General features: G+C 42.8%; 5 protein-coding genes, 1 long non-coding RNA gene, 1 other non-coding gene and 1 pseudogene across 22 annotated transcripts; 4 read left to right on the forward strand and 4 right to left on the reverse strand.

The window, feature by feature from the left end:
- Positions 1 to 5551: 5551 nt before the first annotated feature.
- Positions 5552 to 7571, forward strand: LOC121568399 (lens fiber membrane intrinsic protein-like). Of its 4 annotated transcripts, none has more exons than XM_041878939.2 (6): positions 5552 to 5729; positions 5825 to 5873; positions 6171 to 6358; positions 6711 to 6860; positions 7019 to 7153; positions 7398 to 7571. In XM_041878939.2, the coding sequence occupies exons 1-6, from the start codon at positions 5582 to 5584 to the stop codon at positions 7457 to 7459; spliced, it is 732 nt and encodes a 243-aa protein (XP_041734873.1). In that variant the 5' UTR covers positions 5552 to 5581; the 3' UTR covers positions 7460 to 7571. The 4 variants fall into 4 exon arrangements, with proteins under 4 accessions (XP_041734873.1, XP_041734874.1, XP_041734877.1 ...); XM_041878940.2 differs by having other exon boundaries at positions 5552 to 5720; XM_041878943.2 differs by lacking the exon at positions 5825 to 5873 and having other exon boundaries at positions 5552 to 5720.
- Positions 7572 to 8217: 646 nt separating this feature from the next.
- LOC121567998 lies at positions 8218 to 19206 on the reverse strand. Its single transcript, XR_006001183.2, has 4 exons — positions 18819 to 19206; positions 9103 to 9195; positions 8648 to 8760; positions 8218 to 8438 (listed from the first exon to the last, which is right to left on the reverse strand). It is a non-coding gene; the product is annotated as an uncharacterized LOC121567998 (long non-coding RNA).
- LOC121567997 (heat shock cognate 70 kDa protein) lies at positions 16978 to 25651 on the forward strand. 2 transcript variants are annotated; one of them, XM_041878459.2, is made up of 9 exons: positions 16978 to 17102; positions 20043 to 20252; positions 20365 to 20570; positions 20788 to 20940; positions 21096 to 21651; positions 21844 to 22046; positions 22276 to 22474; positions 24687 to 24919; positions 25126 to 25651. In XM_041878459.2, exons 2-9 carry the CDS (start codon positions 20048 to 20050, stop codon positions 25312 to 25314), a joined length of 1944 nt encoding a protein of 647 aa, XP_041734393.1. In that variant the 5' UTR covers positions 16978 to 17102; positions 20043 to 20047; the 3' UTR covers positions 25315 to 25651. The 2 variants fall into 2 exon arrangements, with proteins under 2 accessions (XP_041734393.1, XP_041734392.1); XM_041878458.2 differs by lacking the exon at positions 16978 to 17102 and adding an exon at positions 18197 to 18340.
- Positions 25652 to 30517: 4866 nt separating this feature from the next.
- LOC121567999 lies at positions 30518 to 51385 on the reverse strand. Of its 2 annotated transcripts, XM_041878460.2 has the most exons (19): positions 51203 to 51385; positions 48796 to 49048; positions 43398 to 43552; positions 42699 to 42807; positions 41665 to 41731; positions 41394 to 41499; positions 39953 to 40879; positions 35020 to 38139; positions 33910 to 34023; positions 33724 to 33774; positions 33391 to 33485; positions 33170 to 33280; positions 32784 to 32953; positions 32507 to 32609; positions 32223 to 32384; positions 31870 to 31948; positions 31569 to 31671; positions 31023 to 31228; positions 30518 to 30903 (listed from the first exon to the last, which is right to left on the reverse strand). In XM_041878460.2, the coding sequence occupies exons 2-19, from the start codon at positions 48894 to 48896 to the stop codon at positions 30755 to 30757; spliced, it is 5928 nt and encodes a 1975-aa protein (XP_041734394.1). In that variant the 5' UTR covers positions 48897 to 49048; positions 51203 to 51385; the 3' UTR covers positions 30518 to 30754. The 2 variants fall into 2 exon arrangements, with proteins under 2 accessions (XP_041734394.1, XP_041734395.1); XM_041878461.2 differs by lacking the exon at positions 33170 to 33280.
- A 470-nt stretch (positions 51386 to 51855) lies between these two features.
- On the reverse strand, positions 51856 to 76690 carry LOC121568000 (phosphatidylinositol-binding clathrin assembly protein). Of its 11 annotated transcripts, none has more exons than XM_041878465.2 (24): positions 76170 to 76690; positions 70675 to 70817; positions 70301 to 70376; positions 70021 to 70123; positions 69504 to 69597; positions 69137 to 69248; positions 68805 to 68911; positions 68574 to 68615; positions 67660 to 67671; positions 65344 to 65429; positions 64889 to 65012; positions 64528 to 64661; positions 63492 to 63592; positions 63188 to 63334; positions 60977 to 61060; positions 60515 to 60610; positions 59137 to 59238; positions 58944 to 59057; positions 57137 to 57167; positions 56910 to 57009; positions 56652 to 56714; positions 54597 to 54704; positions 54082 to 54186; positions 51856 to 53575 (listed from the first exon to the last, which is right to left on the reverse strand). In XM_041878465.2, exons 1-23 carry the CDS (start codon positions 76297 to 76299, stop codon positions 54094 to 54096), a joined length of 2202 nt encoding a protein of 733 aa, XP_041734399.2. In that variant the 5' UTR covers positions 76300 to 76690; the 3' UTR covers positions 51856 to 53575; positions 54082 to 54093. The 11 variants fall into 11 exon arrangements, with proteins under 11 accessions (XP_041734399.2, XP_041734397.2, XP_041734396.2 ...); XM_041878463.2 differs by having other exon boundaries at positions 64528 to 64655; positions 70021 to 70138; XM_041878462.2 differs by having other exon boundaries at positions 70021 to 70138.
- Positions 76691 to 88539: 11849 nt separating this feature from the next.
- LOC121568400 (zona pellucida-like domain-containing protein 1) lies at positions 88540 to 96446 on the forward strand. Its single transcript, XM_041878944.1, has 11 exons — positions 88540 to 88629; positions 88975 to 89088; positions 89218 to 89438; positions 89784 to 89965; positions 90411 to 90483; positions 90696 to 90793; positions 91266 to 91346; positions 91568 to 91739; positions 91956 to 92058; positions 94649 to 94678; positions 94992 to 96446. Exons 2-11 carry the CDS (start codon positions 88983 to 88985, stop codon positions 95165 to 95167), a joined length of 1242 nt encoding a protein of 413 aa, XP_041734878.1. The 5' UTR covers positions 88540 to 88629; positions 88975 to 88982; the 3' UTR covers positions 95168 to 96446.
- Positions 94143 to 94217, reverse strand: trnav-uac. Its single transcript has one exon. It is a non-coding gene; the product is annotated as a tRNA-Val (tRNA).
- A 2444-nt stretch (positions 96447 to 98890) lies between the features above and the next one.
- Positions 98891 to 123983, forward strand: LOC121568177 (annotated as a pseudogene).
- Positions 123984 to 144179: the final 20196 nt, after the last annotated feature.

Genomic DNA, 144179 nt, shown 5'->3' on the forward strand with positions numbered 1-144179 from the left:
GGCAGGAGCAAACGCCGGGTATGGAACAGGAGGTTACTCTGGTAGATGTCCTCCTCGGTTGGGGGAGAATCACGGAGGAGGAGGCCGTCCGCTACCGGAGGGCGATGAGGGAGGATGCCCAGGCAGGAGAGGAGAAGCGGCGCCAACCGGGCCGTCGTCGGACAGGCGAGAGGCAACCCCAAGTAATTATTTTGGGGGGGGCACACGGCATGGACGACGGGGCTGCTGGAGGCAGCTACAGGGCGAGTTTGCGGACTAGGAGAGGAGGCCACCAGGTTACGGGGGCCATTGGTCATGAGGGGGAAGGAGAGTGTAGAGGCACGGCGAGAGGTACTGGGGTGTGTTACCAGTCCGGTCCGGCCCGTTCCTGATCCCCGCACAAGGCCAGTGGTGTGTGTTCCCAGTACGGTCCGGCCTGTTCCTGTCCCTCGCATCAAGCCTGTGGTGCGCGTCGCCAGCCCGGTCCGGCCTGTTCCTGCTCCCCGCACCAAGCCTGTGGTGCGCGTCGCCAGCCCGGTCCGGCCTGTTCCTGCTCCCCACACCAAGCCTGTGGTGCGCGTCGCCAGCCCGGCCCGGCCAGTTCCTGCCCCTCGCACCAAGCCTGTGGTGCGCGTCGCCAGCCCGGTCCGGCCTGTTCCTGCTCCCCGCACCAAGCCAGTGGTGCGCGTCACCAGCCCGGTCCGGCCTGTTCCTACTCCCCGCACCAAGCCAGTGGTGCGCGTCGCCAGCCCGGTCCGGCCTGTTCCTGCTCCCCGCACCAAGCCTGTGGTGCGCGTCGCCAGCCCGGCCCGGCCCGTTCCTGCTCCCCGCACCAAGCCAGTGGTGCGCGTCGTCAGCCCGGTCCGGCCCGTTCCTGCTCCCCGCACCAAGCCAGTGGTGCGCGTCGTCAGCCCGGTCCGGCCCGTTCCTGCTCCCCGCACCAAGCCAGTGGTGCGCGTCGCCAGCCCGGTCAGGCCTGTTCCTGCTCCCCGCACCAAGCCAGTGGTGCGCGTCGTCAGCCCGGTCCGGCCTGTTCCTGCTCCCCGTACCAAGCCAGTGGTGCGCGTCGTCAGTCCGGCACAGACCGGGCTGCTCCACACCGGAGCCTGAGCAATCCGCTCCACCGGTGTCCAGTCCAGCTCCGGCCAGCGGGGCCAGACCAGACCAGGGGCGCTACGGGGGGGTAGTGAGAGAGTGGTGGTCACGCCCGGAGCCGGATCCGCCTCCGAGGCGGAATGCCCACCCGGCCCCTCCCCTGTTGGGTTTGGTTTTTGCGGTCGCAGTCCGCGCCTTTGGGGGGGGGGTACTGTCACGCCCTGGCTCTGGGGACTCTTATATGTTGAGCCAGGGTGTGGATTTTCTATGTGTGATTTTCTATGTTGTGTTCTAGTTCGTGTTTTCTATGTTGGCCAGGGTGGTTCCCAATCAGAGGCAGCTGATTCTCGTTGTCTCTGATTGGGACCATACTTAGGCAGCCTGTTGGCACTAGTTATTTGTGGGATCTTGTTCCGTAAGGTTTGTTTTGGTGTGTTAACCTAGGACTTCACGTATCGTTTGGTTTGTTGTTTTTGTTTGTGTGTGTACACAATAAAAGGATGTACGCTTACCACGCTGCGCCTTGGTCCGCATCTTGTAGCGATCGTGACACTCTCACAGTTGAAGTGTACCTATGATAAAAAATTACAGACCTCTACATGCTTTGTAAGTAGGAAAACCTGCAAAATCGGCAGTGTATCAAATACTTGTTCTCCCCACTGTATATCCTACCAACGGGACATTAAAAACTGTAATATCTTATGTTTCACCGAATCGTGGCTGAACGACAACATGACTAACATACAGCTGGCGGGTTATACACTGTATCGGCAGGATAGAACAGCAGCCTCTGGTAAGACAAGGGGTGGCGGTCTATGTATATTTGTAAACAACAGCTGGTGCACTATATCTAAGGAAGTCTCGAGGTAGAGTATCTCATTATAAGCTGCAGACCACACTATCTACCAAGAGAGTTTTCATCTATATTCTTTGTAGCTGTCTATTTACCACCACAAACCGATGCTGGCACTATGACCGCACTCAATTAACTGTATACGGCCATAAGCAAACAGGAAAACGCCTAGTGACCGGGGACTTTAATGCAGGGAAACTTAAATCCGTTTTACCTCATTTCTACCAGCATGTTAAATGTGCAACCAGAGGGAATAAAAACTCTAGACCACCTTAACTCCAGACACAGAGACGCGTACAAAGCTCTCCCTCGTCCTCCATTTGGCAAATCTGACCATAATTCTATCCTCCCGATTCCTGCTTACAAGCAAAAACTAAAGCAGGAAGCACCAGTGACTCGGTCAGTAGAAAAGTGGTCAGATGAAGCAGATGCTAAGCTACAGGACTGTTTTGCTAGCACAGACTGGAATATGTTCTGGGATTCTTCCAATGGCATTGAGGAGTACACCACATCAGTCACTGGCTTCATCAATAAGTGTGTCGATGACGTCGTCCCCACAGTGACTGTACGTACATACCCCAACCAGAAGCCATGGATTACAGGCAACATCCGCACTGAGTTAAAGGGTAGAGCTGCCGCTTTCAAGGAACGGGACTCTAACACGGAAGCTTTTAAGAAATCCCGCTATGCCCTCCGACAAACCATCAAACAGGCAAAGCTTCAATACAGGACTAAGATCGAATCGTAATACACTGGCTCTGACGCTCGTCGAATGTGGCAGGGCTTGCAAACTATTACAGACTACAAAGAGAAGCACAGCCGCGAGCTGCCCAGTGACACGAGCCTACCAGACGAGTTAAATTACTTCTATGCTCGCTTCGAGGCAAGTAACACTGAAACATGCATGAGAGCATAATCTGTTCCGGAAGACTGTGTGATCACACTCTCCGTAGCTGATGTGAGTAAGACCTTTAAACAGGTCAACATTCACAAGGCCGCAGGGCCAGACGGATTACCAGGACATGTACTCCGAGCATGCGCTGACCAACTGGCAAGTGTCTTCACTGACATTTTCAACCTCTCCCTGTCTGAGTCTGTAATACCAACATGTTTCAAGCAGACCACCGTAGTCCCTGTGCCCAAGAACACTAAGGTAACCTGCCTAAATGACTACCGACCCGTAGCACTCACGTCTGTAGCCATGAAGGGCTTTGAAAGGCTGGTCATGGCTCACATCAACACCATTATCCCAGAAACCCTAGACCCACTCCAATTTGCATACCGACCCAACAGATCCACAGATGATGCAATCTCTATTGCGCTCCACACTGCCCTTTCACACCTGGACAAAAGGAACACCTATGTGAGAATGCTATTCTTTGACTACAGCTCAGCGTTCAACACCATTATGCCCTCAAAGCTCATCACTAAGCTAAGAACCCTGGGACTAAACACCTCCCTCTGCAACTGGATCCTGGACTTCCTGACGGGCCACCCCCAGGTGGTAAGGGTAGGTAACAACACATCCACCACGCTGATCCTCAACACGGGGGCCCCTCAGCGGTGCATGCTCAGTCCCCTCCTGTACTCCCTGTTCACTCATGACTGCATGGCCAGGCACGACACCATCATTAAGTTTGCCGATGACACAAAAGTGGTAGGCCTGATCACCGACAACGACGAGACAGCCTATAGGGAGGAGGTCAGAGACCTGGCCGTGTGGTGCCAGGACAACAACCTCTCCCTCAACGTGATCAAGACAAAGGAGATGATTGTGGACTACAGGAAAAAGAAGAGGACCGAGCACACCCCCATTCTCATCAACGGGGCTGTAGTGGAACAGGATGAGAGCTTCAACTTCCTTGGTGTCCACATCACCAACAAACTAACATGGTCCAAGCACACCAAGACAGACATGAAAAGGGCACGACAAAACCTATTCCCCCTAAGAAGACTGAAAAGATTTGGCATGGGTCCTCAGATCCTCAAAAGGTTCTACAGCTGCACCATCGAGAGCATCCTGACTGGTTGCATCACTGCTTGGTATGGCAACTGCTCTGCCTCCGACCGCAAGGCACTACAGAGGGTAGTGCGTACGGTCCAGTACATCACTGGGGCCAAGCTTCCTGCCATCCAGGACCTCTATACCAGGCGGTGTTAAAGGAAGGCCCTAAAAATTGTCAAAGACTCCAGCCACCCTAGTCATAGACTGTTCTCTCTGCTACCGCACGGCAAGCAGTACCGGAGCGCCAAGTCTAGGTCCAAGAGGCTTCTAAACAGCTTCTACCCAAAAGCCACAAGACTCCTGAACATCTAATCCAGTGCCCAGACTATTTGCATTGCCCCCCCCCCTTTACGCTGCTGCTACTCTCTGTTTATTATCTTTGCATAGTCACTTTAATAACTCTACCTACATGTACATATTACCTCAATTACCTCGACTAACCAGTGCCCCCGCACATTGACTCGGTACCAGTACCCCCTGTATATAGCCTCGCTATTGTTATTTTACTGCTGCTCTTTAATTATTTGTTACTTTTCTTTCTTCTTATTTTTTTATATATTTTTTGGTATTATTTCTTAAAACTGCATTGTTGGTTAAGGGCTTGTAAGCAAGCATTTCATTGTAAGGTCTAAACCTATTGTATTCGGTGCATGTGACAAATAAAATTGGATTTGATTTGATGCTGTAAGGAGGAATGGCCTTAAGATCCCTCCCGATGTGTTCTCCAACATATAAAACATTTTAGAAAAATACTTTGCGCTGTTACTCGCAAGGCGAGGTATTGAAAACAGGGGTGTCAATAATTTTGACCCCTGCCTTTTTGAGAAAAAAAGTATTACTTGTTAAACAAATTCTCTCTCTGAGCAATTGTATTAGTTTAAAATAATATAATTTCACCATTTATTTGAGCATAGCTCAGTATTTGAATTATTTATTTCATAGTCATTTTTGCTCATCTTTATCAAAGCTGTCAATAATTTCAGACCCCACTGTGTATATAAAAATAAAAAACACTCACTTCCCACCTCCCAAATGACTTAACTCTCCACCGAAAATGTTGAATGCATAATTATTGATTGCTTTTACTGAAAATGGATGAATTATTAATCATGGAATAGCACTGAATAACTTTAATCACTGTTTTGTGATTATAAAATACATTTACCATCATTTGTTCAAGACACCTGCTACCCTAGCAGAGGAAAGTGTTAGATAGTGACTCATATTCATCACATTGTGTGTTTGAAGCTGCTTTTTGGATCATGGTCGGATAATTACTGGCCAGTTTCAATTCAATGAATTGAAAGCAATTTTGGGAGTTCAATTGTAGTTTTGATAAAGATTTTAATACCTTAACATCTGATCTTGTGAGAGATAAGATGATCTCAAATTAACTTATCCAACATGAGTTCCCCAACTATACTTTTGTTATTTTCTGTGTGAAATAACTATGTGAAATTAACTTTTACTGCATAGTGTGGGAGCCTATTACCAACCCATGTCCACTGTGGATGGTAGTGCAGCATTTTCAATTGAAACCCCTGTGTCATCAGTTTTACTGTGACTTACCCAGCGCTTTAATAGTTTTGTATTTTCAGCAGATTCCCTAAAACACAAAACTCATCCCCTGTGATTGGTTGTAGCTCAGCATGCTCTATTGTGCCTCAAGGCCGTTTGTTCGTCGGGTTTTCAACGCACAAACAAAACTTTACTGCCAGCCTGGGCAATATTGGGCTCCGGAGTGCTTTGACAACCCCCCTGTATTATTGGAATCTCTGGATAATAAAGGTAATAAAGGTAAGTTATTACTTACCTGAGTGGTGTAAGTAAAATGTGACGTAATGTGTGCTTTGACATAATGTAGGTGACTTAAAGTTAATATTTCTTCATAGACAGGACAGAAGAGAGAGGACAGAAGAGAGACAGATCAGTCATGTCAGGGTAAATACAGCGTATCAAAGCTATAACTATGTGATGGCCATTTGAAAAGACATTGCTCTAACAAACTGTCTAAAAGCAGTAGGCCTGTGGTAAAACAAGTGGAATATGAATGTGTACCTTGTAAGATTATTCGTTGGAAAATATAATTGATTCAGACCCTTTCAACTATTCAAAGCAAACAATGTACTATATGTTGTGTTACTCTATGCTGTATTCACCAGCCATGAGATGGTAGTGTATAGAGATGCTTCAGTGTCCCAGCCAGTTGTGCTGTAGGCTAACTGTCTCCTCTGTCAGTGTGCTTGGCAGGATGTACAGCTTCATGGGCGGTGGGTTGTTCTGCGCAGGAGTCGGGAACATACTCCTTATTATCTCCACGACAACCGATTACTGGATGCAGTATCGTCAATCTAACAACTACATGCATCAGGGCCTGTGGCGCTACTGTGTGCCTGGGAAATGCATGACACACACAGATAGCATTGGTAAGAGCAACATGTCCCCTTTGTCATCAAATGTACTATAAGTGAAAGAAAGGTCTTTATGAGGTCACATTCAGTAATTTGTTTCATGCTGTGAATATCTAGTATAAAATCATTTCCACAAGAAAGGAATAAGCTCCTTTTATTTGAGCAGGTTTAGATGGGAATAAATCACCATATTTCAATATTTGGTGCAATATATTGAATATTGTGTAATAAGAAAATGATGTCACATTTGAGTAAAGTGTGAAAAGTAATTCAGTTGTAGACAGGAATAGTAGTAATGCTTATTGGGTAAGTACCTGTACTCTACTGAGTGTCAGCATTGTCCTCTCTGTTCTCGCTCTGTCACCAGCATACTGGGATGCCACCCGTGCCTTCATGATCCTCTCCCTGCTGGCCTGCTTCATTGGCATCGTGATCGGCGTCATGGCCTTCATACGCTCCTCCTCCTTCAGTGGGTTTGACAAGACGTTTGCTGCCGGCATCCTCTTCTTCATCTCCTGTAAGTGTTTCCTCCTCCTCCTACTGTCATTTCTCCCTATCACTCTCTATATCAAGCATAGAAATAGAATGAATTCATTCTATTTCTATGCTATCAAGTCTCTGTTGAGGGATGTGATGAAAAGAATAAAGCAGCATTTGATTGACTACTCTCCACAGGTTTCTTTGTACTGATGGCGATGGCTGTGTACACTGGGGTGACGGTTAACTACTACGGGAAACGATATGGAAACTGGCGCTTCTCCTGGTCCTACATCATGGGTTGGGTGGCCGTGGTCCTCACCTTCTTCTCAGGTAGGATGATGTGGTTTTGCCTATAGAGCTAAAGCACTTCATTTACTATTGTGTGTCCCAAATGGCACCCTATTCCCTTTAGTGTTCTACTCTGGTCAAAAGTAGTGCACTATATAAGGAGTAGGCTGCCATTTGAGATGGCTCAGTCCAACACAATTCATTTGAAGAAAAACATTTTTCACATAAGTGGATAATCCTATGTCCATGAACTGAATGGTAATGTCTTCCTATTTTTTTTTTACAGGTATCTTCTACATGTGTGCCTACAGGATGCATGAATGCCCGAGAAACTCCAACTCCCGCTGATCTGACAAAAAAAGAAAACACACAGCTCACACCTGGGTTTACACACCTAGCTACGTAATTTCCTGTTTCCCTGACCACTATTGAATAACCATAATAAAAAGGGTCAAACCAATTGTCTGTTTCTTCTTTCTATTGAGTGGTATACACCACAGTTATGATTATGTTCAGTTATAAGTTACAACGTTTCATTAAAGCTGCAATATGTCACTTTTTGGGTGACCCGACCAAATTCACATAGAAATGTGAGTTATAGATCAGTCATTCGCATTCAATGCAAATCTAAGAATTTGTCAATCTGTTCTATTTGCACCATTTCTATGCTTCCCATTTTTAAGTTTCATTTTTGCCTCTTTTACTTTCAGTTTTGTACACCAGCTTTAAACAGCTGAATATCCTCTCAAAGTACTCACATTGCAACTTTACTGTTGTTGACCAGATACTGCTGAGGGTAGCGACAGGAGAACATGTACATGATCTGCTGGCGGTAGGTGACAATAGTCACACTGGGGTCCAATGAGTTGATGATGCCAGATATATTAACTAACTGGACATTTGAGAAGTCAGAAAATAACCCAGTCCCAACTTCATTGGTTATGTGTAGTCAAGACAAAGAGATTTAAAACACCCAGTTAGAACAATAGGGGCAAATTGATGAATCAGAATTAAATACTAATTTTGTCTCACCATACTGAAGTTAAACTGATATCCTCTAATTAACCAAGCAGGTAAATACATTCCTGTAGTTTATTTACCCGGAATGTGTTGGAGCAGACAGCCACAGCATCAGCAGTTATTGACAGATTGAATTTTAGGATCGGAGGGTCAACGTTCCAGTCAGGCATTCCATTGCACTCTGGGAGGATGAACTGGGCATTGAGGGCCATCAGGGTTTCGTTGTATCCACCAAAGTAGACTGGGCATAACAAGATACTCATCTCCATAACCTTAGTACCACAGGTCACTGTGATGTCAGAGTTCACTGGGAAAGACCAGAGATATGAACCATTAGATAAGACAAAGGAATAGTGTACAATGTGGTACAATAATACTGTAATACTATAATAGTAATTACCTGACATTTTGGTGATGTTGATGTGTGTGAAAAGTTTGTTTTATCATCACCCTAACCTCTGTTGAAATAAGAGGGGATGGAAGTACTTGTATCACCTGAGCAGTGTATTCTCTAACCTGGTGGTCTGAATGTTGAGTGTGTGTTGCAAAAAGTGCTGGGTGTCTGGGCCTCGTTCTGCAAAATCATGCCAAGCTGGCACAGTAGCAGGGGCAACCACATTGTTCTTAGTCTGTAAGTACAAGACACACCACAATGAGGACCAAGGCATTCACCAACCTCTTCTGAGGCCATTATCTGAAAAAACATCACACATTGATATGACTTTGTTTATAAACTCACAATCCACTTTTGAAAAGGCTAGCCAATTACAAAATCCCAAATAAACAGAAAATTATAGATTTTACGAAATAATCTTGTACATTGATAGATTAAAGACAAACACGCTTCTTACATTTGTGCACTAATTAAAAAGCACACATATGTATACATATATTATTAAGAAAATAAGCTAATATTCTTCTGGTTGATGACATTCCAGTGATATGGCTAAAGAAAGATGTCAAAGACTCACCTGTAAGTGTTTGTCTTGTCTTTATCGCTTTCTCCAGCTCCCTGTATTTATACTGGCCTCCTTAGGAGCAGAGGGGGGTGAGAGCAAATATCCCTAACAAAAGACATAGTAACATGAGATATGGATGTTCAGAAACATCTCACTACTGTATGTTGTTGTATTTTCAACATGGCTATTTACTTAGATTATTAAGTATTTTTATTATAAATGTTTCATATTTTGGCAATGATCTCTGTCAGTAGACATACCTACAATGTTGATTTAGAATGCAAGACTAAAAGTGATTTATCAACATGGGGTGACATGAAGGGCACGGATGCACTTTAAAGTCAGACAATTTCATTACATATCCTCTGACAGTAATTGTATGATTTTGTGTGGATTAAAGCCAATTGACTTCAACAGAGTTGTGGATCTGAGATAGATAGCCACAGGATAAGCTCAGTGCTCGAGGAACAACTTGATGACATAATTCATGTAATTTTATGTCTGTCTCAATTGAGTCCACACCAAGCACATACTGTCCATGGGAAAGGGTGTCGTGATGGTAGGTGGGATGGAAGGTGTTATTATGAAGGTGTGAGTAGCCATTAATGGTGTTATGTAAAGACTACATAATGAATAGTCTTGGGCATAATGTAACAAGCACATTCAATTCAAGTATATATTAAGGACATTCTACACTCTACAATGATTATCGTAATTATGCTCTTGATCCCCGGGACCAGCAGACGGAATGGGTACAGAGTGATGTCATCAGATATTGTGTTGCCATTGCATATCAAAGAGGCAATACTGATACTGCGTGTTCTTTTTTTTTATTTTTTCCCTTTATTTAACCAGGTAAGCCAGTTGAGAACAAGTTCTAATTTACAACTGCGACCTGGCCAAGATAAAGCATAGTAGTGCGATAAAAACAACAACACAGAGTTACATATGGGGTAAAAAAAACATAAAGTCAAAAAAATACAACAGAAAATATATATACAGTGTGTGCAAATGTAGCAAGTTATGGAGGTAAGGCAATAAATAGGCTATAGTGCAAAATAATTACAATGCAAAGCACTGGAATGCTAGATGTGCAAGAGATTATGTGCAAATAGAGATACTGGGGTGCAAAAGAGCAAAATAAATAACAATATAGGGATGAGGTAGTTGGGTGGGCTAATTTCAGATGGGCTGTGTACAGGTGCAGTGATCGGTAAGGTGCTCTGACAACTGATGCTTAAAGTTAGTGAGGGAGATAAGAGTCTCCAGCTTCAGAGATTTTTGCAATTCGTTCCAGTCATTGGCAGCAGAGAACTGGAAGGAATGGCGGACAAAGGAGGTGTTGGCTTTGGGAATGACCAGTGAGATATACCTGCTGGAGCGCAGACTACGGGTGGGTGCTGCTATGGTGACCAATGAGCTAAGATAAGGCGGGGATTTGCCTAGTAGTGATTTATAGATGGCCTGGAGCCAGTGGGTTTGACGCACCGAACATGTAGTGAGGACCAGCCAACAAGAGCGTACAGGTCACAGTGGTGGGTAGTGTATGGGGCTTTGGAGACAAAACGGATGGCACTGTGATAGACTACATCCAATTTGCTGAGTAGAGTGTTGGAGGCTATTTTGTAAATGACATCGCCGAAGTCAAGGATCGGTAGGATAGTCAGTTTTACGAGGGCATGTTTGGCAGCATGAGTGAAGGAGGCTTTGTTGCGAAATAGGAAGCCGATTCTAGATTTAACTTTGGATTGGAGATTCTTAATGTGAGTCTGGAAGGAGAGTTTACAGTCTAACCAGACACCTAGGTATTTGTAGTTGTCCACATACTCTAGGTCAGACCCGTCGAGAGTGGTGATTCTAGTCGGGTGGGCGGGTGCCAGCAGCGTTCGATTGAAGAGCATCCATTTAGTTTTACTAGTGTTTAAGAGCAGTTGGAGGCTACTGAAGGAGTGTTGTATGGCATTGAAGCTCGTTTGGAGGTTTGTTAACACAGTGTCCAATGAAGGGCCAGATGTATACAAAATGGTGTCGTCTGCGTAGAGGTGGATCTGAGAGTCACCAGCAGCAAGAGCGACATCATTGATATACACGGAGAAAAGAGTCGGCCCAAGAATTGAACCCTGTGGCACCCCCATAGAGACTGCCAGAGGTCCAGACAACAGGCCCTCCGATTTGACACACTGAACTCTATCTGAGAAGTAGTTGGTGAACCAGGCGAGGCAGTCATTTGAGAAACCAAGGCTATTTAGTCTGCCAAGTGTTCTCCTATGAGATGTTTTTGTATGGTGATAAACATGTCATTATTATTCGTTACAGCATGGTTTTCGTAATGTGTCAGGTTTTGCGGTTAGGCATCTACATTTTATGTAGAAAATCTTTCAATTTTCTCCCTGTCCAGGAATAAAAGACACAACTATTGAAGAGAGAGAGCCAGGGTCTTTTGTGTGGCACCCCAACATGAAAGGGACTTCTAACATCCCTGGATCCGCCAGAGACAGCACTACAATAGCCTGTATGAGGACAGCCCAATAAAGACATGTTAGATTACTCTTGAGGTATCCAAGGATAAATACAAGTTTGGATCTTGCCTTTGTTGACTATACATCTATTTTTCTCCAAGGCCATTGGTGTTGTTTACTGTTGCCTAGAGATGTTTTTACCGTTACATAAAAACCATATACAAACAACACATTTATAGGACTGCCACCATCATGTATCTGTCATGTGTCTTTCATTATTTTTCATCATAATCAGTGGTGGAAAAAGTACTCAATTGTCATATTTGAGTAAAAGTAAAGATACCTTAATAGAAAATAAGTCAAGTAAAAGTGAAAGTACCCAGTAAAATACTACTTGAGTAAAAGTCTAAAAGTATTTGGTTTTAAATATACTTAAGTATCAAAAGTAAATGGAATTTCTAAAATGTACTGAAGTATCAAAAGTAAAAGTAAAAGTATAAATCATTTCAAATTCCTTATATTAAGCAAAACAGAGGACACAATCTTCTTCTTTTTTTTTATTGACGGATAGCCAGGGGCATACTCCAACACTCAGACATAATTTACAAACGAAGCATTTGTGTTTAGTGAGTCCACCAGATCAGAGGCAGTAGGGATGACCAGGGATGTTCTCTTGATAAGTGTGTGAATTGGACCATTTTCCTGTCAAAATGTAACAAGTACTTTTGGGTGTCAGGGAAAATGTATGGAGTAAAAAGTACATTATTTTCTTTAGGAATGTAGTGAAGTAAAAGTTGTCCAAAATATAAATAGTAAAGTAAAGTACAGATACCCCAAAAAACTACTTAAGTAGTACTTTAAAGTATTTTTACTTAAGTACTTTACACCACTGTCTATAATTTGAAGGGTTCTCTGATAACAGTGCTCCGCTCTGCAGCTATGCTTAGCACTATTTCTTATTTCTCTGCAGGCTTTCTCTAACAACCTGTTCCAGGCCAGACACAAAGGCCAATTGGCAGCAATCCCAACCTTCTTTCACAGAGTGATGTGATTTTCTCTCTCTCTCTCTCAATTCAATTTCAATTTAAGGGCTTTTTTGGCATGGGAAACGTGTGTTAACATTGCCAAAGCAAGTGAAGTAGATAGTAAACAAAAGTGAAATAAACAATAAATATTAACAGTAAACATTACACTCAGAAGTTTCAAAAGAATAAAGACATTTCAAATGTCATATTATGTATATATACAGTGTTGTAACAATGTGCAAATAGTTAAAGTACAAATGGGAAAATAAATAAACATAAATATGGGTTGTATTTACAATGGTGTTTGTCTCTCTCTCTCTCTCTCTCTCTCTCTCTCTCTCTCTCTCGCTCTCTGTCTTGTGTCGAGGTTTCTGCTGAGCTGTCCTTTATTTAAGGAATGTATCTCTCCCACAGTACAATAATGTCTAGGCTACTGTACTGTGAGCTGTAGCTCCCCTGTGCCAGTAAACTATACTTCACACCTCCCATGGGAGCAGAGACATATACATTTGATACAAGCAGATGGCAGGAGAGGAGACAAAGCAAGAACGTGTTCTCTGCTCTCATCTCGTGTACTCTAGTTAGCCTGTTCCATTCCATCCAAGCACAAACAACATGAGCAATGGACAAACAAACCCCAAATAGCAACAGGGGACTGTTTACATGTTTTTGGCTTGCTTCGGTTCCTTTTTCATGATATGACACCTGACCTTTCGAACAGTAGAATAACAATAAATATTATTCATTCAGTTCAGTGTCATTAATTATATAAAACCAGACTCACATTGTGTTGTTGATATGCAAAATGCAATGCATATTACATTTACATGATAGGCCTATACTCTTTGCTGACAGTATAAATCAAACAACTAAAGTGAAGACCATGAGAGGTGAAAAGGGCACCACAGGGTCATTCCACGAAATGAGTGTATTTTGCATCCCTTTGGTATTTTAAGTAGAAGCTGTGCACAAATATTGCATTTTTAAAGCCTGTTAAATTAAATGAAGTGCCCTTTAATATAGACCACATGGCATGGAAAATTCAATAACTCAGAACAAAGACTTGCTAAAGTGCAGAAATTTTGCATTTTGACATGTCCCTCTTTGCATCCTCTGTGACCACTAGTAAGATTTTCACCCACTTAAGCCCAACATTTCTCAAAGTTTTTACCATCATTGTAAAGCCCTAGTTATGTTGTTGCTTTGACAAAGTCATTTCTGAAGATTATTATTTATTTAATGATATTAGTGATTCATATAAATATATATATATATATATATATATATATATATATATATATATTTTATTTTTTTAAACAACCTGTCCCTCATTTTAAGGTCAACCCTGTTATGTGAACTGAACTCTCGTTTTAAAATTATTTTTTTAAATATTTATCTCAGTAGCTAGGTTTCCATCCAATTAGTGACAGATTTTCATGCGAATATTCTAAAATCTGCATTAAAACAATATGCTAATTTTCGCACCAAAGATGTGTTTCCATTACGTTTACTAAGACTGTGCGTGATGACGTAGTGCACATAAAAATACCTTTTTGCAGTTAAATTCCAATGTACCGAATAAAAAAATACAAGTTAAATCTCTACTGATGGTTTTCTCACAACAAATGTTGTGTTATATAGCGAGTGTACCCACTCTGGTATTGGCACGTGCGCTCTAGCCACAGCGCTATCTGCGGGCTGTTGGCTAGAGTGAATGCATAGCCTATATGATGAGATTATTATGGACAAAAGAGCGAGATTATTTGTATTTTCCAAACGGTAGCCAAGCATCGATTATCATGTCACCAGAATAAGACCATCGTTATTTATTGGAAAGGAGAATAAGGCTCATCACCTTTCACTTTCCCCACCCTGTGAAGTTCATTACATTTACATTTTACATTTTAGTCATTTAGCAGACGCTCTTATCCAGAGCGATTAACAGTTAGTGAGTGCATACATTTTCATACTGCCCCCCCGTGGGAAACGAACCCACAACCCTGGCGTTGCAAGCGCCATGCTCTACCAACTGATTTATTTATTAATCTGTAACCTGATAAACTGCATGCTTTCCCGATGAGTCGTTGTTGGAGGAACAGACGTCATCACTTGACTCCAAATTTACTTTGATATGATGGTTATTAACCTATATCAATATTTGCGCATAAAAGCGTTTACACCGACATTTTTCGCATAACTCATTTTACCGACACAAAAAGATCCCACCTCGTCTAGCATATTTTGTTTTGTCGACATTTGGAAAGTTTACCGGAAAATGTTGTTTCCATCAGGCCTGTAATTACATTTTTTATCCGACTTTACTCGCATTGAAAGGTTAGATGGAAACCTGTGTCAAATCATAGTGTAAAAGCAGGTGAGCTGGTTTTACTGTTTTGGGCACATTTTTTTTGTGTTTTGTGGTGGAAATCTGAGCGGGTCGAGCATAACTTCAAATAAATAACTTAGTCCTAAATATTTATAAAACTAAAAGCATTGTATTTGGGAAAAATCATTCACTAAACCTCAACTAAATCTTGAAATGAATAATGTGGAAATTGAGCACGTTGAGGAGACTAAACTGCTTGAAGTAACCCAGGATTGTTTTTTATTTGTTATTTATTTTTATTTCACCTTTATTTAACCAGGTAAGCCAGTTGAGAACAAGTTCTCATTTACAACTGCGACATGGCCAAGATAAAGCAAAGCAGTGCGATAAAAACAACAAGAACACAGAGTTACACATGGGATAAAACAAAACATACAGTCAATAACACAATAGAACATCTATATACAGTGTGCGCAAATGTAGTAAGTTATGGAGGTAAGGCAATAAATAGGCCATTGTGCAAAATAATTACAATTTAGTATTAACACTGGAGTGATAGATGTGCAGAAGAAGATGTGCAAATTGTAAACGGTCATGGTCTAAACATATACAAGAGTAGCTAAAATGGGGAGAGGTCTGTCCATAATAAAGCGCTGCTCTGCTTTATTAACATCGATATCAAGGCAGGTCCTACAGGCCCTAGTTTTGTCGCACCTAGACTACTGTCCAGTCGTGTGGTCAGGTGTCATAAAAAGGGATTTAGGAAAATTAATATTGGACCAGAATAGGGAAGCACGGCTGGCTCTTAAATGTACACGGAGAACTAACAATAATATGCATGTCAATCTCTCCTGGCCCAAAGTAAGAAGAGAGATTGACATGTTGAATGCACCGAGCTGTCTGTTTAAACTACTAGCACACAGCTCAGACACCCATCCATACCACAAGACATGCCAACAGAGGTCTCTTCACAGTCCCCAAGTCCAGAACAGACTATGAGAGGCGCACAGTACTACATTGAGCCATGACTACATTAAACTCTATTCCACATCAAGTAACTCATGCAAGCAGTAAAATCGGATTTTAAAAAACAGATATAAATACACCTTATGGAACAGCGGGGACTGTGAATAGAGACACACACAGGCACACGCATACACACATATGATAACATACGCACTATACACACATCTACACATGGATTTTGTGTTGTAGATATGTAATAGTAGAGTAGTGGCCAGAGGGCACACACTTGGTAAATTCACTCTGGCTATCTACTCCGATTTCAGAGCACACTCGTCTGAGTGTGCCAGAGCGCAGAATAACTGACGCATTTACGAACGCTCAACACCAGTTGAATATGGCCAGTGTCAGTAAACGTCGGCAAAAAAAGCGTAATTACATTGTTGCCAACAGCCGAGTTACAGTCACCAACGCTCTGGATAAAATAAAAACAGCCATCCAGCTCAGCTAGGGCGAATATAATGGTCAGAGTGAAGTGTTCTCTCATTTGTTTCTGGAAATTGCTAGCAAGCTAGCCAACGTTAGCCAGTTAGCTTTGGTGCATGACTGCCGTTGGGAGGTCAGAACCCTCCGGTCAACCCTACTCCTCTGCCAGAGCGTTCAGTGTGCGCTTTGAACGCTCCGAGCGCGAAACGCTCTGAATTTACGAACGGACAATCTGACAACGCTCTGAATTTACGAACGCCAAGAGTACACTCTGAGCCTATTCTGGCACTCCGGATTGAATTCACGAACACAGGTATTCAGAGCGTTGTCAGATTGTCCGTTCGTAAATTCAGAGCGTTTCGCTCTCAGAGCGTCGCGTGCGCGAGCGTTGCAAAATAAATGTACACGAACATGTTATTCAATCATTGCACCCACACTGCTCGCGCACGTCAATGAGCGTCTGCGTGGCCAGGCGCTAAAAATAACTCGGTTCTATTTGTGACGCACAACGCGCTGCAAGTCCTGCCTCTCCCATCTCCTCATTGGTTTTTAGGAGCATCTACCCACGTGGGTGATTGAAAGATGAACTGAGGTCTACGCTCCAGTCCAGTTGGTTGTGGTAATGCGCCATAAAGTTTGTTGCCAACCGCCATATAAAGTCTAAAGAAGAAGAAGCCTAGAACACTAGAAAACAAACTTTTACCATTTTATCTGTGTATTAATTGTCGGAGTAGAGGACCTTGTGCATTTCAGGTAAAATAACAACCCAATGTTTATATCCCAAGACAAATTAGCTAGCAACAGCAAGCTAGCTAGCTACATTGCCATACATGTTTAATGCTTTTCGACCTGTCCCGAAATTAATATAGTTGGTTCAGAGTTCGTTTTGATATTTCAACCTGCGTGTCCTGATTGCGTCTGGTGTGGGTGGACAAAATCAACATGCGTGTGTGATCTGGTCAGCATGTAACTGTGCTGCTCGCAACAATTTAATTACCCTTTCTTTTATTTATTTTTTGCTGACACCGGCTATATTCAACAGGTGTTGAGCGTTCATAAATTCATCAGTTATTCTGCGCTCTGGCACACTCAGACAAGAGTGCTCTGAAATCGGAGTAGATAACTCCTGAGTGGCGCAGTGGTCTAAGGCACTGCATCGCAGTGCTAACTGTGCCACTAGAGATCCTGGTTCGAATCCAGGCTCTGTCGCAGCCGGCCGCGACCGGGAGACTCATGGGCGGCGCACAATTGGCCCAGCGTTGTCCAGGGTAGGGGAGGGAATGGCCGGCAGGGATGTAGCTCAGTTGATAGAGCATGGCGTTTGCAACGCCAGGGTTGTGGGTTCGATTCCCACGGGGGGCCAGTATAAAAAAACATGTATTCACTAACTGTAAGTCGCTCTGGATAAGAGCGTCTGCTAAATGACTAAAATGTAAAATGTAATAACCAGAGTGAATTTATGAACGCACCCTTAATGTGTTGTGTAATGTAATGTTTTTAATTGTATATAACTGCCTTAATTCTGCTGGACCCCAGGAAGAGTTAGTCAACCTTGTTGCTTTATTAGGCACTTGCTATAGTCATTTTTTATTTATTTTTGTATCTCTTGAGATAGGAAAATGTGTTTTTTATTAAGTGGAACATGTGATCTTTATGATCGAATGTTATAATTAGGTGAAATACAATTTTAAAAAATTCACTACTAAAAAAGTTACACTACTCAAAAGACACCCAATTGGTGGAACGGCCCAACATTGTTTCTCTAAAAATGGGTAACACTGTAGCGACTAACTTATTTTATGTACTATTTGAGCTCGTGGTGAAAGAACTGTTGGCACTTGATTGGCTACATCGCTCAGTTTGTTCTAGACTGTTCTGCGGAAATCTTCATATTCCTCAGAAATCACCAGCCCGGACAGCTTCCACGAGGATACGGTAGAGGCAGGGTTAAGCGACATTTTCTGGCTGATTTTTTTGTAATCTTTAACAAGGTAAGCATTTCGAAATGGAGGTTGTTGAATATCACCATTACAATAGTTGGAAATGATGAACAGTAAATTAGGCTAACAAGCTTGAAGCAATACTGAAACAGCAAGCATAGGTGGCTATATTAGGCATAATTTGGGTTTACAGGAAACGTTACCAACGGTTGGGTTTCATATTCAACGTCTCCTGTAAACCCAGATTCTGATTTAAAAGTGGTTACATCATTTTTTTAAATGCAACAATAGTTTCAACGATTGCATCATCGGATGTCAGTTTCAGTTTGCTTGCTAGCAGTTTAAAAAGACCGTCTCTTGTTAGGCTAACTGTGTCACACAGTGTGTGAAGAAGGCATGGGCTTGCCTTCCAACATTAACTTATTCAGTTGAACCATTGGCTTGCTCGATCGATGTAGCCTAATGTACTGGTAAAATATGTTCGAGTTTAAATAATTGCGTGTGAAACTTATTTTAATGGCAACCCTACCTATTCTAGCTTATGTTGGCTGGTGCTGGATGTTGATGAAGCTGAACGGAATGTTCCAGCAATTTCCCAACCCACCCGCGGCGGAGCTGGGGCGCGCCCTCAGTGACACAAACTCCCGGCAAATTTTTTTTTAAATATTTGAATAGGTGATAGTGAGGAATATATTCCAGGATTTGTTGTATCATGTTCATTTGGTTAAAGTGTTAATAAGCATGGAGTTGCTTTAGCTATTCAGTTAAAACAGGCGGACATAAAAATATATAACTGAATCAGCACTTGCACTTAACCGGCCCCCCTCTTTCTAGCTCTGACTCTGCTGATAGCTACTTTATTGAGGAATACTTTCTATGCCTGTGATATGTGGTTGTCCCACCTAGCTATCTTAAGATGAATGCACTAACTGTAAGTCGCTCTTGATAAGTGTCTGCTAAATGACTAAAATGTAAATGCTGTCATAAAGCACGTCTTCTTTACACCTCCCACTCCCAGCCTGTAACTAGGGAAACACTATTTTCACGCCGCTTCGATACCTAAATTACTTTTTCGTAGCAGGTTAGAATAATTAACATAGCAGGTTAGGAGACTGAGGTTAAGGTTAGCGAAAATGCTCTCCTAACCTGCTACTAAAATAACTGTCTGTATCAAGACAAAGTGCTGTTAAGTGTCCAGTTGAAAGACAGCTGTTGCGCTGAAGGTCAAGACAAGGATGAGTATTTTGAACACAAACTCATTAGTGGAAACCAAGACTGTTCTCAGGGCAGACCTGTTTGTAGCTAGATATGTGGGGTTGAGACTATTTTAGCATTTAGCTAACCCTTTTCCTAACCTTAATCTAATTATCCTAACATGCCACATTCATTCTCCTAACCTGCTGCTTAAGTTTTCATAAACCTGCTACGAAAAGTCACTTCTGCTAGTCAAAACCAGCAGACCTGCCTTGAGAGCAGTGTGTCCACTAATGCGATACTCCCTTTTGAACAGGTGGTCCAGGGGTCTTTCAATGACACAATTAGCTGCTATTGTATGAACTTTTCTGAAAATAGCATCATGTGTCACAGGCCTATACTAAAATAGACCCAACTTGACCAGTTGTACAGAGTTGTCCCCTAGAGTCTACCCTCAGGATCACTCACCTGGGTCAATGAGTTCATACCTAGATCTCTTAAAAATGTGTACTTTGCCACAACACAGCTTGTTTTAATGTTATCGCCTCTTCATTTTCAGACACAATGTCAAAGGGACCAGCAGTTGGCATTGACCTGGGCACCACCTACTCCTGTGTGGGTGTGTTCCAGCATGGGAAAGTGGAGATCATCGCCAACGACCAGGGCAATAGGACCACACCCAGCTACGTCGCCTTCACAGACACAGAAAGGCTGATTGGGGACGCCGCCAAGAACCAAGTGGCCATGAACCCCACAAACACTGTGTTTGGTAAGAATTGAACTTAGAGAAATTGATCAAATACCATGTACGGTATATAAGATGTACTTTACATGGAGAGTCTGTGGCATTAACTGATGTTTACACCCTTATCTTTTCCCAGATGCAAAGCGGCTGATAGGGCGGAAGTTTGACGACAGTGTCGTCCAGGCAGACATGAAACACTGGCCGTTTACAGTGATCAACGACTCGACACGGCCCAAGGTCCAAGTGGAGTACAAGGGAGAGACAAAGGCCTTCTACCCAGAGGAGATCTCCTCCATGGTGCTGGTCAAGATGAAGGAGATCGCAGAGGCCTACCTGGGCAAGGTGAGCATGTGCACAACAGTCCTATCACTCTGTCTTTATAGCAACGCATGTTATGTTCTTTTGGGTGTTACCGAATGGTTTAACAAAATATAAATGTGTTTTTCTCACACTGTAGAGGTGACTTTCAAAAATTAAGACTGTCTTGTCTGTTCACTTAGTTGTCACTTTAAGGGAAGCATTACTAATTAATGTATTCTGTAAATATTTCCTCCTGCAGACTATAACCAATGCAGTGGTCACTGTGCCAGCTTACTTCAACGACTCTCAGCGCCAGGCCACCAAAGACGCAGGGACTATCTCAGGACTCAACGTACTCCGCATCATCAATGAGCCAACCGCTGCTGCTATCGCCTATGGCCTGGACAAGAAGGTTAATTTATTTATATATATATATATCAACACTAACAACTGTACTTAGAACTCAGGACTATAATGCATACCTGAGGCCCATTGACCATGTGATTTGAGAGACAAACTTCACAAAAAAATCATATTTAACTCACTTAAAATAAAACATGTTTTTAGGTGGGAATGGAGAGAAACGTCCTAATCTTCGACCTGGGCGGCGGTACGTTTGATGTGTCCATCCTGACCATCGAAGACGGGATCTTTGAGGTGAAGTCCACGGCCGGAGACACCCATCTTGGAGGAGAGGACTTCGACAACCGCATGGTCAACCACTTCATCTCAGAGTTCAAGCGCAAATACAAGAAGGACATCAGCGACAACAAGAGGGCCGTGCGTCGTCTGCGCACTGCCTGTGAGCGTGCCAAGCGCACCCTGTCCTCCAGCACCCAGGCCAGTATCGAGATCGACTCTCTGTATGAGGGCGTTGACTTCTACACCTCCATCACCAGGGCTCGCTTTGAGGAGCTGAACGCTGACCTGTTCAGAGGCACCCTGGACCCCGTGGAGAAGTCTCTGAGGGATGCCAAGATGGACAAGGCCCAGGTCCACGACATCGTCCTGGTGGGAGGCTCCACGCGCATCCCCAAGATCCAGAAGTTGCTGCAGGACTTATTCAACGGGAAGGAGCTCAACAAGAGCATCAACCCTGATGAGGCTGTCGCCTATGGTGCAGGTGAGGCGCTTTTTTTTTGGTAGCTCCCTCTTCTATCTAAAGCTTTGCCCAGTAAACCCTCTGGTCAGCTGTCTTTTCCTGTTCTACCCTCTCTAACCTTCATCCAGAGAAGCCCTAATATGGATAAGGACATTGTAAATGCTTTGATGGTTTGTTCTAAGAATGAGTGACAACCCCTGTGTCTGTTGACAGCTGTCCAGGCGGCCATCTTGTCCGGAGACAAGTCTGAGAATGTGCAGGACCTGCTGCTGCTGGACGTCACTCCACTGTCCCTGGGTATTGAGACGGCCGGAGGGGTCATGACCGTGCTCATCAAGAGGAACACCACCATCCCCACCAAGCAGACGCAGACCTTCACCACATACTCAGACAACCAGCCTGGGGTGCTAATTCAGGTGAGGGGGATGTACTATGACTCATTCCTAGGTACCTCAATGGATTATAGGTCCATCAGTGTCAAAATGTTAGCGTATACTCTGGTTGATATTTAACTTGAAACTGGATCTGAATCAATATTGACCCACACACATTTATTTGTTAGTGTTTATATTAAAACTTGAGATGATACTTTGAATGAATGCACATGAGTGTTGACCTGAGTGTGTGTCTGTTTCCTGTCCTCAGGTGTATGAGGGGGAAAGAGCCATGACCAAAGACAACAACCTATTGGGGAAGTTTGAGCTGTGTGGGATCCCACCAGCCCCCCGGGGTGTGCCTCAGATAGAGGTCACCTTTGACATCGACGCCAATGGCATCATGAATGTGTCCGCCTCTGACAAGAGCACCGGCAAGGAGAATAAGATCACCATCACCAATGACAAAGGTACACTTAGTAGTAGTTACAGTTAAAGGGGACATCTGCTTTTCAAAGAATAACAAAGCCACTGTTTTGGGGGAAAAGTTGAGGGATGGGGCTGTAGAAATGTAAGCACTCTCAAATGTATAGACCTAGCTATGGATGCAAGGATTGACCATCCATGATATCAAAATTATAGTTTTAACCATATTTTGAGGCTATACAGTGTTTGTTTACAATTACATTGTTTACAAACAAAGGAGTTAAACAAGCTTGTATTTTTGGTTCCGGTGGGGTAATACTGTTCAACTAAGCTCATGAGGCATTTATAAGTTGTATATTCTTCAAGAATCAATTTGGCAGGGGGTTGGGGGGGTGTACAGTTGAAGTTGGAAGTTTACATACACATAGGTTGGAGTCATTAACTTGTTTTTCAACTACTCCACAAATTTATTTTTAACAAACTATAGTTTTGGCAAGTCGGTTAGGACATCTACTTTGTGCATGACACAAGTAATTTTTCCAACAATTATTTACAGACAGATTATTTCACTTATTAGTCACTGTATCACAATTCCAGTGGGTCAGAAGTTTACATACACTAAGTTGACTGTGCCTTTTAAACAGCTTGGAAAATTCCAGAAAATTATGTCATGGCTTTAGAAGCTTCTGATTGACATAATTTGAGTCAATTGGAGGTGTACCTGCGGATGTATTTCAAGGCCTACCTTCAGTGCCTCTTCGCTTGACATCATGGGAAAATCAAACGAAATCAGCCACGACCTCAGAAAAAAAATTGTAGACCACAAGTCTGGTTCATCCTTGGGAGCAATTTCTAAATGCCTGAAGGTACCACGTTCATCTGTACAAACAATAGTACGCAAGTATAAACACCATGGGACCACGTAGCCGTCATACCGCTCAGGAAGGAGACGCGTTCTGTCTCCTAGAGATGAACGTACGTATGTGCGAAAAGTTCAAATCAATCCCAGAACAACAGCAAAGGACCTTGTGAAGATGCTGGAGGAAACGGGTACAAAAGTATCTATATCCACAGTAAAACCAGTCCTATAGCTACATAACCTGAAAGTCCGCTCAGCAAGGAAGAAGCCACTGCTCCAAAACCGCCATTAAAAGCCAGACTACGGTTTGCAACTGCACATGGGGACAAAGATTGTACTTTTTGGAGAAATGTCCTCTGGTCTGATGAAACAAAAATAGAACTGTTTGGCCATAATGACCTTAGTTTTGTTTGGAGGAAAAAGGGGTTGCTTGCAAGCCAAAGAACACCATCCCAACCGTGAAGCACGGGGGTGGCAGCATCATGCTGTGGGGGTGCTTTGCTGCAGGAGGGACTGGTGCACTTCACAAAATAGATGGCATCATTAGGAAGGAAAATTATGTGGATATCTTGAAGCAACATCTCAAGACATCAGTCAGGAAGTTAAAGCTTGGTCGCAAATGGGTCTTCCAAATGGACAATGACCCCAAGCATACTTCCAAAGTTGTGGCAAAATGGCTTAAGGACAACAAAGTCAAGGTATGGAGTGGCCATCACAAAGCCCTGACCTCAATTATACTGAACATTTGTGTGCAGAACTGAAAAAGCGTGTGTGAGCAAGGAGGCCTACAAACCTGACTCAGTTACACCAGCTCTGTCAGGAGGAATGGGCCAAAATTCGCCTAACTTATTGTGGGAGCTTGTGGAAGGCTACCCGAAACGTTTGACCCAAGTTAAACAATTTAAAGGCAATACAAATTGAGTGTATGTAAACTGCTGACCCATTGGGAATGTGATGAAATAAATAAAAGCTGAAATAAATCATTCTCTCTACTATTATTCTGACATTTCACATTCTTAAAATAAAGTGGTGATCCTAACTGACCTAAGACAGGGAGTTTTTACTAGGATTAAATGTCAGGAATTGTGAAAAACTGAGTTTAAATGTATTTGGCTAAGGTGTATGTAAACTTCCAACTTCAACTGTATGGCTGTATGTCCAAACATAGATTAACCAATCAGATTGCCTTGTAAATCTATAGTCTGGGATCTGGGAATCTGTTCATGGTCAATTCAATTATTGATATTTACCCATTGATTCTTGAACATCTGAATCCCAGAATGTAGCTTTAAACACTATGCCATTGTAAAGTATGCACACCATTTTAAATAGGGATGTCTTCTCCAACAATTGGTTTAACTAAGCCTCCTTCTCATTGTCTGTCCCTCTCTCTACAGGTCGTCTGAGTAAGGAGGACATAGAGCGCATGGTCCAGGAGGCTGAGCAGTACAAAGCTGCGGACGACGTCCAGAGGGACAAGGTGGCATCCAAAAACGGCCTGGAGTCGTACGCCTTTAACATGAAGTCCACCGTGGAGGATGAGAAGCTCAAGGGCAAGCTCAGCGACGAGGACAAACAGAAGATCCTGGACAAGTGCAATGAGGTCATCAACTGGCTGGACAAGAACCAGGTACAGTACGGGCTCAGGGTCTTTCAACCAGAATGGAGTGGGTTAATGTTCAAATCTAAAGTCAAGTATAGCACTGAGTCCCTCACTTCATTGTAATTTGATTAAACAAATATCTGGTGGTTCAACAAGGAGTTTGGAGCACTAATGTCGTCTATCTTTCTCTCTTCCTCTCTATCTCTTCCTTTCTCCTCGATCTCTCCTTGTAGTCTGCAGAGAAGGAGGAGTTTGAGCACCACCAGAAGGAGCTGGAGAAGCTGTGTAACCCAATCATCACCAAACTGTACCAGGGTGCAGGGGGGATGCCCGGGGGGATGCCTGGGGGGATGCCAGGGACTGGTGGTGCCACACCCGGAGGAGGCGGTTCCTCTGGACCAACCATTGAGGAAGTCGACTAAAACATACAGAGTAGTCCTTTACTCCTGATTGGATATGTCTAAATAGTGGTCCACATTCTATAGCTTGGAATGGGCTGAACCTTTATTTTCACAATCTGCATTGACTACTTTTGTTTGTTTTTGGTCATTAATCTTTTTATGCTGAAAGCAACCATGGATTGAATCTTTTTAATGGGCACTGTTCTACCTATTGGTAAATGTTTTCAGTTTAACCAGTGAATGTTTACTATACAGAGCATGTTTTTCACAAGTGGAATTCTGTGACTGCAAAATGTTTTTGCACTGCACTGTTGGCTAAAGATAACTCTTTAAAAAAATAAAGAATCTCTTGAAATCACATTCTTCCAGATCCTTCTTTAATTTTGACACCTTTGACAGTCTTGATGACCATCAGGGTTAATAATTTAGATGTTAAAGCTGCGCTATGCAGAAATCACTCGCCATTTCCTGGTTGCTAAAATTATAATAGTTTGCCTAATTTCAGTTTGTGAAGCACGTATAGTGTAGAGAATCATTGTACCATCTAAACCGCTGAAATATATTTCAATAACCAAAAATATCCTCTACAGGATCGGTGTCCCTATACCGGGACAGTTGCTGCTTAATATGCGATATGTGACTAGAATGGCGTTGTAAACAACAGCCAACTTTCCGGGACATAGACATGTCTTATATGGGTAGAAAGCTTACATTCTTGTTAATCGAACTGCAGTGTCCAATTTACAGTAGCTATTACAGCTAAAAAATACCATGCTATTGTTTGAGGATCATGCACAACAACAAAGTACTTGTCACGGCAACTGGTTTGATACATTCACCGCTGAAGGTAAATAATGTACTTACATTCAGTAATCCCGAGGGTCCCAGAGATCAAATGTAGCATGGTTTTGTTTGATAAAATCCATTTTTATATTCAAATGTAGGAACTGGGTTCTACAGTTTGTTAACGTCATTTTTTTTATTACCATAGCAATTTTGTATGTTCTCTAGTTATGTACTTGAAAATGTATAAATTCGGAACATTTGGGAAAACTCCTGGCAGACTTAATACAAAATATTGTGTAGTGATGTAATCCTTCACTGGATCAGTCTGAAACTTTGCACACACAATGCTGCCATCTTGTGGACAACATCTAAATGACGTCTAGATTCCTACATCACTGTCTGGCCTTTCTCTTGCATTTCAAAGCTGATGCAACAAAACAAAAAATAGAAAACGCATGTGTTTTTGTTTGTATTATCGTTGACCAGATCTAATGTGTTATATTCTCCTACATTAATTTCACATTTCCACAAACTTCAAAGTGTTTCCTTTCAAATGATATCAAGAATATGCATATCCTTGCTTCAGGTCCTGAGCTACAGGCAGATTTGGGTATGTCATTTTAGGCGAAAATTGAAATCAAAAGTCTGATCCTTAATAAATTCACCACCTACTCTACTGTAACTCCCAGTATAATTCTGCATCATTTTGTCTAATGACTCAACTAGCCTATTCATTATTGTGTGTAAACCATGTACAGTCCCTCCCCTTGATTTTCCACAGATCGGGTGTGAGTCAACGGCAGCTTCGTCAGTGCTCTGAGTATGTGGCACTACAGTGTAAGTGGTCTGTCTTTGTGTCTACCTTGAGCACATAGTTGCCAGAAGTACAGAGTGCACTTCTACAGGATATGAAGCAATTGTGTTGTGCTTATAATAGACTGGTGTTTTGCTGTGAAACATGACACTGACTACACTCAGAAACTAATTGTCCCAGAGAATGGAATAAATCTGAAGACCAGAATCTTTGTGGGGGTGAAAGCCACCAATCTAACAGAGATAGGACTACAGTACGCAGCTGAAATCTAACTGTGTGAAAGCCTTTTGTAAAGTACCATACTGCAAAACGTACAATGTATCACAAATAAAAACAAATATCTTTAAGAAAAAAAGTGCTGTAGCTATACTGCATTCTACAATCTGTCCCTCTCTTCCTCTAAAGGTTCTGCTTGACCGATGTTACGCAACAACAAATCCCGTTCCCAACAACAGCTCCTACTATGACCTCTTTGTTGGGTGAGTCAGTATTATTCACCCAGTTTCATTTCTGTAGATTTATGATAACTCTGTAACTGAAACGGAAGTAGTTTTGGTTTCCGGTCACGCCTAATTCGTGTATGTGTATGACTCATATCTCTTGTCTCATCGAATGTGTACACGTGATGGACAAACCAGGATCGAGTTGAACGGAGCGTCTCAGCATGCACACTTCTCCTTTGAGGCCTTCCGTTTCATTGAACACAAGAACATGACCGTCGACACTTTCTACCTGCACTGTCACCCGACTCTGTGAGGTGTCCTCCTGCTCGTCCTTAATGCCTGTAAGTATCAACAATTAGAAAATAACACACAGGTCACTGCCTTCAGAGAAACAAAACGAAACATTTTGCGACAGTACATTGTAGTGGTCACGGTCACATTCATCATATTGCCCTTTGACTCTCTAGACATCTGGGTTGCCTACAACAACGTTCTAATGTTCTGGGTTAACACCTGTTGCCTAGAGTCTCCCAGACAATATTGCCCTCTGCTCTGAAGAACCCTAATTTCAGAGACAACCCTATGATATTCTAAGCTTATCCAACTGAATAGACAAATGTTTCAAACCGATAGGAAATGAAAACTGACTTCCTGTCTGCCTGTTTGATCCCAGAACTGTTCAGGTTTCTCCAGGAGAAAGAGAGGACAACGGTGCGGCCATACTGGACCAGTGGTGTGATATGATATCAGACATTAATGATATATCAGACATTAATTAATGACAGTTGATGAGAGTGAAAATGATTAGTCACCTCATTGCTCATACAGTATGAGTAATTAAATGGATCGTAATGTAAGGCACTTCATTCTTGACCATCTTATTCTGTTTCCCTCTGCTATAGGTCTTCCAACAGCTTCACAATGTAAGACATTCTTCTAAGTTTCCCTTGATAATCACAGTCATCTGTCTCTCCATGGCCCTGTTCATTGGTCTGTTCCTGAGGAGAAGGTTATCCATTCTCCAATGAGATGGGGTCTAGGACTAGGGACACCGTCTCTCCTGACATGGCTGAAGACTGGGACCAGTCTCCTAGCTAACTTTACATCCCCAGAGCACGTAGACAGCTGTTGTGAAGACATGATACAGTGGCAGGTTATGAGGGAAATTAGTAAAGGATGTTTAGTTCTCAGTAACATGAGTAAAGGATTGTTGGTTCTCAGTTCATGAGTAAAGGATGGTTAGTTCTCAGTAACATGAGTAAAGGATAGTTAGTTCTCAGTTCATGGATTACAATGTTATACATGTTAGTGAGAAAGTATTAAGCAACATTTCATGCATAATGTTACAGAAACATAGCATTTTATAATTGTAATAAAGTGGCAGCAGGGGACTAGAGGTAAACATCTACACACCTAAATGTAAAGTTCCTAAATATGGCATGTACAGATTTTTGTAAGAATCTTTTGTATGATAGCTGACAACTAGTCAGAGTAAATGTATGCTAGCTAAAGGCCAGAGCAAATGTTGTATGCACTTGCTTGACAGATTCATTTGAAAGTATTTTATTAATATTTTATTGTGTGTGAAATAATTGTCTATCCTCCATGTCATTTTGAGATGTTTGCTCTTGGGCCAACAAAACTGGCAACACTAGTCTAGGCCTTTACCTAAGAATAGTTGTACTAGTTTCATTCTCCTATCTTGTATTTTGTGACAATGGGTGCTGTATTACTGGGAAAGCAGCCATGGACTGTCAGTGGGGAGAGTATCACGGAAGTCTTGGTTGGTTGGTTATGCAGATGTCTCATACAAATGTTCAAGTGCAGCTTCAGCTTGGTTGTAGAGAATGTTCTCCCATTGTGCAACAAGACATAAGAACAGCATGTTGAAAAGCTTTCACAGGATCTACACAGGTAATTATTAAGACTATTTGTCTTATTTAATCAATTTCACCTGGCACCTATCTTTTGGTTTCTGTATATTCAGTAGCCTAAATACAAAATTAGTTCAGTCAAGGAACACGTAAAAAGTCTAAAGAAAACCTAAACCAGCAGCATAACAAAGTACAGTTTTGGTAACAGATTTAAGTACTAGTAGTCTAGCTAGTAGTCCACCACCCTTCAAACCCACAAGACAAATAGGACCAGATGGACTTTTTGGGCAAAATAAAAAAAGGCAAGGTCATCAAAACGGTATCCAAAGAGAGTTAATATATTATCCCATAGGTGACAAACGTAAAGCAATTCAAAATGTAGCAGGGGATGGTATACACGTATGTACGAAGATTGTACTATACAATATTGCACTGTGGGAAACTTCTAGATGAGGACATGCATATAGCTCTGCGTCTCTGCCGCTAACAGTTTCATACTTATATTTACCCCATGCCATTTTTTTTCATTTAGCAGACGCTCTTATCCAGAGCAATTTACAGTTAGTGAGTGCATACATTTTTCATACTGGCCCCCCGTGGGAAACGAACCCACAACCCTGGTGTTGCACACGCCATGTTCTACCAATTGAGCTACACGGGACCTACTCCTGGGCTGCGTCCCAAATGGCACCCTATTCCGTTTATAGTGCACTACTTTTGACTAGGGCTTTATCAACCGTTTGATAAAGAATTAAAATCAGTCATTAGGTTCCCAAACCAACCATTTCCTGACCATATATGGTAAAATAAGTGCCTGCTGTTTGTGTATCTGTCCACCAGGTGGGGCTGCTGATCCAGAGCGTTTAGTGCTTTCTGGCCAAAGTGATCTGGCACACCACGTACAAAGTCAGTGATGTTTGAAAAGATGGGTACAGCGTAGACTGTACATTACCAACACACACAGACAGAACATGGATCTACTAAAACTCTTCACATCTTCTGGACTAACTATCAATAATCAAAACTTTGAATACTCATCATTGCAGATTTTTTAATTGTGGTTAATAATGTTAGGATGCACATTAATGTCATGGAACATTCTGTCATATCAAATATAAATAATGGAGTGAGTAAACTTGTTGTAATTGAGGATTAAACACAGAAAATAAGTGTGTTTTGGCTGATAATAATATTTGGGTTCTATGATTATCATTAATATAACAAGAAATTAATTAAATAATAATAATAATAATAATATGCCATTTAGCAGACGCTTTTATCCAAAGCGACTTACAGTCATGCGTGCATACATTTTTGTGTATGGGTGGTCCCGGGGATCGAACCCACTACCTTGGCGTTACAAGCGCCGTGCTCTACCAGCTGTAGCGATACATTTGATCATCAAGTGCTTCTTCATTCCTATATATTTCAATATAACATGTATTTGATTATTCTAGATTACACATCACATGTACAGTATATGACATAAAAAGCAACAAAGTTATTTGAACTGTGGCAGGTTGAAGACTCTCTCAGAGTCGTTCTCATTTCAGCACAGTCTTTGCTGTGGTCAGCATTCTCAGTGGCAGCACATCCTCCACCCATTCGTTTGGAGAGGTCATCATTCGTTCCCATAGAGCTACCTCGTCAGCATTCGAGTCCATCCAATTCACCACCGCCCCATAACTTCTGCCTATATGGAGAGATGGAGAGAACCTAGGCTTAGCCAATGAAGTCAATGGAATAAAATGAATGTGTTTGTATGGAGAAATCTAGAATATAATATAAAATAATAGAATAGTCCATTAGTACCTGTGCCAGGCCCCAGTCTTAGACCGCCCAGGAGGTTACTGGCCAGCTTGTCACGGTCCCACACGGTCAGCTCCACGCAGGCCTCCTTCAGGTCTTCCTGTCTGAAGCCGTCGTACACCATGGTGTGGTTAAACACCGGCTCCACCGTCCTCCTCAGCACCCGCGTCTTCTGACGACTCTTTCTGCTCGTGTCTGGGAGCACGAAGCTACGGAGGAGATAGTCTCACAAGTCTCACAAGGCAATTGTTTCAGAAATATGACATATACCTACCTATAACTATCCTGAGCAAAGCAAATTTGAAAGGCTGGAAATTGAGGCTAAGAAGGGGATATGGCTTTATGATAGGGCTCCACATCTTCTGTTCTAAGAAGGGGATATGGCTTTATGATAGGGCTCCACATCTTCTGTTCTAAGAAGGGGATATGGCTTTATGATAGGGCTCCACATCTTCTGTTCTCCCCAGATAACTGTAGTTCTCCTTGATCATATTTAGCAATTCATACATTTCAAATGTTGATATCATTTATGGCATGTGTCGTACGTACCACTTGACATATGGGTCGATGGTGACCCCTCTGATGAGGGGAAGGTTCTTGCAGTCTTTCACCCAAATGTGAACCTCACCTTTGTTAGAGAGGGGGTCCTTGCCTAGGGGTCAGAATCAAGCATGATTCAGTGAACTTGTGTGCCCTGTATCTTTCTATTGCACAAAAGTCATATTTTAATGTATGGTAACTAGTTAACGAAAGCAACACATTTTCTTGATAAAATATACCTTTTCAATATAATACATTCCTTATAGACACTGGTGACAGTTAAAGACATGTGAGGCGTGCAGACTCTTACTGTGGGAGACTTGAGGCAGGAAGCGTATGGCCAGTTTCATCTCCCCTCTGTCATCTGATGGCTGCAGACTGGAGGTGGGCTGAGGAGACCAGGGGGAGACAGTCAGCACAGAGAGTACAGTGAGCACACCCCAATTTACTATATAGCACCACCACCTCACTGGATACACTCCAAACCACACTCACACCTCCACAACCTACTGTGTATAGCAGCACACACACGTCATGTCACACAATACTAACACGCACAGCCATTGAAATAATTAGCAAAAGGATTTCAGTCTTGGATTAATGTTTTAGTACAGTACTGAATGAGCCCAGTACACAGACAAAGCAGGTGTGTTGTTGTCTTACCCTGGATTTCAGCGCTAAGTAGTTCATCTGGGTGTGGTCAAAGTCCCATTTGGACAGGTCCACATCCACCTCGCCCAGAAAACTGTTCCTGCCAAAGGTGTCGTGGTGCCAGACGGAGAGAATGAGGGTCTGAGTTCGGAGGTACTCTATACGAAGCCGATACTGATGAAGGAACAGGAGAGAGAGTTTTTGTTAAAAGCACTTTATGTCAGACCTGATGTACATGTAATTATACATTTCTCTATTCAACTTAAATCATATAGAGTTTTTAGAAACTCTCTTACTCTGAGGAGCTCGTTGAAAATGGGGTTGACAGTCTTCTTCTTCACAGAAGTTTTCCTCTTCCCTAGATTGGCTTTGTCAGGCACCAGGTAACTTTTAACATACCTACGACAAGAAACACAAGAATCATACACACAAAGTACCATGTATTTCAGCAGTGTCCAATCAATTATGGAGTAGTAAATAAGAAAGCAAGGCTATATATTAGGAATTCCCAATATTCAGGGACCATAAGGAGTTCTATCAGGGGCCTAGTATAATAGTTGGTACCGTACTCACGGGTCAGAGCGGCCCCTCTTGGGGTCGACGGCGGCCAGGTCTCGGCACTGAGCCACAAAGATATGGAACTCCCTGAGCTTCTGGACGTAGTTGATGGAGAACTGGATGTTCCCCTGCACCTCCACACCTCCATAGTCCCCACTGTACATGGTCATCACACTGCCACTCAGCTAACACACACAGAGTTAAAACCTTTTAAACAGTTTACATAAAACCATAGCCTTTCAGGCAGTTCTCATTAAAATCAGGATGTGAAAAACTATAAAATGTGTGGTTAATGGGACAATTAAGAGATTTAATTAGACTGTTAATATTGTATAATCATGATAGTTGCCAATAGAAAGTTCAGCTTGGTTAGGCAGAAAATGTGCGTGCTGTGAACATACAGAGGACACAGATGCCATGCCAGAGGAGCTGCTGAGGTTAGTCATAGATCTGCCCGTCTTCTGCCTGCCTCCATGGTAACTGTCCTCAGAGTTAGTGTCTCTGCCATTGCTCTAGAACACAGACAGCAGAGCTAGAATGCCCAGTGCACATACAGACATACAGACAATCAGTGTTCTTTGACCTAAAGCGCTCGCATGGAATAAAGCTGCGGTGGCTTTACCTCATTCTGCAGGAACGAGGGAACAGATTTGCTCATCTTCTTTAAATGTTCAGGGTCAGAGCAGAGGGATGAGGAGGGAGAGGGGAGGGTGGATGCTGAGGGAGGACAGAACAAAGAGAGGGATGAGAGGTTAATTTTTTAAGGTCCCATAATACTCTCATAACCTTATCATAGATCACTTACTATAGCTATTGAATTACCCAGCAATGCTAGCATTCTACAACAAATAATAAAAAGCCTGTATTCTACATTATATTTGGTATAAACTGTCTAACCCAATATCAATCCAAAGGCAAATCAAAGTTCTAAGAAAGGTACAAAACAAATCTTAACCATCACTGCTTCGCCTGAGGTCATGAAGAGGAGCTAGTCTTCTATCTTGTCCTGTAGGGAATGGTGGAAAACAAAGACAGCATTACACTTTCACCCCAACATGAATTAATACTGGTACCTGAGCCATCCTGACAGCACCACTATAATGCTTGTATAGTGGTTGAAGAGACAATGGACATTTCTCACGTGGTGGCATGGATGCTGTGATGTCCTCAAGACTTTTAGCCAGATTTCGTGGGCGGGCCTGAGCTCTCCTCAATGCCTTCTGTACAGGGTCCTGATCCGCATCATAATTTTCACCTAAAATATCAGACATTAGAGAAAGAGTTGCTCATACTGTACATGGAGATGCCTTCAACAAAGACCACACATTGACGTGTTAAAAAAAACATTACATGCGGCCTCTATACACTGATCATTTACAATGAGTGTACAAAACATTAAGAACACCTTCCTAATATTGAGTTGCATTGAGTTACACTGATTGAAGTGGATTTAACAAATTACATCAATAAGGGATCATAGCTTCCATCTGGATTCACCTGGTCAGTCTATATGTCATGGAAAGAGCAGGTGTTCATAATGTTTTGTACACTCAGTGTATATAGTCTGTTGTTTAGAAAGCTTTGCTAGAATTTTTAAGTTGGAAGAGAAAAATATATTTGAGGTTGTAGAAAATCATTTGTTTTACTGGCGATATTGTAAATATCATCACTCATAAACGTAAACTCAAGAATGTTCTAGGTCTATCCTGAACAGGAATGCTTAACTCAAACAAAACAAAACTTGGCTACTTGGCTGTTGGCTCTATCAAAGCACCATGTGATGTCAATAAAGTTCAAAAAGCGTATCGTCCAACCCACAAATTAAACACAGGCAGCTCATTCCCTGCACACACTCTATTTACACTGACACAGATAGCCAGACAAGGACACTGCATCCTGGATGCTGCCTCATCTACAAAAACACCTACAAGAAGATGACTTCACAGGGAATCCAGATAAACAAATAACTATTGTATGTTTTCATGAAATGACACAGGTTACATAAAACTTGCACAAAGACAACAGGGTGTTATAGTATACAGTAGATCAGGACTGCCCAACCCTGTTCCTGGAGAGCTACCCTCCTGTAGGTTTTCACTCCAACCCCAGGTGTTACTAACCTGATTCATCTTATCAACCTGCTAATTATTAGAATCAGGTGTGCTAGATTAGTGTTGGAGCAAAAACCTACAGGACGGTAGCTCTCCAGGAACAGGGTTGGGCAGTCTTGCAGTAGATCATCAAAACTCACGGCTTGAACTGGTCCTGGAGTTGGACCAAGTTTCAGACGCGCTGCTCGATGCTCTCTCAGACTCACTGAATGATGACTCTCGTCCGGTGTCAGTGCTGCCCTGGTTTGACCAGAGGGCCAGGGGGCGTTGTGTTATCTTGCTGTTCCTTCTGCTGTAGCGCTCCTCTGAGCCCACTAGGGTGCTGGATCTGACAAGGCCACCACTCTGGTCAAGTTCAGCCCCAGGCGGGCCTTCTGCCTCCCTCTGCTCCTTCACTGCCGGGGCCAGAGCAGTGTGGACGCTGGTCTTCTCTGTGATGCCCAGGTAATGGCGGTAGTCTCTGGGAACAAAGGCCCGAGCGCGAGGGGTCAGAGATTCAGACTCGTCTGATGATTTTGAGGACCTCCTTGGACCAGGAAGTGCTTGCTTGTCAGCACTCTGTCGTCTACCCTGTGTCCTCTTAGCTTGAACAGGACTAATATCCAGTGTCTTTTTAGGGTACAACAGAGAAGTTTGGTCCTGTTCTTCATTCATGTCTAATGTGAACATACTGGTGGCGCGCCGAAGGGAACTTGCACGTCCACTTCCACTTGAGTTTCCAAAACTGTATTTTCTAGCTTTGTGAGACCAAGATTCCTTTCCTGAGGTGCTTTGGGGCTTTAGGGCCTTTTCCTCTTTGGTGAAGTCCTGTTCTGAGCCCCTTGTTACACCAGGGACTCTTTGGTGCTCTGACTCTACGGTGATTTGAGGTGAGAAGTTAGCTTTAGTGTCAATCATAGCTCCTGATCCCACCCCAACTGATCTAGATTTAGACTGGTGCTCTTTAGTGTCAATCATAGCTCCTGAACCCACTCCAATCGATTTAGACCTTGACTGGTGCTCTCTGTCTTTGTTCCCCCTGACTAAAGATGGAGGGGGAGATGGAGAAGATGGAGAAGATGGTGAAGAAGGTGAAGATGTTTTCTTGAGCCGGCTCTCATCCAAAGGTGGTCTAGCACTGACCTTTTGTGACTGGCTGGGGGCAGATTTGCTATAGAAATCAGGGTCAACACATTGCTTTAACTCCAGCATTGAGTTCTGGGCATCCATTGGCTCCTTCTTTTTGGGGCTTTTGGGTTCGTCAGAAGAGATTGGCCCTCTGCTATTCGAAGTGGCCTCACCCCAGAAGTTACGGAGATTCTTAAACTGTGAGCGGTTTGCTCCGAGACCTGGGGACGACTTCTCCAGTCTCTGATTCATCGTGAAGACTGTGAAATTCTGTATTTTTCTGTCAGAGGAAAGGTTGGAATCCCCTTCGTGGTCGCTGTCAGATTCTTTGCAGATTGACCTCAGGTCAAACTCTGACTTGGTAAACCTTTTATTCAGCTTTCCTGGGGCCGATGATGGAATTTGAGTCACGCTGGAGTCCCCTGCCTCTTTTGATTTACCAGTGTAAAATATAGGCCTGTTCTTCTCCTGCTCCCAGAAGGACTTGAGCTGCTTTATCTTGACTGCCTTGCTGTCCTGCCGAGGGGGAACCTGCTTCAGAGTGTGTGGGCTATTTCCTTGATCTTTAATGGTGTGGTCTTGTTTTTTACTGGATACACTTGACTGTACAAAATCTCCTTTCAATTCTTTACCCCCCTTTGTTTCTTCATTGACATTGCTCTGCTGAGTTATGGGGGCAAACTGTTCACTTTCTTTTTCAACCTTGTGTCTAGACTGATGGAACTTCTTAGAGTCTGGGCTGGTTGCAGGCTGGACGAGTAGTTCAGGCAGTGGATTGGGACTGGACTTGGACCTGGCCCTGGATGGCATTTCAGGCTGGGGTTTTGGTGTGGCAGGTGAGAGCTTCACAGGCTGGGGGTTGACTGTGGGCTGGAGGAGCAGTTCAGGCTGAGGACTGAGTGTGGATGGGGAGAATCTCTGAGGTTCTGGGCTGAGTCTGGACTTGGACAGCGTGTCAGGCTGAGGATGGAGTCTAGTTAGGAAGACTATTTCTGCCTCTGAGCTTCTTCTGTCTACTGTCATTGGGGATCTTCTGAGATCTTCTTCTTTTAAAGTCAAATCGTCCTCCTCACTTTGAGCCCCAGGAGTGTAGCTAACATCCCAGGTTGGCAGTGTACGTATCTCTACAGAGGGAGCAATAACAACACTCTTTTGGGGTGTGTATACCTCCTGTTTGTAAGGGCTAACACTCGGCTGTACACTTCTCACATCTTGACTAGCAGGGTTTTGTTGAGTATCTAGGCTTAACCGTTCATTTTCTTTTCCATCCCCGGGATTATTCCTGGATGACTCCTCTACACCGTATGACTCTGGGCCAGGAACAATTCTATGAGACTTCTCTGCTAGTTCTCTCTCTTTCTCTTTCTCTTTCTCCATTTGTTTCTGTCCTTTGTCAATGATTGATCTGCTGATGAGTATCTTGGGACCGGTGTTGCCCTTCTCCCAGAAGGACTTCAGGTGGGAGATTTTGGGTGGTTGGTTCTCATCTTGGACCTCCTCCTTCTGTTTTACTTCCTGTGTTGTGACCTGTGGACCAGCAGCTTTGGCTGGAGGGCCACTGACCTTCACATCCTCTTGCCTATCTACCACATCCTGTTCTCTATCTAACATCACTTGCTTGAACTCCTTCCTATATGCTGCTCTCAGCCTCTCAGCCTCAGACAAGCGTCTCTTGGGCTGGTATGATCTTTCTGTATTCAGAGGTGACTGGTCCGGAGGTTGATCCACAGAGGATTCAGACTGAGATCCATCCTCTACCTCTGGTGTTAAACACACTGACATTCCTTCTCCAATACTTTGTATATCCAGTCTGGGGTCAACATGTAGAAGCTTTCTCTTCACCTCTGGAGCTTTCCTCTCCATCTGCTGAGACCTGCTCTCAAAGGTAGGCTGATCATCTCTATCTGTTTTCACAGAGCCAATCACGTCTTCCTCTATGTCTGGTTGATCGCTCTCAGTCTCCAGCCAGTCGTTGCTGTCTGTGCTGCGGCTGAACCACTCTAAGACTTTAGAGATGGAGTCGCCCTCCTCCCCTGTGGGTTGGGGACTACGGGGGGCTGATTTAGAGGCAGGTTTGCGCCCTACTGGTTTTTTATGAACATGCTTATCAGGCTTATCCCCAGAGTTATGGAGTTCATGATGCGGCCATTGATCTGAAAAAATAAAGTTAATAAAAGTGTTATGATGAATGAAAAAATAAGCTGAAAAACTCAAGATTAGACATTTCAACAGTGGCCTAGTAATACCCTTCATCATTAGTGAGAATTCCATTGACTGATCACATTCATGTACAGTTGAAGTCGGAAGTTTACATACACCTTAGCCAAATACATTTAAACTCAGTTTTTCACAATTCCTGACATTTAATCCTAGTAAAAACTCCCTGTCTTAGGTCAGTTAGGATCACCACTTTATTTTAAGAATGTGAAATGTCAGAATAATAGTAGAGAGAATGATTTATTTCAGCTTTTATTTATTTCATCACATTCCCAGTGGGTCAGAAGTTTACATACACTCAATTAGTATTTGGTAGCATTGCCTTTAAATTGTTTAACTTGGGTCAAACGTTTCGGGTAGCCTTCCAGAAGCTTCACACAATAAGAGCTGGTGTAACGGAGTCAGGTTTGTAGGCCTCCTTGCTCGCACACGCTTTTTCAGTTCTGCCCACAAATGTTCAATAGGATTGAGGTCAGGGCTTTGTGATGGCCACTCCAATACCTTGACTTTGTTGTCCTTAAGCCATTTTGCCAAAACTTTGGAAGTATGCTTGGGGTCATTGTCCATTTGGAAGACCCATTTGTGACCAAGCTTTTACTTCCTGACTGATGTCTTGAGATGTTGCTTCAATATATCCACATAATTTTCCTTCCTCATGATGCCATCTATTTTGTGAAAGTGCACCAGTCCCTCCTGCAGCAAAGTACCCCCACAGCGTGATGCTGCCACCCCCTTGCTTCACAGTTGGGATGGTGTTCTTTGGCTTGCAAGCAACCCCCTTTTTCCTCCAAACATAACGATGGTCATTATGGCCAAACAGTTATATTTTTGTTTCATCAGACCAGAGGACATTTCTCCAAAAAGTACAATCTTTGTCCCCATGTGCAGTTGCAAACCGTAGTCTGGCTTTTTTATGGCGGTTTTGGAGCAGTGACTTCTTCCTTGCTGAGGGCCCTTTCAGGTTATGTCGATATAGGACTCGTTTTACTGTGGATATTCATACTTTTGTACCTGTTTCCTCCAGCATCTTCACAAGTCCATTGCTGTTGTTCTGGGATTGATTTGCACTTTTCGCACCAATGTACGTTCATCTCTAGGAGACACGCGTCGCCTTTCTGAGCGGTATGAAGGCTGCGTGGTCCCATGGTATTTATACTTGCGTACTATTGTTTGTACAGATGAACGTGGTACCTTCAGGCGTTTGGAAATTGCTCCCAAGGATGAACCAGACTTGTGGAGGTCTACAATTATTTTTCTGAGGTCTTGGCTGATTTATTTTGATTTTCCCATGATGTCAAGCAAAGAGGCACTGAGTTTGAAGGTAGGCCTTGAAATACATCCACAGGTACACCTCCAATTGACTCAAATTATGTCAATTAGCCTATCAGAAGCTTCTAAAGCCATGACATCATTTTCTGGAATTTTCCAAGCTGTTTAAAGGCACAGTCAACTTAGTGTATGTAAACTTCTGACCCACTGGAATTGTGATACAGTGAATTATAAGTGAAATAATCTGTCTGTAAACAATTGTTGGAAAAATTACTTGTGTCATGCACAAAGTAGACATTTGTGGAGTGGTTGAAAAATTAGTTTTAATGACTCCAACCTAAGTGTATGTAAACTTCCGACTTCAACTGTATAAACAGTACCCTTGGGCCAAGAACTTGAATGACTTTGAATATATTTTCACACTGGTTTTAGATTGTAGTGTGGGCTCCATTTATTCTCACTTTCTGTCTTTGGACTTACCCACAGTGCTTGGAGGCAGACTAAGGTCCTCCTGTCTGATTGCGGTGCCCATCCTGCGGGTTCTTATCATCTCCTTGTCCTGCATCTCAATGAGTTGAAAGGTTGCGTGCTGAGAAGGCTGGTGGTGAGTAGGGGCTTTTAGTTCTGAACTCGGAGAGAGTGGTATGGACAGAGGTTCTGAAAATTGACCATCAGACCTCTCTCTGCCCTGAGGAGGACGCACATTGACAAACTCTCTCTGGATGAGACCATCGCTACTCTTCTGACCACCTCTGTAGGATTTATCTGTGTGTCTGTCATTATCAGAGTGTATGACTGGTCTAAAGTCCAATAGTCTGAGAGGCTTTGGCTCACTCAGGGGCCTCAATTGAACTTTGGAACTCTCAGTTTCCCTAAGAGGAGAGGGAGTCCTCACTGGTGGTCTGACAAGTGAGTTATCTGAGGGCTCCTCTGCTGTCCTCTCTCTCTCATGGGCCTCTTTCTCTCTCTCCAGCTCAGTATTGGTGGAGACTAGGGTTAAATCCTTCAGTGGCTTATGGGAGAGGTGACTCAAAGTGTTCAGTTGCTGACTGGAGGGAGAAACTGGATTTGCATTGTTCTGTATCTCAGAGATGGGAGATGGAGTAATTTTCTGTGACTGAACGTCCAATGCCCCCTGGCTGGACTGGTTGGAGCCACAGCTGGAGCCATGTTGGAGACTTCCCTGAGGGGCAGGGGCGGTAACCTTTGACCCAGCTGGATGACTTTGCTGCCCAGGGATGGAGGCATCACTGCCTGTGAGAGAGCTCTGAGAGCGCCGGGAGAGGAAGGTTCTCTTCTTGGGCACGGGCCTGAATCCTAGAGAGGACCCTTCGGAGGTGGCAGAGCCTGCTGAGTTGTGACTGGTGGAGTCTGCTGTCATGTGAATCTTCAGGGGAGATAAGGGCTCTGTGTGTGTGAGACCACAATGGTGGAACATGAGGAGATTATGATTATTTACTGTGATAAGTTCTTGCCATGTCACAGGCCTGGTTGGCATCAGTATCACCTTACTACAGATGTAGGATCTTAATTTGACCTATATTGCCACAGCAAAAATAATCCTGCAGCAACAGGATTTGAACGTTTAGTCCATAATGTTGCTTGATCGTGATTATGCTATTAGCTAGCCAAAAGTAGGCTACATGAAAAGTGCAATACTGTTAATATAACCGTGTGTTTTTTCTGAATTAATGTAAATCACAAAGCTCATCTGCAGTGCAGGAACATTCTCAGCAACAAAATAATGACCAAATGAAGATCCTACATCTGTAAATCACTATTGTGAATCAGCCAAAATAAGTTCTCATAGCATCCTGAAAGATCATGTTACTCGATTTGACTCAACCTCCTATTCTACAATGTACCTCTATGTTTACATAATGCTTGATTGTGTAAAAAGGTATATGCACTGCACTCTAACCTGCATCAGATGCTTTCTCAGCCTCTTGATTTCCATTGGATAACTGTTTTTCTGTCTTCTCTACCTCCAGAATAAGGGATGCTCGATTGAAAGGATTGTGCCTTGGCTGGAATGAGAAGAGAATAACATTATTAGGAAATGCAATTGGTTTATGATTCTATATTTCATAATACTGTAAAAGTCATACTGTGATATGGTGATTGGAAAAACAGAGGTTTGTTTATTCTGTTCATGCTTCACATATACTCTCTGCAAATGAAATCTCACATACCCTTCCCGGGGAGCGCACCACTGATTTCAGTGTCTCTTTCTTTGCATCTGATACACTGAGGCTTTCGCTGCAAAGGAGACAGAATAATCACTATCAGAATAGAATAGGAATTGGGGTTGTATACTATAGATGAGCAGCCCTCAGAGGACCAGGATACACTGCACTGGAATCAGATGGACTTTGGGGACCACTGCTACACTGTGGCCTATTTGCACTTCCTCATTAAATTCCTGAGCACCTCTGTGACTGGCTGTTCAGTGAATACGCCTCCTGCATAACTGATGCCTGCTCACATGTGATTAATTGTGACATCAAAGGGAGGCAGGGCTGTGGAAGGGCCGACTTGCCTAGAGAGCTGGCTGCTGCCCACTGGGAGTCAGGGAGATAAACACAGCCCATATGACCTCATGCATAGCATGCCAACACACCCATCTTCACTACAAGACTTCACTTTGTAGTGACTTTAGGAAGTGGTGTAAGATATACAAATTAAACATTTTCTGAAACAATTTCCTAAATCTTCCCAACCCTCTCCCTACGCAAACCCCTGGCAGCCCCCCTCCCGAACTTGAACCGGTTCAAATACAAGTGACTGGGTAGAGAATCATACTGCCACGTTACCTGTACAATAACAGCCACACATAAAATTACAGGCCTCTCAAATTGAATTACCGGCTTCTCAAAATAATCACTTTTTATAGCATTCCCATAGTGACTGACTCCTAGCCTCGTGAAATATAACAGAGGAGACAGATTCCATGCAAGGAGTGAGCACCACCTATGTTGACTCAAATTGAGTCTCGAGACACACCTAAGACACACACACACCTAAGACACACACACACCACAGGACTCAGGAGCTGTTCAAACACACGAGTATCTCACTCACTCTGTACAGGCAAACATTATGATTGATCACTCATGCTGAACTTCTATACTGACTTAGCCTCAAGGCATGGTTATGAGACTGGGTAGAGTAATAGGTTACAGTAGAGAGAGGAATGGGTTAGGAATGCAGTGGAGCAGTGGATCACCTGTTCTCTTGGGGCTGTGTTGGTGCCACCAGGAGCCTGGAAGGTTTTGGAGGGGGGGTGATGTCTGAGACTTTACCGCTGACTGCTCTGGGTCTGGACAGAGACCCATCTGAAAGAAAGAAAGACAGACAGACAGACAGACAGACAGACAGACAGACAGACAGACAGACAGACAGACAGACAGACAGACAGACAGACAGACAGACAGACAGACAGACAGACAGACAGACAGACAGACAGACAGACAGACAGACAGACAGACAGACAGACAGACAGACAGACAGACAGAAAGGGAATAAGTGCTTACAGTACCCTCGCTATAAACTCAATAACCCATGTCTGCTGATGATCTGAACATACAAACCCAATATCATAAATTGTACTTATACCACAGCATTGTTGAATACTCATTCCTGATTGGTTAGAAAGGTGATCTAGAATGGACATTAAAACCAGATAAAAGGACAGTTGGAAAGATATCAGGACACCTTGCAATCATGACGCAATAAGCGTTTAGTACTAAATACAGTACCTTTGCGGCCTGACTTTGGTAGCACCCCTCCGTACACATTCTACTCTGATGTATGGCTTTTTCATTATACGGCAGTATGTGTGTACTGCACACATGCTTATCTTTGTGTGAGAATGCCTTACTGTATGCAGCACTAAATTAGTGTTTGAACAGTGTTGCTGACCCACCTAAAGAACCTGCTTTCCTCTGCTTCATGGAGGCCAGGATGATTTCGGAGCCATGGATCTTATCCCTGTGTCTCAAAGACTTGGCCTCGTAAAACCACTCTCCTGTCAGGTACTTGAGCCTGCTCTCCACTGGGGCGCTGGTTTTCTGCAGCTGCCTGATGGGAAAAACACACACAGGTACATTACACTATACAGGATACAGTCCAGTTACCTGTTAAACACATAAGCACAAGAGGTCATGGCTAGAACACAGTTCAGTCAAGGATGTGATTCTGAATAATTACCTTTAGGTAATGCCATTGATGTATTCTGGTTGAGAGACACACTATAGGCTAAAGGTTGACGGGAAAAGGTACATTTACCACCACATGAGTTAACAATCTAAACCAATAGAGATGGGAACACAATGCAGCGCTTGTGCCAAATAGTTCACATTCTTTGGGAGGAGAAAACACTTACTTCATTCAATAAGTATTAAATGAGGGAAAGCTCAACAATGATTTCCCTTTGAATTCGTTGTTTGTGACTACGCAAGACGTTTTCTTTTTTTTCTTCTTTTTTCTTGGGGGTAGATCAGCTTAATATTGCAGATAGATTGTAACTTCCATCAATGTAATTGTCTGCATCACTTCCAATCCCCCATGTTTTTTATATATATCCTCCCCTTTATTACTTTTCAACCCCGCCATCCTTTCCCTACTTGGAGTAAATTAGTGAACAACAATGCCCAGGCCTCTACTTTCAGCCTATACTTAGCCTATAATTCTATTTTATTTGCTTTTGCTCCTGAACTTCTTCTACTCTCAACCTCTCCGATCATTTTCATGATGTCCATCCGGTTTGCTTCTACAGTGGGGGAAAAAAGTATTTAGTCAGCCACCAATTGTGCAAGTTCTCCCACTTAAAAAGATGAGAGAGGCCTGTAATTTTCATCATAGGTACACGTCAACTATGACAGACAAATTGAGAAAAAAATTCCAGATAATCACATTGTAGGATTTTTTATGAATTTATTTGCAAATTATGGTGGAAAATAAGTATTTGGTCACCTACAAACAAGCAAGATTTCTGGCTCTCACAGACCTGTAACTTCTTCTTTAAGAGGCTCCTCTGTCCTCCACTCATTACCTGTATTAATGGCACCTGTTTGAACTTGTTATCAGTATAAAAGACACCTGTCCACAACCTCAAACAGTCACACTCCAAACTCCACTATGGCCAAGACCAAAGAGCTGTCAAAGGACACCAGAAACAAAATTGTAGACCTGCACCAGGCTGGGAAGACTGAATCTGCAATAGGTAAGCAGCTTGGTTTGAAGAAATCAACTGTGGGAGCAATTATTAGGAAATGGAAGACATACAAGACCACTGATAATCTCCCTCGATCTGGGGCTCCACGCAAGATCTCACCCCGTGGGGTCAAAATTATCACAAGAACGGTGAGCAAAAATCCCAGAACCACACGGGGGGACCTAGTGAATGACCTGTAGAGAGCTGGGACCAAAGTAACAAAGCCTACCATCAGTAACACACTACGCCGCCAGGGACTCAAACCTGCAGTGCCAGACGTGTCCCCCTGCTTAAGCCAGTACATGTCCAGGCCCGTCTGAAGTTTGCTAGAGTGCATTTGGATGATCCAGAAGATGATTGGGAGAATGTCATATGGTCAGATGAAACCAAAATATAACTTTTTGGTAAAAACTCAACTCGTCGTGTTTGGAGGACAAAGAATGCTGAGTTGCATCCAAAGAACACCAAACCTACTGTGAAGCATGGGGGTGGAAACATCATACTTTGGGGCTGTTTTTCTGCAAAGGGACCAGGACGACTGATCCGTGTAAAGGAAAGAATGAATGGGGCCATGTATCGTGAGATTTTGAGTGAAAACCTCCTTCCATCAGCAAGGGCATTGAAGATGAAACGTGGCTGGGTCTTTCAGCATGACAATGATCCCAAACACACCGCCCGGGCAACGAAGGAGTGGCTTCGTAAGAAGCATTTCAAGGTCCTGGAGTGGCCTAGCCAGTCTCCAGATCTCAACCCCATAGAAAATCTTTGGAGGGAGTTGAAAGTCTGTGTTGCCCAGCGACAGCCCCAAAACATCACTGCTCTAGAGGAGATCTGCATGGAGGAATGGGCCAAAATACCAGCAACAGTGTGTGAAAACCTTGTGAAGACTTACAGAAAACGTTTGACCTGTGTCATTGCCAACAAAGGGTATATAACAAAGTATTGAGAAACTTTTGTTATTGACCAAATACTTATTTTCCACCATAATTTGCAAATAAATTCATTAAAAATCCTACAATGTGATTTTCTGGATTCTTTTTCCTCATTTTGTCTGTCATAGTTGACGTGTACCTATGATGAAAAGTACAGGCCTCTCTCATCTTTTTAAGTGGGAGAACTTGCACAATTGGTGGCTGACTAAATACTTTTTTCCCCCACTGTATATGCCATATCTTTCTAACTGTGCTCTTTCCCAAAAGCTCCCAACATACAACCTATATACTTATTATGGACACAGTATGCTTACATTATTAGTTATCTTGTTATTATTTGTTGTTATTTGTTATTAGTCCCATCCTTCAACTCCATTCAATACCTCCCATCTATCTCTTAACACCATCCATATAGGATTTCTATTTGCCATATATATTTCAACCGCAAGACGTTTTCTTTGTAACAACACTGTTTAGCTGGATATGCACTGAGAGTACATACAATATATGCCTTTTTATTCAAGTGAACAAGCGAGTTTGACCAAGACAGTGACACCGTTTCTAGTTTTTATTCATGGTTGTTCTGTGTAACTCTACTCTCATATTATGGGGGAAACATAATTCCTTGGGCAAACAAAAGGGCCATACCACCACAGGCAACCACCTGAAGCTGCAGCATATCTGTTTGAACACAACTCCTCATATATAACACACTTTATTCGATTACAGAAGTGATATCAGGTTTCTAATCAAATACTGTTTAATTGCATTTGTTTACTTTTCAAATATGCGAACTAGAGAAAAGGCTCAACTGGAACTTGATGATGAACCTGACATCTTTGAAAAGCTGCGGAGCCTTTGTTGTTTGCCAACGTTCTTGTGAAACATAATTCTGTTACAATAAGAGAAACAGTGCACATAATTGGGAATCGCAAAAGTTTTGCCATTAGCAGGGTTAGGACTCATCTTTCCTTTTACATTTGACATTTTAGTCATTTAGCAGACTTTCTTATCCAGAGCGACTTATAGTAAGTGCTTTCGGCACACGGGAGATGACAAGTGCCTGGATTAGGACCTGCGCCACTTCCTGTGTGAGATAAGGTCGTACTCTATTGATGTTGTAGAGCATGAACCTGCAGGAGCAAGGCACTGCTTTGATATTTGCAGTGAATGACAGGGTGTCGTCCAGGGTCACGCCAAGGTTCTTTGCACTCTGGGAGGGGGACACCGTAGAGTTGTCAACCGTGATGGAGAGGTCTTTGAGCGGGCAGGCCTTCCCCAGGAGGAAGAGCAACTCCGTCTTGTTGAGGTTGAGGTGGTGGGCCGACATTCAAGCTGAAATATCTGCCAGGCACGCAGAGATGCGTGTCGCCACCTGGGTGTCAGAAGGGGGGAAGGAGAACAGTAGTTGAGTGTCATCCGCATAGCAAAGATAGGAGAGACCATTTGAGGATATGACGGAGCCCAGTGACTTGGTGTATAGAGAGAAGAGGAGAGAGCCTAGAACCGAGCCCTGGGGGACACCAGTAGTGAGAGTACGTGGTGCAGACACAGATCCTCTCCACATCACCTGGTAGTAGCGGCCTGCCAGGTCAGATGCAATTCAAGAGTGTGCAGAGCCTGAGACGCCCAGCCCTGAGAGGAGGATCTGATGGTTCACGGTGTCGAAGGCAGCAGACAGATCTAGGAGGATAAGAACAGAGGAGATAGAGTCAGCTTCGGCAGTGCGGAGAGCCTCCGTGAAACAGAGAAGAGCAGTCTCGGTTGAGTGACCTGTCTTGAAGCCTGACTGGTTAGGGTCAAGAAGATCGTTCTGAGAGAGATAGCGAGAGAGTTGGTCACAGACAGCACGCTCAAGTGTTTTGGAAAGAAAAGAAAGAAGGGATTCCGGTAGTAGTTTTTGACATCAGAGGAGTTGAGTGTTTGTTTCTTGAGGAGGGGAACCACTTGGGACATTTTGAAATCTGAGGGGATGCAGCCAGTGGTCAAAGATGAGTTGATGAGGGTGAGAAGTTCTCCAGAGATGGTCTGGAGAATGGAGGAGGGATGGGGTCGAGCGGGCAGGTTGTCGGGCGGCCAGACCTCACTAGTCGCAGGATTTCATCTGGAGAGAGAGGGGAGAAAGAGGTCAAGGCGCAGGGTAGTTCTGTATGAGTGAGACCAGTGGACTCAATAGGTTGAATGAATGAGGAGCGGATGTCGTCAACCTTCTTTTCAAAGTGATTGACAAAGTCGTCTGCAAAAAGGGAGGAGGGAGAGGGTGTAGGATTAAGGAGGGAGGAGAAGGTGGAAAAGAGAAGGTAAACAACCCTGGTCATGTGAAAGGGGGGTAGCACAGTATTACACATGATTGGCGCTAATCCTTTTACACTAAGGCCATGGCGGAACACAGACAAGTCAACCATACAGAGTCAGTCTCCAGTCTTCTACTGTTAGAAATAGACTTGTCTGGCCAACTCCATTACAGAATCAAAGTGAATAGGCCTTTGTTTCTCGACTTTTGTCTCACTGTGGAACTGCTTTGACAAGAAGGCTTAAGACTGAAGCTAATTTAAGATACCCAGTTGTCCTTAGTTAGCACGTCTGAATGTGTAATGACATGACAAGAAATTCTAAGTCTGTCTGAGTATACATCAACACAACGTTGTTTATGTAGTGGATGTGCCTCAGGATTCCATGGTTAAACGCAGTGAGGTGTATCTCTGTGTTCTACCTCTGAGGGTATCTATTTCGGACCATTGAGCCTGCATTTTTCTCTCCCACGTGGTTCTGTGAAGTTGAATTGGAGGGATAATCTAATTGCTTATCTCACATTGAAGCCGCTCTGTGGTGGAGGCAGTGTCCGTATCCGGCTGTGTTATATTACAGACAGACAAACATCACCTCACCGGCCTGTTTACCACTCCCACACAGGTGGGGGAGGTTGACAGAGAAACCACTCTCCTCATAGAATGAAAAGGAACGAATAGGAACTAAAAAATAAAACAATATTGAAAACATAACATTATCTAATCAAATATAGCATATTTACATGCAATACACAAAGCATGTATTTAGAGGGTGGAGATGCTAAGTGGGGCAACACTAATGCTATAAAAATAAGATGTGGAAACTATTAAATAATCTAATGACAGTCATGGTTCAGAGCTGTGAAAATATGGCTATCACAAACTCACTTGATCCTCTCCTCCTCTGTTTTCTTCAGCTCTTCGTCTCTCTTCAGCACGGTCATGATCATCGACTGTTCCTCCTCCGTCAGATGGCTCAGGTCTATCATGGTGACTCAGGTTCTCTCTCTCGCCTGGGCTGGTGTGGAAAGGGCCTGGAGTTGGGCCCTGTGGCCTGTTGAGGCAGTCAGTGATGGGATGTGATGGGCGGCGTCTGTCTCTAAGCTCGGAGCTCCAGAGGCATCGCTCAGGTAGCTAGCACCTGCAGAGTTGATACGAATATTCAAGGTGTGATCACACATTGCTCATTATAGTAAAACAGTGCCCCTAAGCAACAACAGACATATGACCAAAGGCTGAGTGTTTGATCATAGCATGGCCTTGCTCTTGGGGAAAACATTTAAAAGCGGATGCTTTTGAACTGATGCTACAGTACAGTACAGTACAGCACAGCACATTTAGTCCTTAGGTAAGGTGATAAACCTGTTCATGTCAAGATTAGGCTCTGTATGGAGAACCTTGTGAAGACTGTAAATGAACAGTAATCAAGCTGGATCAAACACTAATTCAGTAAATCATGCTGGATCAAAAACGATTTCAGAAATCATGCTGGATCAAACAGTAATTCAGTAAATCATTCTGGATCAAACACTAATTCAGTAAATCATGCTGGATCAACAACTAATTCATTTAAGTTAATGTGATTTGTCTCTGCGGCCACATGGACTAAGTGTACTCTGTATTATTTTCTCTAAACTACAAACTGATGGTGCAGTGGGTGGAGAGTTGGACTAAAGTGGTTTAATTAATGTGCTTTAGTTGTTTCTGAACACTGGGGTGATCAATGCCTTGTTAAATAAATCGCATACAGTGAGTGAAATAAGGTAGTATTAATCATGATTTACAGTCATTGAGAAACAAAATACTATGTTGAGTTGATAGTCAGTTGAAATCAGAACTATGCTGGGTATAATTAAGCCCTAAATAGGTAAGGATTTATTCCTGTGTAAACCATCTGACATATTGGCTGTCTTCACACAGGCAGCCCAATTCCGATATTTTTTCCACTAATTGGTCTTTTGACCAATCACATCAGATCTTTTCACATCAGATCTTTTTCAGAGCTGACCTGATTAGTGAAAAGACCAATTTCTGAAAAAAAGATCAGAATTGGGCTGCCTGTCTAAATGCCATGTCGAAACCCCTCATTCAAACGTCCGTCCCCCCTTCTAAAATGTAATTCTGCTGACTTCCCTTGGTTTGAATTTAGATCTCTATAAATAAATGTTATAGTTTGTGCTACCCAGTAGGCTACATTCAAAGACACAATTTAAGTCTTGCTGTCGCCAACTCGATTACAAAGTAAAAGCAAATTGATGTTGACACTAGAATTCCCTGTCAATTGAATATTCAGAGACATGATCCTTGATTCATAAGCCAACTTTTGCACATTAACTACTACACAACTAGAGTTGGCACAGCTGTTCCACAGATTACCCCTCCTGTTGACTTCTGGTCAACTCTGATAGAAGGGGTGAATACTTTGTCCTCCATTATCAACAGTAAATACAAAACCAGCAACCTTGTGAAGAGTTCTTAGTGAAAATGGCTTATATATGTTGGGCAAACAGCTAAAAAGCATGCTACCTGGGCTCTGTCCTGTCTCATTGATTTGGACATTGATGTTAGCTATTCACATTATAGTTCAATGTAAGACATTTCATAATGTCATATTGTGGGTGTGAACTGTCTGTAAATCAAAGAGGTAGGCTTTTTTTTATATAGTAGCAGACAACAGTGATAACCTATAAAAAGGAAATGTTTTGTACAATGTGATGTTTTTGCCTGCTTAACCTCTCATAACTAAATTAGTGTAATTGGATAATTAAATTGCATAGAATCATGTCTTCTTCTCAGAAAGAGACGCCCAAAAGCTGCAGTATCTTAGTCCTCCTTGAAATAAGTTTACATTTGTTGTATATAGGACAACATTGAGATCAGCCTTATAAAGAAAAATAACATTTTATATATATATATATATTATATGCACCTGCATATGCCCACGACATAAAAAACACCACCAAAAAGTAGCCCAAATAAAGAATACACAGCAAAGGTCTCTGAAGTCTAAATTGCTTGTATGATATTTTCTGTCTAGCCTTAGGACATTTGAGGCAGCTCGTAATCATATTCGTTCACAAGTGTTGCCTTCTGCACCGTGGGGATTGACAGCGAATAGAAAGCCTGTGTTATGTCAAGAACTTCCAAATGTCATTGTGGGTAAGGCTTCACAACGTCCGCATGTTTTCCTCATAAAACGTTAAAGTCTAAAAACAACACTAGATTGATATCTGACTTTGTAACTTTTTGGAGACAAATACAGACCAACCAACAAATAGTAAGTAAAAAGTTTTACCTCGTTTTGGAAGCTACCTCTGTTGAGAAATTCGGACATCCACTGGAGGGAGGTGGGTCAGACTCAGGGGAGGTATGCGCTGCACTCAAACGGGTTAAGCTCCCATAATGAGTGGTCACTGTTCAATGTCAACAGTCAACTTTAATAGCAGCCTATACTGTAGCAACTTCAAATGTATGAAGAGCGAAAAGCATTGAAAAGACAGCTGTCCAATAAAACGAGTGTTATCGTTTTTTCATACGGGTATCTAGGCTAATGTAATCGAATTACAATCTTATTACACAGTGCCAATGCCACAATGGGAATAAGTAAAATGGTGTAAAATTTACACAAGAGGAACACTAACAAGGTGCTAATTTATTAACCGTGCCATCTGGCATATTCCCTTTCAGTTGTGACATTCTTAACCTCAAGATCCAACCCACAAAGTCATGATGATTGTTGCGATAATAGCAGTGAGTCTATTTGTCAATGAGGAGTGTAGGCCTGAGGCTTGATGGAGCACAGGTGTTTGAACAGGCTGGCGTGTACAAATGCAAACGTGAATGTTGATAAAAGCAACTGTAAATAGTCTCCAAGAGATTGCATACATGCCGTTGGAGTAAAGTAGATTTAATCCAAATGCAGTATACAGTAAACTACATTACTGATTAATAACCACAGGTTTGTAGTATAGAAATTGGACACAGGGTGGCAGTCTTGTTCAGATAAAGTATACAAGGAAAGCCGCAAATAATTTGTCGAGGGTCCCCATAAAATGACCTACAAAGGAAGCTGAGGACATAAAATATTAAAATACAGGAGAAAGGCAAAAAGTCATCCAAAAGCTAAGAGAATACACATATAAACTAACCGCAGTTTCAAAGATGCCATCACTGTTGCAATATTCACCAACACATTTGAATAAAATGTTTAAGAACATCATTTTGTGGAAGCTGCTCTTTATTTGAAAAAGAAAGAAAAAAAACTCAGTCAATGTCTGCTACACGTTCTAATTACATAAACAAAAATATAATCCGCGCAGGACAAATGCAGAAAATATCCTGAATCAAACTTAGGTAGTCAGATTTTGATTGAATTGCTTTCATATTTCATACATCTTTCACTTCCCTCTCAGTTGAACAGTCAGATTTATATACACAGAGCACCGATCAACAGTGCCCCTCGTTCACCCTGTTCCACTGGATCTTTATACAACTAATTTACATCAAAACTGTGACCCTTCTTTAGTATCTGCAAACACCCAGACACACTCTCCTCTCGTCTGGCTCCCAGGGAGTCAGAGCTGAGGAGCTGGTGCGGGTAGCGTGGAAAGATGTGTGCAACATCAAAGCAATTCTTTCACATTCAGAGTAAAGGCAGCCATTTCAACGGTCAGTGAGTCGATGGCATGCCAAGCTTAAAGCAAAATGGATCCCACCCCAGTGTGATGCTTCAGAAACGTGGATGAAGTGTTTTTCAACTAGACAGAAAAGTTGTTCCATTGCAAAAAACCCTAGGCACAGAATTGACTATATAGATTACTAACTCATACTGGTACCCCCTACTCCCCTTGCCCTGGGGAGATCATGAGATTTGAGCTAGTAAGAATTGTTCTTAACTCAAAACTTGGGAGAACATTTAGTGCTCTATCATTCCGTTTATAAGTGTATTTTATATAATATCTATTTTCTTTTCTCTACCTCTCCAATGAAACAATCCAACATCCATGTTTAATGCTGAAGCACTCCCACAGGTGTTCAATGTACTATAGATTTCACTATAGATTTTTTTTCCCAGTCTTAAAACCAAATAATAAATAAATAAACACACGAGGAATGTCTACTGTAAACAGAGTAAAAAAGACAAACTAAAACAGGTGTAAACATAATTAGCATCACTACTCAGTGACAGTTAAATAACTAGGAAATGGATGACTGATGATCGGATCAAGAGGGAAGGATTCCTCTCCTCTTTTCTTCTTGTCCCTCCTCCCCCTCCCACTAGATTAGAACACCAAGCTGTTACATCCAACCACAGTAGTTTTTCCAAATACATCATATCAAAGTCGCTCAGCACCCATAGCTATCTTTACAGATGATAAAATTAATGCGGAATCCCTATATTTTTTTAACTTTTTTTTACAGCAGCATCACTTGATGTCTTGGACAAGTGACAGAATAATCAGTGGTGAATTCTCTTCTACCCAGCATCATTTTGACATGGTTTCCATGGTTTTCCTCGAGTCATTGCACTGTTCGTTGTGTTCTTGACATGTCTATTTGGGGGGAGGGGGTGAACGTTTCTCTGAAGAGTTAGACTGGCAACGAGGACAAAGCTTTGCTGCTAAGTGCTTCATCTTCTGAGAGACACTTCATATTACATGAACTGCATCTGTGGGTGGAAATCAACATACAAGGATTGATTAGACAAGAGTTTTACCAGCTCGCTCATGGTGGTGCTGAAATGGTCAACTGAATAAATGCAATGAAAAGTCATCACAATGTCCTCAGAGCAAAAGCAACTGTCACAATGGCAACCTATTGGCTGAAAACTACAATGCTATATCTGAAGTCCTAGCATGGGGGAAAACGCATCTCAGCAAAGACGAAATGGCTAGTGTATCTGTGGAAAGTGTAAAACAAAGTTTAAAAACATGCTGAAATGCATCTGCTGATTGTTTAAGCGAGCAAGACACAAACCAACTAATCAAGCCCATATAAAGTGCAAGAGATATAGCGAGAGGAAATGAACAGCAGTGGTTGATAAGATGGAAGAAGCAGTGTGTTTGCAAATGAAGGAAGAGACGATAACAGTAAGAGAAGAGAAAAAAAGAGAAGCATTAGTGTGAAGCCGCGCTGCGCATGCATGTACATCCGCAAGCACACAGCATGCTGTACCTAAGAGACGCTCTACAAGAAATCCTTGAGAGAGAGCTGTGCAAATGGATCCTGTCCGGGGGCTCTGAGAGGACTCTGGCTGGAAGGACTAGAGGCTGCAGAGGGCTATTTCAGGGAGAGGGAGAAACACACGGGGAGGAGAGGAGAGGAGAGGAGAGGAGAGAGCGTGTGAGTGAGAGAGGGAGGGATCAGATAGAATGAAAGAGGAATGAAGGGTGAAAGAGAGGTTACACCAAGAGGGGGAAAATTGGGGACTCTTGAGGAAAGTGATGAGACAGATTTGTCCCTCTCCTCCTGAGAGGTAAGAGTAAACTAGAACACTGTTGTCATCACAGGGGGTAGTACACACACACACACACACACACACACACACACACACACACACACAACAGCTACTGTTACCAGACACCACTGAATACACCTGGACACTGAACTCGCACACCCCTACAATGGACATTTACCCTCACGTGCATGGTACACACACACACACGTCTGATTATTGTACACACACACACCTGTGCGCTGGATACAGAGCTGAAGGGGTTGGGCGGCCTCATGACGGGCTGGTTGTACATCATGTTGGGTTGGTTCATCATACCCATAGAGCCAAGCTGTTGGGGTGGCTAAAGACAATAGCATAGAGAAACATAAGGCATTCTAGACATGCTACATTAGATTGTATAGCACTTGTTATTCTTATTGGCTATTACCTCTCAGTGCTAGCTATACTGTATGGCTATTACCTCTCAGTGCCAGATATACTGTATGGCTATTACCTCTCAGTGCCAGATATACTGTATGGCTATTACCTCTCAGTGCTAGCTATACTGTATGGCTATTACCTCTCAGTGCTAGCTATACTGTATGGCTATTACCTCTCAGTGCCAGATATACTGTATGGCTATTACCTATCAGTGCCAGATATACTGTATGGCTATTACCTCTCAGTGCTAGCTATACTGTATGGCTATTACCTCTCAGTGCCAGATATACTGTATGGCTATTACCTATCAGTGCCAGATATACTGTATGGCTATTACCTCTCAGTGCTAGCTATACTGTATGGCTATTACCTCTCAGTGCTAGCTATACTGTATGGCTATTACCTATCAGTGCTAGCTATACTGTATGGCTATTACCTATCAGTGCTAGCTATACTGTATGGCTATTACCTCTCAGTGCCAGATATACTGTATGGCTATTACCTCTCAGTGCCAGATATACTGTATGGCTATTACCTCTCAGTGCTAGCTATACTGTATGGCTATTACCTCTCAGTGCCAGATATACTGTATGGCTATTACCTCTCAGTGCCAGATATACTGTATGGCTATTACCTCTCAGTGCTAGCTATACTGTATGGCTATTACCTCTCAGTGCTAGCTATACTGTATGGCTATTACCTCTCAGTGCCAGATATACTGTATGGCTATTACCTCTCAGTGCCAGATATACTGTATGGCTATTACCTCTCAGTGCTAGCTATACTGTATGGCTATTACCTCTCAGTGCTAGCTATACTGTATGGCTATTACCTATCAGTGCTAGCTATACTGTATGGCTATTACCTATCAGTGCTAGCTATACTGTATGGCTATTACCTCTCAGTGCCAGATATACTGTATGGCTATTACCTCTCAGTGCCAGATATACTGTATGGCTATTACCTCTCAGTGCCAGATATACTGTATGGCTATTACCTATCAGTGCTAGCTATACTGTATGGCTATTACCTCTCAGTGCCAGATATACTGTATGGCTATTACCTATCAGTGCTAGCTATACTGTATGGCTATTACCTCTCAGTGCCAGATATACTGTATGGCTATTACCTCTCAGTGCTAGCTATACTGTATGGCTATTACCTCTCAGGGCTAGCTATACTTTATGGCTATTACCTCTCAGTGCTAGCTATACTGTATGGCTATTACCTCTCAGTGCCAGATATACTGTATGGCTATTACCTCTCAGTGCCAGATATACTGTATGGCTATTACCTCTCAGTGCTAGCTATACTGTATGGCTATTACCTCTCAGTGCTAGCTATACTGTATGGCTATTACCTCTCAGTGCCAGATATACTGTATGGCTATTACCTCTCAGTGCTAGCTATACTGTATGGCTATTACCTCTCAGGGCTAGCTATACTTTATGGCTATTACCTATCAGTGCCAGATATACTGTATGGCTATTACCTCTCAGGGCTAGCTATAATTTATGGCTATTCCCTCTGTAAATAATAATACATTTTATTTAGCAGACACCTTTCAAGATACTCAAGGACATCTCACATTAAAAGTAGGCCTACATAAAATAAAGTGCATCAATTAAAGGAGACCAGCAGAGGAGCAATACTAGCTACTGCATGGCTATGTCCCTTAGTGCTAGCTACTGCATGGCTATGTCCCTTAGTGCTAGCTACTGCATGGCTATGTCCCTTAGTGCTAGCTACTGCATGGCTATGTCCCTTAGTGCTAGCTACTGCATGGCTATGTCCCTTAGTGCTAGCTACTGCATGGCTATTTCCCTTAGTGGTAATGGATCCAGACATCCAGCTGACAGATACTGACCATGCCATATCCCCCCATCATGCCTGTGGGTGTTGTTGCAGGGTAGGCCATGACCGGGGGGGTCTGTGGAGATACAAACACACGAATGACGACAACATCTTCTCCCACAGAGAATCCAGCAGACCAATGTCAAGTCAAGTCAACAACTTCTTAACATTGTTTGTCTGAAACCAACACTAGAGTGATACAGTAGCTAAACACTCGTCACAGGCAGATAAGAGCACCAGTACTGTACGAGGCCAATGTAGCGTGTATTACCATGGAGACGGGGTTCCAGGTGGTGTTTGGAGCTGCTTTGGGCTGCCAGTTGCTTCCGCCAGTCAGCCTCTTCTCCCCAGGCTGGCTCCAGTGGATGTCACTGTAGATTAAGACAGCTAATATTAGCACTGGCTCCTAACTGCTGCTGGCTATACAGAACAGTTCTTCATCTAGCATTGTGACCACAGCACGTTGATGAGACTGAACAGCATGAACAGCTCACTTACTTTTTCGTTGTGCCATTTCCAATCCCAAGATCTGCAAGAGGATAGTAATATAAATGTGAGATGTACACATCCAGAAACAATTATACTGCTACAGTGCCTTGCAAAAGTATTCATCCCACTTGACTTTTTTCCTATTTTGTTTCATTACAACCTGTAATTTCAATTTCATTACAACCTGTAATTTCAATTTCAAAACATTCAAAAAAATAACTAACGGAAAAGTGGTGCGTGCATATGTATTCACCCCCTTTGCTATGAAGCCCCTAAATAAGATCTGGTGCAACCAATTACCTTCAGAAGTCACATAATTAGTTAAATAAAGTCCACCTGTGTGAAATCTAAGTGTCACATGATCTGTCACATGATCCCAGTATATATACATCTGTTCTGAAAGGCCCCAGAGTCTGCAACACCACTAAGCTAGGGGCACCACCAAGCAAGCGGCACCATGAAGACCAAGGAGCTCTCCAAACAGGTCAGGGACAAAGTTGTGGAGAAGTACAGATCAGGGTTGGGTTCTAAAAACATGTCAGAAACTTTGAACATCCCACGGAGCACCATTAAATCCATTATTAAAAAATGTAAAGAATATGGCAACACAACAAACCTGCCAAGAGAGCGCCGCCCACCAAAACTCACGGACCAGGCAAGGAGGGCATTAATCAGAGAGGCAACAAAGAGACCAAAGATAACCCTGAAGGAGCTGCAAAGCTCCACAGCGGAGATTGGAGTATCTGTCCATAGGACCATTTTAAGCCGTACACTCCACAGAGCTGGGCTTTACGGAAGAGTGGCCAGAAAAAAGCCATTGCTTAAAGAAATAAATAAGCAAAAACGTTTGGTGTTTGCCAAAAGCCATGTGGGAGACTCCCCAAACATATGGAAGAAGGTACTCTGGTCAGATGAGACTAAAATTGAGCTTTTTAGCCATCAAGGAAAACGCTATGTCTGGCGCAAACCCAACACCTCTCATCACCCCGAGAACACCATCCTGTGGGGTTGTTTTTCATCGGCAGAGACTGGGAAACTGGTCAGAATTTAAGGAATGATGGATGGCGCTAAATACAGGGAAATGCTTGAGGGAAACCTGTTTCAGTCTTCCAGAGATTTGAGACTGGGACGGAGGTTCACCTTCCAGCAGGACAATGATCCTAAGCATACTGCTAAAGCAACACTTGAGTGGTTTAAGGGGAAACATTTAAATGTCTTGGAATGGCCTAGTCAAAGCCCAGACCTCAATCCAATTGAGAATATGTGTTATTACTTAAAGATTGCTGTACACCAGCAGAACCCATCCAACTTGAAGGAGCTGGAGCAGTTTTGCCTTGAAGAATGGGCAACAATCCCAGTGGCTAGATGTGCCAAGCTTATAGAGACATACCCCAAGAGACTTGCAGCTGTAATTGCTGCAAAAGGTGGCTCTACAAAGTATTGACTTTGGGGGGGTGAATAGTTATGCACGCTCAAGTTCTGTCTTATTTCTTGTTTGTTTCACCCAAAAAAGTATTTTGCATCTTCAAAGTGGTAGGCATTTTGTGTAAATCAAATGATACAAACCCCCCAAAAATCAATTTTCATTCTAGGTTGTAAGGCAACAAAATAGGAAAAATGCCAAGGGGGGTGAATACTTTCGCAAGCCACTGTATAGCTGTGTGACATATTGCGGTCTAACCTAGGAGTCAAAATATAAATAGACACCATGATTCACTCAGGCAAAGATGGGTATTGATCTCTTTTAAATCCTTAGTTTTCTGTTTGAGGAGTTTAATCTGAATGAAATATCCTAGCATGACGTTGTGACACTTACTGCCCACCAGGTTGGCCAGGGAGGAGTCCAGGTCATCTCCCACCAGTTTGTCTGACAGCAGATTGATGGAGCACAGCGCCTGATTGGAGCCGACCATGGTGGGTTTCAGGATGTCTAAGGAGGACAGAGAGGTGTACATTGGTTGGATGTGAAACACCATGTGTATCAAACAGTATAATATTCAACCCCTCACCATCAGATTCCATGTTAGCGCCGGTAGCTTTGGCTCCAAAGACTGACTCGAAGTCCACTTGGAGTGCTCCTGGGGGAGGGGCCTGTGTTGCTGTGGAGTACCCTGTAAAGAGGTCAGAGGGGAGGCTGCTCAGAACACAGCAGGTTCAGCAATGGAGAAGTATTATACCATTGGTGTCAGAGCTGCTAAATAGTTACAGAAAGCCACCTTACAGAAAATGGTGGGCTCCTTCTAAATGGCTAGTAGAACTACGCTACCTCTGAATAGACCTGCTACAGTAGAGCTACAGGTTCTCTAGTACTCTACCTCTGAATAGACCTGCTACAGTAGAGCTACAGGTTCTCTAGTACTCTACCTCTGAATAGACCTGCTACAGTACATTTACATTTACGTCATTTAGCAGACGCTCTTATCCAGAGCGACTTACAAATAGGTGCATTCACCTTATAGCCAGTGGGATAACCACTTTACAATGTTTATATATATATATATATATTTTTTTTTGGGGGGGGGGTTAGAAGGATTACTTTATCCTATCCCAGGTATTCCTTAAAGAGGTGGGGTTTCAAATGTCTCCGGAAGGTGGTGAGTGACTCCGCTGTCCTGGCGTCGTGAGGGAGCTTGTTCCACCATTGGGGTGCCAGAGCAGCGAACAGTTTTGACTGGGCTGAGCGGGAACTATGCTTCCGCAGAGGTAGGGGAGCCAGCAGGCCAGAGGTGGATGAACGCAGTGCCCTCGTTTGGGTGTAGGGACTGATCAGAGCCTGAAGGTACGGAGGTGCCGTTCCCCTCACAGCTCCGTAGGCAAGCACCATGGTCTTGTAGCAGATGCGAGCTTCAACTGGAAGCCAGTGGAGTGTGCGGAGGAGCGGGGTGACGTGAGAGAACTTGGGAAGGTTGAACACCAGACGGGCTGCAGCATTCTGGATGAGTTGTAGGGGTTTAATGGCACAGGCAGGGAGCCCAGCCAACAGCGAGTTGCAGTAATCCAGACGGGAGATGACAAGTGCCTGGATTAGGACCTGTGCCGCTTCCTGTGTAAGGCAGGGTCGTACTCTCCGAATGTTGTAGAGCATGAACCTACAGGATCGGGTCACCGCCTTGATGTTAGCGGAGAACGACAGGGTGTTGTCCAGGGTCACGCCAAGGCTCTTCGCAATCTGGGAGGAGGACACAACGGAGTTGTCAACCGTGATGGCGAGATCATGGAACGGGCAGTCCTTCCCCGGGAGGAAGAGCAGCTCCGTCTTGCCGAGGTTCAGCTTGAGGTGGTGATCCGTCATCCATACTGATATGTCTGCCAGACATGCAGAGATGCGATTCGCCACCTGGTTATCAGAAGGGGGAAAGTAGAGCTACAGGTTCTCTAGTACTCTACCTCTGAATAGACCTTCTACAGCAGAGGGCTCAGTGGGGTAGGGGGCCTGGTGTGGAAGGTGCTGGGCCATGGACACTGGACCACCACAGAAGGAGTCTGACAACGCCAAAGGAGGAGCAGGAAGAAGAAGAAGAGAGAGCAAAGGAAGGCATTTTAAGGCACGGCAAGAAAGGCAGGCAAGGCAAAGTGACAGTACAGACAGAAAGCAGACAGTTAACAGAAAACACTTAGTTAGGGACACTAACAGGTAACAAGTAAAACTAATTCTAACAAAATCAAAACAGGAACTGCAGAGTACAAGGAGATAAAAATATCCTATTGACACTAAAGTAATCTAAATCGCCAGACTACACTAACCATAGGGTTTATTATGGGGCCACTAAACACATTACATTGGTTGAGGGGCCTATGTTTGCCTATGGGTCAGGAAACATAGGCTGGGATGGTGAGCCATCGTAGTACCTGATATGGAGTGTTCTATCCGCACTGTGCGTTTGTAATAGCTTGAAACGGACGAGTTTGTGTCAGTAAAGGGATTATAACGATCTAGAGAATCAAAAATAATATTGGTAAGGGAAACAGATTTCAACTTATAGCTCTAAAAGGATACTACAAGAGCAAATAATCAAATTATTGGTTTGTAATATCAGAATCTAGAAGCAATAGCCTATTTGAAAACATTATGAAAAAATATATATCAGCAGCAGGAAAACCATCATTTTAACATAACCAACTTAGTCAGAATAATCTTGGACATGGGTTTACTAGACTCCAAAATGTGAGACCTCAATGGATAAAGCCTCATATTAGACTGAACTGGCATGGGAGCCCATCAAAAGAACATAACCAGTAACTCTACCTTCACAGTGTTAGCTTGTGGTTCTATCCTTAGCACAGTTCAATAATGGAAGCTATCATAGAAACATGGCAAGTGGAGGCTTTGCATTTTGAGGTACACAACAAACATTTAACTTTAGACAGCTATGAGATCATTTACAGTGCATTCGGAAAATATTCAGACCCCTTGACTTTTTCCACATTTTGTTATGTTACAGACTTATTCTAAAATTGATTAAATAAATAAAAATCCTCAAACTATATACACAATACCCCATAAAAACAGGTTTTAGAAATAAATAAAAAACGTATTTACATAAGTATTCAGACCCTTTGCTATGAGACTCGAAATTGAGCTCAGGTGCATCCTGTTTCCATTGATCATCCTTGAGATGTTTCTGCAACTTGATTGGAGTCCACCTGTGGTAAATTCAATTGATTGGACATGATTTGGAAAGGCACACACCTGTCTATATAAGGTCCCACAGTTGACAATGCATGTCAGAGCAGAAACCAAGCCATGAGGTCGAAGGAATTGTCCGTAGAGCTCCGAGACAGGATTGTGTCGAGGCACAGATCTGGGGAAGGGTACCAAAACATTTCTGCAGCATTGAAGGTCCCCAGGAACACAGTGGCCTCCATAATTCTTAAATGGAAGAAGTTTGGAACCACCAAGACTCTTCCTAGAGCTGGCCACCCGGCCAAACTGAGCAATCAGGGGAGTAGGGCCTTGGTCAGGGAGGTGACCAAGAACCCGATGGTCACTCTGACAGAGCTCCAGTGTTCCTCTGTGGAGATGGGAGAACCTTCCAGAAGGACAACCATCTCTGCAGCACTCCACCAATCAGGCCGTTATGGTAGAGTGGCCAGACGGAAGCCACTCCTCAGTAAAAGGCACATGACAGCCCGCTTGGAGTTTGCCAAAAGGCACCTAAAGGACTCTCAGACCACGAGAAACAAGATTCTCTGGACTGATGAAACCAAGATTGAACTCTTTGGCCTGAATGCCAAGCGTCACGTCTGGAGGAAACCTGGCACCATCCCTACGGTGAAGCATGGTGGTGAGAGCATCATGCTGTGGGGATGTTTTTCAGTGGCAGGGACTGCGAGACTAGTCAGAATCGAGGGAAAGATGAACGGAGCAAAGTACAGAGAGATCCTTGATGAAAACCTGCTCCAGAGTGCTCAGGACCTCAGACTGGGGCGAATGTTCACCTTCCAACAGAAAATGACCCTAAGCACAAAGCCAAGACAACGCAGGAGTGGCTTCGGGACAAGTCTCTGGATGTCTTTGAGTGGCCCAGCCAGAGCCCGGATTTGAACTCGATCTAACATCTCTGGATAGACCTGAAAATAGCTGTGCAGCGTCGCTCCTCATCCAACCTGACAGAGCTTGAGAGGATCTGCAGAGAAGAATGGGAGAAACTCCCCAAATACAGGTGTGCCAAGCTTGTAGCGTCACACCCAAGAAGACTCAAGGCTGGAATCGCTGCCAAAGGTGCTTCAACAAAGTACTGAGTAAAGGGTCTGAATACTTATGTAAATATATATATATTTTTTTATTGTATATACATTTGCAAAAAATTATAAAAACCTATTTTTGCTTTGTCATTATTGGGTATTGTGTGTAGATTGATTAGGGGGAAAAAACACTTTAATCAATTTTACAATAAGGCTGTAACATAACAAAATGTGGAGAAAGTCAAGGGGTCTGAATACTTTCCGAATTCACTGTACATGTAGACAGAAGTAACAGTAGGACTTATGGGAGACTTCCTTCAATGTCCCACAGAGACACAGGAAGGATATTTCAGAAGGAACAAAGAGTATCTTTACCACTAAACATTTCATGAGTCCTAGAGGAATAGCTAACACCGTCAGAGGAGCCGACCGGTAAGTGAGCCGCTGCATCGACAACTTTTGAGAGGAAAGGGTTAAGGTTTGGCATGGAGTCATCTCCAGCTTCAGCAGAGGTGAAAGGATCTAGGCAGGCAGAAGAGAGAAAGAAAGATGAGATACAGAAGAGAAGAACAGGAGGACATCAGAGTCAGACGCAACAGGAAGAGAGGGAGAGCACGCAGAACATAGTAGAAAACAGTAGACAATAGAGTGGTCCTGTGGTGGTGGCTGTTTCTCCTACCTGCCCATACTGTGGCCACAGGAAGCCCTGTAGAACTGGCCTGCATTGAAGGGTTAAAGGTCTGCTGAATGTCAAACAAGTCACTCTCCATCTTCAGAGCACTGAGGAGAGAAGACAGCAGTGATGCTATACCTGAATCAACACTGGGACATCTAGCTAAACATCAGCATTACCAGATACACAGAAGTATAGAGGTAGAGGTTCTCCATAACCACATATCTAAAAAGAAACGTCCTCTCACTGTCAACTGCGTTTATTTTCAGTAAACTTAACATGTGTAAATATTTGTATGAACATAACAAGATTCAACAACTGAAACATAAACTGAACAAGTTCCACAGACATGTGACTAACAGAGATGGAATAATGTGTCCCTGAACAAAGGGGGGGGGGGGTCAAAATCAAAAGTAACAGTCAGTATCTGGTGTGGCCACCAGCTGCATTAAGTACTGCAGTGCATCTCCTCCTCATGGACTGCACCAGATTTGCCAGTTCTTGCTGTGAGATGTGACTCGTCAGTGACTCGTCAGTGAAGAACACTTTTTGCCAGTCCTGTCTGTTCCAGCGACGGTGGGTTTGTGCCCATAGGCAACGTTGTTGCCGGTGATGTGTTTTTCAGAGTCAGTAGAAAGGCCTCTTTAGTGTCCTAAGTTTTCATAACTGTGACCTTAATTGCCTACCGTCTGTAAGCTGTTAGTGTCTTAACGACCGTTCCACAGTTGCATGTTCTTTAATTGTTTATGGTTCATTGAACAAGCATGGGAAACAGTGTTTAAACCCTTTACAATGAAGATCTGTGAAGTTATTTGGATTTTTACGAATTATCTTTGAAAGACAGGGTCCTGAAAAAGGGACGTTTCTTTTTTTGCTGAGTTTAGAATCAGAGCACTCTAAATCCTAACCTTAACCCCTAGGAGGATGAAGAAATATCTGACCCTGTATCAGTGGTTAGCAGCAACTTCTACATAATCCACGCTGACCTCTCTGGTCAACCACATGAGTGGGTAAGCTTCACAGGTCATAGGTGAACGTTTACCCATTGGAGCAGCTAGGTGTGGAGAAGAGGTCGATGGCTGGGGCTGTGCTGATAGTGCCCCCGGTGGTGGAGACAGGAGACGTGTCTGCGGTGGCGAATGAAGGCCTCTGAGAGAGCTCCTTCAGCCTCTGTTCCTGGGTGGAAAGAGTCCAAGTCAAATACAGAAGGCGATGGTTGTAGTTATGCATGTGGGCAATACTGGATCGACCAAACAAGACTTTGAATTGTTCAAATCATTGCCTGCATACTGCAACATATCACTGTCCTTCACATGTAGATGGGACAGGCAACATGAAACCATGTCCATTCTATCCATTCTCATCATATTCATGTTGTGATCCACGCGTCATGACGGCTGTACCTTCAGTGCTTTGAGACGAGCCTGTTCCTCCTCCAGAGCAGCCTGCTTCTCCCGCTCGTCTACTTTAGTAAAAGACATCCCCGTACTGGCCAGCGAGGACACTGCGTTGGATAGAGTACTGGCCCTGAAACAACACACAACAGTAAACACCTTTAGGCAGAATACTACAGCAACCCTGGCTGAAAACATCAATAACCATTACCATGAATAATAATTAAAGCAATCTTGGCTTAAGAGCTTTGTGCACAATGCAAAATCAGTTATTATAGTGGCAGCCGCTTCTAGGCTACCTTCAGGTGGAATAGTGGACTCCGTGCCAAAGACACTCCACTGTGAGACGTAGGATACGTCCCAAATGGCACCCTTTTGCCTATGCACTACTTTTGACCAGGATCTGTTCAAATGTAGTGCACTATGTAGGGTGCCATTTGAGACGTAGCATATCCTGTACATACCTGCTGGCAGCGGTGGAGTCTTTGACCTTCTTCCCCTCTAGTGAGGCCAGGTGCTGCTCCAGAGCTTCCAGGAGGCTACTGGGAGCCTGTTGTAATGGAGAACAGCAGTTAGTAAAGGCCAGGGTTGGAAACATGCAGTTAGACTGTCCTGTATGAACAAAACCATCTAAAGCCAGTGGTGGGCAACCTAGTTCAACTACTGTACTGTACATACACTAGCTATAGGCCTTGGGTTTTTCCTGACAACTTTTCTGAAAACGTTTAGCTGGTCATGTTACGTGGTGAGGAAAAACTCAGGTCCCTAACTATACTGTCCCATATACCACTATACCTTAGTTGCTGGATTCTAACTAGCACTTACTTTACTGGGAAGTGTTTAGCTCCTCACTACAGGGACAAATACTAACTCGAGACACTACAGAAATACATTGCTGTACAAGTCAAAAACACAAAAGGACTGTGGGTTGCACACCACCAGTCAATGGTTGTATGCTTTTCAGCTAAAAGCCACATTGGATGAGTGATATTGAAATGTACACTACCGTTCAAAAGTTTGGGGTCACTTAGAAATGTCCTTGATCAGAAAAACATTGTTAATGTTGTAATTGGCTATTGTAGCTGGAAACGGCTGATTTTTTATGAAATATCTACATAGGCGTACAGAGGCCCATTATCAGCAACCATCAGTCCTGTGTTCCAATGGCATGTTGTGTTTGCTAATCCAAGTTTATCATTTTAAAAGGCTAATTGATCATTAGAAAACCATTTTGCAATTATGTTAGTACAGCTGAAAACTGTTGTGCTGATTAAATAAGCAATAAAACTGGCCTTCTTGAGACTAGTTGAGTATCTGGAGCATCAGCAATTGTAGGTTCGATTACAGGCTCAAAATGGCCAGAAACAAATAACTTTCTTCTGAAACTTGTCAGTCTATTCTTGTTCTGAGAAATGAAGGCTATTCCATGCGAGAAATTGCCAAGAAACTGAAGATCTCGTACAACGCTGTGTACTACTCCCTTCACAGAACAGCGCAAACTGGCTCTAACCAGAATAGAAAGAGGAGTGGGAGGCCCCGGTGCACAACTGAGCAAGAGGACAAATACATTAGAGTGTCTAGTTTGAGAAACAGACGCCTCACAGGTCCTCAACTGGCAGCTTCATTAAATAGTACCCGCAAAACACCAGTCTCAACATCAACAGTGAAAAGGCGACTCCGGGATGCTGACCTTCTAGGAAGAGTTGCAAAGAAAAAGCCATATCTCAGACTGGCCAAGAAAAATAAAAGATTAAGATGGCCAAAAGTGTTAAGGACAGACAAATTTAAGTTTGAGGTGTTCGGATCACAAAGAAGAACATTTGTGAGACGCAGACCAAATGAAAAGATGCTGGAGGAGTGCTTGATGCCATCTGTCAAGCATGGTGGAGGCAATGTGATGGTCTGGGGGTGCTTTGGTGGTGGTAAAGTGGGAGATTTGTACAGGGTAAAAGGGATCTTGAAGAAGGAAGGCTATCACTCCATTTTGCAACGCCATGCCATACCCTGTGGACGGTGCTTGATTGGAGCCAATTTCCTCTACAACAGGACAATGACCCAAAGCACAGCTCCAAACTATGCAATAACTATTTAGGGAAGAAGGAGTCAGCTGGTATTCTGTCTATAATGGAGTGGCCAGCACAGTCACCGGATCTCAACCCTATTGAGCTGTTGTGGGAGCAGCTTAACAGTATGGTACGTAAGAAGTGCCCATCAAGCCAATCCAACTTGTGGGAGGTGCTTCAGGAAGCATGGGGTGAAATCTCTTCAGATTACTTCAACAAATTGACAACTAGAATGCCAAAGGTCTACAAGGCTGTAATTGCTGCAAATGGAGGATTCTTTGACGAAAGCAAAGTTTGAAGGACACAACTATTATTTATATTAAAAGTCATTATTTCTAACCTTGTCAATGACTACATTTCCTATGCATTTTGCTATATTTCCTATTCAAACTCATTTCATGTATGTTTTCATGGAAAACAAGGACATTTCTAAGTGACCCCAAACTTTTGAACGGTAGTGTATGTGGATGACACACACCACGGCACTTTCAACATCATACGGTATGTGGTGTTGAATTGGCAATGCCTAAGCACACCTAGGCAGCCATGTTGGATGGGCTATGTACATTTCAGGTGACAAAGAGAACTTTGTATACAATTTGCTTCACTCCTATAAAAACACAATGTCAATGACACACAGAGTCAGAGTAGAGGCATGCAAAGACAACACCAAAGCAAGTCACAGACACAGAAGAAGAGTGAGATGAGAATACTTACACAAACTGTGAACTAAAGGTGGAAAGATAAGGGGAAATACAGAATATAAAGGTGGCGTTGGTCAGAGATAAATAGCTATATTGAACCGTAACTATAATGTATTTTAAGGGTATAACACTGTTACAGGTGCCTCATAAAAAATACATTAGGGGACATAACACACAATTAGTGCAATTGTACTTTTCCTTGAAAGTACAATTGCACTAATTGTGTGTTATGTCCCCTAATGTATTTTTTATGTATGTATTTAAAAGTATGATCCTTGGTCGAGGAGGGATTTTCCTTGGAAATACTGTAATATAACCAGTGTCACTGCAGAGACTGACTGTAGCGTAACAGGTGTAGGGGGGCCATCTATTCAATTAGCTGTACACAGTGTGAAATCAGAAGTACTGTAAGATACACAGTCAGTTTGGACTCTTAACAGCTTAACACCTTTATTTACTGTAGATAGAGCCTAATCAAGAAGAGGAAGAAAACTTATAATAAGAAAAATAATAAGGAAAAGTGAGAAATATGCCTTAATTTGGTAACATGCACTGGAGGACTTTCATGCTCTGAGCAGTGCCTTATCTCTGGGAGACATTTGTGCAGGGTGGAGTAAATATAGTGTGGTGGGGCAACAGAGCTGATTAAACAAGAGGAGTTAATAATGAGATAGAGAGACACAAAGAGAATACAGACTGAGAGAAGAAGAAAATAGAAAGTGACAGCGAGAAATAAGGGAGAAAGTGAGAGCGAGAGCGAGAGGGAGAGAGAGATGGAGACAGAGTAGGAATCCAACTGTAGAGACAAATGGATAGAGTAAGTTCGGTGTGTAGGCTTTTTGTGCAGAGAGTGTGTCTAATAGGTTATACCAGTAAATCCCTCTTACTGCAAGGCTCATTCAGGGAGTTTGGAGTGTAAAGTCTCACCTGGGAAAGGTCTGGAATGTCTCCTCGATCAATCCCCACCTGCTGTCAAACGAGAATATGTGCAAAGTTATAGTGGTGCCTCTAAATTAAAACCTATTTTCTACCTCTACCTAATTTCTGCCACCACAATTTTCTCACAAAAATGTAAATATATCTGAGGATGTTCCCTTTAATGAATGGTATTGAATTAATGAATAGCATCAAACTCAAAGAAGGTAAAGAAGAAATCACCTCCGCCACTTTAAGGAACTCTGAGATTCGGGTCATTCGGGTCAGGAACTTTTTGTAGATATCCAGGCCCTCTTTACACTGGGTTTTCTTCATGTCAAAGTACTTCTCTGTGGTTAAAAAACAAAAAAACGGCAGGCATTAGCTCTGAAAATCTGTAGACACACTAGAGATAAACTCTGTAGAGAATCTAGTCTCCATTAGTAAAATGTAGTACTGTACATATCAAAAGATCTACATTACAAGGATCTACAAAGCACTTCTCCAGACTAAACATTCTAAAAGAGTATTGATCAGAAAATAGCGGAGTAAATAAAGTTGGAGTTGAGGTTTACCCAGCAGGTTGATGATGCCTTCGTTATATGCAGCGAAAAGCCTAATGGAATCTTTGAAGAGGAGCATGAATCCTGCATTGATCACTCCGTTTGTGAGCTCATTGGCATTAACCTGAAGGAGACATCATTCAGTTTCACATAAGCCATAAGTTGCCCTTTTAATACACAATAATGACTTTGGCTTCGCTGACAAACAATAAAAGCAGGTCAGTGAGGAGGAAAATAGCCTGTATCTATCTCTGGTTTCAGCACCATTCAGTAATCAGTATGCTGACACAATCTACTAGCCCCAGGAACCCTCTCATATTACAGTACATATTCCAGGAGATGAGCAGCACGGTTCTGGGGAGGTTGACCTCAGACTCACATTGAAGTCGAGGAGGGCGTCCATCTGGTTTTGTATGATAGGGATGGTCTTCAGTAGCTTCTCTGTATTCATGGTCCTCATCACCCCATCCACCCTGTTGAGATGAGTGTGTAGTGTTAGATAGGTGTTAGAAGCACAAAGGACAGAGAGGGAGGGAATCAGTGAGAATAGCCGCAGCCAGTCAATTTCTACTGCATGTTAACAAATCGTTCCCAGAGTTACAGAAATACCACTGTGATTACTTCATGGGATATAAAACAAATTTACGGAAAGAAATTATGACATTCTGTCATTAAAACTGACAGGAATCTTGTTCTCTTCTAAACTAAATATTTGAGCTGTCATAAATATTTTAAGTATTTTTTTACACCAGTGGGCAGCTCTGCAAGGAGAAAGTGTTTATTGTAAGAAATTGTTTGAGCCTTTAAAACTCCATTGACATACATTCGGGTAAGGAGAGGATCAGTCAAAAACAAACATACCACTTTCTTCTGTTGATTTGTTGGGAATTTCTTACCCTCGCTTTACTTTAGTGAAGTCAAAGGCAACCTGCCTGTACGACACAGCCTTCTCATTCAGATATCGACTGTACCTCCGGATAAATGTGGACATATCGTAGCCTGGGAGAGAGAGACCTGAGAAGTGATATAAATCTTACATTTGTCATGAAAACCTACATGAGAATCATGCTATATTCGTTCAAAAGTTATATTGTATCCGCTTATAAGTATTTGTCACTGTAACAGTTAAGGATGAGTTTGAAAACAGCAGTTGAGAGCCAAGGCCTCATACTTTACCTTGTAAACCACTTTTGTCCAAAAAATTACTGAGGTTGAATAATGTGTTCCTTGAAGCCAAGTACTGGACAAAACGCTGTATCAAAGAAAAAGAGCGGTATCAATACATGTTCTTAATTTTCATTGATCTACAGAAATAGAATAGGACCGGAGCACCAGAGTAATTTCCAGATTTTTATTAAAATATTGATTATGATATAAACCTAGAAATTGCCTGGTTAGCAATTGATTGCCTTAATGTCTGTGAACTGAAAACTTCAACACTATAGCATTGCTGTTATAGAAATAATATATATTACAGACAATAATGTAATGAGTGGTGATTGTAGCCATAGACAGTATTGTAGTGAGTTGTGACTGTAAGCTCAGCTCACCTCATTGCCGTAGACCATGAGGTGGTGTGTGGCAATGAGCGACTTGAAGACCACCACCCAGCTCGTGCTGGTGGTCCTCTCAAACAGTGAGTCAGCCAGCTGGGGAATGTTCACGTTCATCTCATTGGTGCAGTGGATCAGGTCTATGGACGAGACAGACAGAGAGACATGTTAGCGATAGTTCGATGTCTACGAAGACCATGGATAATTGATGTCAAGTAGTGACTTATGGCCACTGGCCAGTAGAGGTTAAAACAACTTCGGATACAAGGCATTTCCCCTATGGGGAGTTGAATTTTGGGGTCAAGTCAGTTAATAGTCTATGAAAGACAATGTTTTGAAATATGTGTAAACAGGGACACAGGCACTCCCCTTAACTGCAATCTCATTCAATTAGCTTTAATTAATGGTCTGGCTAATTGCCTAACTACACTCAAGACACTTAATTACTATGCTACGGTACTACAAGCTGCCTCTCTCTTTTCAGTTTTTTGGCATGGCAATTCCTCAAGAGGGTCTACTGAAGTTCAATAGATGAAAGCCTGATGAATAAGTCACCATCTCTAAATCAAACAATATCTTTTTGGCCAAATATCTTGGTAACTACTAGTTGCTCCTTCCGCCACCAGTTCTCTCCACTCGTCTATAGCATCAGTTGGCCTAAAGCTCTACTCTGATGAGCCCCATGAACCAGTACAAGTCAGCTACTAGATTATACTCAAATTCCTTTCAAGGTTGTCTTCTCTTCACAACATACTATTTTTAAAGAAAAAAATGAATTCTCAACCGTCTGTGTAAGTTTGCTATTTGAGGCCTGGGTCTTTTCTTGGGCACACAGACATGACAATTGAAAACTACTACATCAAGAATGCTTGATTGGACTTATTGGTCTCTGTTGCTTCCAATAATACACATATAGAAAATGTTCAACCATTTCAGTGTAATTCCTCTGCATACAGTAACTCATTACGTCATATTACTGAATGTGCTCATGTATCACGCCAACCCTAATATTGCACACCTGAATTAAAATCGATCAACCAGCTAATTATTAGAATCAATTGCGCTAAATTAGACGTGGAGGTTGCTGAAAACCTACAGGACGGTAGCTCTCCAGGAACAGGGTTGGAGAGCCCTGATGTAGAGAATGGGTGATGCCAGTCAAACCTGTGCTGTCTACCCATTCAGAGTCTGACTGAGTGATGAACAGATTGACAGTGTAATAACCAGGCCTGGCTTTCTGGCCTATATTTTCATGTTTTCAGGAGTCTAAGTAGGACAGCATAACCTTCCAGAGCAGCATTTAGCATGGCTGGCTGATTATCCAGGGAAGACTGGGAGAGGAGGGGAGGGGAGGGGAGGGGAGGGGAGGGGAGGGGAGGGGAGGGGAGGGGGCAACTTTCACTCATCCTGTTAGATCATGCATGGCTCCTGTACCTCAGAGTACTGTAGGCCTAAACTCAACTAACAGCTGTGAAACAACAGGCTGGCTGAATCCATTCACAACTTTAGCATAGATAATAGTCCATGGGATTCAAATGTGATTAGAAGTGGACACTTTCAGATTAAGTGACCACCTTGGTTTCCAGTAGATCCAAAGGGCAATGTCTGCAAAAATAATTTAGGAAAAGCAATACAATATGTAGCTATCCTACTACATGCTTCAGCTGGGGTCTGAACCAGCAACCTCCACGTCATTGTACTTGTGTGTCATGCAATATGCTCCTATAATCATGATGACAATGACATTTGAATGGTAACCTATTATGCATAACCTGCTTGCAGAAGAGATACAACATGCTTGAGATTGAATCACATATACTGAACAAAAATATAAACACAACATGTAAAGTGTTGGTCCCATGTTTCATGAGCTGAAATAAAAGATCCCATATGCACAAAAAGCTTATTTCGCTCAAATTCTGTGCACAAATTTGTTTACATCCCTGTTAGTGAGCATTTCTCCATTGCCAAGATAATCCATCCACCTGACAGGTGTGGCATATCAAGAAGCTGATTAAACAGCATGATCATTACACAGGTGCACCTTGTGGACAATAAAAGGCCACTAAAATGTGCAGTTTTGTAACACAACTCCAACGTCGTTTTAGAGAATTTGGCAGTACGTCCAACCGGCCTCACAACTACTTGTAACCACGCCAGCCCAGGACCTCCACATCCGGCTTCTTCACCTGCGGGATCGTCTGAGACCAGCCACCCAGACAGCTGATGAAACTGAGTATTTCTGTCTGTAATAAAGCCTTTTTGTGAGGAAAAACTCATTCTGATTGGCTGGGCCTCGCTCCCCAGTGTGTGGGCCTGACTCCCGAGTGGGTGGGCCTATGCCCTCCCAGGCCCACCCATGGTTGCGCCCCTGCCCAGTCATGTGAAATCCATAGATTTGGGCCCAATTTATTTATTTCAATTGACTGATTTCCTTAAATGAACTGTAACTCAGTAAAATCATTGAAATTGTTGCGTTCATATTTTTGTTCAGTATATAGTTAAATTTATTATAGTGAGAGTAAATTAATGGACAGGTCATTCGTTGCATTCACTGTTACTTTTGCAGCGTCAGGTACTCTGCTTTGTGACTAGTATCGTTTCTCAGGATGGTCACAGATTAAAAGGTCTGATGCTGCCATCAAGGTTTATATATATATATATATATATATATATATATATATATATATATATATATATATAGCAGTCTGCTGGACGCGTGGTCTGATTAATCAGGCTGTAATACACAATTAATTGGTATATACAGCCTGAAACTAATGCCTGCAAAATTGTGTAAATGTTCCTTACAAGCCAGAATGTTGAATAAAATTACATTTAAACTTACTCTACCGGTTGTCTGTGTGGTTTTTCTTTCAGCTACTCGAAATTTGAGCCAAAGTATATACCAATTAATTGTGTATTACAGCCTGATTAATCAGACTACTGGAGTCCAGAGGAAACTCCTTGTGCCTGGCCCTGACTGCTAGAAATAGAGCTCTCTGTAACAAAGACCTCTTACTCCACTGGAAAGCAACCAGGCAGCTCTGCTACACAGACAGCCAAGCCATTCACAGACCAAGTGCAAACACAGCTTTAGCTAGCCTATAGTTGGCTTCTCGACTTCTGATTTTCTGACTGAGCAAATATTGCAATGAAAGGGCATCCTGGCACATACTATTTCTCTTTCCTATTTCTGTGAGCAATTGCTACACTTTTGTAACTAGAGACCAGGTGAGTGAGACAGACCATACAATAGTTGGAAGTGACATATAGTGCCTTCAGAAAGTATTCACACCCCTTGACTTTTCCTACATTTTGTTGTGTTAGACAGATTTAAAATGGATTAAATTGAGATTGTGTGTCACTGGCCTACACATAATACCCCATAATGTAATTATGTTTTTAGAAATGTTTACAAATTAATTAAAAATGAAAAGCTGATATGTCTCGAGTCAATACGTATTCAACCCCTTTGTTATCGCAAGCCTAAATAAGTTCAGGAGTGAAAATGTGCTTAACAAGTCACATAATAAATTGCATGGACTCACTCTGTGTGCAATAATAGTGTTTAACATGATTTTTGAATGACTACCTCATCTCTGTACCCCACACATAGAATTTTCTGTAAGGTCCCTCAGTCGAACAGTGAATTTCAAACAGATTCAACCACAAAGACCAGGGAGGTTTTCCAAGGCCTCGCAAAGAAGGGCACCTATTGGTAGATGGGTAAAACAAAAAAAGACATTGAATATCCCTTTGAGCATGGTTAAGTTATTAATTACACTTTGGAGGGTGTATCAATACACCCAGTCACTACAAAAATACTGGTGTCCTTCCTAACTCAGTTGCCGGACAGTAAGGAAACCGCTCAGGGATTTCACCATGAGGCCAATCGTGACTTTAAAACAGTTACAGAGTTTAATGCAGGGTTTCCCCAAACTTAATTGATGAATTAAGGTCACTGATTAGTAAGGAACTCCCCTCACCTGGTTGTCTATGTCGTAATTGAAAGGAAATAACAAAAACCAGACACTTGGCCCTCCATGGAATGAGTTTGACACCCCTGTGCTAAAGTAAAACAATGTGGCAAATAAATATACTTGATGTCCTGAATACAAAGATTATGTTTGGGGCAAATCCAACAACATCACTGAGTACCACTCTTCATATTTTCAAGCATGGTGGTGGCTCCACCATGTTATGGGTATGCTTTCCATCGGCAAGGACTAGGGATTTTTTTTTTTAAGCACAGGCAAAATCCTATAGGAAAACCTGGTTCAGTCTGGTTTCCAACAGACACTGGGAGAGAAACATTAACCTTTCAGCAGGCCAATAACCTAAAACACAGGCCAAATATACACTGGTGATGCTTACCAAGACGACATTGAATGTTCCTGACTGGCTTAGTTACAGTTTCGACTTACATCTGCTTTAAAATCTATAGCAAGACATGAAAATGTCTGTCTAGCAATGATCAACAACTAACTTGACAGAGCTTGAAGAATTGTTTTAATAATAATGTGCAAGTATTGTACAATCCTGGTGTGCAAAGCTCTTAGAGACTTACCCAGATAGACTCACAGCTGTAATCGCTGCCAAAGGTGATTCTAACATGTATTGACTCAGAGTTGTGAATAGTTATGTAAATGAGATATTTATGTATTTCATTTTCAATAAATTTGCAAAATGTCATCATTATGGGGTATTATGTGTAGATAGGTGAGAAAAAAATATATTTAATCAATTTTGAATTCAGGCTGTCACACAACAAAATGTGGAATAAGTCAAGGGGTATGAATACTTTCAAAAGGCACTGTACATGTGTCGCCCCCAGCAGTGACACACCTAGTAGTGATGATGATGTAGGCTACACTTTGCATATGAGACTGAAAGCATTCTACTCTGAAAAATTTATAAGGTAGTTTCCACAGCTGAGTTGTTCAAATGTGGTTGTTATACCCTCTGTCTATGGTAAATAGATCAAAATAGGCCTACTGAATTTACTCCCCGGAACATATATTTTTCAGGGCATTTTTGTATAGACAAAACGTTAATGTACTGTATCATGGAGAACTGGTCAATAAATTGTAAGATACACTATGACTGATATTGACATGATAACTGTTTAGGCCAGGGAGGGCAGCCTAAAGCTATGCAGAATGAATGAAACCGCTTAACAGACGGCTAGAAAGCTAGCTAATGTGACAGTAATGTTGATGATGAGTAGGCCTACACTGAAATGGTCAGAAAATATCTGATATTACTGTTGTTAACGTCCAGTTAAATCATGTTATGAGCGTTCTCATTGTACGCGCTCGTCTTGCTGCAATGTATTCTTCATACATTTTGACAGGAACTAGCAATAACATTAGCCTATCCATTCAGGCTTTGGGCCTTGTGTCACCATCGCCATAACGAGATGCAGAGCTCCGACTGGTTTCAATGAAGAATGACACATTATATCAGAAACTCTCGATAATTTCGATACTTACAATCCAAATGTTTCTTTTTCGGACCCATTATTTCATGTGTGGTGGCCTTGCATACGGTTTTCGACACAGCAGATCCAGTTACACTGTGTTGGGCTGCAGTTATCCTGTCAGTAATGCTCTGCCCCGACATCTTAGTTTATTGAAGCAACAAAGATTTTGAAAAATCACAATGTCTTTAAAAATTCCAAATTAATTGAATTATATAATATCCAGTCCACCACCTGTTTAAAAATAAAATAATGGAAGGGGAAAAACTGAAAGTACGAGGCAGAATAAAAATGATACAAATTTCAAACAACGTTTCCAAAGCTTGATTATTTCAGTCCAGTGTTGATCCGAATGACGCCTTTGATCAAATTGATTTCATAAATAAAAATGCGGTTGTACATTTGGTGGGCTGACTCATTCTCTGCCAGCTCTCATCCCGATCTCTCGCTCACTGGATCCCTGTGTGTCTCCTGTCTTCGTACCGCCACTCCTGCTGGGTTTAAAGGACTAGAAGCATTCAGGGAAATGGCGGGCCTGCTCTGTTCTCAGAAAGGTTAGGATGTATGACGTTTACACGGAGCATGCCGACCTGGAATCAGATTTTACATCTATAATTCATAACATTTTATTCTGTGCAGGTGTCTACAACTGATTGTGGTCTTGGTTGGAATTTAATATGCCAGACATTTACATTTACATTTTAGTCATTTAGCAGACGCTCTTATCCAGAGCGACTTACAGTTAGTGAGTGCATACATTTTTTTCATTCTGGCAATTAGGCCTAAAACAATCTTCAGCAATAATTCTCAAGGTAAACTGCTAAACAGGCATATGGCCACTTTTTTTTTTTTGCAACACATTTGTCCAAGTCCCACTCCCTGCAGGCTGCTATTGACGCGTTAGTGTTGATTAGGCCTAACACTGGCTGTGGCAGCCCATATTCTGATCTTTTTCCACTAATTGGTCTTTTGACCAATCACATCAGATCTTTTTCAGAGTAAATCTGATTGGTCAAAAGACCAATTAGTGAAAAAAATATCAGAATTGAGCTGCCTGTGTGAACGCAGCCTATGGAATCATCTTGGATGTTATTTGTCTGTGGTTCAATTCAGTGCTGTCTGTAGTTCAATTCAGTGCTAGGACTACCAATTCAGTGATTGGACTACCAAATACCACCGGGGGGCAGTATAGTGCCACAAAACTTTCAGCTAACACGATCACATCCCCATCCCACCCTGAAAAGTGAACATCCATCCATCTGTTCACCATAGACTAAAGAAAAAGGTTTGTACAGTTACTGTAAAAAAGCAGAATCACTCGAGGTATTAAGATTATGTCTATAGAAATAGTTTAGCGCCCTTTCGATAACTAAATGACTGTTAAAGTTATTGGATAACCTCAGGTTAGATTAATTTGAACTGTTTTGTAATCATTTTTCAATTACCGAGTAGCCCCAGAGCCAAGTATTTTATTCTAATATGTCTCTGGCTCTGAGTAGGCCTATACATCACAACACTGGAAGGAAAAAGTTACATTTGTGTGTCAAGTGCCTTGACCCATGAGACATAGGCTTTAATGTACAGAACCTTACAGGGCAAGGGCTAATTTCTTCATTTTGTCTTGACAGTCCAATAGCCTATGTAAATTCTTAATTTATTATAATTACATCAGATAATTGCAGGTGCATCCATCATGTCTTCACTATGTCCTCTATTCTCACTGCGCTAGATATGTAGCCCATTATTCATTTTCCTTACTCTGCTTGCCTTTTATTTCTATTTTCAATGAAGACGGATGACTGATATTTGACTGAGTATTTATGAAACTCACCTTATTCTCTATATAAAGGGTTGTGTTACATACATAAACAATATGTCATCCTGTGGTTTTCCTCTTCCACATGGGAATATTACGTAGCAGCAGGGTTCTCACCCAACAAAAGACCCTTCTCACAGAGTCTTGCACACTTCCATTCATGGTCAAAGCCCAAGAGAGACCCAAAGCTCTGCTCACATTACCATAAAATATTGCACTCATGTAAGCATACACCACATATGGCTTTTATCCTAGTAGTTTAGTGTCATTTATATCCTAAAATTCAAGACCCAGCAGAATTAGGTTCTCCCAGTGTTTTCTTCTTTAGTCTCTTTTTATCAATGAGCAACCCTTGCTGTGTCTACTACATATATCAATTTATTTGTGTATATTGAATAAGAGAAACTCATGGGACAGGCTCATATAAATTGGTTTTAAACCCGTTTAACCCCTGTCCCATGGTAGAAGGATGTTATGGCTTTTTAGAAACATTACTCACTGAAGATCAAATGGCAGAACAGTCTTTGATGAGGGCTAGGTTTCCATGTTCTTGTTAAAGCTGGAGAGTTAAATTTCACTGAAACTCTCACCAGTTTTACGATGAACTCAGATTGTAGGATTTACGTGTCTGTTGGGCCAGGCTGTTTTTAGAAGGTGAACTGATAGAGACTGTAATATCTGACAGAACTCACAACTCACCTAAGTGACCTTGGAGATTTCACAACACTATAGAAACCACTTTCTCCTAAAGCCCAGAGGATGAACCTCAGGGTCATAGGGTAGGCTATGGTACAGTGTAAGAGCATGGCAGAATCTCACTAGCCAAGCTTTTCATTCCAGCATACAAATGAATTATGTTATTTGTATTATGCAATGTACAGTATATGCTGTAATAACCATAACATTGAAAATACGATTTCTAAATAATGAAGATAATCTCACCCACACACACCTTAAAAAGTGGACTTAACAATATATGCTTCTTATTAAAAGTAATGAACAAATGGCCAAGTAGGGCATGTGTTAGATGGGAATGGTTTCACTATATGTATAGATGTAGGATCTTAATACACTACAAGTTTCATTTCCTGGAAAATTCTCAGCAACAAAAGTGATCAAATCCTACATCTGTTTACAGATATAGTAGCTTAATTTGATCCGTATACAGATGTAGGATCTTAATTTGATCACACTTTTGTTGCTAAGAATGTTCCTGCATGGCAGAAAATGCAAACTTCTAGTGTATTCAAGGTTTAGAAATGCTTCTAAAATTTGTAATTTCCACCTTAAAATGTCAGACTTGATTTGCCCTATAGAAAAATTGATCAACCCCTACAAACAATGCCAATTAATTATAATCCAAATAATAATTCACAATTCCTTTTGCTGCAAGATTTTTTTTTTTGCTGTAGCAAACTGGCTCAAATGAAGATCCTACATCTGTACATTCTTTTGTACATCTGATCCTATTTGTTCTCAATGGCAGTTGTGTTCTTGTGAGCGCTTCTTATTTGATTACAGCTATCCCTCATCATATGAACAGATGCTAATGACTAGCAGGCTCCCCTTGTCCGTTGGGTGCTGAAGGCTTTGTGACCAGCAGTGGCCTAGCTTCAATCTAGCCGCAAGCGTGACACTTGAGGGAGGCATGCTATCAATACACTGATGCTCTATTGGGGTGCATAAAGTATTATGGGGTGTTAACAAACAAACAAACAAACATATGACAAACACACATACACAAGGACAATACACACATACAGAGGTATGATCTTAATTTGGTCACCCTGTTGCAGGAGATCTTTCCCACAATGCAGGAAATTTAAAACTTGTAGTGTATTTGTGGTTTAAAAAGGCTTCTGAAGTTTGTAATTTCCACTTTGACATTTGTTTCAGACTTGATTTTCCTTTACGAAAAAACGATCAACCCCTTAAAAAATGTCCATTAATTATAATCCACCTAATAATGAGCATTTCCTGTTGCTGCAGGATTATTTTCCTGCTGTAGAAAACTGGGTCAATTTAAAATCCTATATCTCAAATCAAATCAAATCAAATGTTATTGGTTACATGCACGTGTTTAGCAGATGTTATTGCAGGTATAGCGAAATGCTTGTGTTTCTAGCTCCGACAGTGCAGTATATCTAACAAGTAATATCTAACAATTTCACAACATTTACCCAATACCCACAAATCTAAGTAAAGCAATGGAATTAAGAATATATAAATACATATATGGACGAGCAATGTCAGAGCTGCATAGACTAAGATACAGTAGAATAGTATAGAATACAGTATATACATATGAGATGAGTAATGCAAGATATGTAAACATTATTGAAGTGACTAGTGTTCCATTTATTAAAGTGGCCAGTAATTTATAATCTATGTATATAGGCAGCAGCCTCTAATGTGCTAGTGAAGGCTATTTAACAGTCTGAAGGCCTTGAGATAGAAGCTGTTTTTCAGTCTCTCGGTCCCAGCTTTGATACACCTGTACTGACCTCGCCTTTTGGATGATAGCGGTGTAAACAGGCAGTGGCTTGGTTGGTTGTTGTCCTTGATGATCTTTTTAGCCTTCCTGTGACATCGGGTGCTGTAGGTGTCCTGGAGGGCTGGTAGTTTGCCCCCGTTGATGCGTTGGGCAGACCGCACCACCCTCTGGGGAGCGCTGCAGTTGCGGGCAGTGCAGTTGCCGTACCAGGGGGAGATACAGCCCGACAGGATGCTCTCAATTGTGCATCAGTAAAAGTTTGTGAGGGTTTTAGGTGCCAAGCCAAATTTCTTCAGCCTCCAGAGGTTGAAGAGGCGCTGTTGTGCTGTTGCGCCTTCTTCACCACACTGTCTGTGTGGGTGGACCATTTTAAATCAAATCAAATTGTATTTGCCAAATGTGCCGAATACAACAGGTGTAGACATTACAGTGAAATGCTTACTTACAAGCCCTTAACCAACAATGCTGTTGTTTAAGAAAATAAAAGTAAAAAATAGATAAGTAAAAAATAAAAGAGCAGCAGTAAAATTAAATAACAGTAGGGAGGCTATATACATGGGTACCGGTACAGTCAATGTGCGGGGGCACCGGTTAGTCGAGGTAATTGAGGTAATATGTACATGCGGGTAGAGTTAAAGTGACTATGCATAAATAATAAACAGAGTAGCAGCAGCGTAAAAGAGGGGGAATAGTTTGGGTAGCCATGATTAGCTGTTCAGGAGTCTTATGGCTTGGGGGTAGAAGCTGTTAAGAAGCCTTTTGTACCTAAAGTTGGCGCTCCGGTATCGCTTGCCATGCGGTAGCAGAGAGAACAGTCTATGACTAGGGTGGCTGGAGTCTTTGACAATATTTAGGGCCTTCCTCTGACACCGCCTGGTATAGAGGTCCTGGATGGCAGGAAGCTTGGCCCCAGTGATGTACTGGGCTGTACGCACTACCCTCTGTAGTGCCTTGCGGTCGGAGGCTGAGCAGTTACCATACCAGGCGGTGATGCAACCAGTCAGGATGCTCTCGATGGTGCAGCTGTATAACTTTCTGAGGATCTGAGGACCAATGCCAAATCTGAGGGGGAATAGGCTTTGTCGTGCCCTCTTCACGACTGTCTTGGTGTGTTTGGACCAAGATAGTTTGTTGGTGATGTGGACACCAAGGAACTTGAAGCTCTCAACCTGTTCCACTACAGCCCCATCGATGAGAATGGGGGCGTGCTCAGTCCTCTTTTTTTTCCTGTATTTTTTTCCTGTAGACCCTGCCACATACGTCTCGTGTCTGAGCCGTTGAATTGCGACTCCACTTTATCCCTATACTGACGTTTTGCCTGTTTGATTGCCTTGCGGAGGGAATAACTACACTGTTTGTATTCTGCCATATTCCCAGTCACCTTGCCATGGTTACATGTGGTGGTTCGCGCTATACATATGCATGTGCATGGGCACACACACACACACACACCCACACACACACACACACACACCCACACCCACACACAGTGCAGTGTATATTGATCCAAGGAGGAAATACACCAGACATATTTCATGAGTAGCCTACAACATGACACACTGCTCTTCATAAGTGAATCAATGCAAACACCAATGTTATCTTGCTAGCTACCTTCACATATTATGCTCTTTATATAGAAGCGACTCTTCTAGCGGGCGGGGACTTTAAAGCAAGAAAACGTACATCTGTTTTACCTAATTTCTACCAGCATATCACATGTGCAACCAGAGGAAAAAAACTCTAGACCACCTTTACTCCACACATAGAGACAGGTACAAAGCTCTCCCTCGCCCTCTATTTGGCAAATCTGACCATAATTCTATCCTCCTGATTCCTGCTTACAAGCACAAACTCAAGCAGGAAGTACCAGTAACTTGCTCAATATGGAAGTGGTCCAATGACATGGATGCTAAGCCACAAGACTGTTTTGCTAGCACAGATCCGGGATTCATTCGATGGCATTGAGGAATACACCACATCAGTCACCAGCTTCATCAATAAGTGCATCGCTGACGATGTCCCCACAGTGACCGTACGTACATATCCCAACCAGAAGCCATGGATTACAGGCAACATCTGCAAGAGCTGCCGCGATCAAGGAGCGGGACACTAATCCGGACGCTTATAAGAAATCCCGATATGCCCTCCGAGGAACCATCAAACAGGCAAAGCGTCAGTACAGGACTAAGATTGAATCAAACGACTGTGTTCTCACGCTCTCTATAGCCGATGTGAGTAAGACCTTTAAACAGGTCAACATTCACAAAGCCACAGGGCCAGACGGATTACCAGGACGCGCAATCAGAGCATGCGCTGAACAACTGGCAAGTGTCTTCACTGACATTTTCAACCTCTCCCTGACCGAGTCTGTAATACCTACATGTTTCAAGCAGGCCGCCATAGTCCCTGTGCCCAAGAACGCCAAGGTAACCTGCCTAAATGACTACCGCCCCGTAGCACTCATGTCTGTCGCCATGAAGTGCTTTGAAAGGCTGGTCATGGCTCACGTCAACACCATCATCCCAGAAACCCTAGACCCACTACAATTCGCATACCACCCCAACAGATCCACAGATGACGCAATCTCCATTGCACTCCAGACTGCGTGAGAATGCTGTTCATTGACTACAGCTCAGCGTTCAACACCATAGTGCTCTCAAAGCTCATCACTAAGCTAAGGACCCTAGGACTAAACACCTCCCTCTGCAACTGGATACTGGACTTCCTGACAGGCCGCTCCCAGGTGGTAAGGGTAAGCAATAACACATCTGCCACGCTGATCCTCAACACGGGGGCCCCTCAGGGGTGTGTGCTTAGTCCCCTCCTGTACTCCCTGTTCACCTGCGACTGCATGGCCACGCACAACAGCAACACCATCATTAAGTTTGCTGATGACACAATGGTGGTAGGTCTGATCACCGACCACGATGAGACAGCCTACAGGGAGGAGGTCAGAGACCTGGCAGTGTGGTACCAAGACAACAACCTCTCCCTCAACGTGAGCAAGACAAAAGAGCTGATCGTGGACTACAGGAAAAGGGGGGCCGAGCACGCCCCCATTCACATCGATGGGGCTGTGGTGGAGCGAGTCGAGAGCTTCAAGTTCCTTGGCGCCACATTACTAACAAACTATCATGGTCCAAACACACCAAGACAGTCATGAAGAGGGCACGACAACGCCTATTCCCCCTCAGGAGACTGAAAAGATTTGGCATGGGTCCTCAGATCCTCAAAAAGAGAGCATCCTGACTGGTTGCATCACCGCTCTGTATGGCAACTGCTCGGCATCCGACCGCAAGAGAGAGTAGTGCATACGGCCCAGTACATCACTGGGGCCAAGCTTCCTGCCATCCAGGACCTCTATACCAGGTGGTGTAAGAGGAAGGCCCTAAAAATGGTTAAAGACTCCAGCCACCCTAGTCATAGACTGTTCTCTCTGCTACCACATGGCAAGTCGTACCGGAGAGCCAAGACTAGGTCCAAAAGGTTCCTTAAGCCATTAGACTGCTAAACAGTTAATCAAATGGCTAGCTGAACTATTTGCCTTGACCCCCTTTTTTATGCTGCTGCTACTCACTGTTTATTATCTATGCATAGTCACTTTACCCCTACCTACAGTACATGTACATATTACCTCAATTACCTTTACTAACCTGTACCCCCGCACATTGACAAGGTACCGGTACCCCCTGTATGTAGCCTCGTTATTGTTATTTTATTGTTTTACTTTTTTTCATACTTTTGTTCATTTAATTTAGCAGTAATTCTTTTAGCAAATAGTTTCTTGCTTACTTATTTTTTTTTATAAGCATTTCACAGTAAGGTCTACACCTGTTGTAATCGGCGCATGTGACAAATACAATTGCATTTGATTTGATTGATTTGATATTGTATGTTATTACATAAGCATGTTATGTAACAAAAAGAAAAAAAGAAAAAAATGTAACATAAAGCCAAAAACCTGTTATGTTATAAAAGTATTCTCTAAAGAGATTCTCTAAAGTTTCTATTTCCATTCTGTTCCAGGGGTGTTGCTGGAGCGATGGGTTAATGGGTGAGGAACCAGAGACCCCCTGACCTTACACTCACACTAGGCCCCAGCTCATCTGGAAAGAAACCCTTGAAGTAGCCTATAATTAGACCTCTGATTAATTATTAAATTAATCAGAGGTATAATATCGAGCCCTATATTAGACCTCTGATGAATTATTTAATTAAACCGGGGTATAATATTGAGGCCAATATTAGACCTCTGATTAGTTTTTCATCAAGCCGAGGTATAATATTGGGCTTTGAAGAAGCCTGTCAGATCAGGTTGAGAATCCCAGTATGTTCACACAAAAGTATTCTGTCTGATAGTAACACATAACAGCCAGTGAAGCTGTAAGGGCGATGTGGTGTAAAAATTAATCAAAAACGTATTAATGTGATAGCTTCTAAATTGGGACCATTCTGGTCGCAAATGCTCCTAAATATTTTGCTCTGCGACCTGGAGTTTTGATTTGAGTGTGCCTACTGTAGAAAAATATTCACCCACATAGCACATTAATTGAATGGCAACATTATGGCTGCGTTTACACAGACAGCCCAATTCTGATCTTTTGCCCAATTATTGGCAAAAGAGCTGATCTGATTGGTCAAAAGACCAATTAGTGGGAAAGTTCAGAACTGGGCTGGCTGTGTAAGCGCAGCCATAATGTTGCCATTCAATTAATATGTTTGTGTGGTTGGGAGCAAGCAAAGTTGTTAAATTGTATCATTTAGTGTCCTGTTTAGACTCTTGTTATATTTTATATTATTATTTGAGTGGCATGCACCAATAGCAAAGTCGATACATTGGCCTTTTTTCATTTAGGCAAAAGTCTGTCCTCTCTCCTCTGTCCCCTTTCCACCGTGGTCGAGTAGAGCGTAAGTTTGTTAGTAAGTTTGTTAGTAGGCGAATGGAAGTGTGTCCTCCCTCCTCGATAGCCATGGATACTCATGTGTATCCTACCTGACTCCTTCACAGAAGAGTTTTGATACATACATGACCAAAAGTATGTGGACACCTGCTCATCGAACAGCTCATTCCAAAATCATGGACATTAGTACGGAGTTGGTCCCCCCTTTGTTGCTATAACAGCCTCCACTCTTCTGGGAAGGCTTTCCACTAGATGTTTGAACATTGCTGTGGCGACTTGCTTCCATTCAGCCTCAAGAGCATTAGTGAGGTCGGGCACTGATGTTGGGCGATTAGGCCTGGCTCACAATCGGCGTTCCAATTCATCCCAAAGGTGTTCGATGGGCTTGAGGTCAGGACTCTGTGCAGGCCAGTCAAGTTCTTCCACACCGATCTCGACAAACCATTTCTGTATGGACCTCGCTTTGTGCACAGGGGCATTGTCATGCTGACACAGGAATGGGCCTTCCCCAAACTGTTGCCACAAAGTTGGAAACACAGAATCGTCTAGAATATCCTTGTATGCTGTAGTGTTAAGATTACGCTTCATTGGAACTAAGGTGCCTAGCCCGAACCATGAAAAACAGCCCCAGACCATTATTCCTTCTCCACCAAACTTTACAGTTAGCACTATGCAATGGGGCAGGAAGCGTTCTCCTGGCATCCGCCAAACCCAAATTCGTCCTTTGGACTGCCAGATGGTGAAGCGTGATTCATCACTCCAGAGAACACATTTCCACTGCTCCAGAGTCCAATGGCAGCGGGCTTTACACCACTCCAGCTGACGCTTGGCATTGCGCATGGTGATCTTAGGCTTGTGTGCGGCTGCTCGGCCATGGAAACCCATTTCATGAAGCTCCCAACGAACAGTTATTGTGCTGACATTGCTTCCAGGGGCAGTTTGGAACTCGGTAGTGAGTGTTGCATCCGAGGACAAACTTTTTTTATGCGCTACGCACTTCAGCACTCGGTGGTCCCGTTCTGTGAGCTTGTGTGGTCTACCACATCGCGGCTGAGCCGTTGTTGCTCCTAGACCTTCCACTTCACAATAACAGCACTTACAGTTGACCGGGGCAGCTCTACCAGGGCAGAAATTTGACGAACTGACTTGTTGGAAAGGTGGTATCCTATGACGGTGCCACATTGAAAGTCACTGAGCTCTTCAGTATGGCCATTCTACTGCCAATGTTTTTCAATGGAGATTGCATGGCTGTGTGCTCGATTTTATACACCTGTCTGCAATGGGTGTGGCTGAAATAGCCGAATCCACTAATTTCAAGGGGTGTCCACATACTTTGTATATATAGTGTATCTGCCACATCCTCTTTGAAGCAGTTGTTGTTTTCTCGAAGGAGAAAAGCATGGAAACATTTAAAAACGAAATGCAACTCATCCTTTTATCTATACAATGCACAACTAGCAACATTTGTTTTATCACTTTACACATTTATTTTGGGATTCCACCCCTGTAAACGTCATTTGCTTGATGTGTGGAGAGAAGAGTCTCCTTTCATACAAGTGCATTTTCGTCCACGTTCCTTGTCTTCGCTGCCTCCCCTCGATTACCTTTGACCTTTTTCAAAAGGAGGCGAGAGAGGAAGGAGGAGAGAGGATGCAGGAGTTGAGCAAATCCAATTAAGAAATAGCCATTGTATCATTTCACCTCACCTGTGCGAGTTGAGGAAATTCTGCAATTTTCAGAAGAGAGTGAAAGTTGATAGAAGTGCTTCAGTAAGTTATAAAGTAAAACTTTGGTCATCAGTATATATACAATCTTTGCTTAATTGCTTTAGTTTTTACAGATGAAATGATGAAGGAGGCTGTTATATATTTCAAATGGGTTCAGTGGCCAATCACAATGGGAATACAAAAAACATGATGTGATTGGTAAATACGTTTTAAAAATCTGACCAATCACATCATGTTTTGTATTATCATTGTGATTGATCCATTAACAGAGGCCAATTTTAAATATACTGTATAAAAGCCTCCTTCATTTTCTTATCTATTCTGTTTGCTCCTCAATTTATGCACCTTGGTTGGATCTTGGAGAGTGAGGTAGCGACAGTGTTCAATTCACTTCCCTTTGCACCTGAGAACCATGAACACATGGCCAAGCCTCGTCTGATGATGCTTTGCTGTACCAAGAGTAGTATTCGAGACCGTCATGGTTCCACCCCATCTTTACCATTTAGAAAACATCTCGTCTCTAGCTCAAACCGTTCAAAATGTATAACTCATATTACCTGAGATAGATTTTTTTATTGTGGTCATTATAAATTCATATACCATGTTGCATACCGTTTTAAACTACTTGCGGGTCGTTAAGTATTTGTTTGATAACAAAACAACCTTGTCCAGTCATGTTACCTTGCTGGCTAATAACCTGGTAACTTAACCTGTATGGTTTAAGATGGCACTGGAAGAATGGAAAGAGGCTCCTGGATAGGAGATGTGCTAATGTAGTCCATATCTAATTAAATTTAAATCAATCTCTTTTCTGGTGCTCCTAAATACTGTTCGGTGTGCTCCTACCTTTTTTTAGTTGGGAGCACCAGTGCTACCAATGACTAAAGTTAATTTAGAGCTTTGCAGCTTAAAGTTTTATTAATCAAAAGTCATATAATTTCATGTAAAAGACCTTCAAAACAAAACTTGCACGTCTAAGTAGATCCAAACTACACCATAAACTCTTCTGTTTAAATCACAGAATTCACTTTACCCTAAGTGATACCCTGCGCATCACAAATACCTACACACAGCCCTACATTAGACAATGCAGACCAGACGTGAGTTGACTTTTATGTCCATGTGAATGTAGGCCGCGGCCCACTCTCCTCAGCACCTGATGACAGCTTAATTCCCGGGCCGGGCCCCCTGCTGAGGAGGCCATTTGTGTGGGATGACAGACGGAGATCAGGCCAAGGGGAGATCAGTGGGAACCCTGCGAGACCGCTCAGATTTCGGGGCACCGTGAAAAGATTTGTCCAGGCCATTCACCTCTGATGAAGTTTCCCATGTTCTGCTGGGAAGCACTTTTTGTTGAAGTGTTTCCATAATGAGTCCCCGTTTCTCTCTATCTCTGCGTGGGCACACACATATGCACTCACGCACGCACGTTGGCACACACACATTTTGTGGAGAGAGCTGGCCCGTCCATTTGTTTTTTTGCTGCAGCCGAGACCACATGGAGCACCGGTGAGCTGGCCACTACACAGACCAGGGTAAGATGGGCTCGGGCCCAGAGCAAGGGGGTCAGAAAAAGAAGGGAACAGGATAAAAAGGGGTTGGTGGGTCTTGGAAAGAGGAGACTTGTTAGAGTAGTTAGGGGACTAGAGTAAAGGGGCTGGGGTATTATGAGTTTTGGAAAGAGAGACAGTAAGGGGATTTGGAGAGGGTTTATGGTAAGAGGAGGTCTAGATGAGAGGTGTTGGAGGACTTTATGGGATTTGAAAAGGCTTTTAAATAACTTGAAGGTACAGTACAGTTACCGTCATTCATGCAACACCCTGAAGGTTATAAGTTGTTGACATTCTGAAGGATAGAAATGTGTGAACCTCCCTCTCTAGGTGCTAAAATGGAGCGCATATGTTTGATCCTCCTGCTGATGAGTAGGACCACTTCAGTCTTGGCACAGTTTAATGGATACAACTGTGATGCCAACTACCACAGTAGGTTTCCCGGTGAGCATGATAGTCATTTAATCTCTATGTAAATTCTCCTCTCAAATCATTTTTACATATACTTAGGTCAGAGAATTGTTGTTAGAATTGCTGTTTACCCTTCTTCTCTCTCTCTCTCTCTCTCTTTAGCGGAGCGCGACATCAGCGTGTACTGTGGGGTTCAGACCATGACCCTGAAGATTAACTTCTGCCCGGTGCTGTTCTCCGGCTACACGCTTGCAGACCTTGCGCTAAATGGTCGCCATGGCGATACCCACTGCCGGGGCTTCATCAATAACAACACGTTCCCCACGGCGGTACTGTTCAGCATCAGCCTCAGCACACTGGAGGCCTGCGGCAACAGCCTGGTGGTAAGAAACACACACATACACACACAGACAGACATGCGCACACACCTACTGTTATGTTTTATACTTATAATAATAATAAGCCATTTAGCAGACGCTTTTTCCAAAGCGACTTACAGTCATGCGTGCATACATTTTTGTGCATGGGTGGTCCCGGGGATCGAACCCACTACCTTGGCGTTACAAGCGCCGTGCTCTACCAGCTGAGCTACAGAGGTACTTGCGCAGCTGTTATTAGTATGACCACCAGGATCTAATGTGTTTTATATTTTGGGAGCACGTCTTGCTTGAGGCTATGGTAGGAGTTGTACTAGATTGTGTATTTAGAGACGATGTCCCTGTCCTCAGGTGACAACAGCCCACGGGGCTAATGCCTACGGGAACATGTCGTTGGTGCAGATTGGGAATATATCAGGGTACATCGACACTCCAGACCCGCCATCCATCATCAGCTATCTGCCGGGCCTGCTGTACAAATTCAGCTGCAGCTACCCCCTGGAATACCTGGTCAACAACTCACAGCTGGCATCGTAGGTGCCTGCCATAAACACCTGAAGGGCTTATTTTGAATATAATTTAAGTATTGAATAAGTAGAGATATTTCAGTATTTTTTATAGATGAATTTGATATTTGGAAGATGAATTTGACATTTGAAGTCAGTCAGCAATTTCATATTGACCTAGATAGTTTGTGTGTACAGTATGTATTGATATGTAGGCTATGTGTGCCTTTTTTAAATTGATGTAGTTCTGTCCTTGAGCTGTTCTTGTCTATTAATGTTCAGTATTATGTCATGTTTCATGTTTTGTGTGGACCCCAGGAAGAGTAGCTGCTGCTTTCGCAACAGCTAATAGGGATCCTAATAAAATACCAAATACCAACTATTCAGTGCAGACTTCATTAAACAAAAATTCAAAAAAACAAAAGCATGTTTACCTGTCTAAACTGTACTAATTAATTTGAGCCTTTTCTAGATCATCTGCTGCAATATCAGTGAAGGACAGCAACGGTACCTTTGTGAGCACATTGAGTTTGATCCTTTACAATGTGAGTACAAAACATCAGTGTTTTTTTTAGGGCACACAAGGACTTCATAACAGGGCCCTCATAGTAGGAATTCAATGTCAAATAATAACTAGAACATGCTGCCGTCAAAATACTAAACAAATGATGAAACAATTTTATTAGGTAGAAAGAGACATAGAGTTTCATAAAAATTGGCAACTTTTTGATTCACGGCCAAACTCCTTTTTGTGAAGGACTCAACCTACAACCAACAACTCTCTATCCCAATGGCCGGACTGGCTTTGAAAACCAGAGTGTTTGCTGCAGTGAAAGCAACAAACCTGGACAAACGGTAAGAGATAAGGAGATGTTCAGATATTAAAAAGTTTTATTTTTTGTTCTCGTTTCTATTATTCACAATACAGATGGGGATATGATCTGAGAAGCACAAAGATTTCCAACATGATGTGAACAGAAAGCTATGATTCCGGCATGATAAGTGCTGTTAAAAAAAATAATTGAAAGCTGTAACCTGCTGGGACTTTCTCTCACATAACCTGGATGGCATAGAATTGATATAGTAGTCAAGTACAACCGCACTATGTCATACACAGTATGTCATACACATACGCTATCGTTTAAGACCTGACCTCTATGCACCCTACCAATTCAGTTCTATCCTCTTTGGTTCATTGCCATTCAGCTGTCCTCTATTGCTGTGTGAAGGCGCCAGAGGTGGTGCTAAGAATGTCTGATCTGTCCTGTTGTGTTGTGTGGTTAGATCTCTATCCTGTATCAGCCCGTACTGTTTTGTCTCTCTCTAGATGGAATATCTTAATGGACTACTGTTACACCACTCCCTCAGGGAATCCCAATGATGAACTGCGCTACGACCTTTTCTTTGGGTAATCACGCTTTTTCTCAAATGATGCCAGGATAAATGACAAAAGTGTCCCATTACCCATTCACCCTCAACCACTTATCATAGAGGCCCTTACAATGTGTTCTCATGGTGAATGATATGATATTTTTCTAATTGAGCAGTTAAAACAGGCCTAGACGTTTCAGTGCATTTTGTGTGTGTGTGTGTGTGTGTGTGCGTACGTACAATGCTCTTTCCAAACAGCTGCCATAAAGACCCACAGACGACTGTTTTCGAGAATGGGAAGAGTCAAATGGGTCGTTTTGCCTTTGAAGTGTTCCGTTTTGTCAAACACAGACACCAGAAGATGTCCACTGTGTTTCTGCACTGTGTCACCAAGCTGTGTCGGGTGGATGACTGTGTCCTGCTCATGCCGGTAAGAACATGTGACGCCTTACCAAATGGTGTGTTCAACATCAGTACAGTCAACAGGGTGAACTTCAATGCTCTGCAAATATCAGAAAATATGTACCATATTTCTTGACTTCTGATCAATATGAAGCTTCACATAGTCCAGTAATACCGTAGCACTATTCACTATTACCTATTTAATACGGGATCATATAAAAGGGTATATGTCTGTGATTGGCAGATCTGTGGTCGTCGGCGTAGGCGGGACATAGAGGAGAGCCTGGAGTCTAGGCCGTTGTCTGGGGATGCCATCATCACCGCTGGACCCATCATCACCAGGAGTGGTACGCAGTACATATCTTCATCCATAACCACTTAAACTTATACTATAGTTTTGTCTGACTTTAATTAGATTATTTTGATATCCATGATATAGTTGTAAAGTATTACAACTGTATGATGTGATGTAGCCTATACACGATAATCCCTTTCGATTATATACTGTATAGTCTTGAAATCTACTGATGGAGGGTGATGTGAGAATAAAATTAGGTGGGATTTGACAGTATAATCAATGGTTATTCAGTACATTTGTATTAAAAACAATAATGTTTGTTATGATGAGTTTCTCCGGTATCAAGTAATTCAGGATGCAAGAGAATAGTTAAACACTTACAGTGGGGAAAAAAGTATTTAGTCAGCCACTAATTGTGCAAGTTCTCCCACTTAAAAAGATGAGAGAGGCCTGTAATTTTCATCATAGGTACACGTCAACTATGACAGACAAAATGAGAAAAACAATTCCAGAAAATCACATTGTAGGATTTTTAATGAATTTATTTTCAAATTATGGTGGTTAATAAGTCTTTGGTCAATAACAAAAGTTTCTCAATACTTTGTTATATACCCTTTGTTGGCAATGACACAGGTCAAACGTTTTCTGTAAGTCTTCACAAGGTTTTCACACACTGTTGCTGGTATTTTGGCCCATTCCTCCATGCAGATCTCCTCTAGAGCAGTGATGTTTTGGGGCTGTCGCTGGGCAACACAGACTTTCAACTCCCTCCAAAGATTTTCTATGGGGCTGAGATCTGGAGACTGGCTAGGCCACTCCAGGACCTTGAAATGCTTCTTACGAAGCCACTCCTTCGTTGCCCGGGCGGTGTGTTTGGGATCATTGTCATGCTGAAAGACCCAGCCACGTTTCATCTTCAATGCCCTTGCTGATGGAAGGAGGTTTTCACTCAAAATCTCACGATACATGGCCCCATTCATTCTTTCCTTTACACGGATCAGTCGTCCTGGTCCCTTTGCAGAAAAACAGCCCCAAAGCATGATGTTTCCACCCCCATGCTTCACAGTAGGTATGGTGTTCTTTGGATGCAACTCAGCATTCTTTGTCCTCCAAACACGACGAGTTGAGTTTTTACCAAAAAGTTATATTTTGGTTTCATCTGACCATATGACATTCTCCCAATCCTCTTCTGGATCATCCAAATGCACTCTAGCAAACTGGACCTGGACATGTACTGGCTTAAGCAGTGGGACACGTCTGGCACTGCAGGATTTGAGTCCCTGGCGGCGTAGTGTGTTACTGATGGTAGGCTTTGTTACTTTGGTCCCAGCTCTCTGCAGGTCATTCACTAGGTCCCCCCGTGTGGTTCTGGGATTTTTGCTCACCGTTCTTGTGATCATTTTGACCCCACGGGGTGAGATCTTGCGTCGAGGGAGACTATCAGTGGTCTTGTATGTCTTCCATTTCCTAATAATTGCTCCCACAGTTGATTTCTTCAAACCAAGCTGCTTACCTATTGCAGATTCAGTCTTCCCAGCCTGGTGCAGGTCTACAATTTTGTTTCTGGTGTCCTTTGACAGCTCTTTGGTCTTGGCCATAGTGGAGTTTGGAGTGTGACTGTTTGAGGTTGTGGACAGGTGTCTTTTATACTGATAACAAGTTAAAACAGGTGCCATTAATACAGGTAACGAGTGGAGGACAGAGGAGCCTCTTAAATAAGTTGTTACAGGTCTGTGAGAGCCAGAAATCTTGCTTGTTTGTAGATGACCAAATACTTATTTTCCACCATAATTTGCAAATAAATTCATAAAAAATCCTACAATGTGATTTTCAGGAAAAAGAAATCTCAATTTGTCTGTCATAGTTGACGTGTACCTATGATGAAAATTACAGGCCTCTCTCATCTTTTTAAGTGGGAGAACTTGCACAATTGGTGGCTGACTAAATACTTTTTTTCCCCACTGTAGATGGAGAGTTGATACATGTATTTAATATTACAGTACCGGATTCCACATGACAAGCGGCACTTGGGTGGCCTATTGTCATTTGAACTCACATTTTACATTTTAGTCATTTAGTAGACGCTCTTATCCAGAGCGACTTACAGTTAGTGAGTGCATACATTTTTCATACTGGCCCCCGTGGGAATCGAACCCACAACCCTGGCATTGTAAGCGCCATGCTCTACCAACTGAGCTACAGGAGGCCCGGTGGGCACAACTCCCCACCGGATTCAACATAGCAAGATACATGTGGGTTGCATCTCACTATTCAAATGAATTTCATAGAAAACCTCTCAGTTTATATACTGCGTGCAAGCTAATTCTATCCAACATTTTCCAACCATTACTGGGTGTCACTCCTAACCACAATAGTATCACCCTATATAGTATCGTCTTGCACCCTAGTCAGGATATTCCATCACATACTCCTTCTAAGATTAGCACCAGTGGCCCCCCAGTCTTCCGTTGCACGCATACCTTCTGGCACCCACCAGTGACAGAAATAAATACAATGTCCTCATCCTCAAAATCCTATGCAGCTCACAATATCAAACATATGAACAAATCCTGCAATTTGCACGTCATATCAATGTTGAAACTCTGAAAGCATCAATGATTGATTTTGTTTCCTTACAGATGAAACTCCAATGAATAACTCACAACTCGGTAAGCTCTCTCACTTTGTCACTGCTTGTGCAATGCCTAGACAAGTTATATATTTTTCTCATCTATAAACTCTATGACGTCAAAAGACAATTTACTGTGCTACATATTTACATTCTTTATACATTCACTGTCTTCAAAATAAAATATGACACCCTTGGATTTACAGCGGAAGTGATTATAGTAATAGTTAACTCATAAGTTTCACTTCCCTTTTGTATTTCTTAACCATTAACTTTGGTAATTTTAGCCTATATCAGTGAGTATTTGTGTCTGCCCATACTTACTCTTTGTGTGTTTTTGTGTGGTAATCCAGCTGCATCGAGTGGCCCCTCCCTCCCGTTGAACCCAGTGACCAGTGCTCTGCTGTCAGGTGTGGTCATTCTGGGCGTGTTCAGTCTGGGCTTCTTCCTGCTCTCGCTCCGCCTCCTCCGCAGACCCCACCTCCCTACAGCCACACCCTCAGGAGCATGGAACCCTGACTTTAAATAAACCTCTCGTGCGTGTGTGTGCTCTCTCCCTCTCTTTCTCTCTCTCGCATTCTCATTATCTCTCTTTCATTCTCCCCCTCTCACTTTTTTCTCTCTCTTTCTTATCCATCTAACTATAACTAATACCTGCAGTATGTCTTTTCACTGTAGTTAAAATAGGCAGGTGCAGTGTAATTGCAGTGAAAATACGATGCAAAATGTAAATAACTTGCAAATAAACTCACAATAGAGATAACTGTGATCTAAATGACTCTAGAGTAAGAGGAGGTTTCGCCACAAACAATAGTTTCACTTTGTGCCTATGTAACTACCAAGTAAATACATCAATACATAATAGGGACAGTTATTGTAGAGCGGGACCTGTGTTTTCTGAAACGTATACTTAGCTACTCTATCTTCCCTGAATGTGTACTTACTCTCCATTTCGCTAACTTACTCTTATCCGGCAGCTGTAACAGTCACTGTCATGCCAAACTCTGTCACACACTCACGTGTACATGTACATACACAGACTCAAGGGCATATTGATACTGTAAATAGTTAATTCCTCCTTTGTGAACAGGGGAACAGTATATGTTCAATAATAACAATGTTATGAACTGTTTTCCTGTGCTTCGTTTTGATCCATTGATAGACCAGTGTATTGTTCTTTACAGGTAGTGTGTAATAAAACTGACCCAGATCAGTATGTGAGGCTCATTTCCTATCTATTCAATACCTTAGTGTATTTTTGTCATCCATTGCTTGGCACGGGATCAGTTACATTAAAGAAATAAAGGGTCATCCAAATAACCCTGACACCCGGGGATGACTGCTACTGTCCTCTACAAAGGCCAACACCAAAACGTTTCTTGTAGATATTTGATTTCTATTTTAACCTGAGAAAAGGTAGGCTTAAGTATAGTACTAACACGTGAGGAGAATTGAAGAAGTGATTCATCGTTTTATATGTATGATCATGATGAATATTGATATACCGTATGTACTTATTGGTATTAATTATGGCCAAAATCCTGACTTCCACATAACTTGAATGTTTGTGAAAGTTTTTGACATCAATGCTTAATTTAAAAAATCTCTAATTACTTGCTCAAGTCAGGATTTCAGCCTGTGCTTTTTTGATTTGAGGATGATGTGTTTTTTCCCCTTTTAAGGGAATGTGCTATTTAACCTTCACTGATGTGTAAGGTTAAAAAAAGAAAGCAATAATCAATTTACTGTAATTACTTAATTTCGTATTATGTGTTTAAAGTTATAATCATGTTGATAGGAGTTACATGTGGGGGGTTATTTTTCAAATAAATCTTTTACATATCAGTCTGCCTAATTATATAATTTATGACCTTATTTATAGTGTATCAGTATAATCTTAACACTGATGTTGTTGCGTGTTTCAGACTTCAAGCTAGAATTCAATCGGGCCTGATTTTGGTCAAATAAAATCACAGAAGGTTTTTGATTATTGTAGAAAGTACAGGCAGAGCCATGTTTCCAGTTTTCAGAATAAGTGCGCAGGCAGTTTGTAAACAAAGATACAGCATAAATATTGCTATTTTCAATTGTATTCCAGCAATTGTAATTCAATTATATGATGATCATGATTTATATACCTCCATATCAGAGGAATATGGTCCCAGTGAGCTGCTATAACATGTCTAACTCCATGCCAATTGTCGAAATGTAACCCACACTAAAATCCTGCAATCGGGGCCCTTTATTGTGCTAATCCCATATTTCAGCAGCTATTATACATTATATTCTCTGTCCACAATGGCTGTCGATGACTGAGAGGAGAGAAATGAGAGCAGTCATCACCCTCTAGATTTACTAACTCTGATAAGCGATTATGTTTTGTTTTTTCATGGACATTCAATATTCAACCCAAGTTCAGGTCACTACCAGGTCCAAACCCAGGCTGCATTTCCTTTTTTGTAGTGACCTGAAAACACATGATCTGTGAAAAAAGGTAGAAAGACCCTGATATGTTTAAGTGTACACGTCATGACAATGACAATGTCTTGTGTGTGTGTTCGTAATCCTCTCCATGGTTTTGTGCACTTCACAAATCAGTATTGGTCACATACACATGGTTAGCAGATGTTATTGCAAGTGTTGCGAAATGCTTGTGCTTCTAGTTCCGACAGTGCAGCAATGTCTAGCAAGTAATATCTAACAGTTCCACAACAAAAACCTAATACACACAAATCTAAGTAAAGGGATGGAATAAGAATCTATAAATATATGGATGGGATCATGGTAACACCCATGTGCTCTGATTTGACCCTAATCAAATTTGAGCTTTGAGATAACTGCAATGAAAAGCGCTATACAAATTAAATGTATTATTATTATTATTATTTATTATTATTAATCAGAATAAATGTTTTCCCTTCCCAGGTGGCTGACCTGACAAGATCAGGTTACCAGTGTCCTTCATGCACTTCCTTTTAGTCCCACTACTGATTCCAGAACGAAGAAGAAGGGCCACTAGATATAGACATGATGAATAATAAGTATGTGGACTCACTCTTCGAAGTCACACAGGGCACGTTTCTCGGTGATGTTTCTTGGTGACATTTACACATCATATTCGGTTTTATTTGCTTTGGAGTCACATGATCGTTTTTTTCATAGGTTCATTATGAATATGTGTCTGGATGGGTGCTTTACATTTTTCAGACATGCTCTGTATAATATTAGTACTTTCCCCAACACTGTCAGGAATAATTTAATTTGTTCAAAGTGTTTTTGATAACTGTAATCAGTACTTGCTCACTGTAATGTATTTGGATTCACTTGATTAGCATAGGGCCTTTAATATGACGTTTTTAATCAGAGTATTGTAATGTGATGTTAATTACCCACCCAACATAAAAGTATCTCATTTTAATGCTCATATACTATAGTGCTGAAGCCCCCTCCCTTAAAAGTGGTTGAAAACTAGGTGTGGGTCACCTAAATCGTATTAGAACTTAAGGGAAACTTAAAGGAAACAACGCCCCTCACATTGTGTGTGTGGTCCCTAAAGACCATGAACCATATACTTACTTGATTATTAAGTTTCATATAAGCATACAAAGGGGAGCAGGATCACACACAAAGTCACAAAGCCACCTGCCCTATGTTTCATGAATTTGCCTCCAGGAAAAGACCCACAGTGCCTTAGCCACAAAAGTGAATGGTTCCCACTACCTGAGACAGCCCCACCAAGATGGCAATGACCCTGTTTCCAACCAATCCCAAGGAAGTATGAGAACTATATAACTAGTCCTGGTCCCTATATATACAACGTGTCGACAGTAATTATAAACTGGGTGGTTCAAGCCCTGAATGCTGATTGGCTGACAGCCATGGTATATCAAACTGTATACCACGGGTATGACAAAACATTTATTTTTACTGCTGTAATTACGCTGGTAACCAGTTTATAATAGCACTAAGGCATCTCGGGGGTTTGTGATATATGGCCAATATACCACAGCTAAGGGCTGTATCCAGGCATTCTGCGTTGCGTCGTGCGTAAGAACAGCCCTTAGCCGTGGTATATTGGCCATATACCACACCTCTTCTGGCCTATTACAGATTGCACACATCTAGGAATAAGGAGTCATCCCATAGCATTTTATGCTAGTCTTGAAATTGGATTTTGGATTTGTATATTTTGTGCTTGACATTGACATCTGTGTGTTTTGCTGCAGATCTTCAGCGAGGACAGATTGGTGAGATGGCTTTATGCAGCTTCCTCATCCTGACTTCCCTGTGCATTGTGGGCCACGATCAGGCCCTCACCAATGCTGAATGTGGAGCTTACGCCAGACAACCAGGTATAGTAACTACAATACTTCTACATTTCAACTCTTGTTTACTGTAGCTAAGCCTAACCATCTCAGTTTCATCTAAGACAGTGTTTATGATAAAAGGATTTGAGGTGGGCCTCCCGAGTGGCACAGCAGTCTAAGGCACTGCACCGCAGTGCTTGAGGTGTCACTACAGACCCGGGTTCGATCCCAGGCTGTGTCGCCTGGGAGTCCCATTGGGTGGCTCACAATTGGCCCAGCGTCGTCCGGTTTAGGGGAGGGTTTGGCCAGGAGGGCTTTACTTGGCTCATCGCGACTGCAGGCTGACTTTGGTCGTCAGTTGAAAGGTGTTTCTTCTGACACATTGTTGCAGCAGGTGTTAAGAAGCGCGGTTTGGTGGGTCATGTTTCGGAGGATGCGTGACTTGACCTTCGCCTCTCCCGAGCCCGTTGGGGAGTTGCAGCGATGAGACAAGATCACAATTGGATATCATGAAAAAGGGGGTAAAAAAAAGGATTTGAGGTGGTTAAGGTTATAGTCATGTCTGAAACAGCTAGATTGCTTCAGAGCAGGGACACTTAAACTATAGTGGTTTATCTGTATACATTGGCTCAGAATGTTTTTAATCTTACTTAGTGTCTTCCTGCATCTATCAGAATACACAGACATCTCAGTGGTCTGGGGTACCTCCTCCATTGACCTGGCTATTCAAATCTGCCCTGTCATCTAGTCTGTTGATCTGGAACCACATCATGGATAACACAGTCTGTAAGGGAACTCTGAACACCAGAGTGACTCCTCCTGTACTGAGATTCAGCTTTCCCCTTCGCCAAGGGGACGCCTGCGGGAGTGTCTTCTTGGTGATTATTAATAGGATAATGTTTATGTATGCTCTCCTTCTGCCCTGGAGGAGTGTTGTGATAGAGGGAACGATTGCAGCACCACTGAACTTGATTGAGGGGAATGGGGGAGCAGAGAATTTATGTTTCTCTGAGAGGTTTTGACTCCTGTGAAACTTTTACAACTTTTTTAACTTACCTTATCACGAGCTAGAAAGTAACACTAAATTGAACAGGTGATGGCTTTCAGTCTAAAATAAACTTCAAGGGAATGAGAGATCTCTTTTTCTAGTTTGCTTGTGTGTTGAAGGGGTGTCCTGACAGAGAAAAATGTTATTTTCTACACACTATTGCACACAGCAACCTTCAAAGCGACATAGTCAACATGTGCTCCAGGAACAGGGATATTCTCGGACTTCTCCAGCCTCCAGACGGTCAACGTGAGCGGGGTGGTCCGATTATACGACCCCAACATTGGAACGGTCACCTATAATGCTCAGCTCAAGTACTTTTACTCCTGTGCTTACCCTCTGGAGTACTGTACCTCGTCAAGAACACCCAGGTGGACGTGTAAGAGAAAATAATTACTGGATATATTGCTTACATTTGAAAATCAGACACTGCTCTGCAGTTGAAACTGAGCGCCCATACAGTTGTTTTGTTAGCAGTATGATATTACACAGTTCAAACACAGTTCAAACACAGTTCAAAGCAGTTGCTCTTTCTGTGGGGAGAGTGTTAGCCTGGGTCCTGCTGTAGTAATCAGTCAGCTACACTGGATCTAGGTACTGTGTCTGACCTCCTTTCTCTTTTCCCCTCCTCAGGTCAGCCTCCTCCATTGCTGTGAAGGACAACAATGGTAGTTTCATCAGTGCTCTGAGCATGGCCCTGTTCAGGGTAGGATAACACAACCAGCACCTACGTAACACCCCCATTCACATACACACGGCTCCGACATGGCAATATACCAATGTGTAAACATGTCTGATCTTATGTAAGATCTTATGTAAGTGTGCTTTTATAATGGTGCCATCCTCCTTTCTTCCTTCACCAGGATGCAAACTATACCACACCCCTGGTTATCCCTCCTCTGGGTATTGAGCTGAGGACTAATGTCTGCGTTCAGGTTTTAGCTGCCAACCTGACTTGCCAGAAAGAACCTTCTCGTTGTGTTCCCTCTTAGCCTTAGGAATAATTAATAATCTAACAGTTTTAGAATGTGCACAAAGTGTTCTACTTGTGATCTGAAGTGTCTGACTCAGTTCTGATGACCTCACTCTTTCTCTACAGATACCATGCACTTCTGGACCGATGTTACGTGTTCGTCTTCCCCTTGCCCTTCATCTCAACATTCTTTAATCTCTTCGTATCGTAAGTCAAAAAAAGGATTAACACTATTCAATCAAATATTGAAGAAGTGTTAGTTGCCCGGTTCATATCAAATTAGTATTAATTGTAATACTGGGCTTGATTAAACATCTTGCCTCCTTTCCATTCAGACACAGTGCACCTGCTCACTAAATTTAACTATCTTTATCCAGGTTCCTCTTTATCTAGTGAACTCAATGCAAAACGGAGGAGTAGCCACTTCATCTAGGCACCAATGGGCCATATTCATAACATTCATATGATTTTTAGATCAATCATTAATACTCTTTCTGTAACTAGCGGTGTGTTGTCCTGCCTGTGTGCAAATGGGTAATTGTGAGGTGAAGTTCACCTTTTTTGTAAAGCTGCTCCATTGATCAGATGACCACCATGCTGGAGAATGGAGACAGCCAGAAGGCCCGTTTCTACTTTCCTGTCTTCCGCTTCATCAAGCAGCAGAACCAGACCGTCTCCACCTACTACTTGCACTGCATCACCCGCCTCTGTGATTGCACCACTTGCAGCACCTTCAAGGTACAGTACCATTGATCTGACCACACAACTTTAGGCTCCATCCATCCACAACAGATGTCACAGCTTTGATTGTTGGGAGCTTTACAAATTAAAGGAGTTAGAAAGTGACCCTTACTAAAGGGTTGCCTCCAGAAGTCACATTTGGGCTGTCTATGTTTACAGCCTGGTCTCATACACTAGACGTAACATAGTAAATGAAAATCCGGGACACTGTTTGGTATGGTTATATGAGGCAAAAATGAAAGGAGGGTGGTTGGTCGAGGTGGTTAGGTAGGCATATAATGCAAACGTCTAGCAACCCAAAGTCCTATTTTTGTAACATATAATAGGAATTATAATTCGTAACATATCACACGAAATGGATGACGGACATCCACAAAAGAATACATACCATACGTAACATACGAGCCAAACGTAACATATGATACTAATTTGAGTGTCCCGGATTTTAGTTTTTCTATGTTACGTCTACACTCACCTCAGGATCCATCAAGACCATGGCAGAGAGCTGTATGTCCACTCTCTATGTACCTACAGTACCAGTCAAAAGTTTAGACACACCTACTCATTCAAGGGTTTTTCTTTATTTTTACTATTTTCTACGAATTAATAGTGAAGACATCAAAACTATGAAATAACACATATGGAATCATGTAGTAAGCAAAAAAAGTGTTAAACGAATCAAAATATATTTTATATTTGAGATTCTTCAAATAGCCACCCTTTGCCTTGATGACAGTTTTGCACACTCTTGGCATTCTCTCAACCGGCTTCGCCTGGAATGCTTTTCCAACAATAGAGGCCAGGTCATCTGATGGAGCACTTCATCACTCTCCTTCTTGGTCAAATAGCCCTTACACAGCCTGGAGGTGTGTTGTGTAATTGTCCTGTTGAAAAACAAATGATAGTCCCACTAAGCCCAAACCAGATGGGATGGCGTATCACTGCAGAATGCTGTGGTAGCCATGCTGGTTAAGTGTGCCTTGAATTCTAAATAAATCACAGACAGCATCACCAGCAAAGCACCCCCACACAATAACACCTCCTCCTCCATGCTTTACGGCAGGAAATACACACGCAGAGATCATCCATTCACCCACACCGCGTCTCACAAAGACACGCCGGTAGGAACCAAAAATCTCAAATTTGGACTCCAGACCAAAGGACACATTTCCACTGGTCTAATGTCCATTGCTCATGTTTCTTGGCCCAAGCAAGTCTCTTCTTCTTATTGGTGTCCTTTAGTAGTGGTTTCTTTGTAGCAATTCGACCATGAAGGCCTGATTCACACAGTCTCCTCTGAACAGTTGATGTTGAGATGTGTCTGTTACTTGAACTCTGTGAAGCATTTACTTGGGCTGCAATTTCTGAGGTTGGCAACTCTAATGAACTTATCCTCTGCAGCAGAGGTAACTCTGGGTCTTCCATTCCTGTGGCGGTCCTCATGAGAGCCAGTTTCATCATAGTGCTTGATGGTTTTTGTGACTGCACTTCAAGAAACTTTCAAAGTTCTTGACATTTTCTGTATTGACTGACCTTCATGTCTTAAAGTAATGATGGACTGTTGTTTCTCTTTGCTTATTTGAGCTGGTCTTGCCATAATATGGACTTGGTCTTTTACCAAATAGTGTGCAAAGCTGTCATCAAGAAAAAGGGTGGCTTTTAAAATATAGTTTTGATGTCTTCACTATTACTCTACAATGTAAAAAATTGTAAAAATAAAGAAAAACAATTGAATGAGTAGGTGTGTCCAAACTTTTGACTGGTAGTGTATATGTTATGTTATATGTACCAATATGCTCATATTAGGATCTCATATCTTTCCTAAAAGACATTTGTTGATGTAAAGATAATTTCACCATCCTCATGTTCACTAGGCCTATTTATTGTTTTCCAATTCCATTTCCAATACTCACATGTAATGCCAATTTATTTGGAATAATCTTATGAATACTGTTTTCTGTCTTTTTTAGTCTCTCTTACTTCCAAAGAAGAGGGTACGTTTTTCTTTATCACGTTAACTCTACTATCATATGACCAATTAGTGACAGAAACTCTTTCGCTTTTAAAGTTGTTAACATCATTCTAACAGGAAGGTCAGAGTTGTTCAGATGGGAAGAAGCTCTTCCATTGGCTGTTGGTGTAATGTGTCATGTTGCTCCCTCTCCCCTTTGTGCACAGCGCTTGGCCTGGGGATTGCCGTGGCAGTTCTCATTGTGGTTGGTGTGGCTGCTCTACTGATGTCTGCAACCTTTTACTGCAAACTGAAGTGGTTAAGCTAATGCCAGTGTCTAAGACTGCCATGCCAAACCTCTTTGGTCGTCAGGAGACAGAGACATGACATGAGTTTGACAGGGTAACATTTCAATACTGGTGGAGGTGTGAATAGTTTTGGCAGCGTTTACATTTCTTTGGACCACTTGAGAAACTGTTACCGGGGTGGTAACATGAACATTCTCATTGGTTTAAAACCTTATGGCTATCCTAGTTAATAACTGTTAACAAGTAGAATGAACCGTGACCATGGTAAACACAGATAGTTGACTACTGACCCTGTGAGAAACCTAATCTTTAGTTGGATAGGCAAAATGGACAGTGTAATGTGTATGTACAATCCAGAGCTGCATTTTAAAGTTTAATTCAAAACTTTAGATTATTGTAATCTTGATTTTTGTTGCATGTTATATGGAAAGATGGGACATGTAGAATTAAAGATTGGTTGCAAATGAGTGTACCCTGCATTCAAGTGATCTCAGATGCCATAAGGATGAGTGAAAGTGATATGTGTGCCTCTGTGTCTTAAAAAAAAATCCATATTCCAGAAAGCTCACTAAAACATCATGTTAAAATTAATTTTGTTATTTCCAGAAATTCATGCACATGAAGTCATGACCTTCATATCCAAATGAAGTGAGACTAAGCACTGCAAACTTTTCCTGTCTAAAATAGGAGTCTTTCAAATAATCTTACACGTATGACGTCCTATAATTTTCAGGCTTGTGTGATTCTTGTATCATGGCTACTCAGGTGGGTTTCTGTGGCTTTACTTTTGGATTGATGCTTAGAATCCATGTTGTGGAAACTGTTCTGTGAAACCTTTGTATATTTCCAAGAGGTGAATGGTTTTAGTTGTGTATATACACTACAAAGGTATGTGGACACCCCTTCAAATTAGTGGATTCAGCTATTTCAGCCACACCCGTTCCTGACAGGTGTATAAAATTGAGCACACAGCCATGCAATCTCCATTGAAAAACATTGGCAGTAGAACAGCCGGCCCATACTGAAGAGCTCAGTAACTTTCAACGTGGCACCGTCATAGGATGCCACCTTTCCAACAAGTCAGTTTGTCAAATGTCTGCCCTGCTAGAGCTGCCCCGGTCAACTGTAAGTGCTGTTATTGTAAAGTGGAAGGTCTAGGAGCAACAACAGCTCAGCCGTGATGTGGTAGGCCACACAAGCTCACAGAACGGGACCACTGAGTGCTGAAGTGCGTAGCGCATAAAAATCGTTTGTCCTCGGTTGCAACACTCACTACCGAGTTACAAACTGCCCCTGGAAGCAATGTCAGCACAAGAACTGTTCATTGAAATGGGTTTCCATGGCCGAGCAGCCGCACACAAGCCTAAGATCACCATGCGCAATTCCAAGAGTCGGCTGGAGTGGTGTAAAGCTCACCGCCATTGGACTCTGGAGCAGTGGAAACGCTTTGGAGTGATGAATCACGCTTCACCATCTGGCAGTCCAACGGACAAATCTGGGTTTGGCAGATGCCAGCAGAACGCTACCTGCCCAAAGCATAGTGCCAACTGTAAAGTTTGGTGGAGGAGGAATAATGGTCTGGGGCTGTTTTTCATGGTTCGGGCTAGGCCCCTTAGTTCCAGTGAAGGGAAATCTTAACTCTACAGCATACAATGACATTCTAGACGATTCTGTGCTTCCAACTTTGTAGCAACAGTTTGGGGAAGACCATTTCCTGTTTCAGCATGGCAATGCCCCCGTGCACAAAGCGAGGTCCATACAGAAAGGGTTTGTGGAGATCGGTGTGGAAGAACTTGACTGGCCTGCACAGAGCCCTGACCTCAACCCCATCGAACACCTTTGGGATGAATTGGAACACCGACTGCGAGCCAGGCCTAATCGCCCAACATCAGTGCCCGACCTCACTAACGCGCTTGTTACTGAATGGAAGCAAGTCCCTGCAGCAATGTTCCAACATCTAGTGGAAAGCCTTCCCAGAAGAGTGGAGGCTATTATAGCAGTAATGGGGGGACCAACTCCATAATCTTGTAATGAGATGTTCGGCGATTAGATGTCCACATACTTTTGGCCATGTAGTGTATTTCTGCCATTTCTTCATGTTTGTATGCATTATATCAATGCTTGCAGGATCAATATGCCTATGTGTCTAATTGTACCATCAGTAGAAACCTTTGCTATAGCATGCCTGTATAGTACATGATATCAACAAACGTACAGACAAGAGTTCAGGTGGGCCTTCGAGCTTCAGCAAAAAAAGGAAAGGAGGGGCGCTCAAAAACAATGACTAAAATCACAAGAATGGTTTACCAAGAAAAACTTCCAAAACGACTAATTCGAGGTAAAAAAAAGGAGTTGGAGCACTCAACAAAAAACGGTAGAGATGTATTTCTTATTGCTCACTTTAATCCATTGTACAGGATGCAGACAGGTGACTTACGTTTCGACATCAAGCTGACGTCTTCCTCAGAGTGACCTGACCATTGCGCTTAGCTCCTATTTATTGCCCAGTGGCTCATTGAGACACAACAATGTACAAAAAATCATAATGATAATATGTTTCAAGGTAAATGGCAAATTATAGCACAAACGTACACACAACTTTAGATCTTACTCCATTTTACAGTCCGCTTGTAGAGCGAAGGCTAGGCTACTATACTTGTAGCCAGAGATGCTTGTCTTGTTGCAGAGTTGTGGTCAGTTCTATTTCATGTGAATATCAGAAAATAAATGAAAATTCTGTTAATTGATACTTTCAAAACTCAAAAGATGATGGCCAATTACAAATTGATTAATACCTCCCACGATTGGGTTGAAATGGAACTGACTCTAATCAATCAATCAATCAATCAATTTTATTTTATATAGCCCTTCTTACATCAGCTAATATCTCGAAGTGCTGTACAGAAACCCAGCCTAAAACCCCAAACAGCTAGTAATGCAGGTGTAGAAGCACGGTGGCTAGGAAAAACTCCCTAGAAAGGCCAAAACCTAGGAAGAAACCTAGAGAGGAACCAGGCTATGAGGGGTGGAGATTATAACAGAACCATGCCAAGATGTTCAAAAATGTTCATAAGTGACAAGCATGGTCAAATAATAATCAGGAATAAATCTCAGTTGGCTTTTCATAGCCGATCATTAAGAGTTGAAAACAGCAGGTCTGGGACAGGTAGGGGTTCCATAACCGCAGGCAGAACAGTTGAAACTGGAATAGCAGCAAGGCCAGGCGGACTGGGGACAGCAAGGAGTCACCACGGCCGGTAGTCCCGACGTATGGTCCTAGGGCTCAGGTCTCTCAGTTGGCTTTTCATAGCCGATCATTAAGAGTTGAAAACAGCAGGTCTGGGACAATTTGTCATTTTTCAATTTGTAATTGAAAAATGTAGGGCTACAAATAAAGGTGAAAAATTAAAGAACCTATTTGATGGAATGCAAACACAGACTGCCTATTCATGATCATACAGTAAACATTTGGTAGATTAGTTCATCAGTCATAGGATGATTTTAATTCTAAGTACAGTACAGTACATGCTGCTCTTCCAGCATTTTCCACTAGGGGGTATCTAACCACCATTTTCAGTTTTTCAGCATAGGGTTAATGTTTGTGAGTCTCTATGCTTTACTACTACTCTGACTAACAAAGGATATTGTGAAAGGGAGGAATTCTCAAAGATACGCTTGTGCTGTCTGCAATGCAGTGGTAGGGAATGCCTTTATTGTTTAACTGGCCCACCAGTCCATAGCACCTTTAAATTAGAGCACTTATATCATGATTCACTAGAGATGTCTCTTTAAAGTAATCTTAGCGTCATATTCTTCACAGGTAAAGTTAGTGGTCTGCCTTTATTTGATAATGGTGTCCTAAAAAATACAAGGCGAATATGTTGTGTGACCCTATGAAAGGTGATCTGCCTGAAACAGGGGGGAAAGGTTGAGGCACTGTCCTCAGCCTTGTTGGGAAATGATCTAATTATGAATTCGCATCCAGTTAAGTAGGCCATGACAAACTCTGTGACAGGATGACCCATTTTGAAACAGCAGAGGATAAATCATTTGTGTAAGTAATCTCCATAATGATTAGTGTAATTGTCTGTTAGGTATAAATCTCCCCTCTCTTTATAAGGGCTTCTTTATAAGTGAATTAAAACCACAAGGACAGGCGTGTGCTTCTCTAACAGTGTGGACATTAACCTTTAGCTACAGATGGTGGGCTCTCTAAAATGTTAATGCTCTGGGGGGGAGGAATCTAGTCTTGGGAGTGGTTGGTTTGGAACTGTGTTCTGTTTGGTTGCTCTGCTCCTGTTGCTACTGTATTTGTCTGGGCCTAACTTGACAGGCCAGATGGAACACATTACCATTACAGTAACACAATAATGCATGCTCATGATGTGATTTGTGTTAGGTAAGTGCCTGTTAGTATTGTTGGGGAAACCAGCTGCCTGCAACCAGTGCCTTGCCTTCTACATATTCCTGTTGCTTTATATACAGTACAGAATAGAAAGAAATCATGCATTCAGTTGAGATAGAATTTTGCCAATGTGGGAGCTATATAGGAAATGTTATGTGGTTATAGAGTATACACCTTTTTTGAGCCACACTCACATCAGAATGAAATAAACAATAAACAATCACTATCTCAAGAGCTGTTTCACTGGGCACAGACATCAATTCAACATCTATTCCACGTTGGTTTTCATTGAAATGACGTGGAAACAACGTTGATTCAACCAGTGTGTGCCCAGTGGGGTGAGACTAATGAATCTATTGATCCGTCTGTAAGGATAATATTACACTATCTGATTCAGCAGCACACTATTTTGGGGATTCTATTGCTGAGCAACCATTTGCATGGCGCTGTGTTTGAATTGGTCAGACAGGAGGAGTATGAAGGATTGATAGACCTGGCCTAATGTAATTCAGCCATATGAAGAGTGATAGTCTATCATTTTCACGTAATAAATTAACAAAGCCTTCTCTGTGTTTGCTTTCTTTCTTTACAGACACATCGCCAAGGTCTCTGTCTGTTATAGAGCTCTGTATTCTTACAGAATTGAAAAGTGTTAATGTTGGCATGGATACCAGGCAGATAAAATGCATGGCCCTTAGAACAGATATGATCAGCTGAAGATACATTAGATGACACATTAGATGTGGCCCCAGAGATACTAGTACACCAGATTTAGATGTTTGAAAGACTCATAATAGAGGAAAAGAGGATTCTGTGTGTGTGTGTGTGTGCATATGTGCGCACGTGTGTGAGGTGTGTGTGCCACGTGTGTGTGCCACGTGTGTGTGTGTGTGTGTGTGTGTGTGTGTGACTGACACCTCTTTCAAAGAGAAACCTGAACAATAGCTCTGGAGGTCACCGTGGGCATCTCTTTAGATACAGAGCCTAGACTCAGAAATCCATGTTTTAACCAGGAGAAGCGTGAAAAGGAAAAGGCTGAAAGTTTATGGTCATGCAAAGGTGATTTCTAAACTTATGACCCAAGCACCTGGTTTAGATTTGGAATTCCTCAAATTGTCTCCCTATTTTCAGCAGGTATGTGGATATGAGACACCAAGAGAGTTTGGTCTGGCTCTGTCTTTATGCAAACAGTACAGCAGACAAAGAAAGACAGAAAGAATGTCAAATCCCCCCAAAAGGAGGGGTAATACTACTTTAGAGGAATAGCCCTGTTTGGAAGGGTAATACTACTTTAGAGGAATAGCCCTGTTTGGAGGGGTAATACTACTTTAGAGGAATAGCCCTGTTTGGAGGGGTAATACTACTTTAGAGGAATAGCCCTGTTTGGAGGGGTAATACTACTTTAGAGGAATAGCCCTGTTTGGAAGGGTAATACTACTTTAGAGGAATAGCCCTGTTTGGAAGGGTAATACTACTTTAGAGGAATAGCCCTGTTTGTCTTCGCTACACACATGCATCACACATATTTAAGAGGTTACTAGACTATTATTAAACTATAGGTACCTAGAGCAGAGTAGAGTAAAGAAACCCCTGTGGAATTTCTAGGTGAAGTGGTGGCCACCCAACAAACAGGATTTGAGTGTCAGATTCACAACCCATCAGGAGTCCTCCACACCAAACCCCCTTTAAAGGATGGTGAGGCTCATCTATTGAGTCTGGTTTGAGACTTACTTATTTCAGAATAAACTTGAACAGCATTGATCTCTTCCTCTCTCTCTATGAAATACATTTTTATTCACAGCAATTCCCCTGTTCCCATCTTGATATCCCATATAGTCTTAAATACATCTTCTGAAATGGAAAAGATCATCATCACCCTGTCCCGCTTCATCTTAACATATTTGTCAAGCTGGCCACCATTCTCTCAACATTGGGCTACTTGTTAATGATTGATGCGGCACCTCTTAACGTGATGGATGAAGCCCCCGCTGCATGCCGGGATAGGGGGCAGAAGGCTCCTCTTGTCTACTCTGTGAGTGAAGGGAACACGCCTTGTGTCCGTCTCTCATGGAACAAAGGCACATTTAATTTAAACCCCATCAATAATGCACAGCCAGGCAGACAGAAAGCATGGAGGGGCTATGGCAGAGAGGGGGCTGAGGGGCTGGGTGACCACTGAAGAGTACCAACCTTTATTTGGTAGAAGCAACATTTCTTAATAATTTATCTGTCAGATGTGTACACAGTAAAGTCTTAGCTTTGGTTTTATCAACACTCATGGCTCATGGCTTTTACAACAAAAAAATATGTTTCCTTTTAAAAGATTCTGGTGCATCCCCTACAACCTTCTAAGTGGAAATATTGTAAGCAAAAGGGAAGTATGTAGAACAGATAAAGTGCTGACAATGTCAAGCCAGCACATATATTATGGCAGACCCCCTGATTTTGCAATCACCGAGTTAGTAGTCAACATACTTGGGGGCAGAGAGGGGAGTAGGGAGGACAGGAGGGGGAGTGGTTTCATTTATAATGTTGTGTGGTGCAATCAGCAGAGAGTAGAGAGTGGGACCATTAGTGCGGAGTGTGTGGCTGGCTGTCTCTCTGCACCCACATCCCGTTTCCTATCTACTCTACTGGAGGAATGCATGCCCACTTAGCCCTGCCGACCCAACACTAATGCAGTCTACAGGGGTCGTAGGGGGAGGCACACCAGCCACGCCCACATGGCATTATCAGAGACACCCTTGGTGCACTCACACAACACAAATGCCCTCTGACACTCTGGCTAAGATGGGTGAACGTGCAAAAATCCCTGTGTGAGCCGCTGGGAGACCTGAGGGGCAGGATCACCTTTCATAATTCATGGAGGGAGCCAGACATCCCCAAACTGGGGGCAGACTACCTGGGGCGAGGGCCTGCTAAGCTAAACCAACCTGTTTCATTATGCATGTGGTACACAGCATACTGTGACCCAAACTCACAGACAGGCAGGCAGACAGACAGACAGACAGACAGACAGACAGACAGACAGACAGACAGACAGACAGACAGACAGACAGACAGACAGACCCTCATACTTGTACATTGGTACTTTAACCTGCCAGCCACAGCTACCAAGTTGATGGGATCCATGTAATTGCATGTCCTCCATGGCGAATAGTGAAGAAGACCCCCTCTCGTCTCACTCAGGTCTTTTGAGTGATTAGGCATGAAGGGGGAACTGGCGAGCTGATCAGGCATAAAGCATTGGCAAACAGCACAGCACTAAATAGTTGGGAGAAATCCCCCCTCAGTGCAGTCAAGTGTCAACTCTAAAGGCGAGGCCCTGCAAAGCAAATTGTATTGAGTTAAGTGCATTGGTGAAGCTGTGGTGATATGCTAATGGTACAGGCAGAAACCCCTGTAAAAATGTATACTTTGGGTTTCTCAAATGATGGTCTCAACTCTTGAGATCGGTCTCAGGTTGTCTGGAAATGTCAGAACTGTCATTTAGAGTAATTGCCATATTATGATTAAGTCAGGCTGCCAGCTTTGGCTGGATAGGATTTTGGACAAAATAAAAGAAATGCTGCCTGGTCCATGGTTGCAATTCAATCCATGATATATGGGCCTATTCACTCAGTCTCAGACATTAGCAAAAAATTTAATTGAGTTTCATTGTTTTCCCTTGTGCTGTTGTAGTTTTAATGTATTTGTTCATTATTTGTTAATACTGTCGATCACACTTTAATGGATAGTTCGGATTTTCCATCTGTAGATTCTCTACAGATGGTCATACTATAACAAACGATCTGTTGATAAGCAACTGCTTGCTAAGGTTAGGGTTAGGGTTAGGTTTAGAATAAGAGTTAGGTTAAGGGTTCAATTTGGGGTTAGGATAAGGATTAAGGTTAGGGTTAGAGCTAGGGTTAGGGTTACTAGATAGTTAGTTGACATGTTACTGATAGTCTGTAGATAGTTTGTAAAGCAGAGCTCTCCAACCCTGTTCCTGGAGAGCTCCCTCCTTTAGGTTTTCACTCCAACCCCAGTTGTAACTAACTTGATTCAGCTTATCAACCAGCTAATTATTAGAATCAGGTGCGCTAGATTAGTGTTGGAGCGAAAACCTAGAGGACGGTAGCTATCCAGGAACAGGGTTGGAGAGCCCTGCTGTAGAGCATCTACAGATGGTCTATCAAAATACTGTCTGTTTGTTAGTTTTCAATGCCCTGTGTAGTTTTCAATGCCCTGTTGTTTGTGCAGCCTTTGAAATGCAGCTCCAGGTGCTTAATGTGCTGTACCTCATTTCTGACTCCTCATTTCAGGTGAAAAAATAAATGCATGTGCTATTACTTATTTTCTTTGCCCTTGGGGGTGAGTTGCCCCCTCACTACCTCTCTCTTATTTATTATTCACATTGCCTCTCTCCCACCCACCCACTCTCTTTCTTTCAACCTTTGATAAGTTCATCTAACAAGGTATTTCATGAATAAATGAGAGCTTAAGCATAATTTTACTTAACACTGCCTGCAAGACAATAAATGAGACATCTGTACAACATGATTTTCATTGGTGAAAAATGGGTTCCAAAAGGGTTCTTCGGCTGTCCCTATAGGATAACCCTTTTTGGTTACAGGTAGAAAGAACCCTTTTGTTCTACATGGAACCCAAAATGGTTCTACCTGGAACCAAAAGGGTTCTACCTAGAACCAAGAAGAGTTCTTCAAAGGGTTCTCCTATTGGAACAGCCGAAGAATCCTTTTTTTCTATGAGTGTAAAGTGAGCTAAAGTAAATAAGGCTGCTGCCATTAAGCCCCAGAGATCTCTTATCATTATGTGAAGCTTCAGCAGACCTCTTGGATTAGCTAAGGGGTGCGTGAAGTGGTGCATGATGGGAGTAAACTCAGATTCTCTCTTCAACCAAAACGATCCTAGAATCATTCAGTTCTTGTGAGCAATGTTCCCGCTAAGCTGCGAGACTGCTGAGCAGCTTCCCTGGGAATGCTGCACAGAGTGCAGAAGAATATCAGCCCATTGAGGGAAGCACGAGATTGAACTTCACTCAACTTTCTAGAGTTTTCCCTGTTAGTTAACACTATCAACGTTTCCCTTTACTGTGGCAATTGTGATCGAATCAACACAATATTAGCCACTTTCAATGCAACATACCGAAACAAAACAAACTATAAAGAGATTTTGTTGAAGGCAGAACGCATTGGAGTAGGATTCTATTGCGCACGACTCAGCCGTACTCTACACAGACCGGTGCGGCATAACCAATCAGAGCTGCAGTAGGCCTATTTGCAAATAGACCATTGCCATATATGGATCTGTGCCATTTACTTTGAACTGGACTGTGTTTACAGCATATGTGGTCGTGAGTAGATGCGCTTGTTTTGAGATCAAAACGAGAGCTGCATGTAGCCACATGTGCACATTCTGTTCATATCCTTTGCTAGTTGGTGAGTTATTAACCCAGTAATAGATCATTTGTAGTCAGCAATAGTGGAGTGATTGCTTCCTACAAGAGCATAAAACGTGTACATTTCTAGACATCTTTGAACAGCAAGTCAGGTAAAGAGCTTTTTTTCATCTTAAAGAGGCAATGTTGTATTTTGAGACAGGCTTGAATAAGCTAAGTAGCCAATAGGTAGAGGGTAGCATACTTTGTCTGATTCTCTGTAATAATGGTATGGGAATAATAATTTATTTTATTTTGTAAAGTGGTTTCTTGCATCAAACAACGCAACAACATTTTCAGTCACCTTCTTGTCTGAAGCACAAGTGGATAAACAGGTTAATGTCAAGCGCTGCATGTTTTTTTCAAAAGTGTAATGGAATGTAGGCTTACTTTGAATACCACACATTGGCTGCTGCTGTAGGTTGAATGATAGAACAGCTATTTCCATCTTAAAATGTTATGGGATGCATTTTCTCCATTGTTTTTGATGGTAAGCCACTCTGGTAGGCCTACATTATGATCAAATAGCCACAGTAGGCTACTTGACCACTGTTAAAACTGTAACTTAAAGCGGGTACAGACTCAGTGTTCACAGTGAACGCATGCTGGAAGTTGCACAGAATTTTTACAACGTTCAGGTTTGCACTCAGCAGACCTGAAATTTGCTCAGCGCCTAAATGTTTTTGAGGGAACATTGCTTGTGAGGTATGGTGTTTTCTTTTGAGCATTTTCAAAAAGCGTCTAGGTTCAGGGAGTGCCATTTTTAGATGATGATATCCCTCAAATCCAAGGGTAAAACCACAAAAACAACCTGCAGAGAACTGACTAAAACTACTCTCTGTAAAGATGTTTATGAAAAGCATCAGAGAGATTGAGGTTTCAGATCGTTAACTGGGGAGTAAAATAATGAAAAATTAGCTTGTCTACACACTGTGCTCCACCCTGTTTACATTTTAGTCATTTAGCAGACGTTCTTATCCAGAGCGACTTACAGTTAGTGCATACATTATTTTTATCATACTGGCCCCCCGTGGGAATCGAACACACAACCCTGGCGTTGCAAACGCCATGCTCTACCAACTGAGCTACATCCCTGCTGGCCTTTCCCTCCCCTACCCTGGGCCAATTGTACGCCACCCCATGGGTCTCCTGGTCACAGCCAGCTACGACAGAGCCTGGATTCAAACCAGGATCTCTAGTGGCACAGCTAGCACTGCGATGCAGTGCCTTAGACCACTGCGCCACTCGGGAGAGTACTCTGCTGTTTAGAATACAATGGGAAGATGAGATCCCTGTGGGAGCTGAGGAGCTGGAAGCCCAAAACACAGATACACCTTTCCCATGACACATCCCTGAAAATATGGGATTCATCATCATGTTTGCTGGGGAGAAACATCTGAGCTCTCTGCATCATCCGGCTTGGGGTGTGAGTGCTGGAGGCAAGGCACATCACCACCGTTTGATTAAAGATTTATACCCTTTCAGACATGTTTTCTCTCATTTTCTGAGGGCCTTACCTGAGATGGTCTGCTGGGAGATGTAGTTTAAGAGAGGGGTGTGGCCCAGTCTCATTTGTTTTGCTGTGGCTGTTGTTGTGGTTGTGTACTTGTGGCTGGGGTTCTAAACAACAAAGGTAGTCATGAATATATTCAGCGTGGCTCATTTGGTTACATGGGTTATGAAGGATTCAACGGCCAACACAAACAGAGCCTGACTGTGCTGTTTCCTTCTGTAGGTGTCAGTCAGTCATCGCCCTGAAGCCCCGGACAACAGCCGTCAGTGACTTCTAATTGGTGTCTCTGTCTCTCTGAGAGTGGAAACATCAAGATGTAACTCTGTGTTGTTGTTTTTATCGCACTGCTTTGCTTTATCTTGGCCAGGTCGCAGTTGTAAATGAGAACTTGTTCTCAGCTGGCTTACCTGGTTAAATAAAGGTGAAATAAATAAATAAAAAATCTCTTCAGCCTTTTCATTCTCCACTGAGCTGTGGTTGTGGGAGTAGAAAATTGGTCATGAAATTAAAATGAATGAATAATGGGATGAAGGTGTGTTCCTGAAAATTCCATATTAAACATTAAATGGGTCCGGCTAATCCTTTGATGAAGCACAAAGAGAGAAGGTGCAGAGAAGAATAATCTGATCTTTAATTAGTTCATCAATGTTTTATTTAAGAAGAGAGAAAAGGCAGTCAGATCCTTTCAACAAACTCAGGTGGATTAAGTAAGTAGCGTGAGATTAGTTTTAGAAGATCTAATGAACCTCAGTATATTATTTAAATGTTTTATACTGTACAGTCAAGTGTTTTGGAGAATTGAAGGTGTATATCTTCAGTTTTCTGTTTAATTTTGTTTACAGGGTTGGGGTATGTATGTGTGTGTGTGTGCATGCGTATTTTGGTATGTGTGAGTGGGTTTGTGCATATATGTGTGTGCATGCACATTTTTGATTGTAGTGGATAGTCATGGCTGTAGCAGCATGATGGACTGACTTACAAATGCCTCATTGTCAAAGACAGACCTCTGGACATGAGGTCTCATCTTTGAATAGAAAGCGGGTACCTGTTCGGGGGATTGAGGGAAGGCTGAAGGCCTGACCTCTGACCTTGTGGTGGAATATTGCCAGTGCTGGCGGGATTATAGCCCTGTTCTGTTTAGACGGAGAGAAAGTGCCAGAAGGCTTCATGGAGTAAGGAATAGGAACCAGACGCAGTCTGAGTAATACTAGAACACAGTGGGTTTGTCATCGCAGAAAGCTGCAGTACCAACAAGGGAAATTAACCAGTAACAAGAGGTTTACTGGAGCTAATTTCATGAGCTAGCACTGCTGTTGTGGCCTTGGGCAAGGAAGGCACATTGTAGCGATTAGTAAATATTCTATTAACATGTGTAATCATTAAAACTGAGAGAGAAGTATTGTTATTATTTATACGAGAGTGCTATGATATAGCTAAACATAGCCTGCTATGTATTTTTCACCTCCACTGTGATGTCTTACTATTTGGACAAGGGAAAGGAGACAGAGCAGGCAGGTAGCTTAGTGGTTAAGAACGTTGTGCCAGTAACCGAAAGGTTGCTGGTTCTAAACCCTGAGCCGACTAGGTGAAAAATCTGTCGATGTGCCCTTGAGCAAGGCACTTAACCCTAATTGCTCCTGTAAGTCGCTCTGGATAAGAGCATCTGCTAAATGCCTCAAATGTAGAGCAACTGAGCGCATCAGCTTCTGTGGTATTAGCTCTACCCACATGTACATATTACCTCAACTAGCCGGTGCCCCCGCACATTGACTCTGCAACGGTACCCCCCTGTATATATATCCTCCCTACTGTCACTTTATTTTTGTTGTTGTTTTATTTTTACTTTTTTTGTAAAAAATAAATACACTGTTGGTTAAGGGCTGTAAGTAAGCATTTCACTGTGATGTCTGCACCTGTTGTATTCGGCGCATGTGACCAATAACATTTTATTTTATTTTATTTTATTTTATTTGAATGTCAAACATTCAAAATCACCCTCAGCAAAGGCATTGGAAGGTGGTCTTGGGAATGTGACAGGGATCTTATGCTGTCCACGTATGGCTCAGATTAATGGTTTGTTGTCCTTGTGACAGTTGCCATGGCGGGCAGAAAGATTAATGAGTAGTGACTTTCTGCGGGCCAGGCACCAGGATGCTTCTGAGGAGAGACGGAAAAGAGAATTCCACTCATTATCAGTCCAGGCAGATTCTCTGGGTGAGAATAGTGGATTGCATCACTGAATAATAGCATTAACCTTCACCTCTGACTCCCTCATGTACCGAAGCAGCATTGTGCTGCCGTGCCGACAGACAATAAGCCTCTTGTCTATTTTCCCTGAAGAGAAGACAGTTTGGAAAGCAAGCATGCCTTGAAATCCTGACCTATATTTCTGTGGACACAAGCAATGCTGCTGGGCTGTGGGCACTGACAATGCCTCTTTGAGAGCTTTACAAGCTTTCATTTCCTGCTCCTTTTCAATTCCCTTCTCTCCATTTTTAAATTTAAATATTTCTAGTACCTCTCTCTTTTATGATAAATGTTGGTGTTGTTGTTTCTCTCTTTGTCGCCATGGACATGGTCCACAAAAACAGTTGTTCCTCAAGTAAAGATTAAGCATTGCAATAGGAAGCAGATGGCATGCATGGTGGGTGCATGGTGGATCCATCCATGAACTGTTCATTCCAGCTTGCACACAGACCTGAATGATGTCACAGGAATATGTGTATTCTTTGTGAGTGTTTGTTCAATAACAAGATGGAAAATGTACAAAATGGGGTGATTTGCTGTGATCTATGATAATAAAACAATAATACATTTAGAGTTCCGTAATAAAAAGGGAATATTATGGTGTCATGAATTGTTCATGTGTTACGAATGCAAGTGCAAACCCCCTTCAAGTTATGTTACAGATAGGTTTGTCATTACCCTTCTTCACCTTAGCATTCTCAGAAGGTGAAATCATGAGTGCCTTGCTGCAGGCCGTATAACGTTATGTGGCAGAACAAAAACACAGGCAAAATACACACAAAGATTGGATGAATCCATTTATTATGCACATAAAAAATTGGCCTCTGAAGCTTTGTGAAATGAATCTTCCTCTGAATTGCCTCCGAAATGTCATAATTGACACACATCAGTTTGGTTATTCTGAGTCGATCTGTAGCATTTTCATTTATTGAGGAGTACATTTTACCAAGAAGGAGAGTGATGGTGTGCTGCATCAGATGACCTGGCCTGCACAATCCCCCGACTTCAACGAAATTGAGATGGTTTGGGATGAGTCGGACCGCAGAGTGAAGGAAAAGCAGCCAACAAGTGCTCATCATATGTGGGAACACCTTCAAGACTGTTGGAAAAGCATTCCAGTTGAAGCTGGTTGAGAGAATGCCAAGAGTGTGCAAAGCTGTCATCAAGGCAAAGGGTGGCTATTTGAAGAATCTCAAATCTCAAATCTCAAATATATTTTGATTTGTTTAACACTTTTTTGGTTAATACATGATTCCATATGTGTTATTTCATAGTTTTGATGTCTTCACTATTAATTCTACAACGTAGAAAATAGTAAAAAAAATATAGAAAAAACCTTGAATGAGTAGGTGTTCTAAAACATTTGACCGGTAGTATATATCAATTATATATTTTTTAAAAATTATTTTCCCCTAACCCTACCATCCTTCCCCTAATTGGAGTAAACTAATGGACAACAACACTTAGGCTACTACTTCCAGCTTATACATACTATATACATTTTACGGACACAGTATATTTAAGCAATAAGGCCCGAGGGGGTGTGGTATATGGCCTATATATACCACGGCTAAGGGGTGTTCTTTCGCACGACGCAACGCGGAGTTCTAGGACACAGCCCTTAGCCGTGGTATATTGGCCATATATCACAAACCCCTGAGGTGCCTTGCTATTATAAACTGGTTACCAACATAATTAGAGCAGTAAAAATAAGGCCCATTATCAGCAACCATCAGTCCTGTGTTCCAATGTCACATTGTGTTTGCTAATTTTGAGCCTGTAATCGAACCCACAATTGCTGATGCTCCAGATACTCAACTAGTCTCAAGAAGGCCAGTTTTATTGCTTCTTTAATCAGCACAACAGTTTTCAGCTGTGCTAACATAATTGCAATAGGGTTTTCTAATGATCAATTAGCCTTTTAAAATGACAAACTTGGATTAGCAAACACAACGTGCCATTGGAACACAGGACTGATGGATAATGGCCCTCTGTACGCCTATGTAGATATTCCATAAAAAATCAGCCGTTACCAGCTACAATAGCCATTTACAACATTAACAATGTCTACACTTTATTCCTGATCAGTTATTTTAATGGCCCAAAAAAATAATTTTCTTTTGAAAACAAGGACATTTCTAAGTGACCCCAAACATTTTAACGGTAGTGTATTGTTAATGATTCTGTCTCTTCGCAGCAAAATCTGCAGAGCTGGGATGGTTGAATCCCCCAGATACAGTGGGGAAAAAAAGTATTTAGTCAGCCACCAATTGTGCAAGTTCTCCCACTTAAAAAGATGAGAGAGGCCTGTAATTTTCATCATAGGTACACGTCAACTATGACAGACAATATATACAGGGTATATAACAAAGTATTGAGAAACTTTTGTTATTGACCAAATACTTATTTTCCACCATAATTTGCAAATCAATTCATTAAAAATCCTACAATGTGATTTTCTGGATTTTTTTCTTATCATTTTGTCTGTCATAGTTGACGTGTACCTATGATGAAAATTACAGGCCTCTCACATCTTTTTAAGTGGGAGAACTTGCACAATTGGTGGCTGACTAAATACTTTTTTCCCCCACTGTATATAACATTCCATTGGTTGCAAGATTTTTGTATAATAATTTAAAATGAAAAACTTTAAGTTTTGAATCCAGCATTGTTTTGTGTATCAGTTCATAAACCATGTGCAATGGAATCGGAACATCGAAAATCTCTTCCCTACTATTTTGCAATCTATATGGCACAGCTGTCCATTTTTTGGTCCTTAAATGAAACTGGTATACTTTTTTGGTCTTTAATGCAGGGCTGACAGACTTCCATTTTTGCGGTAATGCTGCAATTAGTTGGTTGTAATTTTGCAGACATTTCCATATATTTGTGTTAGCTGCATGTGTAACATAACTCCACCAGTCCTATTTATGATATCATTTACAAAGATTATAAAAATATATATATATTCATTTTTTGTTTTGTTTTAATCAATTAGTATATTTGAGTTTAACCATAATATTTGTTCTAATATTTGTTCTGTCTTTTCTGGTGGATTAAACTGAAATTGCAACCAACTTTCTATGGCTTGTTTTAAAAATAGCAATATTTTGGAGATTATTTCATTTTCAAATAACCGGAAGTGAGATGTTGTAGTCTGAATAAAGGAAAAAGGCCATTCTTGAACATTACATTTAGCAGACGCTCTTATCCAGAGCGACTTACAGTTAGTGAATACATATTTTATACCGGCCCCCCGTGGGAATCGAACCCACAACCCTTGCCATGCTTTATCAACTGAGCTACATCCCTGCCGGCCATTCCCTCCCCTACCCTGGACGACGCTGGGCCAATTGTGCGCCGCCCATGAGTCTCCCGGTCGGCGGCGACAGAGCCTGGATTCGAACCAGGATCTCTAGTGGCACAGTTAGCACTGCGATGCAGTGCCTTAGACCACTGCGCCACTCAGGAGTACTACATGAGGTGAGACATGAGGTGAGGTGAGACATTATTACTAATCTGCTAGAGAACCATTTCGGATTTAAGTATAATTTTTGTGTGACTGAAGCCTTTAGTGAGAGGTCTAATGCTTTGATATAGAATGATTTCTGCCATGATTCATGGTCCTCTGTAGCTCAATTGGTACAGCATGGAGCTTGTAACGCCAGGGTAGTGGGTTCGATCCCCAGGACCATCCATACGTAAAAATGTATGCACACGTGACTGTAAGTCGCTTTGGATAAAAGCGTCTACTAAATGGCATATTATATAAATAGACCCGTTTGATTTTGTCTGGCTTGCCGTTCCAAATAATATTGAGTATTATTATTATATAATTCTATAAGTCGCTAGATGTAGGCAAGGACATAAGCAAATAGGTAAATTGGGATATGACTAAAGAGTTAATCTGGGTGATTTTTCCACAAATAGACAGGTATTTTCCTTTCCACAGTAGCAAACCTTATCTATTTTTCCCATCTTTCTATTAAAATGTATTGTAGTGAGACCGAGTATGTCCACTTTACCGTCAGACCATTTTATTGGTAAACTACACGGTAATGTAAAAGTTGTATTTTTTTGTGATCCAATACGTAATATAGTACATTTATCATAATTTGGTTGTAATCCAGAGAAATTAGAAAAAGTATCTAGATCATCTATGAGGCTGTGGATTTAAAAGAAAACATGAATCATCAGCGTACAATGACACCTTTGTTTTTAAGCCCTGGATTTCTAGGCCCTTGATATTATTGTTGTTCTCCGTTGTCTGGGAGAGAGGCTGCTCGGAAGCTACTTCAACTGCGTCAAGACACCCGTAGAGTGTCTGGAACCCGGAATCCCTGTTCGACACGTTCCTTCATGGATTATCGGAGGTGGTTAAAGAAGAGCTCGCAGCCCAGGGGCTTCCCATGAACCTCAACTCTCTCATAGCCTTGACCATACGGATCGATGGGCAGCTATGGGAACATAGGAGGGAGAGGAGGTCTGTTCCCGGTCACACTCGCTCGTCTACGTTTCCCACCTCGCCTTTGAGGATTCCCTGAAGTTCCCGGTGTCTACATTACCGGGAGAATCCGATGTCACCTGAGTTCCTTCGGGAATCACAGAGGGCTCTCGACTCGCCTCCTCTGGAACCCATGCAACTGGGCAGGGCTAGATTGTCTCCTGCGGAATGCTTACGCAGATTGAGCACCAAGAGCTGTCTGTATTGTGGAACAACAGGACAGTACATATCTACCTGTCCATTAAAAGACCAGGCTCATTAGTAGGTACGAGTTCGCTGGTGAGCCATATGGGGAGTTTCCAATCTCCCATTACTCGTACCCCTCTCCATGCTATCCTGCTGTGGGGTGACCGGTCCAAATCTCTCCAGGGTTCTCATTGACTATGGGGCCGACAAGAGCTTTATGGACACTACCCTGGTGTCGGAGCTGGGAATCTCCACACAACCCCTCTACATTCCCATTGACGCCAGAACACTGGATGGGCGCTCTATTGGCAGAATCACCCACAATACGGTTCCTATCAACCTGTGAGTGTCAGGTAATCACAGTGAGTCTATGCAGTTCCTGCTCATCGAATCTCCTCATGTACCTGTGGTTTTGGGGTTTTCATGGCTCCAGAGGCACAATCCCCTGATCGACTGGGCTACTGGTTCTATCATGGGTTGGAGCCCATTCTGCCACATGCATTGTCTGAAGTCGGCGCAGCCTGCACCGGAACGTCTTCCTGCGGGCTTGGGAAAAGCCTTGGATCTCTCCGCCATTCCCACGGAGTACCAGGACCTCTGGGAGGTTTTCAACAAGGCCCGCGCCTCATCTCTTCCTCCGCTTCGACCCTACAACTGTGCTATCGACCTTCTCCCGGGCACAACACTGCCTCAGGGGCGGCTTTATTCCCTGTCGGGTCCAGAGACCAAGACGATGGAAGGGTACATTGAGGACTCTCTTGCTGCAGGGAGTATTTGTCCATCTGCCTCCCCCGCCGGCGCAGGTTTCTTCTTTGTGGAGAAGAAGGACAAAACCCTGCGCCAGTGTATCGACTACCGGGGCATTAATGACATCACGGTTAAAAACGTTACCCGCTACCACTCATCTCGTGGTCCTCTGTAGCTCAGCTGGTAGAGCACGGCGCTTGTAACGCCAAGGTAGTGGGTTCGATCCCCGTGACCACCCATACACAAAAATGTATGCACGCATGACTGTAAGTCGCTTTGGATAAAAGCGTCTGCTAAATGGCATATTATTATTATTATTATCTCCTTGGCTTTCGAGCCTCTCCAGGGGGCGACTATCTTCTCAAAGTTGGACCTTCGGAACGCCTACCATCTGGTTCGGATACGGGAAGGAGACGAATGGAAGACAGCCTTTAACACGTCTAGCAGGCACTAGGAGTACCTTGTGATGCCATTCAGACTGACCAATGCTCCCACAGTGTTCCAGGCCCTGGTCAACGATGTGCTCCGTGACATGTTGAACCGGTTCGTGTTTGTCTCCTCAACGACATCCTCTCTGAGAAATGTGCATTCCATCGCTCCACCATCTCCTTCCTAGGATACGTCATCGCAGCAGGAAATATTCAGATGGACTCTGACAAGGTGAGAGCGGTGGTGGATTGGCCTCAAACCACATCCAGAGTGCAGCTGTAACGTTTTCTGGGGTTTGCTCATTTCTACCGCCGCTTCGTCCGGGTTTACAGCATCCTGGCTTCCCCCCTCTCAGCACTCACCTCTCCCAAGGTTCCGTTCACGTGGTCTCCAGCAGCTGACAGGGCGTTCTCGTACCTCAAGCATCGATTCACTACAGCTCCCATCTTAATCCATCCGGACCCGTCCCGTCAGTTCGTGGTGGAGGTCGACTCCTCAGACGTCGGAGTGGGGGCCGTCCTGTCCCAGCGTTCTGCCCAGGACTAAAAGCTGCATCCCTGCGCTTTCGTTTCCCATCGTCTTAACCCCGCTAAGAGGAACTATGACGTGGGAAATCGAGAGCTACTCGTGGTTAAGATGGCATTGGAGGAGTGGAGGCACTGGTTAGAGGGGGCGGAACATCCATTCTTAGTGTGGACTGACCATAAGAACCTGGAATATCTCCGCACTGCCAAGCGCCTCAACTCAAGGCAGGCTCAATGGGCCCTGTTATTCACTCGTTTTAATTTTACTATCACCTACCACTCTGGGTCCAAGAATGTGAAGCCTGACGCACTCTCACGCATGTATAGCCCCACTGCTACAACGTCTGTGTAACACTCTGGCTCCAGGGACTCTGATTGTTGAGCCAGGGTTGTTATTTTCATTTAGGGTGTATTTTGTTTTGTTGGGTTTTGGTTTTGTATTTCTAGGTTTGCCTTTCTGTTGGTTGTATTTCTAGGTTTGGTCTATGACTCCCAATCGGAGGTAACGAGTGTCAGCTGTCGGCTCGTTATCTCTGATTGGGAGCCATATTTATTCTGAATGTTTTCCTGTGGGAATTGTGGGTTTTTGTTTCCGTTTCAGTCGTGTCACTGAGGACTTCATGATCGTGGTTTATTGTTTTTATCGTGGTTTCTTTAATAATAAAGTCTACGATGTTTGCTCAACACGCTGCGCTTTGGTCTGCTCCTTTCTACGATCGTGACAGAAAAACCCACCAAAGAAAGACCAAGCAGCGTGTCCAGGAGCAAGGAGACTGGACATGGGAGGAGGCGCCGGGCAAGGAGATGGAGAGGCTGGCGATGGCCCAGGTGGGCACATCGTGGTCCTGGGAGGACATGCTCGGAGGCAAGGGACCTTGGGGAAGGATCAAGGCCCTGGCGAGAGAGGAGCAACGGCGGCAGCAGGGCCATCGCCGGAGGGTCGTGAGTCAACCCCAGAAAATTTTTAGGGGGGCACACGGCATGGACGACGGGGCTGACGGAGGAGAAAAGGGGGAGTATCCAGGAGGCCACCAGGCCAGGGGTACACCGCCTGTACGTCCTGTGCTGATGCCTCACACAGAGTGTGTGAGGGTAGGCATTCAGCCAGGACGGGTGGTGGCCGCTGTTCACTCCAGGCCTCCTGTCCGTCTCCACAGCCCGGTCCGGCCTGTTCCTGCCACCCGCACCAAGTCTACGGTGCGCTCGCCAGCCCGACCCGGCCTGTTCCTGCCACCCGCACCAAGACTACGGTGCGGCGCCGCCAGCCCGGTCCGGCCTGTTCCTGCCACCCGCACCAAGTCTACGGTGCGCTCGCCAGCCCGACCCGGCCTGTTCCTGCCACCCGCACCAAGACTACGGTGCGCGTCGCCAGCCCGGGTCCGGCCTGTTCCTGCCACCCGCACCAAGTCTACGGTGCGCGTCGCCAGCCCGACCCGGCCTGTTCCTGCCACCCCGCACCAAGACTACGGTGCGCTGCCGCCAGCCCGTCCGGCCTGTTCCGGCCACCCGCACCAAGACTACGGTGCGCGTCGCCAGCCCGACCCGCCTGTTCCTGCCACCCGCACCAAGTCTACGGTGCGCTGCCGCCAGCCCGGTCCGGCCTGTTCTCGGCCACCCCGCACCAAGACTACGGTGCGCTGCCGCCAGCCCGGTCAGGCCTGTTCCGCCACCCGCACCAAGTCTACGGTGCGCCTCAGACGGCCAGAGTCTGCCGTCTGCCCAACGGGGCCTGAACTGCCCGTCTGCCCAAAGCCTGCAAAGCCGCCCGTCTGCCATGAGCCATCAGGAGCCGTCCGCTAGACCAGAGCCGCTAGAGCCTTCCGCCAGACAGGATCAGCCAGAGCCTTCCGCCAGACAGGATCAGCCAGAGCCTCCTGCCAGACAGGATCAGCCAGAGCCTTCTGCCAGACAGGATCAGCCAGAGCCTTCTGCCAGACAGGATCAGCCAGAGCCTTCTGCCAGACAGGATCAGCCAGAGCCTTCTGCCAGACAGGATCAGCCAGAGCCTTCCGCCAGCCAGGATCCGCCAGCTAGTCAGGTACTGTCCCTAGTCCGGTGCTGCCCCCTTAGTCCGGTGCTGCCTCAGCCCGGTGCTGCCCCTTAGCCCGGTGCGCCCTCTAGCCCGGTGCTGCCCCTTAGTCCGGTGCTGCCCTTAGTCCGGTGCTGCCTCTAAGTCCGGTGCGCCCTTAGTCCGGTGCCGCCCTTAATCCAGGTGGGTTTAGTTGGGGGGTGGTCATGTGGAGGAGGCTAGGGAAGCGGGTGGTGACTAAGGTGGGGTGGGGACCACGACCAGGGCCAGAACCGCCACCGTGGACAGACGCCCACCCAGACCCTCCCCGAGACTGTATGCTGGTGCGCCCGGAGTGCGCACCTTTAGGGGGGGGTACTGTAACACTCTGGCTCCAGGGACTCTGATTGTTGAGCCAGGGTTGTTATTTTCATTTAGGGTGTATTTTGTTTTGTTGGGTTTTGGTTTTGTATTTCTAGGTTTGCCTTTCTGTTGGTTGTATTTCTAGGTTTGGTCTATGACTCCCAATCGGAGGTAACGAGTGTCAGCTGTCGGCTCGTTATCTCTGATTGGGAGCCATATTTATTCTGAATGTTTTCCTGTGGGAATTGTGGGTTTTTGTTTCCGTTTCAGTCGTGTCACTGAGGACTTCATGATCGTGGTTTATTGTTTTTATCGTGGTTTCTTTAATAATAAAGTCTACGATGTTTGCTCAACACGCTGCGCTTTGGTCTGCTCCTTTCTACGATCGTGACAGTCTGACCCCGAAACCATCCTCCCTACCTCCTGTCTAGCGGCTGCACTCATCTGGGGTATAGAGAGCCTGGTCCGTAAGGCGCAGCCCGGGGGGCCCGGCTAAACGGGCATTTGTCCCGGACTCTGCCCATCCCCGGTCCTGAATTGGGCACATTCCTTTATACTTACCTGCCATCCTGGCTCCCGTTGGACCCTGGCTTTCGTCCGACAACATTTTCGGTGGCCCACCACGGTCGCTGACGTCTCTGCGTTCGTCGCCGCCTGCACTGTGTGTGCACAGAATAAGACTCCGTGGCAAGCTACGGCTGGCCTCCTTCTACGGCTGGCCTCCTTCAACAACTCCCTGTTCCTCACCGCCCTTGGTCCCATATAAATCTGGACTTCGTCACTGGTCTCCCTCCGTCAGATGGCAACACCACCATCCTAACTGTGGTGGATAGGTTTTCCAAAGCCGCCCATTTTATTCCCCTTCCCAAGTTACCCTCAGCCAAGGAGACGGCCCAGCTCATGGTGCAGCACATCTTCCGGATCCATGGACTTCCGGTCGACATGGTCTCCGTTCTCGTCCCGGTTCTGGAAGGCAGTCTGCACCCTCATTGGGTCATCGGCCAGCCTGTCCTCCGGTTTTCATCCCCAGTCTAACGGCCAGTCGGAGCGAGCCAATCAGGACCTGGAGACGTCTCTTTGTTGCCTCGTCTCTGCCAACCACACCACCTGGAGCCAGCAACTCGTGAGGGTGGAATACGCCCGCAACACCCTTCACTGCTCGGCCACTGAGTGTTCCTTGGGATATCAGCCCCCGCTCTTCCCTGAGCAAGAGGAAGAAGTCAGCATACCCTCTGCCCAGATGTTCGTCCGCCGCTATCGCCGTACCTGGAAGAGAGCCCGGTCCGCTCTTCTCAAGACCATCTCCAGGTATCGTGTCAGGCAGACCGCCACCGGACCCCTGCTTCCCACTATCGTATCGGGCAGAGGGTATGGCTTTCCACTCGGGATCTGCCCCTCCGGGTGGAGTCCCGTAAACCTTCCCCCCGTTTTATCGGCCCTTTCCCCATCTCTAAAATCCTTAGCCCCTCTGCTGTTCGTCTTCTTTTGCCCCGCACCCTTTGTATACATCCCACTTTTCATGTGTCTAGGATTAAACCTCTGTCTCACAGCCCTTTGTCTTCTATTTTCTTCTTCCCGGTTCTGACCTTTCTGCCTTTCCTGACCCTGAGCCTGCCTACCGTCCTGTACCTGCCTGACTCTGACCTGGATTATGAACCTCTGCCTGCCCTCGACCTGCCATTTGCCTGCCCCCTGTGTTATAATAAATATCTGAGATTCGAACTATCCGCCTCCTGTGTCTGCATCTGAGTCTTATCCTGAGCCGTGATACTAGGTTTACTATGCATAACTTTAACCCATTGTATAAGAGATTCTCCATAATGGAAATACTCCAGGCATTTATATATAAATTCCAGTCGTACTTTAACAAAAGCCTTTTCAAAGTCAGCTATGAATACCAGGCCTGGTTTCCCAGATTTTTCATAATGTCCTATTGTTTCCAGTACTTGTCTTATATTATCTCCAATGTATCGTCCATGTAAAAAACCTGTCTGATTAGGATTAATAATATCCGACAATACCTTTTTAATTCTATGCGCTATGCACTTTGCTAGAATTTTTGCATCACACTTACCACTTGGGTCCTGTTTCAGTAATAATGAAATCAGACCTTCTTGTTGAGTATCTGATAATCTACCATTTTTATAGGAGTGGTTAAAACGTGCTAATAACTGTCCTCTGAGTACATCAAAAAATGTTGGTATACCTCAACTGGTATGCCATCCAGCCCTGGAGTTTTCTCTGACTTAAGGCTTTAACATCTGAAGGATCAGACCCTATTTTTCAATTTTCGCCTAAAATGACATACCCAAATCTAACTGCCTGTAGCTCTGGACCTGAAGCAAGGATATGCATATTCTTGATATCATCTGAAAGGAAACATTTTGAAGTGTGTGAAAAGGTGAAATTAATTACCATAATGAGATACAAGTTTAAATTCTATTTATCATAATATATGTTTGTAAACTTACTATTAAAAAGTACCATAATGATTGAGTGTCCATATACAGTGGGGAGAACAAGTATTTGATACACTGCCGATTTTGCAGGTTTTCCTACTTACAAAGCATGTAGAGGTCTGTAATTTTTATCATAGGTACACTTCAACAAAAATCCAGAAAATCCCATTGTATGATTTTTAAGTAATTAATTTGCATGTTATTGCATGACATAAGTATTTGATACATCAGAAAAGCAAAACTTAATATTTGGTACAGAAACCTTTGTTTGCAATTACAGAGATCATACGTTTCCTGTAGGTCTTGACCAGGTTTGCACACACTGCAGCAGGAATTTTGGCCCACTCCTCCATACAGACCTTCTCCAGATCCTTCAGGTTTCGGGGCTGTCGCTGGGCAATACGGACTTTCAGCTACCTCCAAATATGTTCTATTGGGTTCAGGTCTGGACCTTGAGATGCTTCTTACGAAGCCACTCCTTAGTTGCCCTGGCTGTGTGTTTCGGGTCGTTGTCATGCTGGAAGACCCAGCCACGACCCATCTTCAATGCTCTTACTGAGGGAAGGAGATTGTTGGCCAAGATCTCGTGATACATGGCCCCATCCATCCTCCCCTCAATAGGGTGCAGTCGTCCTGTCCCCTTTGCAGAAAAGCATCACCAAAGAATGATGTTTCCACCTCCATGCTTCACGGTTGGGATGGTGTTCTTGGGGTTGTACTCATCCTTCTTCTTCCTCCAAACACGGCGAGTGGAGTTTAGACCAAAAAGCTCAATTTTTGTCTCATCAGACCACATGACCTTCTCCCATTCCTCCTTCTGGATCATCCAGATGGTCATTGGCAAACTTCAGACGGGCCTGGACATGCGCTGGCTTGAGCAGGGGGACCTTGCATGCGCTGCAGGATTTTAATCCATGACGGCGTAGTGTGTTACTAATGGTTTTCTTTGAGACTGTGGTCCCAGCTCTCTTCAGGTCATTGACCAGGTCCTGCCGTGTAGTTCTGGGCTGATCCCTCACCTTCCTCATGATCATTGATGCCCCACGAGGTGAGATCTTGCATGGAGCCCCAGACCGAGGGTGATTGACCGTCATCTTGAACTTCTTCCATTTTCTAATAATTGCGCCAACAGTTGTTGCCGTCTCACCAAGCTGCTTGCCTATTGTCCTGTAGCCCATCCCAGCCTTGTGCAGGTCTACAATTTTATCCCTGATGTCCTTACACTGCTCTCTGGTCTTGGCCATTGTGGAGAGGTTGGAGTCTGTTTGATTGAGTGTGCGTACAGGTGTCTTTTATACAGGTAACGAGTTCAAACAGGTGCAGTTAATACAGGTAATGAGTGGAGAACTGGAGGGCTTCTTAAAGAAAAACTAACAGGTCTGTGAGAGCCGGAATTCTTAATGGTTGGTAGGTGATCAAATACTTATGTCATGCAATAAAATGCAAATCAATTACTTAAAAATCATACAATGTGATTTTTTGGATTTTTGTTTTAGATTCCGTCTCTCACAGTTGAAGTGTACCTATGATAAAAATTACAGACCTCTACATGCTTTGTAAGTAGGAAAACCTGCAAAATCTGCAGTGTATCAAATACTTGTTCTCCCCACTGTAGCTATACCATGGTATTTGCACTGCTACTGAGTAAACCTCCAATTGTTCTCCACTATTCCACCCGCTAAAACCTCCCCCCATCCCAAGTTGGATTGTCATTCCAGTGACTGGCAGACCACCCCTGTCCACCTGTATCCTAGGGCTTTGAGAGACTGGGACCCATCCTTAAAAAAAGCACAAGGTGCCACCCACAGAACAGAAGCAGATTAACTGCCAAAAGCATTTCCAACGCACTCACCTCGATTGTATTGTATACATTTCGTTAAAAAAAAATATATATATAAAAAAATCTTGCATATCTTAATTTATTTCCACAATTAACTAATAATATGCGTAATAATGTTGGCAGTTCATACAAAGGATTGTTACCTATAACCAGGATTGGCATTACAAAAATTACATTTTTGGCAAGAAATTATTATTTCTGCAAACATTTATTGTGATTCATCCTGTATTGTCCCTAACATCATTACCCAATAGCAACAGATGAGGGATACATACACACACACACACACTCCCCACCCTTCCCCCACAAACAACCACAAGCTCAGACGTTCAACAGTTGTTCCATTCCCGAACCCAAGTCAAGAGAAGACTTGATGTGCGAATGCATTGATGTCAAGTCTTGGGTGGCAGGCACACAATGCATCAGTTTGAGCACTTTCTTCCCACTTTATCATGGTGCTTTGCTGTTATATAGAGTAGGAATCAGATCACCATGGGTACAAAAACATTAAAATCACAGTAGTACCACACTCTCCAACACATTTACCAAGACCTGAGTCAGAGAATTAAAGAAGAAATACATTTAGTTCCTTTCGGAAAAACATCACAGTGTTAGATATTGGAATTTATATATTCAAGTTGTTTTCATGCAGCAAACATCCTCAAATAATCATAATCGGGAGAATATATTTGATTCCATTTCTTTGTCAACTATTTTAAAATCAGAACATATTATGTGACTACAGGCTACATAGAAATTAATTGATTATTTTCAGGTGTTTTATACTGTCTGGATTCCTACAATAGGCCTATTCATCAAACATTTACATATCCTGCTTCAAAACCACCGTACCATCACCAAGGCTTTTCAAAGGCATTGCTATGGGGAGGAAAATATTGCCAATATGGGCTTTACTGTTACCTGCTACTTTCTCAGAGACAAATCATCTCCTCTAGAAACAGGTCATCAATTTCATAAATATTATGTTTCACTAGAGCAGATTAGGTTTGAATGGCACAGTTAGATAATCTCCATATTAATTTAATTCAACAAAGGATAAAAATTAGGCCCAAAGTTAAGTTGTTTCAAATAGGCCATTGAGAGAGGCAGTGGAGGGTGTGAGCAGTGAGAAGGCATAAGAGCAGGGACACAGGGGCTTGCTGAATTACTTAGAAACACCCCGCAAGCACGGGGGTGGCAGCATCATGCTATGGGGGTGATTTGCTGCAGAGGGACTGGTGCACTTCACAAAATAGATGGCATCATGAGGAAGGAAAATTATGTTGATATATTGAAGCAACATCTCAAGACATCAGTCAGGAAGTTAAAGCTTGGTCGCAAATGGGTCTTCCAAATGAACAATGACCTCAAGTATACTTCCAAAGTTGTGGCAAAATGGCTTAAGGACAACAAAGTCAAAGTATTGGAGTGGCCATCACAAAGCCCTGACCTCAATCCTATAGAACATTTGTGGGCAGAACTGAAAAAGCGTGTGCGAGCAAGGAGGCCTACAAACCTGACTCAGTTACACCAGCTCTGTCAGGAGGAATGGGTCAAAATTCACCCAACTTATTGTGGGAAGCTTGTGGAAGGCTACCCGACACGTTTGACCCAAGTTAAACAATTTAAAGGCAATGCTACCAAATACTAATTGAGTGTATGTAAACTTCTGACCCACTGGGAATGTGATGAAAGAAATAAAAGCTGAAATATTTTTAAGATTTTAAATTTAAATTTTTTATTTTACCTTTATTTAACTAGGCAAGTCAGTTAAGAACAAATTCTTATTTACAATGACGTCCTACACCGGCCAAACCAGGACGCCAATTGCGTCGTCCGGGTTTTCTCTCTACTATTATTCTGACATTTCACATTCTTAAAATAAAGTGGTGATCCTAACTGACCTAAAACAGGGAATTTTTTACTAGGATTAAATGTCAGGAATTGTGAAAAACTGAGTTTAAATATATTTGGCTAAGGTGTATGTAAAATTCCAACTTCAACTGTATATACAGTTGTTTTTTATCGCTTTGGTGCTATTTTCACAAGTATGTGGTGTATTTTCAAAACTCTTAGTACAAAACTCCAAACTGGTAACACTTGTAATGCAGCAAGTCTCATATTCAAAATGTTTTATTGTGCTTTCATTTTGCTTGAATACATCTTTCAATACACAACCATTGATACAAAATATACGTTTACTATGAAATACCATGAGAACATTGATTTAATCGCCAAAACACAACACAATGATATCTTTTCAATTTAGTTTTTTTAACAAGCAGTTAATCCAATAGCTAAAAATGCAAGATTCATGTTACAAAATTGCCCTTTGAATGTAATATGCTACAGTACTGTAAATTACAATAGATTACACCATTTTCACATTATGTAATACACTTGCACTACCCATTAAAATTGACTGAACATCAAATTTCCGTCATTTGTATCCCATGTGTGATCAAAGGTGTGATCATTGAAGATATCTTTCACAATCATTGATGCCAAAAATAAATGTACTGTATTGCTCAGATATAATTACAACATAGGTGTATTGTAATCAAACGAAATAGAGTGCATTTGGAAAGTATTCAGACCACTTGACTTTTTCCACATTTTGTTACGTTACAGCCTTATTCTAAAATGGATTAAACTGTTTTTTCCCCTCATCAACCTACACACAATACCCCATAATGACAAAGCAAAAACTGTATAGGGGATGCATTTGTTACATACAGTACATCTCTGATCTTGACAATATCTGATTTTCTAAAACTTACTTTGAAGTAAAATCAGAACATTCATCATTATAATAATTTATATCATACTTTATATATTTATACTTTACAAACATACATTTTCATTATTAGTTAATTATTATTAATTATTATTATTTATTATTATTTCATTATTATTATTATTAGTTCTTAAAATCTGTAATAGACAAACCAGTTTAAAATCTATAGGTTTACCAAACGGTTAATTGATGATCAATTAAGAACAGTCGGATAAAGTAATAGTAAAATGTATTTTAACAAGTGAGAAGAGAATCATATCAAAAGTGAAGTGAGCATTGCATTGTGAAAGGCAATTACTTTATATAAACCAGAGCATATGAGCGGAGTGGAGCGGTGAGAATCTCAGCTCCTCGCTCACGGAGTTGTTCACCCCTCCGCTCCCCCCGCTCAAAGCCACATCAGGCCAGTCCGCTCATTATCGCTCAGCACTCAACGCAGTTTGCATCGCGCTCCACTCAAATCGCCCCCGCTCACTCCAAAAAAGGAACGAAATCTGCATGTATTTCACTTTTAGCTTAAACCACAGCCTTAGTTTATCTCCCCGAATTTGTTGCATACAGACTCATCTCGGATTATCCATTCTGTCTTGAAACGGGGATCTAACACTGACGCTAAAATGAGATGTTAATCAGTATAGTATATTCCATAAGCGAATTGACACGTTGTTTGCCAATGTTTCTGCAAAAGCAGCGATGCCCATTGGAAGTGCAGCGTGAGTGTAATCGGTGAGCAGGGATTTGATTTCTGTGACAGCAGGGAGGATCATCCCCAGGTTCCCAGCTCCTTCTGCATTTTGTCTGTGAGGGTCTGCTAGTGGTGTCAGCACACTGACAAGGTGCGGTCAGCTGCGGTACTTGATTCAGGGTGATGTTAGCAACATTAGACTTGAGTTTGTTTTGCCATAACGGGTCTTTTTGGAACAACCGGATTGAACGACTGAATCATCCGCAGCTGGCTGCTCCATCGAATGGCGCAGGCATTTGTGGGGCGGACACCTAATTGGTCGGTTTCCTCTGTGCTCTTGCGTACACTTTTCACCAGGTGCCCGACTTTCACTAACAGGGGGTGTAGCCCGGTTGAGTGTTGCATCCCTTCACGTTCTCCTTTACTCAGCGGTTCATAGTCCATGAAAATCATTTTTTAAAATGCTACATCCAGCTCTCTTTTTCTCTCCCTTGTTATGGTTGGGCCTTTGCCTGCAGTGAATACACTTTTGAATTCCTCAACGCTTTTATCTTGTTGCTGCTGCTGCTCCTCGCTCTATAAAATACAAATTCTTGGACGACACAAATTAAATTAAACAGATGGATTCTGGGTCAGGCTTGAGCATGCTTCAGACTCTTGGTGTGAGCGAGCGAAATTGGAGCGGGACATAGGGCGACGCTCCGTCCTTTTAAAAATGCTGCTCTGCGCTCTGTTCAAAATCCGTCCGCTCACGCTCCACGCTCGCTCCCGCTCCACTCCGCTCATATGCTCTGATATAAACATATATTTCTTGATGAAACACTGATTCAGTTTGGTGAAAAGGTGACTGTATGAATTTGTGTGTTGTACTTAGTCAATTGAAAATGTGCTTAGAGTTTTGAAACAACTACCTTTTTGATGATCTGTTTTGAGTTTTGTACTAAGAGTTGTGAAAATGTACCACATACTTGTGAAAATTGCACCAAAGCGATAAAACCCCCCTGAAATGTCTCGCTTTGAGGCTGAAAATAATAGGTTACCCTTGCCTAACATTGGTTGTATGGATTCCCTGTCTACAGAATTCAATACATTGGAATTTGTAAGTGATTAATCTAATTTATGTAAAGCCTGGAAATATGGGAAAGTACAGGCCAAAACAAAGTGGTTCAAAAACTACTCCACAGAAAATACTTTTTGATGTAATGACAGCTCTTTCAATCCCAGCCCAAAAATGGTATCCATAGATGCAACTGCTTGGTCTGTGGTTGAAAAGTTGTGTCTTTAATGTTGGATTTATGTGTCATCTCTTTGATATTCTTGACATGCCCTTTTCAGTCAAATCTATCAGGTTTTGGCGCCGGAGGGGATGGCTGCCGTTTTATGGACTCTTAACCAACCGTGCTATTTTGTGTGTTTATTCGCATTGTTTGTAACTTATTTTATACATAATGTTGCTGCTACCATCTCTTATGACTGAAAATTAGCTTCTGGACATCAGAGCAGCGATTACTCACCTTGAAATTGACAAATAATTTTTCTTTAATGAGTCGGACGAGAGGGATTTGCTCCAGACACCTGACAGGGCCCTCATCCCCGTCATTCGCAGTAGAAAGAAAAGGAGATATCGCAGAAGGAGATCGGGGTGCCTGGTAAGGCGCCGGCGACGAGTGGCTAATCTGCCTTTGCCATCGATACTATTGGCCAATTTACAATCGCTTGATAATAAAGTGGACGATCTACAAGCATGTATATCCTACTAACGGGACATTAAAAACGGTAATGTCTTCTGTTTCACCGAGTCATGGCTGAACAAAGACATGAATAACATACTGCTGGCGGGTTATACACTGTATCGGCAGGATAGAACAGCAGCCTCTGGTAAGACAAGGGGTGGCGGTCTATGTATATTTGTAAACAACAGCTGGTGTACGATATCTAAGGAAGTCTCGAGGTTTTGCTCACCTGAGGTAGAGTATCTCATGATAAGCTGTAGACCACACTATATACCAAGAGAGTTTTCATCTATATTCTTCGTAGCTGTCTATTTACAACCACAAACTGATGCTGACACTAAGACCGCACTCAATGAACTGTATATGGCCATAAGCAAACAGGAAAATGCTCATCCAGAGGTGGCACTCCTAGTGGCCGGGGACTTTAATGCAGGGAAACTTAAATCTGTTTACCTCATTTCTATCAGCATGTTAAATTTGCAACCAAAGGGAAAACACTCTAGACCACCTTTACTCCACACACAGAGACGTGTACAAAGCTCTCCCTCGCCCTCCATTTGGCAAATCTGACCATCATTCTATCCTCCTGATTCCTGCTTACAAGCAAAAACTAAAGCAGGAAGCACCAGTGACTCGGCCAATAAAAAAGTGGTCAGATGAAACAGATGCTAAGCTACAGGACTGTTTTGCTAGCACAGACTGGAATATTTTCCGGGATTCTTCCAATGGCACCACATCAGTCACTGGCTTCATCAATAAGTGCATTGATGACGTTGTCCCCACAGTGACTGTACGTACATACCCCAACCAGAAGCCATGGATTACAGGCAACATCCGCACTGAACAGGTCAACATTCACAAGGCCGCAGGGCCAGACGGATTACCAGGACATGTACTCCGAGCATGCACTGACCAACTGGCAAGTGTCTTCACTGACATTTTCAACCTCTCCCTGTCTGAGTCTGTAATACCAACATGTTTCAAGCAGAATACCATAGTCCCTGTGCCCAAGAACACTAAGGTAACCTGCCTAAATGACTACCAACCCGTAGCACTCACGTCTGTAGCCATGAAGTGCTTTGAAAGGCTGGTCATGGCTCACATCAACACCATTATCCCAGAAACCCTAGACCCACTCCAATTTGCATACCGCCCCAACAGATCCACAGATGATGCAATCGCTATTGCGCTCCACACTGCCCTTTCACACCTGGACAAAAGGAACACCTATGTGAGAATGCTATTCAGTGACTACAGCTCAGCGTTCAACACCATATTGCCCTCAAAGCTCATCACTAAGCTAAGGACCCTGGGACTAAACACCTCCCTCTGCAACTGGATCCTGGACTTCCTGACGGTAGGTAACAACACATCTGCCACGCTGATCCTCAATACGGGGGCCCCTCAGTGGTGCGTGCTCAGTCCCCTCTGGTACTCCCTGTTCACTCATGACTGCATGGCCAGGCACGACTCCAACACCATCATTAAGTTTGCCGATGACGCAACAGTGGTAGGCCTGATCACCGACAACGACGAGACAGCCTATAGGGAGGAAGTCAGAGACCTGGCCGTGTAGTGCCAGGACAACAACCTCTCCCTCAACGTGACCAAGACAAAGGAGATGATTGTGGACTACAGGAAAAAAAAGAGGACTGAGCACGCCCCCATTCTCATCAATGGGGCTGTAGTGGAGCAGGTTGAGAGCTTCAAATTCCTTGGTGTCCACATCACCAACAAAATAACATGGTCCAAGCACACCAAGACAGTCGTGAAGAGGGCACGACAAAACCTATTCACCCTAAGGGGACTGAAAAGATTTGGCATGGGTCCTCAGATCCTCAAAAGGTTCTACAGCTGCACCATCGAGAGCATCCTGACTGGTTGCATCACTGCCTGGTATGGCAACTGCTCGGCCTCCGACCGCAAGGCACTACAGAGGGTAGTGCGTACGGCCCAGTACATCACTGTGGCCAAGCTTCCTGCCATCCAGGACCTCTACACCAGGCGGTGTCAGAGGAAGGCCCTAAAAATGGTCAAAGACTCCAGCCACCCTAGTCATAGACTGTTCTCTCTGCTACCGCCCTGCAAGCGGTACTATAGCGCCAAGTCTAGGTCCAAGAGGCTTCTAAACAGCTTCTAACCCCAAGCCATAAGACTCCTGAACATCTAATCAAATGGCTACCCGGGCTATTTGCGTTGCTCTACATGTACAGTGGCTTGCGAAAGTATTCACCCCCCTTAGCATTTTTCCTATGTTGTTGCCTTAAAGCCTGGAATTAAAATTGATTTTTGGGGGGTTTGTATCATTTGATTTTCACAACATGCCTACCACTTTGAAAACGCAAAATAAAACAATTTGTGAAACAAATGAGAAATAAGACCAAAAAACAGAAAACTTGAGCGTGCATAACTATTCACCCCCCCCCCCCAAAGTCAATACTTTGTAGAGCCACCTTTTGCAGCAATTACAGCTGCAAGTCTCTTGGGGTATGTCTCTATAAGCTTGGCACATCTAGCCACTGGGATTGTTGCTCATTCTTCAAGGCAAAACTGCTCCAGCTCCTTCAAGTTGGATGGGTTCCGCTGGTGTACAGCACTCTTTAAGTCATACCACAGATTCTCAATTGGATTGAGGTCTGGGCTTTGACTAGGCCATTCCAAGACATTTAAATGTTTCCCCTTAAACCACTCGAGTGTTGCTTTAGCACTATGCTTAGGGTCATTGTCCTGTCCCAGTCTCAAATCTCTGGAAGACTGAAACAGGTTTCCCTCAAGAATTTCCCTGTATCTAGCGCCATCCATCATTCCTTCAATTCTGACCAGTTTCCCAGTCCCTGCCGATTAAAAACATCCCCACAGCATGACCACCACCATGCTTCACTGTTGGGATGGTTCCCTCGGGGTGATGAGAGGTGTTTGGTTTGCGCCAGACATAGCGTTTTCCTTGATGGCCAAAAAGCTCAATTTTAGTCTTAGAGTACCTTCTTCCATATGTTTGGGGAGTCTCACACATGCGTTTTGGCAAACACCAAACATGTTTGCTTATTTTTTTCTTTAAGCAATGGCTTTTTTCTGGCCACTCTTCCGTAAAGCCTAGCTCTGTGGAGTGTACGGCATAAAGTGGTCCTATGGACAGATACTCCAATCTCCGCTGTGGAGCTTTGCAGCTCCTTCAGGGTTATCTTTGGTCTCTTTGTTGCCTCTCTGATTAATGCCCTCCTTGCCTGGTCCGTGAGTTTTGGTGGGCGGCCCTCTCTTGGCAGGTTTGTTGTGGTGCCATATTCTTTACATTTTTTAATAATGGATTTAATGGTGCTCCGTGGGATGTATTTTTTTATAACCCAACCCTGATCTGTACTTCTCCACAACTTTGTCCCTGACCTGTATGGAGAGCTCCTTGGTCTTCATGGTGCCGCTTGCTTGGTGGTGCCCCTTGCTTAGTGGTGTTGCAGACTCTGGAGCCTTTCAGAACAGGTGTATATATACTGAGATCATGTGACAGATCATGTGACACTTAGATTGTACACAGGTGGACTTTATTTAACTAATTATGTGACTTCTGAAGGTAATTGGTTGCACCAGATCTTATTTAGGGGCTTTATAGCAAAGGGGGTGAATACATATGCAAGTACCATTTTTAAGTTATTTTTTTCATTTCACTTCACCAATTTGGACTATTTTGTGTATGTCCATTACATGAAATCCAAAATAAAATCAATTTAAATTACAGGTTGTAATGCAACAAAATAGGAAAAACGCCAAGGGGGATGAATACTTTTGCAAGGCACTGTACATATTACCTCAATTACCTCGACTAACCGGTGCCCCCGCATATTGACTCGGTACCGGTACCCTCTGTATATAGCCTCGCTATTGTTATTTTTACTGCTGCTCTTTCATTATTTGTTGCTTTTATTTCGTATTTTTTTGTGTGATTTTTTTTGGTATTCTTTCTTAAAACTGCATTGTTGGTTAGGGGCTTGTAAGTAAGCATTTCACTGTAAGGTCTACACCTGTTGTATTCAGCACATGTGACAAATACAATTTGATTTGATTTGATTTGATTTTGATTTTATCTTGCTTTTTCTGCTATCTATATCCAGCTTTTGCTTTAAAGATTAAATGGCTAATAGAATGTCAACCTGATTTCTTTCTCCCAAAGATTTCTGTTTTGTTTGAATTTGGATCTGTAGCGAATGATTGTGAACAGAAAGAGGACTATTACAACATCTTTACCTCTGAAGTCAAACACAGCTGGGTCAGAGGCTTAGCAGGCTAATGTTCTCCAATGCTTTCAATTGTTATAAAAGCGACACTACAGTGAAGATTTAGCAGATAAAACTGATGAAGTAGTTAAACCTTGATACCTAAAGTGTAGTAAGTAAAGTAGTAGTAAAGTAATAAACTATTATTAGTTGTAAACATCTACACTTGGGAAAGTCTGCTGTGAATCAGCAAAAGGGTCCACAGGCCCAGACCTGTTAGAGGCAAGACAACATAGAAAAGTTGGAGAGGAATACAAGTCAAACCTCATATTTTCTGAGAAAGATCCATACTCTTTGGCAGCTTGGCAGATGCATAGGTTATTGCAGGTCTGTGAGTATGCCCAAACCATCCCCATGATAGACACAATGTTTATAATTACGTATCAAAATCCAATAATCAAGATACTCTAGTGTTCCACTGCAATAACTATAAATTGGACAAGAATCCTAAATGAATGTGGGATTTGATCTGGCCTCACATTAAAGCGAGGAAAGTTCAACATTTAATGATTTTCCTGTTTGCCTGTTTATCAAATAAACTGATTAAAATTTAAACGCAATCCATAATTAACCTGTATCATTGCCTGCATCCATTGCATTAGCTTGTGAAGTTATACAAACAGTTGGATTAATTAAACACTTCGGACCATTGTGCACATGTTGCACATTGGGAGAAAAGCGTAATTAGGCATCTATAAACATAGCCAAGAAGGCAGGGGTCCTGAGCCGGGGGCAGATAATAATTTGTTTGCCCACGCTACAGACGGCTATATCAGTCCACTAATACAGGACTAGTAAAGGCCCAGTGCACTACTTTTGTGAAGAAATTAAACGTTTTATTCAGATTTTTCATAAATCACACCTCATTAAACACAACATTTTCAAAAGCTATCATTTGTGTATTTTCTGGGTTTGCTTTCTGATTGTAAGCCTGTAGGCGGAGAAAACATAAGTACGGTTGATTCCAGAGGCATCATTAGCTGACAAACCAACAAATAATTGCAGGTTTAAGCATAAACATTAGTGATGCCTGACAGGTGTCTTTTTGCCATTTTGCAGACACTCTTATCCAGAGCGACTAGGGTTAAGAGCCTTGCTTAAGGGCACATCTACAGATTTTTCACCTTGTCTGCTCAGGGATTAGAACCAGCGACCTTTCAGTTACAGGCACACTGCTCTTAACCACTAAGCTACCTGCCGCCCGAGATGCTTGATTCCTAGTAGACAGGCCTATGTCTTTATGAATATGAATCTCTAGCTACCAGCGAGTAACATTTAGGGATATAACAGATAGCAAGCCAACAGCACAGCACAGCAGCATGCATGGCAGACTACACAGGGAATGCCACAGACTGAGTAATAGAGGCTAGGAGGAACAATATGATGGGCCTAACTACAATAAAGATGTAGCCTGCCTTGTTGCTTTAATAGATAGCATCAACAACCCATTTTTATTGATTACCTTAATATAATGATGGAGGACTTGAAGGGGATCAAACACGGAGATCCTGAACTATGAGGAGGATGAGTTCCGAAAAAAAGTTGTGCTCTACAGAGAACAATAACATTGATTCCGACACAGACTCTTCGCAGAGGCAGAGCTAACCTGCCATCGACCACTGGCCGTGTGCACACTCAATCAGATTAACTAGTGAAGCAATCATCGATTGGAGGCTCTGCTGCTGGCTGACACAGGGCCGGCCATTAAGTGGATCCCCATCTCCCATGGCCACAGTACAGAGAGAATGTCAGGGTCACTGTGTTCTCCGTCCGCTCTGTTCCACGGCCTCGTCACAGAGCCTATTCACTGGGAGACTAATCACTCCACCACTGGCCCCTGGGGGAGATGTGGCCTAGGCCTCCTGCTTCATTGCACCTGCAATATCATGTCCCCAAGGCCCAGTCAGGGGACAGCATGCCCTGTGTCATATCATACATGCTGCTTCTCCACAACGGAGCACAGAGACAGAAGCAGGATTAGTATCAAGGCAAATGGTGTAATTAATGCACCATGTTTCATTAAAATCTCACTCTGATGTCCTGCTCAATGCCTTATATAGCCTATTCAGCGCATGAGATGATAAAATGCACTTAGGTAATCAATATATAATTATGCTACAGTCACTTAAGACCCTCAAAATAAGTAATAAAAACTCATCAGCAATGTAATGATTTCAACCCATGAAAGATTCACTGTGTAGGTATGTGGACTGCCCCTATATATAACTAGTTTTACTCTACGAATCCATAGCATCGCAATGTTATTTTTATTCACCCTGATAGCAAGGGCAATGTCACAAGACGTCTCAAAAGATGTCAAGGCGAGAACATTCTCTTTCATCAAATAAAAGATGTGAGCACCGTTTCAGTGGCTCAGATATGACATGATATGCTGTAATTCATTATTCCCTGTGAAACCTTATTATTCAGCTCTGTGGATAGCAAATGCTTTCCAGTGAATACTAAATATTACTACTAAAGTACTGTGTATTCATCATCATTATTTCCCTCCTAAACAAGAATACATTTTTTCCTAGCCACTGTGCTTCTACATCTGTATTGCTTGCTCTTTTGGGTTTTAGGCTGGTATCTGTATAAGCACTTTGTGACAATTGATGATGTAAAAAGGGCTTTATAAATAGATTTGATTGATTTAGTATTGTCCTATTTTGTGTGTACCTTTTAGAACTAACAAAGCTACATTTGCTAGGATTTGCATGATATGTAATTTGTCATCTATAACACAATAAAAAACTCTGCATTATCTTGCAATCTTGTACAGTATGTGGAGTTAGAGACTCTTAGAGATAAAGTTTTGAATGTTCCTGTTCAACTATCTCAACTATCTATGTTGGCCATCCATTCTTTCCGATGTTCAGTCTTGGAGTTATTTGCTTTAGCCTATGGGTCTCCTGAGATCTCAGCTCAAGTGACAATTATACCACCCTGTTTTTGTTTGGTAATTGAATGCCGAAATCTAAGGCTTTGTCACCATTCCAACCCAATCATTCTCACCCGTGTGGAAGAAAATAAATAGTTATATTTTTATTCCTGTGCAGTCAGGCATATCACTCTCACAGAATATTGCTTTGTGTTTCACTCCTAATCAAATTGCATTTAGTTTTTCACAACCAGTGCACTCAGTAATCCTTACAAAACTATTGTACTTGAAATCCTTCCCCAGATAGATACATTTTCACCCCCACAAACCGGCTTTTTAACCAAGCATGACCACTCAGTTAACAGCACAGTGAGAGCTAAATTCACAATGTCTGGTTTTGCCAAATGCAAACTTCATAATCTCACTCACTTCTGATTCTCGCTCCCACCTCTGAATGTCTAAGCAGCATTAGAAATGATGCTCTGCTTGTCTGATCAGAGCACAACCTCAAGAAGTTGGTGCTTTGGTGATGTCACTGGTAGAGGCTTCAAGGTACGATATGAAGCTCAACAGACACAGAAACCATCCAAAAACCACTGCCATCTCAGTTAACTGCAGCAGCAGCACACCTCAGCCATGAAATGTATCTCAACCACAACAAGTAAAGTCAGCAGCAGCAGCACAGTCTGAGTCTAGTGGGAGAATTGACTGTATAGTACTACACTCTAAAAAGACAAGGTTCCTGGAGTATCCTTTAGGGGTTCTTCAAATTGAAACTGTGGGGGAACCCCTATAAGTTATTTGAAGAACCCTTTAAAAGGGTTCTTCAAAGAACCCCTTTTAATGGACCCTCAAATAACCTTTTGAATAACCTTTTGGGGTAAATTTTTGAACCACCCCCCCTCCCCTATTATTATTATTATTATTAATATTACGCATAACAATAACACACTATTTTAGTTGTCAGTGTTTATTATGATTTTAGTGGCAAAGCAGAATAAAAAAATCCAATGAGAGGGTTCCATGGGTATATCCTCTGGCGTGGTGATGTTAATGTGTTGATGTTCTCCGTATCATAGCCAGAATGATTTTGCAGTGCATGGTGATCGAACAGGTTTCCTGTTATATTCATCAGAGGTGTAGGGAGGGGGAAGTCTGTGAATCCCAGAAATAGTAATTATACAGAT

Source organism: Coregonus clupeaformis, chromosome 6, assembly GCF_020615455.1.
Source record: "Coregonus clupeaformis isolate EN_2021a chromosome 6, ASM2061545v1, whole genome shotgun sequence".
NCBI classification, from domain to species: domain Eukaryota; kingdom Metazoa; phylum Chordata; class Actinopteri; order Salmoniformes; family Salmonidae; genus Coregonus; species Coregonus clupeaformis.

Excerpts from the sequence above, each read along its gene's own strand:
- LOC121567997 (XM_041878459.2), top strand. The coding sequence starts at position 20,048 with ATGTCAAAGGGACCAGCAGTTGGCATTGACCTGGGCACCACCTACTCC. Across the intron at positions 21,652-21,843 it reads GGCTGTCGCCTATGGTGCAG|CTGTCCAGGCGGCCATCTTG; the intron begins GTGAGGCGCTTT and ends GTCTGTTGACAG. Across the intron at positions 24,920-25,125 it reads ACTGGCTGGACAAGAACCAG|TCTGCAGAGAAGGAGGAGTT; the intron begins GTACAGTACGGG and ends CTCTCCTTGTAG.
- LOC121567999 (XM_041878460.2), bottom strand. The coding sequence starts at position 48,896 with ATGATAGACCTGAGCCATCTGACGGAGGAGGAACAGTCGATGATCATG. Across the intron at positions 40,880-41,393 it reads TGAGAAAGCATCTGATGCAG|AGCCCTTATCTCCCCTGAAG; the intron begins GTTAGAGTGCAG and ends TCACACACACAG. Across the intron at positions 33,775-33,909 it reads CACAGCATCCATGCCACCAC|GACAAGATAGAAGACTAGCT; the intron begins GTGAGAAATGTC and ends CATTCCCTACAG.
- LOC121568400 (XM_041878944.1), top strand. The coding sequence starts at position 88,983 with ATGGAGCGCATATGTTTGATCCTCCTGCTGATGAGTAGGACCACTTCA. Across the intron at positions 89,439-89,783 it reads CCTGCGGCAACAGCCTGGTG|GTGACAACAGCCCACGGGGC; the intron begins GTAAGAAACACA and ends CCCTGTCCTCAG. Across the intron at positions 91,740-91,955 it reads ACTGTGTCCTGCTCATGCCG|ATCTGTGGTCGTCGGCGTAG; the intron begins GTAAGAACATGT and ends TGTGATTGGCAG.
- LOC121568399 (XM_041878939.2), top strand. The coding sequence starts at position 5,582 with ATGCTCTATTGTGCCTCAAGGCCGTTTGTTCGTCGGGTTTTCAACGCA. Across the intron at positions 6,359-6,710 it reads GACACACACAGATAGCATTG|CATACTGGGATGCCACCCGT; the intron begins GTAAGAGCAACA and ends CTCTGTCACCAG. Across the intron at positions 7,154-7,397 it reads GGTCCTCACCTTCTTCTCAG|GTATCTTCTACATGTGTGCC; the intron begins GTAGGATGATGT and ends TTTTTTTTACAG.
- LOC121568000 (XM_041878462.2), bottom strand. The coding sequence starts at position 76,299 with ATGTCGGGGCAGAGCATTACTGACAGGATAACTGCAGCCCAACACAGT. Across the intron at positions 63,335-63,491 it reads TGTGGCCACAGTATGGGCAG|ATCCTTTCACCTCTGCTGAA; the intron begins GTAGGAGAAACA and ends CTGCCTGCCTAG. Across the intron at positions 54,705-56,651 it reads TGATGGGGGGATATGGCATG|CCACCCCAACAGCTTGGCTC; the intron begins GTCAGTATCTGT and ends TATTGTCTTTAG.